Raw genomic sequence first — 144,179 nt, forward strand, 5'->3', positions numbered from 1 at the left:
GACAAAAAGATTTGAGAAAAACTCAAACAAAAGAGAGTATACAAGAAATTAATTAAATAAATCAGATCAAAATATATGAACATGAATATCCAATTATCAGAAGCAGTAAGCAGTCAGAAGCAGTAAGCATTCAGAAGCATAGAGAAATAAAACAAGATGGTTTCAGAAACAAGGACTAAGAATTTAAAACAAACAACAAAAAAATAACACAAATGTGTGCAACTAAGGGTTGGTTTGTTGTTGTTTCTTCATCTTCTCCATTTCTTCAATCTTCTTCTGCAACAGTTCTTCAAGCTGTTGTTGCCTCTGGAGAAGAGCCTGTTCCCTTTCTCTAGCTTCTTGCTGCTGCTGTGCCATCTGTTTCTTCAGAAGCTTACACAACCTTGCTTCTCTGGTCAAGTAGGCCGTTTCTGAGAAGAAAGGCTGGTTTGCCAGGAGCAGTGTAGAACTTCTTACTCTGAGACTCTGATTCAGATGCTCCATTAACTTCCTGACAGAAGCTTCCTTGCTTCTGATGCACTTAGCCCTTATGCTTTCAATTAGCTCAGTTGCCCGGTTCTGAAGAGATGCCCAGGAGTCTTCATATGCACTTGTGAGATCAATTGTCCTTCGTTGATCCACAAGATTATGCATCTGACTCAGGATTGTGAGAAGCTCAGAATTAATATATCCAGATTCCAAGATGTTTGAGGGTGGTTGTTCAAGGATTTCAAGATCAGAATCACTGATTTCCAAATCTTGAACAGGGTTAGGAACTGGAATGGTAAAGTGTGTTTGTGTGTTTGAAGATGAAGGCTGGTCAGAAGCAATGTGTGTGGTAGAGGTTGAGGCTTGAACATTGACTAGGGAGTTGTCAACATCCATGGGAGTTGGTTCTGGGGAGTGTTCAATTTCAGTTGGTGGTTGTTGTGGTGAAGTTGATGTTTGAGTGTTGAGTTGGGGGTCAATGGTAGCTGTTGGTGATTGTGGGGGTGTTGTGGGTTTATGTGGTTCAGGTGTTTGTTGATGTGGGTTTTCTGAAACAACATTTTCAGAAGCAGCTGCTTCTGGAGTTGCTTCAGAGGCCTTTTCTGAAGTAGACTCAACATTTTCTGGAGGAATCATGTTGAGAGGTTGAATGTTAAGGGGTTGAGGGTTAAGGCGAAAGATAGTCTCAATGACTTTTTCTCTCTGCACAGCCATTTCAGCCAACTTCTCATTAATTATGTGACCAACTGGCTCATAAGTAGTTGACTGAGAGGGTTTTTTGTTGGTTTTGGTTGATGTTGACTTGCTTTTTACTGGTTTTTGAAAGAGTTGGGCTAAGGGTATATCATCATCAGAATCATCAGAATCTGATAATGGTGTGGATGCGGAATCTGATGATATATTAATTACCTTCTCTGGTTCAGGATCAGAATCCTCTTTAACAGACTCACTGGTCATCAGCAACAGTTGCTTGGCTTCTGAAACTACAGACTCTTGTAGCTCAGCAGCAATCTCCATAGCTTTTCCAATAGCTTCTGACACAATAGTAGCAGCTTCAGTCTTCTTAGAAACATGAGGGAAGTTCTTGGTCCTCCTTACTGCTTGCTTCCTTTTCTTCTTTGGTATTGCAGGTTGATCAAGAGTAATGCCAACATCCATGATCATCCTGGAATCCATGTCTTCAATGGCTTCTTCAATAGAAGGTACTGATGAACTACCAATTTTGAGCTTGTCAGTAGCAACTTTTGCCTTTTTAGCAGATTGTTCAACCTCTAGATATTGCTCTGCAGTCATCTTCCTTTTTGACTTTCTGCCTCTGGCTCGTGGCAGAGCACCACCATACATTTCCTCTGGAATATCTTCCAATCTGATTCTCTCATTGGTTGCCTCAAAATGTTCCTTGATATAATACATCTGCACTTCAATGGGATCCTTCTTGCAGATGGGTGGAAAGTCCTTCATAAGATCAGACTTAACAAGTGATTCACTCAAATCTGTATGAAGCTTGGTGACAGCAGGGATCAACTTCATATTCTTGAGGGTTTGTGCATTAATGAACTTTCCAGTTTTAGTATCAAGCAGCTCATCTGTGAAGGCTTCAGCACTGCTTAGCTTGTCCAAGACTCCTCCTTGATAGAATATTTCTGACAAGAGTCTTCCATAAGGTACCCAGGTTCTATTCTGCAGCTGACTCTGTTTCAGACACTCTATCAAGTATTTGAACATATATTTTGGCACGTTCACTTTCTCCTTCTTAATGAAGTGTTGAAGAAAGACTTTTTGTGCCAAATTGGGTTTCTCACTACCACCACATGGAAGTAAGTCCTCATTCTGAATCTTCAGAAGCAGCTTCTTATCCATGCTTAGATCAGCATACTTTCCTGCTTGCGTTGAGTTGTACAGTGCCAAGTTTACTTTTTCCTTCCAGAGGCGTTCTTCAGCTGTATTTGAGAGATCAATTCCAGAGTATTTTCCAGAGGCCTCTCTACAGAGTACATCTTCTATCTGCCATTCCGCAATTCTCACTGGAATACCACAAATACTTGACCTGATTTCAATACCTGTAAATGGCTCAAGTCCCATTTCTTCTCTGGTCTTCCCTTCCAGTTCGGGATAAATCAACACCATTTGACTTTCTTCAGTTATAGACGCAGCTTTGTCATAAACCTTAGCCCTTACCCAAAAGTGTCTTACCAATGCTTCGTATGTTGGTCCATTCAACATCTTGAAGTAATGCATAAGTTCCTGCTCTTCATAGTAGCTTCTGATCCAACACTCATGGAAGGCGAGTGATTCAAAATCCACCGGATTTTCTATTTGAACCTGTAGTTCCCATTCTTCCAATTTCATGCTTCTTCCTTTGTAGTCAAATTCAGGGACCATCCGTGAAGTAGATTCTGAAACTTTTGAGCTTGATGATGCCATTTGATGATTGACGAAGATTTGAAGAAGATGAAGATTTTAGGGTTCTAAGTTTGAGAGAATGCGCTTACTTCGCAAGAGGTTTGAGAGCAAATGTGTTTGTTGTGAGTGAGTAGTGTGTGAATTGTCAAAGTGTTAAAAGTAAAACGATTGCAATTCAAAAGAGACAAACAAACATAACATTAATGACAAAATTGGGGGCGCGTGAAAAGTACTTTCAAAGCTATTAAATCATCATTGCCCTTTTAGTTATACACCAACACATACAGGCCACGTAAGAAGTTCACAGAGTAACTACCAAGTTAAATGGGCCAGAAGTTACTTTTTTAAAAGGTAACTTCCAACGTTTCCACTAATTCAACTATTCAGAAGCAACAAATCCAGCTTCTGGACTTCAGATGCTGACGTCATCATCAGAAGCGAGTTTTCCTCAGAACCTCAATAAGGAGCTTCTGATGGACTACCGCTTCTGAACTAACTTCAGAACCTAAAATCCTATTCAGGAGCAAGCAAGCATTTAATCAGATACAAAGTGCATGTTCAAATTTTTCTTTATAAAATCAAATCTTTCAACAGTTAAAGGCTTAGTAAATATATCAGCCTATTGATTTTCAGTATCAATGAATTGTATATCTAAAATTCCTTTTTGAACATAATCTCTGATAAAATGGTGTTTGATTTCAATGTGCTTAGCTCTTGAATGCAAAATTGGATTTTTAGACAAACAAATAGCAGCAGTATTATCACAATAAATGGTAATACTGTTAGCAGTTATCTGATAATCTTCCAACTGATGCTTCATCCAAAGTAGTTGTGTACAACAACTTGCAGCTGAAATGTATTCTGCTTCTGCTGTAGACATAGCAATAGTTGTTTGTCTTTTGCTAGCCCAGGATATAAGATTATCACCCAGAAATTGACAATTGCCACTGGTTGACTTTCTTTCAATCCTATCACCAGCATAATCAGCATCACAGAATCCAATTAGCTTATAATCTAAGGATTTCCTATAAAGGAGTCCAAGATTAGTCGTTCCTTTCAAATACCTGAAGATTCTCTTGACAGCAGTCATATGAGATTCTCTAGGATCTGATTGGAATCTAGCACACAAGCATACACTGAATAAAATATCTGGCCTAGATGCAGTGAGGTATAACAAAGAACCAATCATACCTCTATACAGCTTCTGATCTACTTTAGCTCCTTCATCTTCTTTGCTTAAGGTGCACGTAGGGTGCATTGGAGTGTTCATCACTTTACAATCTTCAAGTTTGAACTTCTTCAGAAGCTCCTTTGTGTACTTTGATTGATGAACATAGACTCCATCTTTGCATTGATTGATTTGAATGCCCAGGAAGAACTTCAGCTCTCCCATCATGCTCATTTCAAATTCATCCTGCATTAACTCAGAAAATTCCTTGCAAAGAGATGCATTAGTAGAACCAAATATTATATCATCAACATATATTTGCACAACAAGAATATCTTTCTCAAGGGTCCTTCTGAAGAGTGTAGTATCAACCTGTCCTCTTTTAAAATCATTTTTGATTAAGAAATTACTTAGTCTATCATACCAAGCTCTGGGAGCTTGTTTCAAGCCATATAGTGATTTCTTCAGTTTAAAAACATGGTCAGGATATTTAATATCCTCAAATCCAGGAGGTTGCTTGACATACACTTCTTCTTCTATGACACCATTTAGAAATGCACTCTTGACATCCATTTGATATAATATTATGCCATGATTAACTGCATAGGAAAGAAGTAACCTGATTGCTTCCAATCTTGCAACTGGAGCAAACGTTTCAGTGTAATCAATGCCTTCTTGTTGACTATACCCTTGTGCAACAAGCCTGGCTTTGTTTCTTGTTACTTCACCTTGCTCATTCAGCTTGTTTCTGAATACCCATTTTGTTCCAATAATGTTCTTGTGCTGAGGTTTGGGTACCAGATCCCACACATCATTTCTTTGAAATTGATTCAACTCTTCTTGCATAGCTAGGATCCATCCATCATCTGAAAGTGCTTCATCAACTGTTGTAGGTTCAATCATTGAGATTAGTCCAATCATTGACTCCTCTTGTCTGAAATGTGATCTTGTTCTTCTTGGACTATCTTTGTTTCCAATGATTAGCTCCTCAGGATGTGAAGACTTGTGTTTGAATGTGTTTCTGGGAGGATCTGCTTGATGTGAGCCATCTTGTGCTTCATCAGAAGCAGCTTCATCTTGTGCTTCTGATGTGGGTTCAGCTTCTGGACTATCTTCAGATTCAGCTATCTGATCAGGTTCTGGAGTAGCTTCAGGAACCTGTATCTCTGCAGAACTTTCACCTTGCTTTGAAGTTTTATCTTCAAGCTCCTTGTCATCAAATTTAACGTGCATAGATTCTTCAACACAAAGTGTTTCTGAATTATACACTCTGTATGCCTTTGACCTTTCAGAGTAACCTAAAAAGATTCCCCTTTGGGCCTTGGCATCAAATTTCTTTAGGTAGAGCTTGTTGTTCAGAATGTAACATGTACATCCAAATTGATGAAAGTAAGAGATATTGGGTTTTCTTCCTTTAAAGAGTTCATATGCTGTTTTCTCCAAAATAGGTCTAATATAGATCCTGTTTTGAACATAGCATGCTGTATTCACTGCTTCTGCCCAAAAATGTTTTGGTAAATTGTTTTCATGAATCATGGTTCTGGCCATTTCTTGTAAAGTTCTATTCTTTCTCTCTACAACCCCATTTTGTTGTGGTGTTCTAGGAGAAGAGAACTCATGGAAAATTCCATGTTTTTCACAAAAAGCTTCAAATGGCTCATTTTCAAATTCTCCACCATGATCACTTCTGACTTTCAAAATTTTTGATTCTTTTTCAGATTGAATTTGAGTGCAGAAGCTACTGAATACATCACACGCAACATCTTTACTCTTTATGAATTTCACCCAAGTCCATCTGCTGTAATCATCAACAATGACTAATCCATATCTACTTCCATATAGGGATGCAGTACTCACTGGTCCAAATAAATCAATATGGAGTAATTCTAAAGGTCTTGAGGTTGAAACAATGTCTTTGGTTTTAAAAGATGATTTCACAATTTTCCCTCTCTGACATGCACCACAGAGTGCATCTGAATGATAGTCAATGTCTGGTAGCCCTTTCACAAGTTGTAACTTACTAAGCTTAGAGATTAACCTCCAGTTAGCATGTCCCAACCTTCTGTGCCACATCCATTTCTTATCATTCACTGATAGTAGGCAAACCACCTTCTGATCAGCCAGTTCAGAAAAATTGATTTTATAGACATTGTCAACTCTCTTTCCCTTGAACACAATGGATTTGTCTTCTTTGTTGATTACTGTACAGTTGGGTTTTTCAAAAAGCACATCATAACCATTATCACAAAATTGACTAATGCTCAAAAGGTTATGTTCAAGACCATCTACCAACCATACATTATTAATTGAGGTAGAGGAATTACCAATAGTTCCTGTACCTATGATCTTGCCTGACTGGTTGCCTCCAAATTTCACATTTCCTCCCTCTTTCATTGTTAGGCTGAGGAACATGGACTTGTCTCCTGTCATGTGTCTTGAGCAACCGCTGTCTAGGTACCATGATCTTTGCTTTGGCACTGCTCTTAGACATACCTGCATCATTGACATTTTTAGTTTTAGGTACCCATTGTTCTATGGGTCCTGGAAGGTTAGTACTTAAGGCTTTACTCTTCACTTCTTGTACCTTGTGCTGTGAGTTGGGTTGCTTCTGATTAACCATCACCTTAGGTTTTGGTACTTCAGAAGCAGCAACTGTCTTCTTCTGAAACTTAGACTTCAGAACCCCAGATTTTGGTTTCACCAGACTCTGAGGAATAGGTTCTGATCTTTTCAGGATCCTGACCTTTGAAGTCTTGGAATCAGAGTTGATCATAGCCTTTGACTTAGAGTTCTTTGGCTTTGAAGTAATTTTAGCCTTAGAACTAGAAGCTTCAGGTTCTGATTGAACAACAGTTTCCAACTCAGCCCCTTCTGGTACAAAAAATGTTTTCAGACCTTCCTTGATACATTCACAACAAGATTTTAGATTGGTTTTCTCAAGTTTCACTTCTGGAAAACCAATTCCTCTGCCGTTGTTCTTGTAAATGCTATAAATCATAGAAGCCACTCTGCTTCTGTCAATGCCAGATATAATAAAATCTTCAAGAGCAATTTCATGGTTACTTAAAGGTTTTTCATTACACTTTTCTTGTAGCTTCTGACATAAGAACCTGAGCTGATCTTCATATGTTTTACACATGAAGTCAAAGCCCCTAAGTCCTTGTTCAGAAGCTTTCAGATCCAATAGAGTTGATTTTTGCTGTTGTACCAAATCAGCATATTTTTCTTTTAAATCCTTCAACTCATTGGTTCTTACTTCAAAATGTGTAAGAAGTTCTTTAAGTGACTCAACAAGTTCATTTCTGGGAATTTTGGAATATACCTCGTTTTCATCTTCTGAGTCTGAATCTGATCCAGCTTCTGAAGTTGTTGTTGCTACCAACCCAACAGCTACCTTTGCATCTTCATCAGCTTCCTCTTTATCAGATCCAGATTCACTACCCAAATCATCCCATGTTGCCATTAAACTCTGCTTAATCTGCTTCTTGAGTTTGCTTGGTTTGAATGTAGACCTCTTTGACTTGTCCTTTGACTTTTCTCTTTGAAGATCAGGGCATTCAGCAATGAAGTGTCCAGGCTTCTTACAGTTGAAGCATCCCTTCTGATCTTCTTTCTTTGAGCTTCTGGAGTTACCCCTTCTGGAGAGAAACTTTCTGTTCTTCTTGGCCAGATATTGAAGTCTGTTTGAGAGCATGGCCATTTCAGCAGCATCTGGTTCAGAATCTGAACTTGACTGTTCTTCCTCTTCAGATTCAACCACTTTGAGAGCTTTTGATGACTTGCCTTTGGATGGAAGAGCTATTGATTTACTCTTCTTAGTAGACTCATGTTCATTAAGACTTAACTCATGAACTTTGAGAGAACTAACAAGATCTTCGACACTTAAAGTGTTTAAATCTTTAGCTTCCTCAATGGCAGTCACTTTTGGTCTCCATCTGGCAGGTAAGCTTCTGAGTATCTTGCTTACATGATCAGAAGCAACATAGCTCTTCTTTAGAATCTGTAGCCCAGAAACTAAGGTTTGAAACCTTGAGTACATCTCCTCAATAGTTTCATCATCCTTCATCTTGAATAACTCATACTGATGTACAAGCAGGAGAGCCTTTGCTTCTTTGACCATCTTGCTCCCTTCATAATTTGAACAGAGAGAAGCAAACATAGCTTTAGCAGTGGATTTGTCACTCATCTTCATATACTCTGCTTTGGGTATGGCAGTGACAAGGGCTCCTCTGATAATATGATGCTTCTTGTAAAGTTTCCTCAGTTCTGGAGTATGTTTCTTTCTATCCACAGCAGCTCCTTCTTCATCAAGGACTAAATCACCAACACCATCTTCCAGAATATCCCATAATTCTTCATCCAGGCTCATGATGTAACTGTAAAAGTTGGTCTTCCACCAAGAGAACTCTTCAGCATCTCCATTGAACTTTGGAACTTTTCCAGCACTGGTTTTCTTACTATCACTATAATCATGTGAGACATGTTTATAGCTAGTATCACTAGGACCAGTAGGAGGAGGAGTAGACATGTTTTTCTCAGATCTTTGACTGTTGCACGGTTAAGTGTTACACAACAGTCCAAGGCTCTGATACCAATTGAAGGTGAGAAAAACACAAGAAGGGGGGTTGAATTGTGTTTTGAAAAATTCTTCGTTTCTCCTAAAAACTGAACACACTGATCAGAAGCTAGGTGAGACAGCTTCTGAAGTGATAATCAGAATCTAAATGCATCGGAATAAAACAGAGAGAGAGAAGAAGAACGACACAAAGCAATTATACTGGTTCCTTCCACAATCCGGAAGTAGTCCAGTCCCCCTTGCACTTCCAAGGAGATTTCACTATGAGTAATATCTGATTACAAATGCTCAAGCACACAAGCAAGAGACTTCCAATGCTCAAGCACACAAGCAAGAGACTTCCTTTGCTCAAGAACACAATCAAGAGACTTCCTAACTAAACAAAATTACACAGAAAATTGTTTAAGGTTGAACACTTGATATACAATCAGAGGTGCTCACAATACAAATCAGATACAGACTCAATGGACTTAAGAATTTCTAAGATATGACTTTGAGACACAGAAATTCTAAGTGAATGCAGAACAATTTCAGCAGAGGTTTGGTACTTGTGAAAATCTTGTGAGTCTTTCGTTCAGCGTTCTTACATTGCCAAAACTCTAGGTCTTCACTCCTTTATATAGAGGTGTGAAAGAGACGTTGTGAAATTGCCAGCACACCAAAGAGTCGTTTGTTGAAGCTTGATCTTTCACCAATGATCTTTTGCCTGATTTGGCTGTTGTCCTATGAAGAACCAATTTGAAATCCATTCCTTATCCAAAGGAACATATATGCAGGCGAGACCGTATTCTGGAGCTGTTTTCTTGTCTTGAAGCGTGGACACAAAACAGAGTAGTGGAGAACGTGGTTGTACAATTCGTACAAAGTACAATGTCAACGCTTTCGTCCAAAATGCAAGCACAAGCCTTCAAACACCTTTGAAATGACCGTTGCAAAATTCCACTAATCCTTTGTTTGTGTTTTCGAATCCAATGGACAGCTTTTGCATTGATAATTCTTCAATTCTTGAATCTTTTGCAAATCCAGTTGAGATTCAGCTTCTGGTGAAATAGCTTCTGATGAGGCAGCTTCTGATGATGCAGCTTCTGATGATATGACTTTTGCAGCTTCTGATGATGCAGCTTCTGATGATATGACTTCTAGACTTCTTGTCTTCAGGAGCACTATTCTTACTTCAGAAGCGTCTTAACTTCAGGAGCACTATCCTTACTTCAGAAGCGACTTTTATCTTCAGGAGCGCTTTTTCTCTTCAGCAACAAGTTGCCTTCACGAGCGTCCAAGCTTCAAATTTTTGTTGTTTCCTTTGCTCTTTATTTGCTCATTCAGAACCAATGATGATGTAACTTTATAATTATGGTCCTGTACACTTGAACAAAAATTAGCTAGTCCAATTTACAATTTTTAATACCTTGTTATCATCAAAACTCTTTAAGGTTCATTGTTAAACACATTTTGTTCCAACAGTATGACCTGCTACAACCAGTCATCATATTTAAAAAGTTTTTTTAATCAATTTTAATAATAATAATAAAAAAAACTATACTCTTTGGGGCCCATACTTTTCATCTCTCTTCTCAGAAAATTCCTTTCCTTCTTCTGTAATTTCTTTTCCTCCATTCTTCTCCTCTCCTTTTCATCAATCCTCAATTCTGAATCTTAAACTTCTCAAACAAAATTCTAAATCTACAAAACTTAAACCCCAAATCCATAACTGTTAATCGATTTCAGTTTCCTTTCTCGTCTCATATCGTTAATCTTCAAACCCAAATCACTTTTAGTTCCTGAAATCCAAGTGGCTGAAGCTCGTATCTCTCCATTGTGAATGGTTAGTAAATCAAACTGGGCTTTGTACTCTCAAATTCATCATTCCAATTTTGGTGTTGTGGATCACTTGTTGTTTTATTATCAAATTATTCATTCTAATTCCTTGGATTCTTATGATTCTAATGGTTGGTGTAAATCACGATTTTAATATGAAAAGGAAAAAGAATAAGCAGTTTGATTAAAAGAAGGAAGAAGTTTCACTTGAATGTGAGATGGTGAGAAAGTTTCAATGTGATATGGAAAGAAAATTGGAAAAAAGGTTCTCGTATTCTCTTGAAAAATAACAACACATTTCTGGGCAAAACTGTAAATTACTTAATAATATTGTTTTTATATAAACTTAAGGAAATAAAAAGTGACCTTCAACAACAGGTAATTTTAGAGGGTCCATGTTTGGTCCATCAAAAAAGGGGTCCATATTAGAGGCCACGATATATATATATATATATATATATATATATATATATATATATATAATATTTTATTCATATAATTCATATGATAAGATTAAGTATTATTTTTAATTACAAGGTGGTTCTTTTCAGAGAAACTAAGGGTGCATTTGATTTGTTAAAAAATGACGGACTGGACAGAACAACTACAGTTCTCTAGTGTTTGATTTGTAAAACTGAAATTTTTGTCCCTCACCAAACCACAACACAACTTTTTGTCCCACGTACAAGTTGTCTAAACCACCAAAATAAAATTTCGTCCCCCCAAAAAGCATATAAAACAAGAAGTTATTCAATACCATAAAAAATTGTCTTGTGTTGTTATGCCTTGTGTTGTGCTGTTCTGCATTGTACTGTTCTGTTCAGTACTTACTGTTTTGCAAACCAAACGCTCTTAGTATTTAGTCTAAGGACATATTAATTCAATAAACCAATCTCATTGATCACTCGGAGGAGGTAATTCGGTTAAAGTCAAAACAAATTTTTTTATAGACTAATCCAACAAATTAGTCTTTAGCATCACGTCAAACCAACCCCTTAAGGGTTTATTTTTTTTTTTAATTAGACGGTGTTTGTATTCAAAAGTAGTGAAAGTATTATTAAAATATTATATAATATTTCATTTTGATGTATTTGTAATTCATAAAGAAGATTTTCTTCAAAAGTCTTGTACAATTTAGTAAAGGACAATTAACACAATTCACGGTGATTAACAGATATAACAAGATGTCGCAACTATTGTCCTTGTGAACTTAGCTCAGTTGGTAGGGACAATGCATGGTAATATGCAAGGTCTGGGGTTCAAACCCCGGTCACCACCAAAAAAAAGATGTCGCAAGATGTCGCAACTAATTTATATCCTTTAACTTTTTATTTGACAAAACTTTTAACTATTAACTTATCCATTAAAATGAATATCCTAAGTACTTTTTTTTTTGAACAAATCAAAATGGAATATATTGCTCAAAGGAGGATAAATTCACCCCGCACAAGGTGTGCTAAAGTGGTGATTTACCCAAAATCTGTTACAACAAACAGACACCTATGAAAAGAGTGTCACCACCGAAACAAAACAAAACAATTACATGATTCCCATACAAAGTAGAGGATATCGCCACCAGTCATGGAAACCAAAAGCTAAAGGAATAACATTCGAAGATAACCATAAAAAGGAAGTCCGCTTCACCTTGTCAAAAATAATAAGAGGATCAGTTACCACATTTTTGAAGACACAATTATTTCTACTCTTCCAAATTTCCCAAGCAGAAGCAAGCCATATAACCTTTAGATAATGATATGAAGCTCTAGGCATGCCCGCCAACTGAGTAAATTGAAGATAAAAATCTTTAATACTCCCTGGAAAAACAAAAGAGATGCCAAGCCAATGACCTATTAAATACCAGACATTCCTAAAAGAATTACATTGAAGAAAAAGATGATTCGTCGTCTCGATGCTACCACAATGAGCAGCACACAAATTATCAATCGGTTGAAGAACAAACCGCCGCACCAGATTCGCTCTTGTCGGAATTCTATCTTGAAGAAGACGCCAAGCAAAAATTGATACTTTTACCGGAACAAGCTTATGCCAGACATCAATATAGTCACTAGTAACCATCGGTTCAGCAGCAGAAGTTAGATAACGATAAGTCCCACTAACCGAATATCCATGAATAGGATCTAGCAACCACCGCCAATGATCTTGGATATTTTCCTGCAAAATAACATTACTCAACAAAAGTGAACACTCCCTCACACTCTCCTCCTCCCACGCCATCAACCGCCTCCTCCAACCCCAAGCATTACCACCTTCTTCCCACCCCAATGAAGCCATGTCCTCCACCGAACACTCCTTATGAACTGACAACTCATACAAACGGCTGAATTGAAGCTTTAAAGAAACCCCACCCAACCAGGTGTCAGTCCAAAAGAAAGTGTTTTTACCATTACCAACCACCCGCCTAATATTGTCCTCAAACCAATTTCCAACCCCCAACCCGACACCCTCCCTCACATGACATATCATCCTCCACCACAAAGAAGCGTCGTTTCCCCCTTCCTTAATACGACCACCCACTTCACCATACCTCGCCTTTAACACACGGTACCACAACTCCTCCTTCTCCCCTAACAATCTCCAACACCATTTTCCTAACAAAGATAAATTAAAATCCCCCAACCTCCGAACCCCCAAACCACCACAATTCACAGGTAAACAAATAAAATCCCAATTAACCCAAGCAATTTTTTTAGAGACCTCACAACCCCCCCAAAAGAATTTTTTAAAAATAGATTCAATAGAGGAAATTATACTTGTAGGAGCCTTGAAAAAAGAAAGAAAGTAAACCGGGAGAGAGGACAGGACAGACTTCAGAAGTACCAGGCGACCACCCAAAGATAAAAATTTGTTGTTCCACACAGACAACCGAGCTCTAATCCGATCAACCACCGGCTTCCAAAAACTGATTTTCCTACCATCACCACCAATCGGTAGCCCCAAATACATGAAAGGAATCGATCCAGTTCTACAATTTAAAACGGAGGCTGCTTCTGACAACCAAGTCGGAGAAATATTAACACCTGTCAGCATACTTTTGTAAAAATTGACCTTCAAACCAGATACCTCTTCAAGTAAAAACAACACGGCACGGATCGTACGCACATTTAACCAACACTTTTCTCCAATAATAATGGTATCATCAGCAAACTGGAGATGAGACAACCTGACAGCCCCGTGGCTTCCAACTCTATACGGTTGAAACAAATTATTTGACACCAAAGCCTTCATCAACACGTCAAACCCTTCAGCCGCTAGTAAGAATAGAAACGGTGAAAGCGGGTCCCCTTGTCTAAGACCTCTATCTATAGGAAATTCCTCTGTCGGACACCCATTAACAAGCACCGAAGCTGTGGCCGTTCCCACACATTCTTTTATCCATTTGCGCCAAATAGTTGGAAAATTCATATTTAATAGTAATTAAAGAAATTTAAATTATATTCATCATATAATCCTATATCATTTTATCAAACAATTTAACTAATTTATCCATTACTGGTATAAGTTATCTGTTAGTAAAATTGAACTTAGTACTCTCTGCGTCCCATAATACATGACACAGTTGACTCTATTATGCATACCAATGCATAATTTTGAGCTTAAATATCTTGAATAATATATTAGAAAAAATTATGAAAATTTGATATTTTGAAAATACTCATCGAACGAATCTAACTACATCTTATATGATATTATTTATCTTTATATATTAGTAGAAAAATATGGTCAAAGTAAGTTAGGTCAAAATTGCACATTTTTAAATGGGTCATCTATTGCGGGACGGAGAAAGTATTAAATTATCAAAAAGTCAACTCAATATAACCCGAAGAGGCAGAAACAAAGAATAATTCTTGGGTGGACACAAAGATTTGGACCCTCTATTTGGTCACACACACAAAAAAGTGAACATGCTAAAATCATTTGAAAATTAATGATTATTTAATTGTTATTTTTTCTACTTTTTCCTTTTTATATGTGTGTGACCAAATAAATGGTCCAAATCTTTGTGTCCGCCCAAGAGTTTCTCCAGAAACAAATCTATAATTAAGGTGAGAATGTGAGTAGCATATGATTAGTGTATAGTATAAAGAGAAATGATATTTTGACAACCACTTTTTGATAACTTTTGGACAACTTTCTCTCTCATACTCACATGATGTTGTTATCCTCTCTCTTCCTTTTTCTCTCTCCATTGTTTTTGACCAATAAGAAGTGAGAAAAACAAGGTTGTCAACAAAGTTGTCATCAAATGGATGTCAAAATATCATTACTCTATAATAAATTAAGATAATTTGCATGTTCCACTTTTGTCTTTGTAGGTAGAGATGACTTGTGCAATTTTGGATATAATTGGATTGCCACGTACCTTGAGCAACCCTCAAACTGTTTTGGTTTGGATCATACATATATGGAGGATTGATGTTTTCAACTTTTCCTCTATATATCAATCAATTCTTGACAGTGGCCAGCACAGAATATCGAATATCGTATCTCCTAGCGGCTATAGAATCTATATACATACTCCATCCGTCTCGGAATATCTGATCCATTTTCTAAAAAAAAGTGTCCCAAAATAACTGAGCCGTTTCAATTTTCAATACAACTTTCATCATTCCCAATACAATATATTCCACTTTCCTATTTATTTATACATTTTTCTTAATCTGTGTGAAAAACTAAACTGACTCAGATAAAATGGGATGGAGGGAGTATCACGTATTTAGATGAAGTTTGCATGATAAAATGTGCATATGATTTGCTAGAAAGAAAAAAAAAATCCTTTTCCTTTTTATAGTATATATATATATATATATATACTGATTTTTCCACTGACTGTTTAACCGTACGGACTGCATTTTAGTATGTGAACGTGTGATTTTGTCATCAAAATATAGGTTACTGCTATTATAGAGAAAGATTCACCATAGAATCTAAATCATATCCGTGTCAAAGTGGTTTTTCTTAGTCAACGAGAATCAATGAACAAGTTCTTTAATAAAAGGATCGATTAATTCCTACCCCTAGTTAGTATATAATTTTTGTATATTATCTGTGTATTCGTACGTAAAAATAAAATATTGAATGTAAATATGAGATCATCTACGATCAACTCAGCTAATTTGATAGTGGTCTAAAATAAGTCAAAAACACTTAAAACAGTCATCGAAAACATAATTTGACTTGGGGTTCCATCTTATCAGAATCCATGGTGGAGTACAAATGTGGACAAAGATATTTTCAAGTTTGATCGATGTACTCTCAATGCTTACCTATGCATATAGTATCAGTTTTGAGAGTAGCATGGACAAGATTTTAAGTTTGTTATTTAGGATGTTGTTTGTAGTTGTACACTGTACTTTCATCGATTATAATATGTGGGTTGGGACTTGGGAGCACATTTTGAACGCATATTTGTCAAACATTTTTTTATTGATTAAAATTTATATGGATTCTTTATACTAAATTTGATGGGACTCATGCAAATTTTAATCGATAAAAGAAAATGTGTACGAACGAAGGTAAAATTTAATAAGTTTATTCTTAGTTGTGCTTCTCGCTAAAACTCCTAAATATGTTTTATGGATTAAAAAAATTGTAGTAAATATTTATGCTTTTAAATAAGTAATGCTTATATATAATTCCCAAGAAAATGCTTATATACGATTAAAACATAATTTATGTGAGAAATTGTATAATTAAGTGGTAGAGTACATACAACAACGTACGGTTTACTCAAAGTTCAAGGTTCAAGTTAAGGTTTTAGGTCCGGTTAAAGTTTTATGTTTTCTTTCAAGCGGAATCTCTTTCATTCACATACAATTTTACTTGTATTGTTGTTGTCATTACTCAATGCAACCCGCTTTGGTTGAACTCTTGTCGAACTACAGCTCTAATACCACGGTTTGATCACGAAGGTAGCCAAGGGAGTCACCCATATTAAGCTTAAAACAACCGTATTTTAACCAAACACTTTAAAGTATTTGATTTATGGGTTGTGACACTTATAAAGTATCCAATCTCCATTTTTTTAAGGAATGTGAGATTTCTAACTCACATATAACTAAACCTTCTGCTAGCCACAACCACTACGCCATCAACATCTCTCACCACAACACTAATACCCTACCTATCCCCCTCTATTGAAACCCTATATATCAACGTTAAGCTTGTCTGTCTCTCCCTTAATCGAGTAAATTTTACGTTCATTTTATTTGTTACCCCACCAAAACTTATTAATCATGCTTTCCCTATACTCTCATAAACTGATAGGAAGTGGATAAAGAGGGCTAGAATTTGTGCTTTCTTTATTGTATTTTTTGTTGGAATCTTCAATCCCCATGGCCTCACCTATCTACATTTTTTTCGCGATAAAATCAATCGTCATCTACCTCGTTGAGGTATATGGTTACTTTTATTTCTAAATCTGGAATGGTGATGTCAAATGGTGAATGGTGATAACAAATGTCAAATGGTGATGACTAGATAAAATAAGCATAGTTGGCTAAAGTGTGACATTTTGTGTGACACAAGAGTGAAGATATAGTCAAGCTACAAAATACAAATACCAACTAAGCAAAGTCTAATCCAAGCTGAGGTGGTACAAGAATATTGCAGAGATTCGCCAAACACCTTTGAGACTGGTCCGAATTATTATTATGATTATTTTTACAAAATTTCAACATGCATAATATATAGAATTGAAAAAATTTAGATGCATTTTGTCATATGTTTTCGGTAGGGTTAAATATGTTTTTGGTCCCTATAAAATTGCGACCTTGTAAGTTTAGTCCTTACTTAATTTTAATAGCTTTTTTAATCCCTACAAAAAAAAATTTACTTATAATTTTAGTCCCTGCTAAAATAAATTTTGTTTAATTATCCTTAAACTCTTAAATTTTTTAACGATTCTTTTTATACAAGTTTAGAACACTATGAAAGGTTCATTTACTAAAATCTATAATTTTTTAACATGAAATAAATTAAATATGAATTTTTTAAAATGTCAAAAGTTTAAGATATAAGTAACAAAAATATGGACGTAGAAATCGAATTTTTGCGATATTTTTTTTGGAGGACCTTTTAATAACGTTCTTAACACGCTTGTAAAAAATTGTTGAAAAACTTAAGAGTTTAAGCATAAATTAAACAAATTTGGATTGAGTAAGGACTAGTATTGAGTGCAGAAATTTTTTGTATGGATTAAAAATGCTATTAAAATTAAGTAATGACTAAACTTACAAGGTCGTAATTTTGTAGGGACCAAAAACATAATTAACCCAGGACATCTAAGAATGAGAAGTTTGTTTAATAATAATCACACTAAAGACGTCTAAGAAAACGACCCAGGACTTTTTCCATTTAAAAGGTTTTGTTTATTAAAAACACGGACGATGATCCTTCAAAAAAAAAAAAAAAAACACGGACGATGAATAAACTAGCTAATAACAAATAAGTTTATAGCAAATAACAAATAAGTTAATGGACAACTAATGGCAGTTGGTAAATTGAATTTGTATTTGATAAAATTAACAGTTGAATTAAGTGAAAACCATAAAATAACATAAACCATAATTTTAGTTGATATTCAATTTTTTGTTAAAAAAATAATATTTAATTTTTTTAATTAAGTTGGCGAAGAATCAAACCAAGAAACATATTTAATTTTTTTAATTAAGTTGGCTAAGAATCAAACCAAGAAACAAATAGATGATAGACATGGTAATACATTTCTATTGGTTAAGGATTAAATGACTCATTAAGCTAAAGTATTAACTTATGCCCTCAATGACACATGTTAAGAAATTCATTATAGAAATATATGTATCGAAAGTCGTGCATTCAACTTTTTAAAAGTTAAAATATTATGTTTTTCAATACAAAGTTGTTTTTTTTTTAATTCATTATCATGTGCTCTTGGTACGTAAGTTAGCAAAACCCAAAAAAGTAGGTGCCGTTTAATTTGGGAAAGGCTAGTTTTTCCCCACCATGGGAAAGTTAGTTTTTAACCATTAGATTAAATAGGTTACACAATTTTATCATGGTCTCCCAACATCAAATTTTTCCCACATCATCTTCCACCACCATCATCACCAAAACACTTTGTCTTCTTCAACCTTGTTGTCTTCCACCTCACTATCTTCAACTCAGACTACAATTGACCCACCATTACCAAATCAAAGTGCAGTAAAATCACCACTGGTGAAATATAATAACAGAGAGATCTGACTGTGTAGAAAACATCAATCACAGAGACCGCTGCCAAATCTCTCCCTCTCTCCTTTGTTAATTCAGAAGTTCTCTAACATAAAAATGCCCATGTTGGTTTCAAACACAGTTGAAGAAAATTCAGCCATATTCAATTTTTGCCCTTTTTTTTTGTTGAGATTTTTAGTTCATGATTCATAATTTGTCTTTTGAAGTTGTCTTCCACCTCGTTATGTTTTTTTCTTCTTTTTGAATTAACTTTTGATTTGTGTTGTAGTAGATTTACATGTCAGTGAATTGAAAATTTATTAGATTTAGAGAATAAATAAATTTAATTATTGTTTATGATTTAACCCTCTTTTGCAATTCAAGGAGAATTGAAGACGATGAAAGCTTGGACAAAAACAGTGACGTTGTGCTGGTGGTGGGGGAGTGACCATGGAGGAGAGAGTGATGGTAGAAGAAAGTGTGAAAAAATCCAATAATGAGAGAGTATGATTAAAATGTGTTCCTCATTTGATCTAACGGTCAAAAAAACCTTTCCCATGGTGGGGAAAAACTAGTCTTTCCCAAATTAAACTGGTAATAACTTTCTAAGTTTTCAGCTCATTTTACAATAAACATTTGGGTGGTAACAACACAACCACAAATAATTTTTTTTTTGGCACACACAACCATTTGATTTTTTTAAAAAATACACGCATTTAATTCTTTCTTCTTTCTTTTTTGTGTGTGCCTAACTCCCAAGTTTTGTAGCCACACAAAATTTTCTCTCCTTTTACGATATAGGATCTTTTTTGAAGTCATTGGATTCGAGATCATATTAGTAGCATTTAAGACCATGTTACAGCAACTGCAACATAAATGTTAGAACATTTTAATCACATTGTTCAAAACATTAAAAAAAGTTGCGGTACTTCTAACAATCTGAGTGGTCAACAACAATGAACGGGACATATCTCTTGATCACTTTATAGTTGCTCTGGAAATGGATGATGTGCATGGTCCACCAGAAGTCATAAATGGTATCCCCTTAAATGTGGCCACACCATTGTCATCAGTGAAAAGATGCTGCATGAGCAAAATAGAATATGCATGAGCTTCTGAACATCATAACTACAAGCAACAAACATGTGTGCAAGGAACATACCGGTGTAATCTTCTCCAGCTGTTTCTTTTTTGGGTTAAGTACATCTTCTGGCTTTCCATCAATCCTGAATTTGAAGAAAAATAACAAATATGACTAAAATTAACGATATCCAAGAAATTATGTCCACAGCACAATAAGAACAACAAAACGTTCAATGATATCAAGTCAATTAACAAAGTTGTAATAATGATGAAAATGTATTCATTGATCAATGGTCGGAAAGAAACTTCTATGTATACTATTTTTTTATGAGTATGTATACTATCTTTTGATAGTTTAGTTTAGCATTTGCAGTGAAACTCGAGCTTATTGTGATAATTCAAGTGTTGTCTTCGGACCCCGATGATATAGGTATATTATTACAAATGATGCTATACTTGGCAACAAACTCTAAAGAGGATAGTATCAAAACTAAATGGGTTCATATTTCATAAGCATAAAATCTCTCCTTTTTTCAACTCACTGCCTACAATATAATTCACTTTAACAAATGGCAAATGAATTAAAAACATAATTAATTTTAAGGATTTTATAAAAATTGTGACTTTACAAAATTAATACTTCATTGATATTGTAAAAAGACATTAAATGAGACACTTGCTTCGGTGAAAGCCATTGGTCAATCAAAAGGGAAAGAAACTGTTGCTATTCAATAAGGGCCAGCCTGTTTAACACATATAGGCCCCTTTCAACACAAGTTTGGGGGCACTACTTTCTCCACCCCTGAACATGTGATAGTGTGTTCATTTTAAATGCTTTATATACAGGGTTAAACAAGTCACGTAAGTATGTGTCTGACTGCCAAGTCTAAAAGATTGCAAATATCATACCCGGCAAAAGAAACACGTTCCCCAATTTTAGCCCCTTCTGGAGGGAGCAAGGGCTCTACGATGGTGGAACCTTCATTTGAAGCACATAAGACCTGGAAACAGAAGCCAAATACATACACAGCCCTTGAGACTAACTGGCCATCATGAGATACGGACAAGAAAATAATGTAGCTTGCGAAACAAGGGCACAATAAGATAAAACAAATACCAATCCTTCAGACACCACATCCCGTAGTTTTCCAGGTTTGACATTTGTAATAAGTGCAACTCGGCGATTCTGTACAATGAAATCAAACAGGACAACGAGAAAGAGTTAAATACAATGCAAAATGAATACAACTAATCAACACACTTGGTTAGGTTACATTACCGTCAACTCATCAGGACTGCAATACTTTGCCAAACCACTGACAACCTGCCGCAATTTGGCTTCGCCAACATCTATCTCCTCAACTAGCAAACTGCATTATTCAATTTAATAGATATCAATTACTATATACAATTTAATAGATATCAATTTTTATATAAATATATGCCAAACATTAAGTATTAAAGCATCAATTCTATGACCGAAAATTTAAATTATAAAAGAATTCATTGGTAGGTTTTCCAAATTACCTATCTGCAGAGGGATGTTTCCATGCTTTACGAATTAGTCCAACTTGAATATTAAGCAAACTGACACTAACTTCATTCTCTTTCTCAGACACCTCTTTGGCAGCAGGTTTTGCGGCTTTTGCTTTGGCTTTAGCCGGTTCGGTGTCTCCGGTTGACTTTACCTTAATATTACAAAAACAAATGAAATTGAAAAGCCATAATGAAGCAAATGCGCTAAGATGCAAATAATAAAGTACAGATAATAAGAGAAGTTAGAACTTGCAACACTCAATATTTTCTAGAAACAGAAATCGGACCATCCACGTAAATTTCAACCATGAGGAAAACCCACGCGATGAATGAAAAAGTTACTATTCGCCAGCATTTTCAATCTTCTATTTATCAAGAATTGTCATCCTGGAATTGTAGTATTTCATATCATTTTACTCCTATTTTCTTCATATGAAATTAAAGTTGTCAAATTTGTAGCTATGATGATCAAATCCCAAATTTGAAGGAGAACATTGGAACAACAATTTGAAATTGTTTGTGTGATTAAATGTCATGGGTTAGTTTGCGGAATCAGCATATTGTTAAATACAATGTAAGCATGCCTATAATAAATCTACCATGCCGTGAGATTTAATCCTACCTACCAATATCAATTTTCAGTTTTTGGATGTATGTGCAATTTATCTACCCAACATGTGCAACACTGACTAACCTATATTTTTTCTACAAAAGAGGTTTTATGACATTGTCATAGATCAAACTAGCATGACCTCAAACTGTCAGATGTCATTCTACATAGATCGCCCATCCAGCGCGAAAAATAAAAGCTCAACATTAATAGATTTAAAAACCGATCACTGAAAAATAAGGAGATGGACTTACCTCAGCTTTGTTTTTATCCTTGCTAGTGTCTGGTTCTGACTTGTTTACATTCTTTACGCTTTGCTCAGTCTTGTTTGATTTTAAATCAGATTCAACAGCAGCAACGGGTTTTGTTACCTAGAATAAATAATAGGAATATAAAAATTTGGTACCTATTTAACTTGGCAAATCTCCATATAATGTTTAAGGGTGTCGTACATAAAAGTACTTATAAATACATGAAGACGAGCATGGAAGCATTATTCATTCTAAATGACATTTGCAGTTCTCGCAGGATCCTCTGATTCTCCCATAAAACAAATGTCATCAAGTTGAAGTGATAATTTGAGGTCTTTTTGTTAAATTGTTTCGGATTTTGCCACAGTACAGTAGCCTTTGCAAACCAGAAGACTATGGATATACTCAGATCAAAAAAATATTACATACAAATCTAGAGCTTAGTAGTGACTAGTACTTATTGATTTCGTTTTTTTTTCAGTCAGTAGCCTAGCGGCTGGACTCATACACCTTAAGTGTGGAGAAGTGGAGACTGGAGAATCCGGGGTTCGAACCCCGTTCCCTGCATATTATTGTCCTTGCAGATACCAAATGAGTAATACTTACAAGACAATTGGTTTCATATTTTATTAATATAACTAGATTGTTTGAGTTAACTTACATTGTTTGACCCCAAAAAATACATGATGTTGCCTTAATCCATGAAAAAAAATATATAGCTTCAACTAGTCTTTCAACCTATTGATATCCATTAAGAGCAGAATCATCCAACCTTAAGTAAAGTATTGCATGGATTGACTGCCATGTCAGCAAATCATTGGGTGATAGTATCGACTACTATGTCAACACCGTGAATATTTTTCAGTTATAAAAATATTGAAGAAATATTTTCAAGGGCCCAAAGTGTTATTTAATGTGTTGTTTGATAGTTAAAGCATTTGGTATTAAGTGAGCTGTAGGAAATGTTATTTGATGTGTTTGTTTGAAAGTTTAAACATTTGGTATCAAGTTCTATAGCGAACTGTAGGAATCTAAAACAACAAACAAATGAAAAATTATATTAGATGCATTCAAGCATAAAGTAATATTTCAATTTGTAATGCATTTTCTAAAATGTTAATAAAAAAAATTAAAAACTCAATGCCTAAATGACTGTACACATTGGAACTTGTCAATGTTTAGTCTAAGACGAGAACACTCAGAAGTAATGAGGGAATGATTTCTCACCGGAGGCTCAAATTCAGGCTTCTGCAACATTATTTCCTCAAATAAGCCTACAAATTCCTGTTTGTGCTGGATATGGAATAGCAATCAGAAAGTCAGAACTCAGCTTAACAAATGGTTTTACTATAAAAGTGAGTAGAACTGAATAAATGTATTAGTTAAGGAAAATTGAAAATAGCTAGACAAGTGTGTACAAACACAGAAGATATTACCAACACGTGTAGACTTTTTAATTAATATTCACTTATTTAGTCAACTTGGTAATACACAAACAGTTTATTAGGATAGCTTAGATGAATACATACTCCCTCCGGTCTTTATTATAAGAAGCAATTCACTTTTTAGGTTCATTGAATAACTGATGTATCTGGTCTATAATAAGGACCATATACATCAGTTATTCAATGAACCTAAAAAGTGAATTGTTTCTTATAATAAGGACCGGATGGAGTATTAAAAGACTTCTTAATATTCACTTATTTAATCAACCATTACAACTGCAACCTAAGGTCTCATATGATTATCAGTGTGCAAGTTCAAACACTTACGTTTATACATTAGGGAAGGTGTTTCGTCAGTAAAAACACAAAGTACGCTAAAAGGTTGTATTATCTTGCCTCATACCCAGAAAAAATGACGAAATTTTTACCAGAAAATGCTTAGAAAAACTTAGGTTCATGCACTCCAGTGAACATAAATAAGTTCAATTAAGTAATACTTAAACTGTAGAAAACGTAATCTTTCACCTTTCCCTATATCACATCACAAAAAGGTATCACCCAATTTTCATTATCAAGTATCAAGGGCCAGTAGTCTACTTTCTGTACTAGTAAAAGAGATTGTTAACTATTGATCTTTGCAATTTGTTGTGGGAAGGAAAAAACATGAAAATAAAACATGGCCTTGTAAACCGACAGCAACATATTTACTATAATTCACAGATTTTAAAGATGACAAAAATTTACAATGGACTAGCACTAATCACCAGAAATATAATGTACAATATGACTTAATGACAATGCAATGTAAGAAAGCGCAAAAAGCTACGAGCACTAGCACCCTTAAGCGACAGAAAACTAGCAATACCTGGATGTAGTCCACCCATCTCAACACATGTGGCACCTTTTCCTTGTTTGTATTTGGAAGGCTGATCTGGCAATATGCAACCAAAGACATCCTATTATTAAAGCTTAAATTTTTTTTTACTTGTTTAACAACCCAATTAAACACATTTTGCTCTGTTCTTCAAATTATATCAGTGCCTTCAAGATAACATTAATCTAACATAATGGCATGATGCATGTACCACAACAAAAATCAACAGTCTCATTGACGTTCCAGATGCACATGTATTGACAAAATACAAGACAGATATTGCTATAAAAAAAAACAACAAAAAACCGACTTATCAACTGTTTTAGTTCAATGGGTGTTGACAAAACACAAGAAAGATATTGCTATAAAAAATAGCAAAAAACCGACTTATCAACTGTTTTAGTTCAATGGGGAATGGGAGCATTTATCCACTCTTCAAAATAAGCATAGTAAGTATGGTGAATATGACAATGTGCATACCAGGGCAGAATGAATCACTGAAAACACAATAACATCAGCTTCAGAAGGTTTCAATCCATTGCCAAGGAGCACAGACTTTCCAGATAGTTCATCATTTAATCTCTTGAGATTCTCAAAGCATTCCTCGAGAGAAACAGGCAAGGTTTCTGCAAATGTTACCCATTTCAACACCTAAATACGAAGGATGTAAAACTCAGAATTATTAACCAATTAAGTGAAAAACAGATCATTCTTTGGAGCATAGCAATTTTTGTACGAGCGCTCGATTCAGATTCCAACATTATCACTTGATAGTAATTCAGTGAAAGAACAAGAAGCAAAACAACAACGATGGCATAAGAAAATTGATTAAAAGGCAGTTACCTCATCAGAATGATTAACCTCCTGTCCAGATGCCGCGATGATGTTCAAGTAAAGAGTCTTAATATCGCCTCCTAAACTATCAACAGGAATAACACTCTGCAAGCAAAGATAGATATTTGCATGAAACATATGTATCACTTTCAAATCCAGTGAACCAAGCTAATATTTTACTCTCTATATTATAGACCAGATACATCAATTATTCAATAAAGCTAAGAAGTGATTATTTATTTTTTTGCTTATAATAGTGATCGGATGAAGTTCGATAACAAAAAAATTATTCTAATGAGGTATGAATGCACTTACAGGATCCAATGAAAGATGCTTGGAGAGAGCCAAAACCAGTGATTTCTTTCTGTTGTCAACGGAAGCCATTTGTGATGATGACGATTCGTATTTCTCCTTTGAACTTCAAATTCTCTTTTAGTGTTCTACGAGATTGTGGTTCTGCACTTTGAAGGTTTTAAGGTTTAGGTTTTTCTTGAGGTTGTTTTGTTCTTCAGTTGCTGTTTCTACTGAGAAATGATATCGGGCCTTTCCGGTGTGGTTAGATGGCCCAATGACAAATATTTTGGGCCCAACTGTTTTCAACCACAACAGAATTTCTTTTTAAACTCTCTTAATATCTCTTTTTTTCCTGAAAAATGCTCTTCATAAGTTATCTTCCGAGTATGTTAATATCAAACAAAAAAAATTCTAGTTATCTCCCAAAAAAATACTATTATTTTTCCCACCCTATGTCCTTCTCGCGCGCCCTGTAAAAATTACAAAAAAGCCCTTTGGAAAACGTAATTTGAAAACAATCGATATCTTGTCCATATTACATAATTCGGACAGATTCGAAGTATAAAAGGAAGTTCAACCCCCCCCCCAGGGGCGGTTCTAAGGCCCGGCGAGCCCGAGCACTCGCCCGGGCTCCGGCCCAAATTTTTTGCAATTTCTTATGTAAATCCCCTTGAATTTCTTATATAAACCCCTATAAATTGGGCAATTTCTTTAAATTTTTTATTATCTGCTTGCAATTTCTTATGTAAACCCCTATAAATGTATTGCAAATTTTTTTTCGCCCGGGCTTTATAAAAATCCTGGCTCCGCCACTGACCCCCCCCCCCCCCCCCCCCATTTTACAGTTTCACTTTTTACTCTCTCCCTCTCCCTCTCCCTGTTATCCCATATTCTGAACTACAACAATCCAACCAAAATTGATGTTTTCTTGCTCAAAATGACCACATTTCAACCCTTGACAAACATCAAATGGAAGGTTAGTTCGATTTCTCTATACATGCAAATTAATTTTACCGTTTTTTTCCTTCTGCACTGAAGCAATCCGGATTTCGTTTTCCGGACCAGATTGTTGCATTCCGGAAAATAAAATCTGGAAACACCCTGTATGATTTTTTATCTTCTGTTGTGTGTTGTGTTTGCCTACTAATTTGATTACCCTAATATGTATGTTACAGAAGTTTCCTCCTCTACTCAGCACGTAAGGGTGGCAGGGCATGCTTCCCGTAGGAGAGAGCGTCTCCAACGAATGGAGGGGGGTGGTGTTGTTCCGAGGCGTCGGAGTGGCAGGGGACGTTGTGCTGATGTCGAGCCTGAGCCGGAGCATGAGCAATAGTATGATGAGATGGACGTGCAGCAGCAGCAAATGGAGGAGGATATGGAAGCCGGCGAGCCACAGCGAAGGCGGAGGGGGAAGCGTCCTGTAGTGCCAGACCCTGAGCCTGAGCCTGGGCCTCTTGATGACTATCCCGGTGGCCCACACGACACTACCCTGCTGTGGAGGTACCATGTACACGTGGCCAGGAAGGTGTCTGGGGGCAAGGTATTTATTAATGTTAAACTTCCTTTAATATTTTGTTAACCTTTGTGAAAATGATGTTTATGTATTGTTAAACTAAACGTTTTTTGAAGCCATGATTATAAATAGTTGTTAATATTTGTGAAGCTGATGTTTATGTATTGTTAAATTGTTGAACTGTCCTGTTTGTGAAGACATGAGTGTAAACTAGTGTTTATGTATTATTTTAATTATTTGCAGTGGCGTGGCAATTTAAAATGCATCAACAACGGAAAGAATATAGAAGCAATGCATGACAAACATACCAAACCTATCAAGACTGGACGACGGTGGCATGACAGAATGCAGTGCTTCAGTCTTGGTTGGCGTCAGGATACCAGCTACAACTTGATTGACCACAGTCTGATTTGTGCATTTCTGGAGAAGTGGCACGAGGAGGCTTCGAGCTTCCATCTGCCGTTTGAAGAGATGACAGTGACACTTGATGATGTGTCATGTTTGCTGCATCTCCCTGTTCACGGCATGCTTCTGTCCCACGAGACTATTAGGTGTCAGGTGTCAGGATATAAATTAAAAATTATGTTTTGTTTGTATATTTATATGTGGTTGTCATTGTTGCAAGATTGGGTGTATCAGCACTTCTGAGGAATGGGAAGCATGGATGTCTAGGGAGGATATCAGGAGAATCAAGATCCACGCGCGATGGTTTTTTATACCACAGACTGGTTTGGGTACACCAGATGAGTACAGAAACCATCTGGATGGGTTGGATCTGAGTGGCATTATGATGCACCTGTATGGAGATCATCGTCAGGCATGTCCGTTTGAGCGGGTCAGCCTTTACACTAGATGACTCAGATACAGTCCCCGCATGGTAAGATATCTGCCGGAGCGGGTGCTTTGACAGTTTGAGAGGGCTCAGACAATCCCGAGACATCCCAATGAGAGTGCACCTGCACAGATTACCTTGGGGGAGATCACATTCCTCTTTCAACGTGCTCTTTATTATGCGCTGACACATGAGCAATTGGGTCAGTATGCAGATCATGGTGTGGAGGCAGTAGAGGGATACACCTAGTGGTTTTATCACCTGTCTCATCCACGCATGATTCTTCCTGACATGCTGGTACCGGTGCCGAGGCCACCAGAGCGTGAGGTTATGGATGAGATTGCTGCTCAGGAGGATGGAGAGCATGAGTGCTTAGAGCTGAGCGTGGGCCGCATTAGAGATCATGCATGTGTTGTGATGTCTAGTGGTGTGGTGGTGCGAGGGTCTGGGGAATGGCAACATTTGGAGGAGGTATTGAAAGAGGTGCATAATGGGAAGGTTTACCGTTGTCGGGAAGCTATTGAGGGTGGCAGGGGTGTCGGGGGTTCCAGAGGTGGCAGGGGTGGTACAAGTGTAGTGATGAAGAGTTGATTGTAATTTGTTTTATGTTAATGTTTGAATATTATAGATGATTTTAAGTTATGTAACATTTGGATAATTATGTTTGATTAATGTTGAATGTTTGGATAATTGTCTTGTGTTGTTAATTGTTATGTTATAAATTGATTTTTCTGTTTGAAAAACTGGTTAAAATCATAAATAGTTGACTACATGCTCTAAAACAGAGGCTCAGCCAAAACAGATGGCTTCTGCCTCTGTGCTAATGCAGTTCATATTACATAATCCGGACAGTTTTTACACTTTCCGGATTATGTGATCCGGAAACATCATTTCTCACCCCATTTGTTGACTTTCTACGAGGTGATTGACACATTTCGGATTGCATAATCCGGAAAGTGTAAAAACTGTCCAAATTATGGAATCTGAATCCATCCATTGCACATTGGCATCAACATCCACCAGGCTGGTTTAAGTGCCAAAATCCACAAATTTGTCCGACACTCATTTTCCGAAGGGAGTTCGGATTATGTAATCCGAACTAGGGGTATTTTTGGAAGGAAAAAAATAGGGCGCGCAAGAATTCCACAGGATGGGAAAAGTAATAACCCAAAAAAAATTAGGGAGCGTTGGAGAGATTGAACGAGCTTAAAAAGAACTGCTATCAACACAGAAGAATCTCTATGGCCCCTTTGTGTCGTTACTGTTGTCGTCCTATGTAAGATTTGAACTTGAAAAATGTACCCTACACCAGTACCGTTAAAAATGTCAATTTTACCCCTTTCAACTATTTTTCATTCGGCATGAGTTCACCTGACTTTTCACAAAAAATCTTCATATAGTAACTTCAAAAAACTTATATTGAGATATCTGTGAGCTTAACTAAGTTGGTGAGGTATAGATGCAGGGGTGGGAGTTCGAACCTCAGACGCTCCACTTCTCCACATTTCAAATGTGTGAACTCTAACCGCTAAACTACTTGACCAAATAAAAAAATTATATTGACATTTCCAATTTGTATTATTTTTGAAATTTTCTATTTCTGGCCAACAATTACAAAATCATTGTCATGAAGGGTAATAGCCAACGATTATACTGGTTGCCCTATACAAAATTCTTGATTTCTTAACAAACCAGAAATTGAGTTTTTCAGAGAGGAGAAAACAAACAGGAAAACTTAATATAGTATCTGTTTGGCATAGCGTTTTCCCATCTCAAACGGAGGTTTAAAGGCTGAAACGTGGTTTCAACATTTTCTTAGGTGTTTGGATAACTACAAACGGGATTCAACCAAACGTGGTTCTAGCCCCCAACCCCCGTTTCTGAAAAGCTAGAAAATGAAGCTTTTGCGGCAACTCGACGCCAGTTTGGAATTTAATTTATGGTGACAAATTAGAAATTCCCTAATTACCCATGACTTGTTTTCTATTACCAGGTTCCTCCCTTTCAACAGCACAAGCCACACTGATATTGTTTAATTTCTCAATTTCTCTGTTTCTCAATCGTAAGGACAAAGAAGATTTTCATTTCATTGCAGTGATGATTTATACAGATTGTTTTTCTCCATTTCAGACCAATGAATTTTGTTTAGTTGCTCAACATTCTTGAACCTCTCGTTTTTTCTTACTCAGTGCTTTTATGAAGTTTGATTCTTTTATTTGGTTTGAGAAGACAGAGGATAGTGGGGTAAAATGGATAAAGGCCAAATCCTTTTTATTTACTTTTTCATAAAAAATGCCAATTTTAAAACAAAAGAATTGAAACTTATTTATGAGTTTTCAGGGAATTTATTAGTTATAATAATATTTACAACCTATTTTAGTAATATTTTAAAATTAATTTCAAATTGTTACCTAAAATGATAAAAAATATATTAATTATAACTCTTATAATTATTTTAAAATTGAATTTTTGAAACAATAATAATCCATTTTCGACAATTAAAAGGATGCTCTAAAAAAATTCAATTACAAGGATAATTAGGTCATTACACATTCAAAATCAATTTTGATTCAAACTATCCAAACAATATCAACTCGTAAGAATTACTTTTAAGTTAGTGTATCCAAACATAATCAATTCACATTAAACTCACTTTTAAACAAAATCAATTCTTGCAAACTCAATTATATCAAAATCAATTCTCGCCGCCGCCATACCAAACACACACATAACTATTCCGGACACCATACTACTTTTAAAAAAAAATTAATAATAATAAATTTGCGTCAACGGTTAAAAAAATTGTTGCCTAGTACCCTTTGGCAACATTTTTACGTGATGCCATTAGTTTTTAAAAATGATATAAACGGGAAAAGTTGTATTAGGTGTTTTGGTATGTATTTTTTTTTATTAAAAATTTTGTCAACTAATAAAACGTGTGCCCTAATATCCTTTCGTAAAAGTTTTACAGTTTGTAAGGATGGCGGTGTAGTTGTTGCGGTAAGAAAATTGCTTTTCTGACATAGAATACTTCCTATTGACATAAGTAAATGACCAAATTACCCCAGCGGTAGTTAACTACCTCTGGCACATGCGCCAGCAGTTAACTGCCGCTGGCTCCTCCAGAGGTAGTTAACTACCTCTGGCTTTGCTGCTTTTTATTGTGATTTTACTCGTTTCGGTCGAAAAATCAAAATAAATCGAAACTTATTCAAAATTCTACGAAACTTTACAGACACTACTATAAAAATACATATAGATGATGTGCAAAGTTTCATAAAATTCCGAATAAGTCTCGATTTTTTTTAGTTTTTCGACCGAAACGCGCAAAATCACAATTGAAAAAATAAAAAAATCGACACTTATTCGGAATGTTACGAAACTTTGCACATCATCTCTATGTATTTTTATAGAGGTGTCTATAAAGTTTCGTAGCATTTCGACTAAGTCTCGATTTATTTTGATTTTTCGACCGAACCATGCAAAATCGTAATTTTTTTCAAGTGCGAGTCCGAAAAAGTGTCCTAGAGGTTGAACTTTTTCACGATTTTTTGCACTCATGTTTAGAACAAAAAAATAACATCTCCCACAAAAAATTTGAATTTTTAGACAAGGGACGGATTAAATATGAATTTTTAACGCGCCTAAAATTTAAGACACGAAAACATCAACCTAAAAATTGAATTTTGAGCTGTTTTTTTGCAGACACCTCTATAAAAATACATATAGAGGATCTCCAAATTTTCTTAGTATTTCAAATAATCCTTAATTTATTTTGAATTTTTTTACTGAAACGCTTAAAGTTGCAATATTTTTCCAACTGCGCGTCCGAAAAAGTTATATAGAGGTTGAATTTTTTCATTATTTTTTGTACACATATTAAAAACATAAAAAAAAACATTTCTCACAAAAAATTAGAATTTTTCGACAACGGATGAATTAAATATTAATTTTTAATGCTCCAATAACTCAAGAAACCAAAACATCAAAACGTCGACCTAGAAATTGAATTTTGATCTGGTTTTTTACAGGCAGCTCTAAAAAAAAATATATAGAGGGCCTGTAAAGTTTTGTAAAATTCTGAATAAGTTTCGATTTATTTTGATTTTTCGACCGAAACGCGTAAAATCACAATAAAAAGCAGCAAAGCCAGAGGTAGTTAACTACCTCTGAAGGAGCCAGTGGTAGTTAACTACCTCTGGAGGAGCGAGCGGCGGTTAACTGCCGGCGCATATGCCAGAGGTAGTTAACTACCGCTGGGGGTAATTTGGTCGTTTACTTGTGTCAATAGGAAGTATTCTATGTCAGAAAAGCAATTTTCTTGCGGTAAAAGGTAAAATTTTCTTTAAATTTTGGAGAGTTGTGTTTGATCTAGTAAGCACTCGTTTATGTTAATCTGTTGTTACCATGTGTTTTAGGAGAGTTGCAATAATGACCCTAGTATTTATGTTAGAACAGTTCATGTTTAAGACGATTCAGGGGCGGATCTGGACTCACAATGCTTGTGAGGCACAATTTTTTTGTCAAATAATTAAATAAAAATAAATTCAATAAGAAGTTATATTCTAAATAGTGGTAGCAACCATAATTACAAAGAAAAATACTCTACATTTCATTTGTTGAAAATGAGCTAAAATTACCTCATTACTAATTGTTCTAAGGACGTCTCTTTCTATATACGTTACAAGACCATCATTTAACCATTGATCACTCATCGTGTTACTTAGTTGACTCTTCACATATTTTTTTATCATAATACAATTTCAATTTCAAACAATATAAAATCAATTTTAGTAGTCAAAACCTAATAATAGGTTGACAAACATATGTTGCTAACAATAAAAACTCAATTCTTAGGTCTTTTGTAAAACCATTTTCCAGCAAGTAGCACAAAAAATATAGCTTGATAATCACAAAAACTGATATTACTTATTATTGTTGTTATATGCATGTGCTTTGTAAAACATAGATAGATAGATAGATAGATAGATAGATAGATACTAAATCTCACATTGATTGTATTGCAGGCTTACAAAGCCAAACTACAATATAAATAAGTGCACAACATAAACCATGAGGCAAACGTAGAACAATTCTCTTTGTGCGACATTGAAGGCACTGCAAGTTGTGGGCTATTGTTAGTATTTGTTTGAATAATAATAATAACTAGTTTAAGGTTTTTCAATACTCAATGGTCCTGGTATGTGAGTTCTCTGTTTTTTGCCTATTGTGCAAGAATTCAAGAATTAAAAGTACCAATTTTGACCATACAAAAAAAAATTGGATTTGGGCTGGTGTGGCACTTACCACACCAGGATCTGAATATTCAGGTCCGCCCATGAGTCGATTTTACTCCTTTGTATATTTCAAATGTATTAGTAAGTGGTATAAATTTGACTGAGAATCAAGCTAGGTAACAAAGGGAGGAAAAATAGGGTAAAAAAACACAGATTCTAACCATGTAATTTGAATTTCTTCTTATTTTTTACCTTTTGTTTTTACATGTAGACATAAACTCGTAAAAAGTGATCTAGAGGTTAATTTTTTCATGATTTTTAACAGGCATGTTTAAGACGTTAAAAAACTACTTTCCATAAATATATAATTTTTGCAGAGATGTCTATAAAAACATATGTAAATGTTATGTAAAGTTTCATAGTATTTTGAAGAAGTTTGCATATCCTTTCTATTTAACTCAAAATTTCATTTCTAAGTTGAGGTTTCCGTTTTGTTTTTTAGTTTTCGACGCTTTAAAAATTCATAATTAATATATCTATTGTAGAAAAACTTTATTTTTTTACTGTGGAAAGTCATATTTTAACATCTGAAATATGCTTGTAAAAGTCATAATTCAACATCTATATCACTTTTATGGAATTTATATCTACATCAAAAAAATGAAAAGTAAAAAATAGGAAGAATATCAAATTATTGTGCTTGATTCTAAGTTTTTTTACAATGCCATTTTTTAAACTTCGCGTATATTACATAGTTAATTTGAACAGTTAAGCTTAAAATATATCTTGAAGAGAAAGATAGAGTGGAAACTGTTAAATAGTTACAAAATCATTCAACTTAAAGTGAAAAGTATTTTACAAAGGTGTTCTCTAAAATAAAGAGAAAAAATTATGCAAAAAAAAAATGAAGATGAAAACTCAATTACATAATACTCGTTCAAAATTCCTAAAAAAGAAATACTCGTTCAAAGTTTATTACCCATTACACAGTCTGTTAGCTGAAATATTGTACAAAACTTTGTATTTTGTGAGCCGTCATCTAAAACCTTAGTTTCTTCTTCTTCATCCATAAAAAAGGGGTGGTTTAGGGTCAAATCTTCAACCCCAAAGAACCCCTCAAAATCGTTTTTCTCCTTCATTTCTGTTTAACTAAGTGATTTTCACATTTTTTAGTTTCTTCTTTTGTGATTATGCCGTCTTAATGCGACATTGTTTTGTTTGTCGTCTCTGTGCAACGTTGTTTGTCATTCTCGTCTTGTTCGAGTGTTTGTTCAACTCAGATTGTCAGATCAGTTTCAATCCAGCGCAGATCCAATCAATGAATTTGGTGTTGTCAACATTGCAGATCCGGATACATGGGTATTTCAGATACCTTTTTTTTACAGAAAAGTATACCGGATACTTGAATATAGTTATATTTGTAAGCTTTTGTACTTTGTAGTTTTATGCTATTAACATGGATGTTGTGAGTTTTATCACAAATTCGTCCTTTTAGTTTTTAGTTAATTAGTATTGTATCGATGTACTCTATCAATTTGAATGAATGGGTATCATTTATGTTTAGTAAAAACATCTATTTAATATGAGATTTTTTTTCCTTTTCCTTTTATTGCTTATATTTTATGTCTCAACGTTTTTTTTTCCTTTTTTTTTTGAAAAAGCTAACATGTAATTTATTAAAATCGCAAAGAATCTTAACCGGCACAAGGAGTGCTAGGCTAGGAGTCTTAAAGTATCAACATACAAAGGATAGATGGGGAGCCCCCAATGGAAAACTCATACACATGTGAATCAAAGAAGGAAAAAAATCCAAAAAACTTATAGGAAGCGCCTCTTAGCAAATGGTTGTCTCTGAAACCAATAAGTAGAAACAACGAAACAACAAAAACAAAAGTTGTAACAAAATCCTCAAACATCGTCACAGCTGCCACAAAAACAACTTCCACCACCCACATTCCGCTGTTCGCACACAACCCCCGAACACCAACTTAAAAACCTACACAACAACCAACAACCTTTGAAAAACAGTTAGAGCTGTCAATTGAGCCCCAAATTTCAAAGCCCACTTGAAAAAGCCCCCACCAAGCCCACTAAATTAAAGCCCCTAATTGAACAAAATTATTTGGGGCCAAGCCCACTATAAAATCAACTTATTTGTGGGCCTAAAAAAAGCCCACATTAATTTTTTTGGGGTAAAAAAAAAAAAGTTCACGGTAAAAATTTTTTTTTTGGGTAAAAAAATTTCGGTAAATTTTTTTCCTGGGGTAAATTTTTTTTTTTTTATGGGGTAAAAAATTTCCGGTAATTTTTTTTACTGGGGTAAAAAAAAATTTTTACGGTAGCTTTATAAAAATCCTGGCTCCGCCACTGACCCCCCCCCCCCCCCCCCCCATTTTACAGTTTCACTTTTTACTCTCTCCCTCTCCCTCTCCCTGTTATCCCATATTCTGAACTACAACAATCCAACCAAAATTGATGTTTTCTTGCTCAAAATGACCACATTTCAACCCTTGACAAACATCAAATGGAAGGTTAGTTCGATTTCTCTATACATGCAAATTAATTTTACCGTTTTTTTCCTTCTGCACTGAAGCAATCCGGATTTCGTTTTCCGGACCAGATTGTTGCATTCCGGAAAATAAAATCTGGAAACACCCTGTATGATTTTTTATCTTCTGTTGTGTGTTGTGTTTGCCTACTAATTTGATTACCCTAATATGTATGTTACAGAAGTTTCCTCCTCTACTCAGCACGTAAGGGTGGCAGGGCATGCTTCCCGTAGGAGAGAGCGTCTCCAACGAATGGAGGGGGGTGGTGTTGTTCCGAGGCGTCGGAGTGGCAGGGGACGTTGTGCTGATGTCGAGCCTGAGCCGGAGCATGAGCAATAGTATGATGAGATGGACGTGCAGCAGCAGCAAATGGAGGAGGATATGGAAGCCGGCGAGCCACAGCGAAGGCGGAGGGGGAAGCGTCCTGTAGTGCCAGACGCTGAGCCTGAGCCTGGGCCTCTTGATGACTATCCCGGTGGCCCACACGACACTACCCTGCTGTGGAGGTACCATGTACACGTGGCCAGGAAGGCGTCTGGGGGCAAGGTATTTATTAATGTTAAACTTCCTTTAATATTTTGTTAACCTTTGTGAAAATGATGTTTATGTATTGTTAAACTAAACGTTTTTTGAAGCCATGATTATAAATAGTTGTTAATATTTGTGAAGGTGATGTTTATGTATTGTTAAATTGTTGAACTGTCCTGTTTGTGAAGACATGAGTGTAAACTAGTGTTTATGTATTATTTTAATTATTTGCAGTGGCGTGGCAATTTAAAATGCATCAACAACGGAAAGAATATAGAAGCAATGCATGACAAACATACCAAACCTATCAAGACTGGACGACGGTGGCATGACAGAATGCAGTGCTTCAGTCTTGGTTGGCGTCAGGATACCAGCTACAACTTGATTGACCACAGTCTGATTTGTGCATTTCTGGAGAAGTGGCACGAGGAGGCTTCGAGCTTCCATCTGCCGTTTGAAGAGATGACAGTGACACTTGATGATGTGTCATGTTTGCTGCATCTCCCTGTTCACGGCATGCTTCTGTCCCACGAGACTATTAGGTGTCAGGTGTCAGGATATAAATTAAAAATTATGTTTTGTTTGTATATTTATATGTGGTTGTCATTGTTGCAAGATTGGGTGTATCAACACTTCTGAGGAATGGGAAGCATGGATGTCTAGGGAGGATATCAGGAGAATCAAGATCCACGCGCGATGGTTTTTTATACCACAGACTGGTTTGGGTGCACCAGATGAGTACAGAAACCATCTGGATGGGTTGGATCTGTGTGGCATTATGATGCACCTGTATGGAGATCATCGTCAGGCATGTCCGTTTGAGCGGGTCAGCCTTTACACTAGATGACTCAGATACAGTCCCCGCATGGTAAGATATCTGCCGGAGCGGGTGCTTTGACAGTTTGAGAGGGCTCAGACAATCCCGAGACATCCCAATGAGAGTGCACCTGCACAGATTACCTTGGGGGAGATCACATTCCTCTTTCAACGTGCTCTTTATTATGCGCTGACACATGAGCAATTGGGTCAGTATGCAGATCATGGTGTGGAGGCAGTAGAGGGATACACCTAGTGGTTTTATCACCTGTCTCATCCACGCATGATTCTTCCTGACATGCTGGTACCGGTGCCGAGGCCACCAGAGCGTGAGGTTATGGATGAGATTGCTGCTCAGGAGGATGGAGAGCATGAGTGCTTAGAGCTGAGCGTGGGCCGCATTAGAGATCATGCATGTGTTGTGATGTCTAGTGGTGTGGTGGTGCGAGGGTCTGGGGAATGGCAACATTTGGAGGAGGTATTGAAAGAGGTGCATAATGGGAAGGTTTACCGTTGTCGGGAAGCTATTGAGGGTGGCAGGGGTGTCGGGGGTTCCAGAGGTGGCAGGGGTGGTACAAGTGTAGTGATGAAGAGTTGATTGTAATTTGTTTTATGTTAATGTTTGAATATTATAGATGATTTTAAGTTATGTAACATTTGGATAATTATGTTTGATTAATGTTGAATGTTTGGATAATTGTCTTGTGTTGTTAATTGTTATGTTATAAATTGATTTTTCTGTTTGAAAAACTGGTTAAAATCATAAATAGTTGACTACATGCTCTAAAACAGAGGCTCAGCCAAAACAAATGGCTTCTGCCTCTGTGCTAATGCAGTTCATATTACATAATCCGGACAGTTTTTACACTTTCCGGATTATGTGATCCGGAAACATCATTTCTCACCCCATTTGTTGACTTTCTACGAGGTGATTGACACAATTCGGATTGCATAATCCGGAAAGTGTAAAAACTGTCCAAATTATGGAATCTGAATCCATCCATTGCACATTGGCATCAACATCCACCAGGCTGGTTTAAGTGCCAAAATCCACAAATTTGTCCGACACTCATTTTCCGAAGGGAGTTCGGATTATGTAATCCGAACTAGGGGTATTTTTGGAAGGAAAAAAAATAGGGCGCGCAAGAATTCCACAGGATGGGAAAAGTAATAACCCAAAAAAAATTAGGGAGCGTTGGAGAGATTGAACGAGCTTAAAAAGAACTGCTATCAACACAGAAGAATCTCTATGGCCCCTTTGTGTCGTTACTGTTGTCGTCCTATGTAAGATTTGAACTTGAAAAATGTACCCTACACCAGTACCGTTAAAAATGTCAATTTTACCCCTTTCAACTATTTTTCATTCGGCATGAGTTCACCTGACTTTTCACAAAAAATCTTCATATAGTAACTTCAAAAAACTTATATTGAGATATCTGTGAGCTTAACTAAGTTGGTGAGGTATAGATGCAGGGGTGGGAGTTCGAACCTCAGACGCTCCACTTCTCCACATTTCAAATGTGTGAACTCTAACCGCTAAACTACTTGACCAAATAAAAAAATTATATTGACATTTCCAATTTGTATTATTTTTGAAATTTTCTATTTCTGGCCAACAATTACAAAATCATTGTCATGAAGGGTAATAGCCAACGATTATACTGGTTGCCCTATACAAAATTCTTGATTTCTTAACAAACCAGAAATTGAGTTTTTCAGAGAGGAGAAAACAAACAGGAAAACTTAATATAGTATCTGTTTGGCATAGCGTTTTCCCATCTCAAACGGAGGTTTAAAGGCTGAAACGTGGTTTCAACATTTTCTTAGGTGTTTGGATAACTACAAACGGGATTCAACCAAACGTGGTTCTAGCCCCCAACCCCCGTTTCTGAAAAGCTAGAAAATGAAGCTTTTGCGGCAACTCGACGCCAGTTTGGAATTTAATTTATGGTGACAAATTAGAAATTCCCTAATTACCCATGACTTGTTTTCTATTACCAGGTTCCTCCCTTTCAACAGCACAAGCCACACTGATATTGTTTAATTTCTCAATTTCTCTGTTTCTCAATCGTAAGGACAAAGAAGATTTTCATTTCATTGCAGTGATGATTTATACAGATTGTTTTTCTCCATTTCAGACCAATGAATTTTGTTTAGTTGCTCAACATTCTTGAACCTCTCGTTTTTTCTTACTCAGTGCTTTTATGAAGTTTGATTCTTTTATTTGGTTTGAGAAGACAGAGGATAGTGGGGTAAAATGGATAAAGGCCAAATCCTTTTTATTTACTTTTTCATAAAAAATGCCAATTTTAAAACAAAAGAATTGAAACTTATTTATGAGTTTTCAGGGAATTTATTAGTTATAATAATATTTACAACCTATTTTAGTAATATTTTAAAATTAATTTCAAATTGTTACCTAAAATGATAAAAAATATATTAATTATAACTCTTATAATTATTTTAAAATTGAATTTTTGAAACAATAATAATCCATTTTCGACAATTAAAAGGATGCTCTAAAAAAATTCAATTACAAGGATAATTAGGTCATTACACATTCAAAATCAATTTTGATTCAAACTATCCAAACAATATCAACTCGTAAGAATTACTTTTAAGTTAGTGTATCCAAACATAATCAATTCACATTAAACTCACTTTTAAACAAAATCAATTCTTGCAAACTCAATTATATCAAAATCAATTCTCGCCGCCGCCATACCAAACACACACATAACTATTCCGGACACCATACTACTTTTAAAAAAAAATTAATAATAATAAATTTGCGTCAACGGTTAAAAAAATTGTTGCCTAGTACCCTTTGGCAACATTTTTACGTGATGCCATTAGTTTTTAAAAATGATATAAACGGGAAAATTTGTATTAGGTGTTTTGGTATGTATTTTTTTTTATTAAAAATTTTGTCAACTAATAAAACGTGTGCCCTAATATCCTTTCGTAAAAGTTTTACAGTTTGTAAGGATGGCGGTGTAGTTGTTGCGGTAAGAAAATTGCTTTTCTGACATAGAATACTTCCTACTGACATAAGTAAATGACCAAATTACCCCAGCGGTAGTTAACTACCTCTGGCACATGCGCCAGCAGTTAACTGCCGCTGGCTCCTCCAGAGGTAGTTAACTACCTCTGGCTTTGCTGCTTTTTATTGTGATTTTACTCGTTTCGGTCGAAAAATCAAAATAAATCGAAACTTATTCAAAATTCTACGAAACTTTATAGACACTACTATAAAAATACATATAGATGATGTGCAAAGTTTCATAAAATTCCGAATAAGTCTCGATTTTTTTTAGTTTTTCGACCGAAACGCGCAAAATCACAATTGAAAAAATAAAAAAATCGACACTTATTCGGAATGTTACGAAAATTTGCACATCATCTCTATGTATTTTTATAGAGGTGTCTATAAAGTTTCGTAGCATTTCGACTAAGTCTCGATTTATTTTGATTTTTCGACCGAACCATGCAAAATAGTAATTTTTTTCAAGTGCGAGTCCGAAAAAGTGTCCTAGAGGTTGAACTTTTTCACGATTTTTTGCACTCATGTTTAGAACAAAAAAATAACATCTCCCACAAAAAATTTGAATTTTTAGACAAGGGACGGATTAAATATGAATTTTTAACGCGCCTAAAATTTAAGACACGAAAACATCAACCTAAAAATTGAATTTTGAGCTGTTTTTTTGCAGACACCTCTATAAAAATACATATAGAGGATCTCCAAATTTTCTTAGTATTTCAAATAATCCTTAATTTATTTTGATTTTTTTTACTGAAACGCTTAAAGTTGCAATATTTTTCCAACTGCGCGTCCGAAAAAGTTATATAGAGGTTGAATTTTTTCATTATTTTTTGTACACATATTAAAAACATAAAAAAAAACATTTCTCACAAAAAATTAGAATTTTTCGACAACGGATGAATTAAATATTAATTTTTAATGCTCCAATAACTCAAGAAACCAAAACATCAAAACGTCGACCTAGAAATTGAATTTTGATCTGGTTTTTTACAGGCAGCTCTAAAAAAAAATATATAGAGGGCCTGTAAAGTTTTGTAAAATTCTGAATAAGTTTCGATTTATTTTGATTTTTCGACCGAAACGCGTAAAATCACAATAAAAAGCAGCAAAGCCAGAGGTAGTTAACTACCTCTGAAGGAGCCAGTGGTAGTTAACTACCTCTGGAGGAGCGAGCGGCGGTTAACTGCCGGCGCATATGCCAGAGGTAGTTAACTACCGCTGGGGGTAATTTGGTCGTTTACTTGTGTCAATAGGAAGTATTCTATGTCAGAAAAGCAATTTTCTTGCGGTAAAAGGTAAAATTTTCTTTAAATTTTGGAGAGTTGTGTTTGATCTAGTAAGCACTCGTTTATGTTAATCTGTTGTTACCATGTGTTTTAGGAGAGTTGCAATAATGACCCTAGTATTTATGTTAGAACAGTTCATGTTTAAGACGATTCAGGGGCGGATCTGGACTCACAATGCTTGTGAGGCACAATTTTTTTGTCAAATAATTAAATAAAAATAAATTCAATAAGAAGTTATATTCTAAATAGTGGTAGCAACCATAATTACAAAGAAAAATACTCTACATTTCATTTGTTGAAAATGAGCTAAAATTACCTCATTACTAATTGTTCTAAGGACGTCTCTTTCTATATACGTTACAAGACCATCATTTAACCATTGATCACTCATCGTGTTACTTAGTTGACTCTTCACATATTTTTTTATCATAATACAATTTCAATTTCAAACAATATAAAATCAATTTTAGTAGTCAAAACCTAATAATAGGTTGACAAACATATGTTGCTAACAATAAAAACTCAATTCTTAGGTCTTTTGTAAAACCATTTTCCAGCAAGTAGCACAAAAAATATAGCTTGATAATCACAAAAACTGATATTACTTATTATTGTTGTTATATGCATGTGCTCTGTAAAACATAGATAGATAGATAGATAGATAGATACTAAATCTCACATTGATTGTATTGCAGGCTTACAAAGCCAAACTACAATATAAATAAGTGCACAACATAAACCATGAGGCAAACGTAGAACAATTCTCTTTGTGCGACATTGAAGGCACTGCAAGTTGTGGGCTATTGTTAGTATTTGTTTGAATAATAATAATAACTAGTTTAAGGTTTTTCAATACTCAATGGTCCTGGTATGTGAGTTCTCTGTTTTTTGCCTATTGTGCAAGAATTCAAGAATTAAAAGTACCAATTTTGACCATACAAAAAAAAATTGGATTTGGGCTGGTGTGGCACTTACCACACCAGGATCTGAATATTCAGGTCCGCCCATGAGTCGATTTTACTCCTTTGTATATTTCAAATGTATTAGTAAGTGGTATAAATTTGACTGAGAATCAAGCTAGGTAACAAAGGGAGGAAAAATAGGGTAAAAAAACACAGATTCTAACCATGTAATTTGAATTTCTTCTTATTTTTTACCTTTTGTTTTTACATGTAGACATAAACTCGTAAAAAGTGATCTAGAGGTTAATTTTTTCATGATTTTTAACAGGCATGTTTAAGACGTTAAAAAACTACTTTCCATAAATATATAATTTTTGCAGAGATGTCTATAAAAACATATGTAAATGTTATGTAAAGTTTCATAGTATTTTGAAGAAGTTTGCATATCCTTTCTATTTAACTCAAAATTTCATTTCTAAGTTGAGGTTTCCGTTTTGTTTTTTAGTTTTCGACGCTTTAAAAATTCATAATTAATATATCTATTGTAGAAAAACTTTATTTTTTTACTGTGGAAAGTCATATTTTAACATCTGAAATATGCTTGTAAAAGTCATAATTCAACATCTATATCACTTTTATGGAATTTATATCTACATCAAAAAAATGAAAAGTAAAAAATAGGAAGAATATCAAATTATTGTGCTTGATTCTAAGTTTTTTTACAATGCCATTTTTTAAACTTCGCGTATATTACATAGTTAATTTGAACAGTTAAGCTTAAAATATATCTTGAAGAGAAAGATAGAGTGGAAACTGTTAAATAGTTACAAAATCGTTCAACTTAAAGTGAAAAGTATTTTACAAAGGTGTTCTCTAAAATAAAGAGAAAAAATTATGCAAAAAAAAAATGAAGATGAAAACTCAATTACATAATACTCGTTCAAAATTCCTAAAAAAGAAATACTCGTTCAAAGTTTATTACCCATTACACAGTCTGTTAGCTGAAATATTGTACAAAACTTTGTATTTTGTGAGCCGTCATCTAAAACCTTAGTTTCTTCTTCTTCATCCATAAAAAAGGGGTGGTTTAGGGTCAAATCTTCAACCTCAAAGAACCCCTCAAAATCGTTTTTCTCCTTCATTTCTGTTTAAATAAGTGATTTTCACATTTTTTAGTTTCTTCTTTTGTGATTATGCCGTCTTAATGCGACATTGTTTTGTTTGTCGTCTCTGTGCAACGTTGTTTGTCATTCTCGTCTTGTTCGAGTGTTTGTTCAACTCAGATTGTCAGATCAGTTTCAATCCAGCGCAGATCCAATCAATGAATTTGGTGTTGTCAACATTGCAGATCCGGATACATGGGTATTTCAGATACCTTTTTTTTACAGAAAAGTATACCGGATACTTGAATATAGTTATATTTGTAAGCTTTTGTACTTTGTAGTTTTATGCTATTAACATGGATGTTGTGAATTTTATCACAAATTCCTCCTTTTAGTTTTTAGTTAATTAGTATTGTATCGATGTACTCTATCAATTTGAATGAATGGGTATCATTTATGTTTAGTAAAAACATCTATTTAATATGAGATTTTTTTCCTTTTCCTTTTATTGCTTATATTTTATGTCTCAACGTTTTTTTTTCCTTTTTTTTTTTTGAAAAAGCTAAAATGTAATTTATTAAAATCGCAAAGAATCTTAACCGGCACAAGGAGTGCTAGGCTAGGAGTCTTAAAGTATCAACATACAAAGGATAGATGGGGAGCCCCCAATGGAAAACTCATACACATGTGAATCAAAGAAGGAAAAAAATCCAAAAAACTTATAGGAAGCGCCTCTTAGCAAATGGTTGTCTCTGAAACCAATAAGTAGAAACAACGAAACAACAAAAACAAAAGTTGTAACAAAATCCTCAAACATCGTCACAGCTGCCACAAAAACAACTTCCACCACCCACATTCCGCTGTTCGCACACAACCCCCGAACACCAACTTAAAAACCTACACAACAACCAACAACCTTTGAAAAACAGTTAGAGCTGTCAATTGAGCCCCAAATTTCAAAGCCCACTTGAAAAAGCCCCCACCAAGCCCACTAAATTAAAGCCCCTAATTGAACAAAATTATTTGGGGCCAAGCCCACTATAAAATCAACTTATTTGTGGGCCTAAAAAAAGCCCACATTAATTTTTTTGGGGTAAAAAAAAAAAAGTTCACGGTAATTTTTTTTTTTTTGGGTAAAAAAATTTCGGTAAATTTTTTTCTGAGGTAAAAAAATTCCGGTAAATTTTTTTCCTGGGGTAATTTTTTTTTTTTTTATGGGGTAAAAAATTTCCGGTAATTTTTTTTACTGGGGTAAAAAAAATTTTTACGGTAATTTTTTTTTTTGGGTAATTTTTTTTAAATAAAAAAGTATTAAAAAAATGTTTATAGAAATTTTGGGGCTTGGGAACTTTTTGATTTTTTTATTTGTGGGCTTGCATCAATGTGGGCCTTTTTGTTTTGTGAATTTTCAAGCCCCCTTACTATGTGGGCTGGGGCCAAAACTTCAAGGCCCCATGATATTGACGGCTCTAAAAACAGTCGGGAATAAAACCCCAAACACCACTATTAGCTTAAAAATTATAAATCTGAATATAATATTTTGGCTAAAACATTCAATCATGACAAACTTTTAAAAAGAAAACATTGCTCGTTTATTTTGTTTTATTGGATTAGTGCATGGACTTAGATATATTTTATTAACAAGTTATCTTAAAATACTTTTATGAATCTCATTGTTCATATATGTGATATATACTCCTTAATCTTGATGCACGTCTGAATCATGTCAAGAGATTTTAGATTAATGTCAAAACTTATAAAAATTATCTATATAAATTTTAGTTTAACATGTACTATCGCTAAAGTGTTATATCAGTGCAATTTGATCCCCTCTTATAATATCTATGTGTTTGAGCTTGGAAAAGGTGCTATTAGTAGTATCAAAAATCCAAAATTTCCAATCAATTGTTTGAAAGATGTTATTATTAATCAACTCGTTTGTTACTGCCAAAGTAAAAAATATGACTTTTATACAATAATCAACATTAACGAAAATTATATTAAAAAAATGGTTAAATTTGTTTTTTGTCCTTAGAAATATAAAAACTTTTCGTTTTAGTCCCTCAAAAAATATCCTTCAACTTTTAGTTCCTATAAAATTTTCAATCGCTATTTTTTTTTGGTCCATGTGTTTTAAGTTAATTTATGTTTTTTTTAATAAAATTATGGAGAAATATATAGAATATTGGAAAAATGTCTCCCAAAAAAAAGATTTTTTTAACAAAACATAAATTAAATATGAATTTTTAACCGCCAAAAATATTAAAATTCATATTTAATTCTTGTTTTGTTAAAAAATTCTAATTTTTTTTGGCTGAGATTCTTATAATATTATAAATTTATTTGCAAAATTTTATTCAAAAATATGAATTCTACATACGAGTTTACTTTAAAAGAGGGACCAAAGGTGAAGATGGAAAACTTTTAGGTGACTAAAAGGTGAAGAAATTTTTTAGAGGGACTAAAATAAAAAAAAATAACATATTTATAGGGGGAAAAAACATATTTAACCCTTTAAATTAAACGTCAAAATAATTTTTTGTTTAACTTTTATAAAACATACTAAAAAACACACAATAGCAAAGGGGAACTTGGTGGCCCTAAAACCCACACAAAGCGTCCTCATAACCAAACCATTTTTTATTATATATTATTGATTGATTAAAGCAGTTAATAACCTCAAGGGGCATGGTTCTAATTTAACCGGAGATAGTTGTAAAATCGGCATTAATATCGCCTTTTTAAAGATTAGTGTCACCATTATTAATAAAAAAGTTATCTTCTTAATTTTTAAGTAAACAAAGAAAAAAGTTAATAACCTTTTAATTTTAATTTTTTATTCGCGTAAATTTAATGCTTAACTTTGACCAAAATAACGTGTATTCAATGAACATGGACGGGTTGAATTATCGTATTAAAAACATCAGTAATTTTCCTTTTCTATTTTTTTAATATACTCCGGCTACATATCTGATTTATATATATCACTCTTATTTTATGTTGAGAACGGTGTAATGCAAAAAGAAGAAGGAAGAAATTCCAACATAAAAGTCATGGTTGAGATCAGGAAAAGGAAAATCACATCCAAGTTGATTGAAAATGCCACTCAAAGAAAGATTCGCTACGTGAACAGAGTGAAAGGATTGTTCACTAAAATGGAGCAGGTGAAAACCTTGTGTGGTATTGAAGCATGTGCAGTTTTATTTGGTCCAGGTGGTTCAAGACCCTCAGTGTGGCCATCTCATGATGTGGCCAAAAAACTAATACAAAAATTTGAATCTATGCCAGAGTCAGTACGATCAAGAAATATGACGGACCAACTGACTTATGTGGAGGAAAAAGGAAAAAAGCTTGACGCTGACCTCGCCAAGATTAACAAATATAACGAAGAGACGCTTTTGAGAGTTTCCATGCATCAAATTTTAAACGAAGGTAAGTCTCTTGCTGATTTAGATACTAGTATGAAAAACAACTTGATTGGATTTTTACTTGAAAAAATTAAGATCGTCAGAAAGAGAACCGATTATTTTGAAAAGGCAGTGTTTCCTCCTAATAAACCTCCCTCTCTGCCACCAGGGGCGGAGCTACGTTGCCAACTATGTAGGCACGTGCCCCCACTATTTTCTCTGTGCCACATATAATGACATGCTAATATACACATATTTCCTTCCAAAAAAAAAATGCTAATATACACACATATATATATATATATATATATATATATATATATATATATATATATATATATATATATATATATAATATTACAACTTAATAAGGTATAATTACCCTCTAGTTTCATTCACCAAAAAAAAATCCATTCATTTCTTCCCTTTGTTTTTGTTTTATTTTACTTTTAGTGAAAACATGTATATTTTTTTACCAAGACCATAAATAATATATATGTTTTCCTCCCCTAAAAAAATATACGTTTTCCTAGTTAATAAAAATTCTAGATAATGTTCTTTCAAAAAAAAAATCCGAAATGTATTTTTTGAAACACTTACTATATTTACATATTACGTTATAAAAAATATAAATTTATATGTAAATATTGCCCCCACTGCTCAAACTTTCTGGCTCCGTCACTGTCTGCCACTGCCGATGTCATGTGCTTTAGACAATGACAATATGGTAGATTTTGGGATAAACACAAATATGGTAGATTTGGCCAAGCAAGCTGATCAAATGAGTGATGGTTTTAATCCTAGTGGTGGTGACGGTGTTGGTGCTATGTTGGTTAATCAAGAGATTTTTGAAGGTTTTTATAACAATATTTACAGCAACATGGAGATACCGCCACACACATATTTTGGTGGTGGTGTTGATGTGGCATTTTCTCAAGGCAATATGGAAAATTTTGATAGTAGCATGGAGATAACATCAGATAGATATCTCAGTGGTAGTGTTGATGATATGTTATTCCCTAGAGGAAATTCGGGGGGTTCTAATACCTATCTAGGTAGCAACATGGAGATACCGCCGCATGTAAGTCATGGCGATGTTGTAGATAACATGCCTCCTCAAGGCGATTTTGGAGGTTTTTATCATAACATGTGGATTCCACCACATGAAAATTCTAGTAGCAATGTTGATGCGTTGTTTCCTCAGTTTAGTTTTAGAGGTTAAAACAACTTTGAAAGTTTTGATAAAAATATTGGAAGCAACATGTGGACACCATCGCATGAAAATCCCAGTAGTGATGTTGATGCGTTGATTTTTACACAAAATTCTGGAGGTCAATGCAACTTTGAAGGTTTTGATAACATTACATATCGCAACATGTGGACACCATCACATGAAAATCCAAGTGGCGGTGTTGACATGTTTATTCCTAATGTCGAAACAATAGGTCAAGTAAGCTTTGGAGGTTTTGATAACAACACAGATAGCAAAATGGAGATATCACCTCATGCAAATCATAGTGGTGGTATTGATGCTTTGCTTCCTCAATGGAATTTCACAGGTTCTGATAACAATGTAGGCAACGACATGGAGGTATCACTGCATGGAAATTCAAGTGATGACGTTGATTTGTTATTTCATCAAGGCAATGTTGAAGGTTTTGATAACAAAAATCATAGAGATGGTGATAATATGAGGATTCGTAGCCAAAACAACATTGGGGGAAATCTTGATGAATATGGCATGGGGAGTGCCAATGCAAACTCTGTTGACAATAACAATGGAAGCAACTTCAATTAAGGACTGCCTTTTGAATGAATTTTTGCTACTAGCAATGACAGACTTGATGTTGAAGTGTCGATATTATTTGCAGGAAAAATTCACAAAATTATACATTGGTGAATTATCTAAGGTCCTGTCGAGAGGTGGTTAAACTGTTTTCATGATTTATTGTTTCTAATAGATATTTATCTCTTGTCTGTTATAATTTTTCAATGTGTTTTACATTTACAAAAACTATGAATTTCAATAATATAAGAAAATCACATTTGAAAGCATGACATCCACGTCCGTTTTTGAGATTTTGGTGGCCTGAATTAAACTGTAATTTGGACCCTACGAGTATTTGTTGATACAAAGTCACTAATAATTATGTATACAACAATATGTTTTATCATATCTTTCTAGATGCGAATTTTTTTAATAATTTTAACTTCAAAAAACTTCTTTCTTCACGTGCAACAATCAACGATTTAGTTAAGTGAATTCGATATACAATTGAAACATTTGACAAACTAAAATTTTTTAAATGCCGACATCAACACATTTGACCAAAATATTTGCAATACTTTCAATATAGAAAAAAAATCATTTGTATCAACAACCAACAAGTCCTTATGAGAAAACGTGTCATCAAAATTTGTGCAAGATTTTTTAAATTCATCATTATCCAATGATTTCAAGGTTCTTCCGTCAAATAAAAAACCAACAATGCTTTCAAATATTTCTAATTGCTCTTATATATTTTTCAATGAAGTTATTATCATATCAACAACCACCAAAATATGTTTGATTCTAAAAGATTCATCGAATGAATGTATTTGTTCATCATTATCATTCTCATCATATTGTCTTTTTTTAAAGCTATGACACTTTGTTGGAAGTGTTGGCTCTATACTCATATTAAATGCAAGGCTTTTTGGCAGCAATCACACTCGATTCAAAATCTTCATTTCTATATTTTTCAAAGTATAATATTATACCCGACATTTATTTAAAATATTTGGGACCCATACTCTATACTTATTTTTTGGAACCTAGGATGGTCGTCCTCTTTACTCTACCTCAAATAAGACCCCGGTGACATCAAAACTTTATGCAACACTTCCACGAATATTTTATTAATATAAAAGGTTAATTTTTTTTGAACGAGGTTAATTTTAGGGAAATTAGTCATTTTAGTCCATGAATGGGAAAATATTAGTCACTTTAGTCCCTGAATGGAGAGAAATTGCAAAACAGTCTTTGAAGGTAGACTCTGTTAGTCAATTTCAGGGACTAAAGTGACTAACAGAGTTTACATTCAAGGACTAAACTGATTAACGGGATCTGCATTCAGGGACTAAATTGACTAACATAGTCTACATTCAGGGACTATTTTGCAATTTATATGCATTCAGGGACTAAAATGACTAACATAGTCTACATTCAGGGACTATTTTGCAATTTATCTGCATTCAAGGACTAAAATGACGACTTCTTTCCTATTCAGGGACTAAAGTGTTTAATCTCATTTAATTTTATTCTTATGTTTCATTATACCGCAATAAATTTATTTCTCAGCCAAGTAGAGACTGTAATATGCCACACCAAGTGATAGAAGCATGTGACCAAGCCCACTAAATTTTATCTCGGTGCATTTATTTCATCTTATAGAATTATATTTCCACGAACGATATTCATATGAATCGAGAATTTTATTTATACAAATATGTTTGGTGAGTTATTGATATTCATGATAATTTTTTATAAATTTATTTAAATTAAAAAGTACAAATAAAAAGAGAAGCGGGTAGATACTATAGATGTTAACCTAAGAATGCTTAAATGAGATGATACATGTTTCTTCTAATTTAACTAAGGTTTTGAATTTGAAATACAGTCTTGGGCATTCGACAACGTCAAAACTTTTAGAAAGAATTGTCTTCCATTTGGACCCACAAGACTAAAGAGATTAGTCTATGCAGTTGTATGAGAAGAATACATGGTTTACACACAAAAATAAAATATATTATAGACATTGTATAGTAAATGTGAGTTAGAATGCATGTATTGTTTTAAAAATGGAGGCTGAACATTTTATGGGTCAGAAGACTCATAAACTCGTTGTCTTGAAATTTTGACTTGAAGCGTGGTGTTCAACTATTTTGTGTGGTTGCTTTTGACCCAGTACGGATAGAGCCCTGGACTCCTCCTAACGACTCAATAGTGGTATTAGAGTCGATGGTTCAACCGACTATTTTTATCAAAAGCCTTCTTGACAATGTGGATAAAAAAACTTCCACTTCAAGGGAAACATGGTTAATCGATGGATTCACATTGTTTAGAAAAGTGAACGTTGAAAAGTGAGAGGATCTATAAATCTTATACCTCAAAATCTTAGATTGAATCGTGATGTTGAACTCGTTCGGTTTGTACCCAATAGGATTATTTCTTGTTATTACTTTTCTCACCCTATGTTTTCTCATGCACGTTATTTTTTACGAAAATACTCTTGGATGTGATTATATAATATGAATGTTTTAAGAATTTTTGAGAAAAAGAAAAAACAGTAAAGAGACAATTATTGTGAGACGGAGGGAGTTAAGCAACAATCAAAATCTTTCTCAATTCAACAGTTTTGAACTTTGAATTTAAAGACAACAAAAAAAATCAAAGTAAAAAAAATGATAAAACCAACTAGACAAATTTTAAGAACAAAATAGGGAAATGAACTTTAAGAACAAAATAGGGAAATGAACGGATCGAAGAGAAATTGCGTTGCATTGCTGTAAAGCCTACGGGTGCAAGTGGAAGGATTGACCTACACACACAAACTCCAAAGCTGTGTGAGATTCTCTTCTACCACTTTGTTTTCGGAAGTCACAATTCGGTGGGGACCAAAGATTGCCAGTGTTTTGGCGTTTACTTCTTGGACCTTTCATGACCATCTCTATTCCATTGACATTCTTCAAATTATTGTCTCCCTCCTCAACGCATTTAATTCTTCCGCCAAACTCTCGTACTTACCACATTTTTAATCCTTTCCTCTTACTATTGGACATTTAACTTCTATGTTCATCCACGTTCCGCAAAACTCTTTTATATTCATTCAATTGTAAGTTGCTTCGTGTCGATTACTCATGCATGTGGTCCTACTGCACATGCTTAATTTCGTAGCATCAATTACTACGTTATTTTATACTACTTGTGTTGTGTTGCATAGCATAATCTAATTTACAATAGTGGAAGTGTATTTGCTAGAAACTAGAAATATAAATTTCCACACGAAGATGAACACAGTTTCTGAAAATATATAAAGAATTAAGTTGAGTGTCTTATTCTGTTTGATTGCATAATAAAACCCAAAGGCATGAAGATAGGATAGGACATAGGAGTCAAATACATAGCGACACAAAATATACAGTGCTACTGTAAATGTAAATGGAACTCACGGGTTTCTTCTCATCTCATAATTCTTTCGCCAATTCACATCCATATTGGACTCAATGCATACCGGATTCTTGTCATTGGATATATCTCACAGTATTATTTAACTTTGCATCTATCTGTTTAAGAAAATAAAACCTCATCCATCTTCACAAGAGTAGAAGCACTTGGCCCTTCTTTGTTTTATTCTGAGGTTGACATTTTTATATTGAGTTCAATTGGATACGTAATTAGTATTTTAAAAAGTTGAATACAACGATACCAATTGACTTTGGTTGAGTATTACCTCTAAAAAAACTTAATTATTCACCTACTATTTAGTTCACGGTTGGATCTCTTAGCCGATAGGTATGTAAAAACATTTTATAGGAAGAGATCAATCTTTTTAATAGATATCTCAATCATATGTAGATGGCACATTGATTTACCAAAAAACAACAATTCTATGTTTTTTTTAAAGTATTTTTAGTTAAAGTTTTCGATCTCTTTTTTATGTTCTAATTAAAATATTTATAGAGAGATTAATTAAGTACTTCCATAATTACAAACATATTTACATTAGTAGTTATTTTTATATATTTTTTTCCAAGTAATCAAACTGCTAGAATTTCACCATTAAAGTGGATAAGTGGAGAATCTACAATTCGACCTCAACATTGTATATTTCAATGTATCGTTTCTACCAACTGAGTTAGAATCATGTTGTCTCATTCTATCAATTCATCTTTAACTACTGTTTAAAGTGTACTCGAATCTCTTAATTAAAGTATTGAGTTTGAACCTTGTGAATGAAAAAAAATCTTATTGAAAGAGAAGACTACGCCAGAGGTGATAAAACAAGTTTTTTGACGAGGATTACTCATGGATGCATTCATTGGTTACTTCACATAATAACATGATTATAAAATAAATTGATGTTTGGAAATGTTGAATAGATTATGTTGTTTTTTTATTAGACTTATTTTTGTTTCCATAATTGGTTCTACTTAAAGCTGTAATTTGAAGTTTTTTTTAGGGTCATGCTAAACGGTGTCCCAGAGCACCGGTTAAGAAGTCAAATATAGTAATAATTGCATTCAATGCTTAAATAATGATCTAAAAAGGTACTCCCTCTGTTTCAAAATGAGTGTCGCTTTAGCAAAAAAAATTTGTTTCAAAATGAATGTCACTTTAGGTTTTCAATGCAATAATAACTTTTTCTTTTCAATTGTACCCTTCAATTAATACTATGTTACGTACACTACTTCCAAAGTATTATTTTTTCTTTAATGAAAAACAAACCAATAGTTGATTAGGATAATTTGGTAAAATTGTTATGACATTTGACTACTTTATTCCATTCCTTAATCTGTGTGCAATTGGCTAAAGTGACACTCATTTTGAAACGGAGGGAGTAATATTTGCATTCAAAGTTGTGTAATCAATACTCCATCCGTCTCACAATTATTGTATCTTTATCATTTTTTTTCCTCAAAATAATTGTCACTTTACAATATCAATGCAACATTTATTATTTTTTCCCACTATTATACCCTTATTTGTTGAATTTCATCTAACTTAACTACTTCACTAACTACAATTAATAAGGGTGTTTTAGTAAATGTCATTAATTTTATCATTGAAATCAACACAATTAAACATTTCTTTAATAATCGTGCACAAACTTTAAACGACTAATATTGTGAGAAGGAGGGAGTATATTAAATGCTTTCTCTTTTGTTTTAAAATTTTCTCTTTTGACTTCCTTAACCAGTGCCCTCGAAGCACTAGTTATCATTATCCTTTTTTTTATTCTAGAATTAATTCTTACAAACAATTTTATATTTCAACTCATTTTTACAAGAATGTATCCATCACAAAATACTTTTGTCATACCCCAATTTTTGACCTAAGGTCCTACATTCATGCGCCGTTTGACCCTGATTAGTCTCTGACTTTTCAAGAAAATTTCGGTAGAGGGGTACTTTAAAATACCTAATTTTTTGTTCCGATATCGGACCCTCTTCTCTCCTTTATTTTATTTTTATTATTATTAGTTTTTATTTTATTTTATTTTTATCTTAAGTTTTTTTTATTATTTCCATCTTTTATTTTACCATTTTTTTATTTTATTTTATGTCCACTTTTCTTTTTAGGATATTTTCTTTTTTTATTTTAATTAGCCAAGCGTCCAATAGGTCTAAAAATAATTTGTCCGGGGTCCAAAAGAATTTTCTTTCTTAGTCGCGCCACCATTCAAGGCCAAGATTCCTCATGTCAACTTTCACATTCCAAAACCATCAATCTCATTCAATTCCCCATCAAAAGCCATTAAACCGCTTTTCCATTCTCATCAACCTCCTCACCTATAAATAGAGTCCTCATTCCACACTTCAAAACACACCAAAAAGTTCTCTTGAGTTGTCATAGAACTTTTCTCTCTTCTCCCTCATTTAGCTTGTGTTGACGAGCTATTCTTTTCTTCTCCCTCTTTTTTCTGTCCCTTCGGAATAAGTCCCTTCGGAAAAGTCCCTTCGGAATTTTGTCCCTTCGGTAATTTTGTCCCTTCGGTTGTCCTTTCCTTTTATTTTCTTTTATTTTCTTGCATTTTATTTCTTTTTAGCAATTTATTTTATTTCTATTTAGCATTTTAATTATTGTCATTTATTTTCCAGCAATTAGAATGTATTTAGGTCCAATGTAAATATAAATGAGAAAAGTGTGTGTGTGTGTGTCTTTTATTTCTTTACTGCTTATATATATATATATATATATATATATATATATATATATATATCAAAAAAATACAAAAAAATTAGATTAGGGATTTTGTGGTGATCCAACGTCACTACAAAAATCCACACGCTTTTAAATTTATTGCTCCGTTAGCTTAATTTTCATTAATTATTCAAAAATAACAAAAACATGCAAATAACCAAAAATTCAAAAATATTTTCATAATAAACCTTGATTTTCAATCAAGTGATCGTTCTTTTTATTTTCTTTCTTAATCAAATATCAAATCAATTTTAATCATATTTTAAGTCTACTTTCTTTCAATATAAAAAAACACAAACAAATTCTTTTTGCCACTTGTCTTTTCTCTTTAAAACTTTTTTCAAAATTAATAAAAAACACACAACTCATCAAACGTCAATTTCAACCCCGAACTACGAGGTTTTGATCCCTCACGGGTACGTAGGCAGAGGACACTCGTCCTTCCAAATCAATAAAATGTAGATAATTAGGTCTTCCTTTTTTTAATCATTTCAAAGTTTCATTTTTTTAAAAAAAAGCAAGCAAGTTTATAGCACAAAACGTTAAATAAAACCAAAAGGTTCTCGTAGAGTACTACGAATATTTAGGGTGCTAATACCTTCCCTAAATATAACCAACCCCCGGACCCCCCAATTTAAATAAATTTTTTCAAAGTCGTGAAATAAAAAGTGAGTCAAACGCTAACCAAATAGCTTTGATCTCCGAAAAATGACGCGACAACTTTACATTTAACTTCATTTTGAGTTAAAACTAATTTTATATAATCAATTCACTCAAAATCATTTGGCACACATTCAGCAGGTGTGGTAGCCACCAGAACCAGATTATGTCAAATGCAATGTTGATGCAGCACTGTTTGGTGAAGAACGAGCATTCGGTATCGGTATATGTCTTCGTAACTATGAAGGACGTTTTATTAAAGCTTTAACCAAGTAGTATGATGTTACTCCTCCGGCGCAAGAAGCTGAAGCAACAGGGTTAAGGGATGCCATTTTGTGGCTTGGTCATTTAGGTCTATCAAAAGTGTATATTGAACTAGATTGTAAGCCAGTGGTTGACAACATTGTTGATAGTTCTAATAACCAATCTGAATTTGGCAATATTATGGCTAATTGTAGAGCTTTGTTACAACATTTTTCAAACTTCAAGATAAGTTTTGTAAAGAGACAAGCTAATTTTGTCGCCCATAATTTAGCAAGGTGTCAAAATTGCAGTTTCGTCACCAAATATTTGATTTGATTCCATCTTGTATTTCTATTATGTTGAGGAATGAAATAAGATAAGTTTCTTTGTGTAAAAAAAAAAAAAGATTTATCCATGATATACGGTTAAATTAAACATCGCTTTTTAAACGTAAGAGTAAAATCTTAGATAAGTCAGAAAAATGGGATATTCAGAAATGCAGTGCTTGCCGGGGAGGATATGGAACTAATATAGGGGCCCTGACCCTTGCGTCCAGTTTGCTAGCAAGAAGGGATATGGAAAAGGATTCTATCAATTTTACACTGCTCCACAGCATTCACTCTCAACCATCTTTCTCCCTTTTTCTTTAATTGCACCACCCACCATGTCCACCAACTTGCCTTTATTGCTTTTCTTTTTCCTTTTCAGGAGCCAACTAGCTTCCACTCTAAACTGTTGAAAGTACTCTTTTCCTAATTTACTTGAGGAAACCCTACCCCATTCCATATTATAAATTAAGATCACATGCCATCCACTGCTTGTGGAAACAAGTAACCATCACTAGCTACAGCAAATACTCCTAGTTATAGAATTTCATACCATAAAATTAATTATGTAAAAATAATACTCCATCCGTTTCAAAATGAGTGTCGTTTTAGCCAATTGCATACAGATTAAGGAATGAAATAAAGTAGTCGAATGACATAGCAATTTTACCAAATTATCCTAATCAACTATTAGTTTGTTTTTCATTAAAGTAAAAATAATAGTTTGGAAATAGTGTAACATAATATTAATTAAAGACTACAATTGAAAAGAAAAAATTATTATTGCATTTGAAACTGAAAGTGACATTCATTTTGAAACGGGGGAGTAGTATTTTAGTTTTCTTTTTTTGACCAAAGTATTTTAGTTTTCTTAAAAATAATAGTATTATGTAAAAATTCTCGTTTAGTTAAAGAGGAGCTTTCTCTTGAACACAAAATATTGTTTTCCATGAAGATATATATCTTAAATCTTAAATAAGGACAAATATCCTCACAATCAATTTGGGAGTTGTAAGAAAAGTATTGAAAGGATGGGTACAATATGCTAATAATGGATGATTCAAATGGCAATGAATTCCAACTCCTTCATTTGATTTTTGACTTTTTATATAAAAAAATTCAATTAGAAGAGAAGAATTCGTGGGGAAAGGATCCTCTCCAGTGACTGGAGGGTCCAGTATAATCACAACCATTGAATAATAAATGCACATGAGCAATTAAATGTTAAAATTAAGAGAGATAATATATTTAATGGTTTAGATCTTGACTGGAGAAAACTGCAGATGATTTCACTGGAGGGAATCTTCTCCCGAATTCGTGTTGCACGTTATCAAATTCTTTAGCGAAGATTAATCATCATTAAAAAATGATGAAAACATTGTATCAATATCATAGTATGAAAAAGAGTAAGAGTATATAAAACAAATATATCATTTAATAATGTTCAAATGAAATAACTCCACGTAGAAAATTTAATAAAGAAAAAATTTATTTGAAAAGATCCTAATTTGATTCTTGCTTAACAATCTTACAACAGATAGAAAACATCTGTTATTTTTTTTCTTGACAACAATACTGCAAAATCTCCCAAGTCTCAACCCTGAGACCTCCTAAGTCAAAAATCACTAATCCGAAATGAAAGTAGTCAATTGTGTGTGTTAATGATGCCAGCTAAGCCATCCACGTCAAAAGAAAAGAGACCATAATGACTTGTCTGACACGTAGGATATCAACCCCTCATGCGTAACGCCACGTGTACAACTTGTTATTTATTTCCTCATCTACCAACACCATGACTATTTTTTTCCCGTTATTAATAACCGAATATTTATTTCCTGTACACAGCATATCAGAGAGAGAGAGAGAGAGAGACGTTGCTTTCTCACCACCGCCACCGTTCAACTTCCGGTTACCCCGTCGCAAAAACCTCTTAAATTTTCCCATTTTCCGGTCACTAGCCACCGGTTCACTTCTCCGTCCGGTCACTGTGTTCTGTTTTTTCTTTTAACCGTTTTGAAATCCTGTCTTATACAACACACCACTCTTCAACTTACTTCTATTTTCTTCAACTTTACCACTTCACCGTTTCTCTTCGTTTTCGTTACTTTTCCTCTTTCTGCTACTGTCACATTCTGTTTCTGACTTTCCTCTTTTACCCATTTTTTTATCTTCATTTTCAAATCTACCCCTTTTGTTATTTAACCTTACTTTCAAGCTGAGTTCTACTTTTTCTTTCCGAATTTAGACTCTTCAACACTCTTACTTTGTTTTTCTCATTTCAATTTCAAATGGGTGTTTAGTGTTCTTCAAACTAAAACCTTAATCCAAAATGAGTGTTATGAGAGTTTATCTTTTATGCTTGTTCTTCCTGTTTCTGGTGACTGTGACAGCAGTGAAAGCTGTGAATCCGTCTTTAAACGACGACGTTTTGGGGTTAATTGTGTTCAAAGCGGATATAAAAGATCCAAAAGGAAAGTTAACATCTTGGAATGAAGATGATGAAAGTGCTTGTGGTGGTAGCTGGGTTGGTGTGAAATGTAACCCTAGATCTAATAGAGTTGTGGAGGTTAATCTTAATGGGTTTTCATTATCTGGAAGAATTGGTCGTGGTTTGCAACGGTTGCAGTTTCTTCGTCGGCTTTATTTGGCGAATAATAATCTTACTGGGACTATAAATGCAAATATTGCTACTATTGATAACCTTAAGGTTCTTGATTTGAGCAATAATAATCTTTCTGGGGTTGTTCCTGATGATTTTTTCAGACAATGTGGGTCTATGAGAGTTGTTTCTTTGGCTAGGAACAGGTTTTCTGGGAATGTTCCTTCTAGTTTAGGTTCATGTGCAGCTATTGCTACTATTGATTTGTCTTTTAACCAGTTTTCGGGGAATGTTCCGAAGGGGATTTGGAGTTTGAGTGGACTTAGGTCTCTTTATTTGTCTGATAATTTGTTGGAAGGTGAGGTTCCGGAAGGTGTTGAGGCGATGAAGAATTTGCGGAGCATTAACTTGGCGAGGAATAGTTTTTCTGGGAAGATACCAGATGGGTTTGGAAGCTGTTTGCTTTTAAGGTCTATTGATTTTGGTGATAATTCTTTCTCTGGTAGTGTTCCTAGTGATTTGAAGGAATTGGTGCTGTGTGGTTACTTTAGTTTGCGTGGAAATGCTTTCTCTGGAGATGTTCCGGACTGGATTGGAGAAATGAAGGGGCTACAGACATTGGATCTTTCTCAGAATAGATTTTCTGGTTTGGTTCCAAACAGTTTAGGAAATATTTGGTCATTGAAAACGTTGAATCTTTCAGGAAATGGTTTCACTGGTAATCTACCTGAGTCTATGGCGAATTGTACAAACCTCTTGGCCTTGGATGTTAGCCAGAATTCGTTGTCTGGAAATCTTCCATCATGGATTTTCAGGTCGGATTTGGAGAAGGTTATGGTGGTTAAAAACAGAATGAGTGGTAGGGTGAAAAGCCCTTTGTATTCCTTGACTGAAGCTTCTGTTCAGAGTCTTCAAGTTTTGGATTTATCTCACAATGCATTTTCTGGTGAAATTACTTCTGCTGTTTCGGGTTTAAGCAGCTTGCAGGTTTTAAATTTATCGTATAACTCTCTTGGAGGTCATATTCCGGCTGCAATCGGTGATTTGAAAACATGTTCTAGCCTTGATTTGAGTTATAATAAGCTAAATGGAAGCATACCTTCGGAAATTGGTGGAGCTGTTTCCTTGAAAGAACTGAGTTTGGAAAACAATTTCCTTATTGGGAAAATTCCAATCTCAATTGAGAACTGCACTTCATTAAAAACTTTGTAAGTTCCTTTTCCATGTGCAATTTTTTTGTTTTGCCATTTTATTATAAACATGTGCCAATATGCTCATATTAACCATGGATAATTTAAGGCTGCCCCTTATTACTATAACTGGTTTTGTTTAAGTTCCATTCTTAAAGGATATGGCTAATCTGCTTGCTACATATTTGGTTAGAAAGTGTTTAATTTATGTTATTTACTTGGATAGATACATCTAAACTGAAGCAATATGTTTGTTCGTGGTAGATATGCCTGTTGATGAAGACTTTTCTTGTGGTCTCTCTTTTTCTCCATGTGTTCTATAAATGATAAAGAACTGAAAAAGTGTCGACATTGATTCAGTTTGATATGTAGTTTTAGTATTATTTTGTATAAACAGGCATGTTACGAACTGCTTATGTATTATTACATCATTAACAATAACCACATTTACTTCAATTATACTTGTCACTTTTTCTATGCCCTACAATATGAAAAAGCAAAAAGGTTGAACAAAAGACATCCATAATTCATCTGAGAGGATGGATGGTGACTGAAACTTGAATTACCAACCAAATATCTGTTATAGTTCTTTGGCTTTAAGTTTTTTTTTTGTTTTGCCATTACAGTTTCATGCATTGTTACTCTATTCCACAATGGGCACACTATTTAATGGTTGTTTTAGTCTTGAATTATATTTTTAAATATCAATTTATCATGCAGTAACAACTGGTTTGCTCTTATTTTTATTTATGGTTCTGACTCCTGGTTTCACTTCTCTATTTCTCTTCTTTCTTTTTTGGTATATTGTGTAGGATTCTGTCGAAGAACAAGCTGAGTGGCTCGATACCTTCAGCAGTTGCAAGTCTCACCAACCTGAAAACTGTGGACTTGTCATTCAACAACCTTACTGGAAACCTACCCAAGCAATTGGCCAATCTTCCCAATCTCATAACCTTCAATTTATCTCACAACAACCTTAAGGGTGAACTACCGGCTGGTGGTTTCTTCAACACCATTTCACCCTCGTCCGTTTCTGGCAATCCATTTATTTGTGGCTCTGTTGTGAACAAAAAATGCCCTGTTAAACTCCCAAAGCCTATTGTTCTGAATCCCACCAACTTTTCTCCTGACTCTGACCCTGGATCACCTACTCCAACATTAGGTCATAAGAGAAATATCCTCAGCATTTCAGCACTCATTGCCATTGGTGCAGCTGCTTTCATTGTTATTGGTGTCATTGGCATTACTGTTCTCAATCTCCGTGTTCGGTCCACCACATCTCGATCTCCAGCTGCTCTTGCTTTTTCTGCAGGGGATGAGTACAGCCGCTCGCCAACCACAGATGCCAACTCCGGCAAGCTTGTCATGTTTTCAGGTGAACCTGATTTCAGCTCTGGTGCTCACGCTTTGCTTAACAAGGATTGCGAGCTTGGGCGTGGAGGATTTGGGGCTGTCTATCAAACCGTTCTAGGAGATGGGCGTTCAGTTGCAATAAAGAAGCTCACCGTGTCAAGCCTTGTCAAGTCTCAAGAAGATTTCGAGAGGGAAGTGAAAAAACTAGGAAAAGTCAGACACCAAAATCTCGTCGAACTCGAAGGCTATTATTGGACTTCATCACTACAACTCCTCATATATGAGTTTGTCTCCCGTGGCAGCCTTTACAAGCATCTTCACGAAGGATCAGGCGAAAGCTTCCTTTCATGGAACGAGAGGTTTAACGTCATTCTTGGTACAGCAAAGGCCTTGTCTCACTTGCACCACTCCAACATTATTCACTACAACATTAAGTCAACCAACATTCTTATCGATAGCTACGGTGAACCTAAAGTCGGAGATTACGGCCTAGCAAGACTACTACCAATGCTCGACCGCTACGTCTTGAGCAGCAAAATTCAGAGCGCACTCGGCTACATGGCACCGGAGTTTGCCTGCAAAACAGTGAAAATTACCGAGAAATGCGATGTTTATGGATTTGGAGTCTTGGTTTTGGAGACCGTGACAGGGAAGAGGCCTGTAGAGTATATGGAGGATGATGTGGTTGTGCTTTGTGACATGGTTAGAGGAGCATTGGATGAAGGGAGGGTAGAGGAATGCATTGATGAAAGACTACAAGGGAAGTTCCCAGTAGAAGAAGTGATTCCTGTGATTAAGCTTGGTTTGGTATGTACTTCACAAGTACCATCTAATAGACCAGAAATGGGTGAAGTAGTTACCATATTGGAGCTTATAAGATGCCCCTCAGGCTCAGAAGGACAAGAAGAGTTGTCAGGATGAATTGAATTAACTTGATGGTTTCTTGATTAGGAGATTAGAACAGACAATGAATGGATTATTCGGCGAAGATGAATCCGGTTTTAATTAATTATTAATTAAAGAGACAGAGAAATTGTATTATTTTCAATGTAATTTATTGTTGTTAGTCTTTAGTAGTTTGTTCTTTGTAAGATTTCTCTGTTGTTGAGCTTACTAGTAGTGTTACTATTGCTGCATTTAGGATGCTGGATTCTTTTTCACCGGGGTTCCAATTTGGATCAAATTTGAAAATTGTTGCTGTTTGCTCAATCACTGATGTTTCGTAGTCCAATTTGGAAATTTGTTTGTTTTGGTGTCGTACTACATTGTTTTGGACAGCTTTTTTCCGCTTTTGAAGCCACTAGGTCGGGAAACGACCATATTTTTGTATGCTTTTTGTGTGGCGCATGCATAGAGGTATCGTTTTAGTGCTGTCTTTTTGTTTGGTGGAGAATCTATGTGTAAATGTATTTTTTTGAGCCAATTCTGGAAAAAGACGACCCCATCTTCTTTTGGATTAAATGATAATCCCATCTTCTCATATATGAATTGAGTCGAGTTTTTAGTAAAAAATTAATCTAAATATTTTTTTAAAATGATAGAAAATTATTTTAACAACAATAATGAAGAAGAGATCCAATTAATTTCATTTTCTACATCCAATTAATTGAGTTACACCGTAAAGTCACTTTTATATAAATTTTGAAAAAATATATTTATAGTTTTCTAAATGATAAGATATGATTTGAATCATATATAAAAATGTTTTACGTTGATATTTTATAGTATGCAAATTAAATCCTTCTTTTACTTGTACTATAAAAATTTATCTTTTACCACCCTAAAAAAAACTTGTCTTTTACAGAGTTATTTCTATTATGTCAATAATAAAGTTTCAGCTAAGTTTGATTCAATCGGAAAAATATGAGTTGAATCTTGACCGAAATAATCGTTGATCAGTCTTTTTTACTTTCTTACTTTCTTCTACTTGAACTTTAAGGTCCTAGGATCCATTCATATGAGAATCGGATGATAAAAGTCATTACTATTACTGGTTTAAGAATAGAGAAATGATATTTTGACAACCACTTTTTGACAACTTTTGGACAACTTTCTCTCTCATACTCACATGATGTTGTTATCCTCTCTCTTCCTTTTTCTCTCTCCATTGTTTTTGACCAATAAGAAGTGAGAAAAATAAGGTTGTCAACAAAGTTGTCATCAAATGGATGTCAAAATATCATTACTCTTAAGAATATCTATCTATATTTATATTATAAAGGCATATTGAGATTGAGTGATTGACTTTGCTTAGCAAAATCATTTCCGAACGTTTGTGAATTCACCATTTGTAATCAATCCTATCAAATAAGAAAGGTAAATTTTGCATCTCTCTCGAGAGAAAATAGACGATATATTAACATTGTAGAATAATTTTACACTAAGATCCAATAAACATTTTGTATTTCGTTAAATTACAAAAATATTTTAAAATCAATTGTATGAAATAGAATACCGATGGTGTGACGTTTGCCCAATAATCTCTCAGATCAAAAAATAATTTTGAAAACTTAAATACTCCAAGCAAATGTGTTTGTGGAGTATCTTGAAAATGAAATATTGCTAGCATCTTCCTCCCTGGAATGGTCTCGCCTTGCCATTTGGAGTGCCTTGTTCTTCATTGTTCAGTTATCAAAATCTGGATAATTGCGGAGTAATAACAAAATAAAATGCCCATTTAGAAGTCAGAAGTGATTAAGAATCTCGAGTAATTGTGTCTTCCCATAGAGCCTGGATTCTTGAGTAGTCAAAGGAATTTACCGGAGTATTCAAAGGTTTTTTTTTAAACGTATTCAAAAGGTTTTACTAATCCTTTACCGTACACTAAAAAACACTTATTTTAAGATCTCTTGTTAGAAAAGAAAAAGAAATGCTCGATTATTGGATTGCATGAATGATGGTGTTGGAATAGAAGCTTTCTTTCCAATGCAATGTTCCATTGCTTCCCATGTGACTTCTTTTTCTTTTTCGAATTTCTTGCTCTCCCACTCAAACTTTCCATACTAGTACTTTTATTGCAGAGTCATGTTAATTTATGCTTTAATGACACACATTAATGAGTTAAATAGGAAATTAAAGGACAAATTTTATATTAAAAGAATAATTTTTTAAACTTTTAAGAAATTAAATATACTTGTCCTCGTGAACTTAACTCAGTTGGCAGGGACGATGCATAATATATGCAAGATACATGGTTCAAACCCCGACCACCACAAAAAAAATAAAAATAAAATTAGATATACTCAAAAAAAAAAAAAATTAGTTACATTTTCTAAGAAAATATTCTAATATGCTTATACTTTAGCAATTTCCGATATTTTATCAAGTTATACGCGGCGAGATCTTTAAAAGTAGGAGAATTCTTGGCTTTGTTGGTAAGTTACCATTTTTATTTTATTTTATTGGTAAGTTACCATTATTTTGTAGACAAAATCAATTTAAATTTATGCAAAAATTATTAAGATTCTATTTAAAAATTATAAGTCAAATGCATAAATTACTCAATAAATCTTGAAATAAGAGTATTCACTTATCATCATTAAAAAGAAAAAGACTATTTGCTTATAAGAGTGACTAGAGCGGGTAACTATTATAAGTTATTGATGGCTAAAAAATCTAACTTATATAGTTAGTTTATTGAAATCAAAGTATTTTGTAACATCAACGGTAAACATAGTTGATGGTAAAATCTAACTTTCAAAGTATTTTTTACTTAATATGAAATAACATGAACGTATATGTGTTGGAAGATGGTGTTGCTTTGTTTAACGATTTGCTTGGTGTGGATATTGACGCTGCTTATGATGAGTGCGAATGATTTCAAGGGTGCTTGCATCTCATATAGTTGGCTGAAGGCACACTACGATGAACGTCTCACAAAGGCCTTGCAATTACATAATGCACAAGGGAAGGAGGCTGAGAGAGATAGACACAAGACTGTGTATACTAGCCCACCTTCTATTTGGTTGAGGCAACTAATCTCGTGTGGTCGCAGATGGATGGATATTTTACCCTCTTGCAAGCATTTAATATTTATTTTTAATTAACTATGTGTTTTTAATATGTATCTTTTTTTATTTAATGTGTTTGTAATACTTATATGTATTTTTCGAGCTTGGGTTATGAAACATTTTGCTAAGATATATCCATTGAGAGGCCATGCGCAACATGACTATTCATGTCAAGATGAATGATGCGACCTTTGATCGTCTATAAGTTGACGATGTGATCTTCAATCATCATCAGATATGTCCGCCCGACAACATATATTGGTACTGTGGGTGGACAAAGTGTGTCCGCATGATAATTTATTACCAATTGTCAAAGTATGTGATGATACAGTATAGACGCACTGAGACTATTTTGAGGCATCACTGTGTCGTACCAAAGATATATGTCTTTCAGATGCACTGTACATTCCAAGATTTTTTGTTACTTGTTATACCTGAGGACTTGCGGGGTCCATTTGTGGAGGCACCATGACAACCCGTACCATGTTATATTGTCTGGTTTTATATGGTCACTCATACAAAACTAGTGGCTCAAATCGAGGGAGATCCTCCTAGGCCAGCAGATGTGGAGGTTCTGATAGAGAACGAGAATGTTGGTGATACTCAGAATACTTTGGATATATGCATGCTGGTTATGACATATGATGTTGAATGGCATGAAAAGTGGTACATGTTATGATAATTTATAAGGTACTCTGCAACAGATTGCCCATGAAACATAGTCAACCACTTGGTTTTGAGTCACACGTAAGAGAACATTTTTATGACTCTAATGACTACGTAGTTTGATTTTTTGCTAGTGTTTCAGATGAATAATGTGTGTTGGTATTTCAAATACCATGTCAATTTTAACTCTAATGACTTTTTAATTTTAAATATGTATTTTGCCGTTGTGCCTTGTCTCTAATATGAGCAGATCAATGCGTATGAATATTAAAATTGGATGCGTTGAATGAATTTGACCGTGTATATTGAAATTGAATGTGTTGAATGATTTTGAATGTGTCTCGTCTTTGTTGGTATTTTGGTGTGTAGTGTTTTGATGTATTAGTGTTTTAGTATATTAGTGTTATGATATGTTGGTTTTTTGTTAGGTTGGTTTTAGCTCACAACCACCCCTTTTTTGTACAATGCATTCTGATGCGTATCAAATCCCAACTCATGATTCATACATCGGTCACAATATATATATATTAGTCAGAGATCCATACATCGACAATTAACTCCTAATTCAGACATCAATTTGTAACTCTTGAATTACATCAATCGAGAGTTACAACCCAATTACGCTTTTTGCGCAATTTTTTTAAAAAAAAAAGTGCCCGTAACGACGTCGTTCTAAATTGAAGCATTCAATCCGTCATGTGCAAGCAAAGACGCACTACCAGTGTTACACAAGATAGCGCGCGCACATGAAAAACAACCAAAACGACACCGTTATGCTTCAAGCACTATGTCCAAACCCTAATTAATTTTCTTCACAGTTCCACAAATTCGAGCTTCACCGTTCGCACCATGTCCTCCGATGACATCAATCTCACTCCCGATCAAAGAATCGAAAACGGCCTCACTTCCCCTCTCGTATTTCAAGACGACTCTCTACGCTTCAACTGCGGCGGTGCACCACCGCGACAGGTCGGTGATACCGTTCCTAAAACCGGCGGTTTCATCGACGATAAGATGTTCACCGTCAATCGTGATCAGTTTTTCACTTCTCAGGGCACGGAGTTTCGCCGGAATGTTTTTTCCGACCGCGGGAACCCGTCAGATGTACTGAACTGGAGCGAGGGAACTCCAAGCAGCAATGACTCCGATGGTGAAGACGATGAAGATGATGATGAAGACGACGATGGCGGTGACACCGTAGTAGACAGACTCGTCGGTGTTGGTGACGGTAGCAAGCGCAGTTCCAATTCAATCATTGATGTTAACAATAATAATGCTGGTAATGTTACAAATGGAAAATCCCAGCTTCATTCCCCTTATGGTATGAACAAAGCAAAAAATTTCTCTTCATATTTAGATTCGAAAATATGTCATAAGTTTCGTAGCACTTGTGATTATGTTCAATTAATTCATTTACAACATGTCATTGTCGTGTTCGGCTGTGTCTTTATTAGTGCTTTATAGGTCATAAGTTCTTCTTGAGTTTCAGAATATAAACTTTTACATGTTTAATTGTTTCTTTTTGGTAATTTTTTGAATTGTAGTTTCCGGTAGAGAGATACTGGGAAAGGATGGTGAAATTGTACAGTTGGTGCATAACAATATGAGTGGTGCTACTACGGGTGGAGATGATCAGCGAGAAAGATTAGGTAAAAATCAGAACTCTGTAACTGACTGTGAGGAGTATTATTCACACTATCTTCAAGGTACGGAAGGGTCACCTTCTGTGCAGAAAGTTATGGTGGATGACAATGGTTGTGGATTTAGTGGAAGAAAGGATGTTGTGTATTCAAGCGAGTCAGGGGAGTCGTTGAGGGCGATTCTTTCAGATCCTGTTACGTAAGTCTCTTGAAGTTAATTAAAATAAAGATTTTAGTGGATAATAGGCTCTATTTTATATGCTATGACTGTTGAGCAATGTCATTCGAATAATTATATTTAGTTCTTTTATTGCTAATGGTTTCCTACCATTCTTTTGTTTTTGATTGAATCGAGTTTGCCTGCAATGGCCTGTAAAATTCTTGTTTTCAACTGAAAAGCATTATGCACCTATAATTTAAATTTTGGCTAAATACACCAGAGGTCTTTAAGTTATTTAATTGTAACAAATTGATTTTAAGTTACTTTTTGTAATTCCCTCTTAATCAAGAACAAAAACCAGGTGATGCAAAACAGAATAATCTAATTTTGTTTCTACATGCCTCTCCTTAATTTTCCAGTATAGGGATCACATAGGTTTGATCTGCTAATATCTTGTATGTTTCTTGGGTTGTTTCGTCATAATTGTACCTTTTATATCTGATATTTTCTTCTTCTAAAAATACAGTGGAACTCTTATGGATGATGCAATGATATTACCTTGTGGACATTCATTTGGTGGAGGTGGAATACATCATGTTATTAGAATGGTGGGTTCTAAGCCATCAAAATGCCATAATTTTCAGACTGACCTTTTCTGTGACTTGTCAACTGAAAAATGTTAATAACTATGGATCTGGTAATTTTCAATCTCTTTTTCTCGTATATATGCCTCCATACCGTAGAATGGCAGGACTCCCAACATTACTAATGCCATTATGCATCAGTATTTGTTTGCAACAAATTCAATTTTTTCTGTTTTGGGAAGGTAGGAGCCGAATTTTAATCAACGTTGATCAAAAGTTCAAGTGGAAGAATATATGCTAGTTGATAAACCTTTATTGAATGGGGATCGACACTGTATGCTATGTTGTTAATAACGGTAAATAGAACACTATTGCATGGAGCCGGGCGTTGCCATCATTGTGTTCTTATGTTCTCTTGTGCCTCGTATATGGGATGGTGCTGCCACATCATCTGTTTTCATGAATGTGCTCTGCAGCACTTCAACAAGGAGGATTTTTGAAAGAAAAAAAAAACCTTTATTGTGGCAATTTGCATCCAAAGTGAGGAATAGCGCTGCGACAGGACTGGGAAAGCAAAAATCCCAGAAGGGGGTGGGGAACTTGGACTTTCCATGTTTCTACAATTTTTCTTTCCTTGCATACTCAATCCTCAATGACAGAGCTTGGTCGGCTCTCTCCTGACCTCCGCAAGACAAGGTGGGAGGATAGAATCATAAAAAGCAGTAGATAAGTAATAAAAATGTAAAAGAAGCAGCGGCATTGTTGACATGTTTTATATATGTTTGAGGAGTGATAGGAACACTCTCTTTCACTGGGCAAAATCAATGTGGATCCCACCATGTGGGATCCACATTGATTTTGCCCAGTGAAAATGTTGAAAAGAGTGTTCATAGCACCCCACAATATGTTTTAGGGTGTTCAGGTGTTGTGACTTGCGGCTGTTTTGTTGACCGATATCTTCCAGGGTTGTATCAAGTATTAACGAAATGATTTTGCAGGATTGCTCTTTTGATTAGGCTAATATTGGACATGAATATGGAGCTTCTAGTAAAGTGAAAAGTCAGTCTTAAGTCTTAATTGACAAAAATATGAAAATAAGTAGAGTTTATAATTACCATAGTAATATATAATTATTGATACTATGCGCGTGCATGCAAGCACACATATAGAATGGTACTCCTACTTTCTCTTCTTAATGATAAGGACAGGAAGGAGTATTAATTTTTTAATAATAAATTTAAAAATATTGGGGTCCTGCTCTGTGTTGCTTTCCTAGATTTACAACATAGACTGTGTGTAGCTTAGCTTTATTTTTTACTTTTCCTGTATACTTGTAAGAATCAAATTCTATTTATGGTTCTTGAGGATTAGTAGATAATTCAAAGTTGACCTGGGAAATTGCCATGCACTACTCCAGTCTTAATATAAGTAAAACCTAACTAATATTACTCTATTTAATGCTATTATTCTCAAAATACCATTAAATAAAACATGTACTCGTACAAAAGTAAATGATAAGGAGTAGTTTGAGAAATGAAATTACTTTTTGATTATATTGAGAAAATTAAACCTACTACTCCTAATATAAGCGTAGTTTGTTAATTTTGCTTATAATTGTGCCCGCAAAAGCATTTGTCTAATTATTAATGGAATAGAAAGTTGAATGACTGTTAATAGGGTCATTTCATTTGCTTGTATATGTTTGGATTGTGGATTTTCCGATAGTATGATGCTGTAGAAATTTTCAGAGGTAAACATACATCCGCCTGTTAAAATTTTACATTAACATGATGCATTTTCATTTTTCAGAAAGCTTGTTGTACTTGTTCTCAAGCTACATTGGAGGAATCAATATCTCCAAATCTATGTAAGTAAAAAATGTAGAATTCAATTAACTCTTCTCAAATAAGATGTGGTCTCATAAACATACATATGATCATCTCAAATTTTCATTTTTGATGAGTAAAAATAAAATTCATCTCTGCTCTTTGCATTTCTAATATTTTGATGCTAGGAGCTCTTTTTTTGTAAGTTTTCTCGTTTCCATGCTTATCCCCCGTTGAGGGTTGGGAGGGGAAGGGGTTGGTTAGCAAGTTTTGACATGTCTCCCCTCCTTTTTTCTTTTGAAGTGCACTGTATATATCCACTATACTGCAAAGGGCAGATTTTTTTTTTTTTTTTTAATGAATCAATTCGAACTTCCGAAAAACTAAATCTAAATTAGAAAGTATAATACTTTACTTGGTAATATTTGGTGGCAATTTTCTGATTTTCTTTCTGGGATTTCTTCCTGTGGTACTGGTTGCCTTGACAGCACTTCGAGCTGCTGTGCAGGCGTATCGTCGGGAAGAGGAATCACAATTTTACCGGTCATCCAAAAGAAAAAGAGAAAGATTTGATCAGGTGTGTATCTCCATTGCACAATCATGAAAGGAAAATTAGTAACCACCTAGGCTGCTCAAGTTACTTATATTTTACCTTGTCGTCTCTCTTATTTTTTAATGAGATATATTTCACATAGAACAGGGTGGTTTCGGAGAGTGTGCTGTTGTTGAATCATCAAGGGCTAGAGGTGTTCAATTTCCATTTGCTGTGACGGATCGGGTTATCATTAAGGTAGTATGTAAAAAGTCTCGAGACTGTTTTTGAAAGTTACTTTTACATTTTTTTTTAAAATTTACGTATGAAGTAATTGGAGAAAAAATGGATCAGGGGAACAAAAGGACACCACAACGCTTTGTTGGGCGTGAAGCTATTGTAACAACACAATGCCTGAATGGATGGTTCGTGACTTCACAACTTTTTCTTTCTAGTAGTTAATATCAAATCTTGGGTTGATATGTTAATCTTTAATAACATAGTAATATGCAGTTCATTCATTGAATAATAAAACTGATCTGATAGAATCCAGTGGAAGCGAACTTCATTGTTATTAGTAATAAAAATAATTTTTAACGAACTATTAGTTATAATGATTAAAAAGTTGAAGATTTAATAGCATTATCTTTTGAGGATTTTGCATCCAAGATGCCACTTTGAAATAAAAATAGTACAAGATGTTGCCTTTTACTAGCACAACACATTTGGGCGCTAAGTTGCAGAAGTTGAATTTCTATTGTTTTATTGTTATGTAGATGTACCTAGAAAAATAGTGAATATTGGTAGTAAATACATTTCTTTACATCTTTTAAACTTAATGGCACATTTGCGGGTTGAGACTTGGAAATAACTACATGTGTTGTGATGGAAGTCTAATGCTGTTAAAATTAATACATACATCCTCCGGGCACTATTATAAGCAAAATTCTAAATTTTACATTCATTCAATTAATGATGTATGTGGTCTTTCTTATAGACCACATACATCATTTAATGAATGGATCTAAAATGTTGATTTTTGCTTATAATAGTGGAAACACGGTAAGAATAATTAGATGTTTCTTTAATGTGTACTTCCATTCCTGAATGTGCTTTCAAGGAGCTACATTAATCTTGCTTCTGCCATTAATAACTTATGTACACATTAAAAATATCTTGCTTCTGCCATTAATATTAGACTTATGTACAGGTATGTGGTGAAGACATTAGACAATGCGGAGAGTGTAAAATTGCAGTATCGCTCCCTTGCTAAGGTTTCCGACGATCCTTCAAAACCTGTCTCCAGCAACATGGGACCTAATTGGCTTCAGATCTGCCGCACAACATCATAAAATCATTAAAATATGGTCGATAACACTTCTGCAAAAGGTTCCACTGTATGTTGTGTATTTTATTGGTAACACCACGAACAAAATTTCTTAGCGATTTTACTATTTGTATACTTGTAAGAAAAGAGTGCTAGCAACGTCAAAAAAAAGTGCTAGCAAGAGTTTGTAAACACATAAGCCTTGCGCTGCTTTGTATTTGTTGAGAGTATAGTATCTTATCAACCACTTTGTTCGGATACAGTCAGATTTATATATAAATGGAAACTATTGTGATTTAAATTACGCAATAATTGATTTTATACTTAGTATGACATTGAGTGATCATATCCCACCACCATTCAATGTACCATAAAAAGTGAAACTGCCTTGAAATGGACGGTTCTGAAATTTGTCAATCCATATGGTGTGTTTAAGCTGTACCCTATTGAGACCAAGAGTATTTATTTGGAGAATGACTTAGTCAGCTCCTTTGATTCGGTAAAAGGCTATATAGTCAGAAAATTCGTTTCCTCCATGTTGACAATCAAGACTAGGGGATTTTTTCTTATTCAAAAAAAAAAAAAGACTAGGGGATTTTTTCGATGAGACTTTGCACCTTGATCTCTTTCTTGTTAAGCCGTAGTATTTAGCACTATGCGTTTCTCAATTAAAATTTCATTTGATTTGACTTATTTTTTTATTTCTTATTTTTTAAAAGAAACAAGGTCAAACAATATTTTTAAAATGATCTGAATTAAAAAATTGTGTATATAAGGACTTTTTCAAAAGGTAGTTGAGAGTAGTTTAACTTTAATTAGGAGGACTTTTTCTAGAGTTCATTGTTGGGGTTCACCAAGCTGTCGATCTCGTCACTTCAAAAAGTAACGAAGATGATGCGTTACTTTGATTAAAATTTCTATCATTGTGGGACTTAATATATTTTTTTTTTGAAGGATGTGGGACTTAATATAATTTTAAGTTGCAATAATAGTAAACTTGAATAAAATATTAATATGTGATGTAAAAACGTGGGTTCTGATATGAGCTCTTAAAATCACACTGTTAAAGTAAAAAATTAACGAGTTATTTTACGATAATGTGGTTTAATAAGACTCATAAATAACGTTTGGTTGTGAGGTAGTCCCTCCGTCCCTTATTAGATGACATGTTTGACAATTTGCATTTTTGACCTGACATACTTTAACTATATTTTTCTAATAATATACAAAGATAAATAATATTGTTGGATTCGTCTCGATTAATATTTTCTAAATATTAAATTTTCATAATTTTTTCAAATAGATCATTAAAGATATTAAAGATCAAAAATATATGTGTGTCTGAGTCAACTAGATCATCTAATATAGGATGGAGGGAGTAAGAAAATTCATGTCAATTACACATTGGGATGCAAGAATGTAGAACGCTGTACATCCAAACATATACTAATTCTGTACAAAAAACTTCTACGAACACATGAGTATTCGTCTACTCCACTAGTATATATGTATGCTTTTTTGTTTTATGTTGGACTGTGGTCAAATCTTAAACAAGTTCTACTAATGCACGTAAAATTGTGATAAGTTTGACTGGAGAGAGCAAAGATAGATCAGCTTCTGATCTTCCAAAGCAGGTTGCTTTTGTCTTTCCTATCATCCCTTGTTGTTAATTGTTATAACATAATGAGGTTGAATGATCCATTTTACTGTTATCTTGACAATTAATGAAACTCTCAAATTATCAAGACAGAAGTTGAACAACAAATTATGACATGTTCATGAGGATCCACAAATGAGTGCATTTATCTTAAGTGAACTGTTCGTTACATGTTTGGTCAGGTAGTTCAACTGCAGCTAGCTGGCTGTTGAGAATAATTGTTGTTCTCAACTGATCTTTTTCCTCCTTTCCCTTGATAAACATAATGCTTTGGGTATCTATTATGAATACAATACCTCTACATTTTATCAGAGTTGGGCACTAATGAGAATGAATAATGTTTCTTAAACACCCTTTTTCAAATATCACCTCTGTGAAACATTTCTCTTTAATTTTTTTTTGAGGGGTATATGTGAAATACTACTATTTCAACTAGTACATATTGTATAAATTATAAAAAAATGATATTTTGCAAAATTTTGATTAAATTATAAGTATATATAACATTCCGTTTTTAAGTTATAGATTTCACTTGAATCATAACTATTTTTAAAGTTTTCTTATAATACTATTTTTAAAGTTAATTATACATAAGATTGATTGTGATTTTTCAAAATTAAACATCTTCCAATCAGCCAAATGATCAAAGAGAATTAACAAAGATTCAATGAAAGAAAATATGTACTAGTAGAAAGAAACGAGTTTGGATTTAACAAGAAAAAATTCACATTTTAATCTCATATATTCCATTGTAGTGAATTGTGACCCACAACACTACAATTATCGCATCACCGCAGAACAACATCTATTCAACATTGAATTGGATCCTTAATGATCAATCAATAATAATTATAACAAATCATTCATCAAGTAAAAATTCCCTACAAACGAATAACATTTTCAGAGTTTGATGATCGATAGATCAATCCAATTAGTGCTAATGATCGTGGCTTTAGCCCTATACAGATCCACATCTTTGTTTGATATATCAACTTGAAAAAATTGCTTATAAAATAAAACTGTACAACATTATGAATTTAATTAATTAATCAGATCGATTAATCAATAATCACTGTCGCAACCAATGACTTTGCAATAGCCAACAATTCTTAAGTTGAGACTGTGCGGTCTCTTCAAAGCTCTTCACTCTCACCAAACAAAAATGGGTCGAGAAAACACCCATTCCTGAACCCGGTCCAGACCCAACCCGGCTCGTTTTCAACAAATAACAAACCGGGTCACACCCAACACCTTTTCCTTGAACCACAACCCCCCACATCTTCGTCGTTCTTTCTTTCAACCCTCTTTCACCACCGTCCTCCGCCTCATCTTCCCCCAATTCCTCCACAAATATAACCCCCTCCGGCATCGGAGTTTCACCGGTCTCCCATCTCTCCTTCACAGCCTCCCAATCCTCCACCTTCTCCGTCGCTAACTTCGTATCGTCTTTCTTCTTTGAATAAACTTGCACCAACAACGGTGCTTCCTTCAAATTCTTCACAATCTCCACCACCGATTCCCTCATCCACCGATCAAGCCTCTCTTGAGCCTGAACAGCTTCATTCGTTGTTCCTCCCCTGTTCTTCCCATTACGTTCCACAATCATCTTATTCGCCGTCACAGTCGTCGCCGTCGCCACCGCAGAGATCCTCCCTTTCTTCACCGTCGATCGAGTCCAATCACCGATCGCAACAGAACACGTCACTACTGATCGGTTAACATCACAACATCTCTTCTGAATACCACCAACACCGGCGGTTAAACGATTGTTTCCGATACCTAGAGACGACGAAGACGCCATCGAGGATGGCCGGAGAAGAAGAAACTATAGGAACAACAATGAATAAGACTGAGAGGAACAAGAAATAAGATATAAGATAATGAGAAAAAACGGAAGCGTAAGCGGAAAAAGGTAAGTGAAATTGTGCTGTTTCAGTTTTATTATTTAAGGATAAAATAGAAGAATAAGTTTGTGAAAGAGAAGCAGAACACACATAACAAACTTAACAGAGAGGATGTGACAAAAGATTGTTGTTGAAGTGATGACGCGTTCAAATTTAATGGCGGATAATAAATAAGAGTGGTGCTTTATATTGATCAAAACCAAAGGTCACGGTTCAATTAATATGACTCAGACTCTGACTCAGACTTTCCCTTTTATTTAACCTCTTTTCCTTTGATTTTGGAGTAAGGATTCAAACTTCTACGAAACCAGGTTTTGTTACGTGTGGGTGAGTCTTTGTAGGGATAAGTTACGATAAAGATCTAAACCAGTTATTTTGTTATGTTTGCTGAGTTGGACGGTGTATAATGCAAGGGTGGATTGGATTGTGTTTTTAATTTGTTACAATGGAATGTGAATGAGAATGGCACGAGGTTTATTTGCATGGGAACGTGTCATTGTGTTTCTCCACGAGGCTCACACGCGACGTAAGAACAAATGAGGGAGAGTTTTTTGTTTCGGAATCAAAGGATCAAAAGCTGTGATTATAATGAACGGTGAGGATAAGAGTGTATAAAAGGGATGTGTGTAGGTGATTGGGGATGTAGTTGGTGTTTGACGTAAAGAAAAGAATGAGAGAAAAGCACGAGATAACACGGGGAAAGTGCATGGATAACGAAGGCGGGCACACGCGGGACGTTGGCTGAGGGTAAAGCTTTGGTTGTTAGAGTCCTAGCTGGATGACACGTTGGAATATCATCTCCACGTCAGCATTTCGCCGTTTTTGATATTTATTTTTGATTTGTTTTTTGAAGCGTTTTTTGCGGTATTTAAAATGCGGAAAATGCTACACAATTATTGGAGGTGCCCATGCTTTTTTAATTCAAATGATTGTCAACAAGGATCTAACTTCTAAGCAAGTGCATCAACTGGAGTTTTTATGTGTACTCATCAACTAGTACGTACTAGATCTGTCGTGATTCACGTGACAGTTAATTTACTATTATTGTTAAAAATTATCGGATAGTTAATAAGCTAAACTTTTTTGTCGAGTAGCCTAATAGTTCACATATTTTAAATGTGGAGAAGTAAGATGTTCGAGTAGCCCAATTGATGCATATAATATACAACATTCATACTCAATTGAGCTAAACTCACGGGGATTTTTAATAAACTAACTTATAACAAGTTAGCATTTACTTGAATTTGTTGGGTTTGATAAAATTAACAATTAAATTAGTTTATAGATATTAAATGATATAATAGACAATACATTTCATTAATATTTGTTTTATTTTTCAATTAACATTTTAAAAGTAAAATTAAGATAAAAAGTGATAAGTTATACATTACTTGAATTAACTTATTCGTGAAAATAAACTATAAGCTCTTGTAAAAATGACGGTTAACAGACGAAACTTTTTTGATCATATAAACTAATAAAGTTTCGACTCTTTTGGATTGTTTTTTTGTTATTTCAATTATACACTTAAATATGTTTTTTGATAATAATATTATATTGTTGGTGTTGTTAAAAAGATAAGAATTTTAATTATATTTGTTATATTATTGTTGTCAATATGAAAAGATAAATATGGTTTGTTGAGTTTGTTACATTTGAAAATCATAAATATCTATACTTATAATTTTAATTTACATCAAAAAAATTAAATAAAATATTGTTTGTAATTTACACATAAATTTCAAGATAATATCGTTGATAATATACACACATCAGTGTAATAAAAGAAGCAGAAAAACGAGCACGCGAGTGTCCGTTAGTAAGCTATAATAAGGTTAACGTTGTGTCTTACCAAATAGACACTAAACCACCAACAATTTTTTTGGGTGACAATAAAATTGCTTTGAAAAATGCCTAATTCCTTTCGGTAAAGTTCTCTTAGGATGAATTTTTAATTGTTTTTTTTTACTAACACGCCTCTATAAAATTCTTATACTTTTATGCAATTAACAGTATTTAACTTTTGTGATTCAGTACATATTTGATAGTTGCTTTGACGTTTAATAGGCCATTCATACAATTCAAAGTTTTTTTTACCGTTTCTTAAAATAAAAGAGACGTCTTTTTACCATGAAAAATAGAAGTACTAGCTTCTCTATATACATGCGTTCAAGTGGCGGTGCACCGCGTACACAAGCATAGACTCAGTAAATGAAGTTCAATAAACGACAAGAGTATTTTTTTTCGTTTGTATTATTCTTTTGGTCTTAATTATAAAACAATATTTGAAAAAATAATTGTTAAAGTGTAAATCAAAGTAGTTGTATTAGTAAGAAGTTAGTTAAGTTGTTTGTTACACATTATTTGTTAGTTGTGGACTGCACGATTTGTAGTTGGCCTAGTTAAGGTATGCAGAATTGTATAAATAAGGGACATATCCAGGAATAGAAGTTAGTTGAACATTTTTCAATTTTACTATATCTAAGTGTTTTCACTTTGAGTGTGTGTTTATCCATTGACCGAGTTTCAATAAGTGGTTTCGAGAGCCTCAAGCTCTGGGTTTGAAACTTCAAGATTGATGTGTGCTTTCATTGTTCTTGCACTAGCAGATGACAAGCTCTAATGAGAATATTGACAATAGTTTTGGAGGGGTTCTTTTATAGCAAGAATTGGAGTAGACAAATGAAGGTACTCGTTGGCTTCCAAGATGTAATAAATCATAAATGTGGTTCAAAACGAATTGCAATAATTAGCTAATGATGCAATTGATGCTCAACAAGTAGTCTACTTAAAGATTCAAAGAAGGACTTTAGAGATTTGTTTTTCCTCCATCAACTAGTTACAAACCCGTGCTTCGCACGGGTTGAATTACGCATCTTTAAAAAAATTTGCTCTAAAGGAGAGATGTTCAAATTACGGAACATTGCTATTCTTCGTAAATTTGAGAACGAAGGTCGCATGCTTCGCACGGGTTGAATAATGTATTTTTCGAAAATATGGCTGTGAAGGAGAAATTTGTAAATTACATGAGAATTATGTGACTGTAATCAGGCACAATTACCACCGAAATACAAAACCATAGCTCACACTATCCACAGACCTGCAAAGACTCCACCGAGCACCCAAACAACACAAGCAACACCAGCCCAGCATAAGCAAAAAAACGCTGCATGCCTTACTGATGCAGCGCAGCAGGCAGAACAAAACACCCAGTAGCAGAAAAAAAGCACCCAGTAGCAGAAAAACAGGTGCTGCAATTACAGACCAGCAGCAGCCCTCAACCAAACTAACCCAACCGAAGAGTGTATTTTAATGTAATATTTTGACTATAATTAGTTAATATATTTAACCCATTGATCCTCTTTAAAAGAAACATCTTTCTTCATGTTCTAATTGTTTTGACTATGATGAATCACAATGTTCCGTATGAATAATAGTAACATAATGTTTCTTAATTAAAATCTAAGAAACATGTAATGGTGTAACATGATTCAAAGAACTACACCATAAATTGTCTATGAGTAATTTCAAAACAAAAGAATTTCATTTATATTGATGAATGATCATGTTTACAATTTTGGCGATGCCATTAGGCCGCAAGCAAGTCTCAGTCTTAGTTCTACAATTGCAACACCTATCAAACTAAGAACCCTTGAGGAATTTGCTGGCCATAATAAATTGCACCAAGTACATGTGACCTAATGTAGTAATGTGATCAGGTTGTTTCTTGAATGGAAACATGTCTATTTATCTTTTGACTGTGGTAAATTTAAGCCAGCAATGCTCAGGTCTTTGCAGAAGATACAGTAATCTTCTGGCTAGCAGAATTTAAAATTCCTCTAATAAGAATCTTCAAATATCCAGACTTTACTGCAATCTGCAAAATGTCTTGAAAGATAGTGAAAATAAGCAGATTATAGGCCAGTCAATAATCAACATGCCAGATGAATAATTCCAAGTCTTTAGGGGTAACAATGAATGGTAACTTTATATACATTGTAATGCACAGAAAAGCATATGATTATATTTAGCTCATTCTTGACATATTGCCAATTGAAAATAATTTAATTGAATATTTTTACTTGCAATTTAGATCTTCCGTCTTCCATCAGTCATGATCTGATAGAGTTCACGCCGCTCCCACGGTGACCTCTTTTCCGTGAAAGGAAATTTAATGAATAAACCAAAAACTAATATGTATTTTATAAGTGCATTTCCAAATAAAGGAATGTATTATACAAAGACATTCCTTGAATCTCTTTATTCAAAAAGTTCATAAATAAATCCCTTACAAAATCATTTGTAAGTTCAAGTTCTTGTGTCTGATAGAATATAAGTTTGTTATAAGCTAGCTAGAACTACGCAACTAAGCTATATTGTGTTGGAACATTGCGAGTCAGAAAAGGTTGGAAGAGGAGAAATTTTCTCCTTTACAAAGACAGATCAATAATTATTTAATTTGTTCAAATAAAATGATATGAGAAGGTAATTTTTATCAAACCTTGAACAAACATTGTCAAATAATCACTTCCCCTCCACAAAGGAAAGACAAAATATTGGCTGTCAAGGAGAAATAGAAGTAAGAACATGAAATCTAAAAGAGAACAAATTCATAGTATAAGTATTGATCAAATCAATTACCATTCCTTAGCTCTATGCTCTAGCAAGTGACAAAGCTTGCTTTCATAGCCACTCCAATATGATCGCTACCTATGTGATACTGAAATAAAACCAGCCAAATCATATATCAAAAACCAAAATAACATAGAAAGTAGAAATCATAAATTAACATATAATTGCTACACAGCCAAACAACTGTTTCATAAGTTGCACCTACGTTCCATCAAAACATAGAGAAATAACAATGTGGCAAGTTGGCAACAAAGGAAAAAGCTCTTCTAAAACATGCATGTTGATTGCACAATTAAGGATGGACTTCGAATTTTAAAAAATAAATAAACAGTACACATACCCTCATCTGCCCTCTGATCAAAGGTTGGCTTTCCAATCCAAAGTAGCGACGATTCTCACCGCCATCCAGCAAACGGCGTCCCGTCCAAGCGGGCATATCTTTGATCAGTTCAATCACCACATCTGTAAATTCAAAACATAAAGGGAATGAAATTAAAGAAAAACCCTTTTGATCTTGCCTTTCACAAATCCCTAAATGGAACAAAACCAACCTCCAAATCTGTTGTTTAAAAATTAAGAAACTATAGAGCAAGACAAAAGTTATTGAAAACTTACTCTTTTTCTTTTTCTTTTTCTTTTTCTTTTTCTTAATGGTCCCAGCAACGTGCCTACTCTTCATTTTTAGAGTAACCTTCACATAAAGAATTTTGAAAGGTAAATATAAGTATTGTAAGATAGCAAAGTTATGCATTCACCTTATCATACTAAAGGTGAGGAGGAATGAGGAGGGGAGATTTTATTATACATCTCGCATTTGAGATGAAAATGTACAAACATGAACGCATGCACCCTATATTTGGAAGCCTTTAAAAACTCAGTACCGAATAGCAATGGACAAATACGATGTTTAGCAGAAAATAACTGTGATTAGATAACAGGAAGATAGCCAATACAACTTACCAACTCAATCAGACCTTCCTAGCCTTTTATTAAGAGCAGCTAGCTACACATATACATATACTATATGATTAACTTAGCATTAATTGGAAGAAGAGGTTGCAGAAGGGTGCTGCAGCGGCCATTCATTGGAATACACTAAAACTTTCCTCATAAAAATCACGTTTTAGCTTATAATCATGTTAAGAATTATAGCCTTAACCACACACACTATAACTTTACACTATAACTTGTAATTTTCTTAATTACAATAGAACTAATTGACTATTGCTGACACATAAAATTAAGATATGACTTTCCATTTAAACTAAAACCATCAATTAGTAAGTATTGATAATATCTGGCTAAGGAAAGAAAGAATAAGTGAAGTTTTACATAGAACAAAATTTTATTTAGAAGAACGAAGACAGAAATGGTTAAAACCGATTTATTAATTCAGAGTAGTGCAAAACAGATGATGAAATAAATGGACACTCACGCAATTTTAATTTCTGCAATTTCAGAAAGATTTAAACAGTTTGCTTTTGATAGGTATCTAGAGTGAAGAGAATATTCTTCGGCAGCAGACAACGAAGGCCCGTCAATGTCGCCATATCCAAGTAATTTAGCACAATTAAAGCCTCTTTGTGCTTCAGCAGTTTTCTCCCACTGTTCCAGACGCCTTTGATCAGGATCTTTAATCAAGGACATGAAGGCAGGATCCAAAAATGAATCTAAATTTGATGAATTCCTATAACACATGGATCAAGAAAATTTTACCAGAAGTAAGATTGAAAAACGTCTGATGTTCTATTCAGTCAAATACAACAAAAACACTCAAGCGCATACAACTAAATTGCAAGCAAATGAATCTTAGTATGCTCATACGCATTCTCAAAGGCTTGTAAACTTGTAATAGAAACTGTTAAATATATTATCTGGACATGTAAACCACCATTTATATATGCTTGGATTGATGATGCATCCTGACTCTCTGGACTCCTAGATATTTTCACAATGAAACATGCTGAGAAATAAAAAAATGAAAATTAAAAAAAAAAAAAAAAAAAAAAACTGACTTTCGAACCAGGCTAATATCGCTGACAGGAATATCAACTGCAGCATGAGGTGATCTTGAAACACTCTTTTTAGGTGAAGGCTTTATTCTGATTTTACGCTCATCTATGATGGTCTCACCATTTTCATCCCCACATCTGCAGGAAGTTTTAACAAAGCAACTTGCTCCTCATGTTTATCTCGGGGAAAGTAAAGTGGAAGCAGCCTACATGAAACAACATGCATGGTAAAAATAAATAACACCAAGTCCAAGCCCATGTTGAAAAGAAAATCAACCATACTTCTATAACCATAAGAAAGTTTGTGTCAACAAAGAAAATTGCAGATATCAAATAAAGGAAAATAATGCTTAAAATACCTTTTATATATTTCAGTGATCAAATCACATTGTTATTAAGAATTTTATGGAGCGGCATGCTGAATTTTATGGAGACATGAAATGTTACATTTTTCAATTAAATTCAAAGGCATCTATATTCAGGCCAACTGGAGCAAACACTAATCTACAATTGTGTGCAATAGGGAGATTGAAATTAATGAGGATAGTAATAAAAGCAAATGCAACCTAGCTGAAAAAACATAGTCCAACACATGGGTGAAGAAATGAGGAGTAGAAAAACTAAACCTTGAAGGAGGAACACTCAAATATGTGATTGGTGAAATCTTCCACACCAAGATTAAGAAGAGGTAAGCCAACCTGCACACACAACAAATGTTAAAATATAATTAAATGTCAATAAATTTTCAAAATAGATGAAAATGCAGAGAAATTTCATGGCACAAAAAGCAAAATCCAAAGTATATTCAGAAATGCACATGTAGCAAACAAAATCTGATTGAAGCGTTGGTTCATGACACAAAACAAAACCACAAAATACATAATCACTTACTTGAAAGACCAAAATCGAACCGTCACAGTTACATTCTCTTTAGTTTTACGACTGTTGTGGATGATTATATTTGCTCTAGAAAACACAATAAAGACGACAATGCAACAGAAAATATGACTTTGAAATAGCTACAATAGTGCAAAGGATACAAATGTACATAGAAGAACAAACAGGTCTCAATTTTTCACAGGATCTATTAACTATAGAAGGAAAAAAAATCCTGCAGATTCATCAAAAAGAATGGGAAATTAAGGGAAATAATCAGGTAAGTATGATGATGAATATGACATTTGTATTGCTTTTTGATCTTCCTGTATTATTTGATAGATAAGCTCTAATGTCATAAGTTAAATCCACATGCCTCAGTTACTATCTTCCCAAGGTTTCTACTATCATACATAAGCTCTAATGTCATAAGTTAAATGCAGAATCTAAAATAAACAAACAGAGAAATAGCAGGGAATTCCCCCCGATTAAATAACTAAGATTGTTAAAGCTTTTTCTCTCCTCCATCACAACTGAAAGATAAAATCCAGAATTTATAGTACTTTTTAAACCAATTGCAGTGTATGCACAATCCAAACAAATAGACCAAACAGTTCTTACCTCAAATATAAAAATTCAAGAACTTCAATTATGCTATCAATCGCTACTCCAATCCTGCCTTTTTTAAATCACTGAATCATAAATTTTATAAACCATTAACATCAAAACTTTCTAGATCAAAACTCCCCTCTTCATACCTACACAATAAAAATCACAAAATCAAATCAAAAAATTAACAATTCAATTGATCAATTATATCAACAACAACATTAACAACATAATTAACAATTTGTTGCTACATAAACATTAAAAAAACTGGATTTGGATTCATATAAATGTGTGACACAATTATTGATCTTGGTTGTTTTATTTCAAATCAACGGTGAAGATTGTTTAAAAGTTACTCCCTCCGTCCCGGAATATCTGACCCATTTACTAAAAAAAAGTGTCCCAAAATAACTGAGTCATTTCAATTTTCAATACAACTTTCATCATTCCCAATACAATATAACTCTAATTAATACTACTTTCATCATTCCCAATTCAATATATTCCACTTTCCCCTTTATTTATACATTTTTCTTAATCTGTGTGAAAAACCAAACTGGCTCAGATATTCCGGGACGGAGGGAGTACTATTTAGTAAAGAATAAAGATCAAATGTGAACCAATTGATCTTAAATCTCCAATATCAATCAATATCAATATATTTAAGGATCTAAATATAGTAATCAACCCAAACAATTATAACAATTAAATTAACTATGAAATGAAAATTAAGGATAGTTTAGAGAGATTTTAGGAAAACTCACATCATAAGCCTCATTGATCAAGTGAAACTACACCCCACACAATCTCTTCATTTGCACACATCTGGATGGTACTGAAACACAAACAAAACCCAAATATTCAACAAATAAAAAACCTAAAACAAATCCAATTAACAAAAATCCAAATGACAAATCAAAATTCATCAATCAAATTAGGGACAAAAACAAAAGATAGAATCAAACATGTATAGTAAGCTTGAGAATTTCCAATTAAGGTTAAAAGGTTGGGAAAACACAGCCCAGATAAAAGGGAAAAGAGGGATTTACCTTAAGTTTAAGCTTCATATTAATGTGATTGCATGTTGATTTAGCTTAAGTTTGAGAGGAAGGATGGTGATTGAGAGAAGAAAGGGAGAGGTCGGATGAGAGTAGAGAAGGGGAGGAAGAAGAGAACACGTTTTCATTTAAGAGAGAAAACTAAGTATGAGCTAACACACAAAGGCTAAAATATGGTATTGGTCCCTGCAAAATGGGTCAGTTTTAGTTTTAGTCTCTGCAAATTTTTTTTTATAGTTTTTGGTCCCTGCAAAAATAGGTCAGTTTTGGTTTTAATCCCTGCAAATTTTTTTTATAGTTTTTGGTCCCTGCAAAATTAGGCCAGTTTTAATTTTAGTCCCTGCAAATTTTTTTTTAATAGTTTTTGGTCCCTGCAAAAATTTTTGTTTTTGGAAATAGTCCATGACCCCAATTATGTGATGATTTCACTTTTGTACATACGTGACATATGTGTTTACTTAATAAAAAGAATATTATTTTTTATAATTTATATAACAATAATTATTTTTTAATTAAAAAATAATAATAAAACAGATACAATAATTATTTTTTAATTTATAAAAGTGACAAATCATCACATAACTGGGGTCAGAAACTATTTCCAAAAACAAAATTTTTTGCAGGGACCAAAAACTATATAAAAAAAATTGCAGGGACTAAAACTAAAACTGACCTATTTTTGCAGGGATCAAAAACTATAAAAAAAATTTGCAGGGACTAAAACCAAAACTGGTCCATTTTGCAGAGACCAATACCATATTTTAGCCACACACAAATTATTAGATTAATATTTAATAGATAGTTAGTGGAAACAATGAGCTGTCGCCAAAAAAATTGCATCAATTAAAAAATTACCTGAATACCCCTAAAGTGCCCCAAAGGAGGGCAAAAATGGAAATATCTAGGGATTCATTTTTCTGGTATAATAAGTAGATGTGTTGATACAATCAATTTCTAGAAGATTGATAATGCAACCTAATCTAAGGAAGCATGGAACATACTAAAGGAAAGTCATGTTGGTGATGATAAACTCAAGAAGGTGTGCTTGCAAACACCGCATAGGCAACTTGAGATTTTGCATATGGAATTAAATGATAAGATCTATGAATATTTTAATTGAATTACACAAGTGGCAAATCAGATGAAGAGTTGGGGTGGTTAAAACATAGTGAACTAGGTCATATACATTATTTTCTCAAAATTTGATTACATGTTGCGGCAAAAACTTGATATCATCGTAAACGTGTAATTTTACCATTGTAATAAAATATCGATTTCATAGAGATTTGTGATCTTCAAGGTAACCTCTTTTGTTTGCTAAGTATGCAAAAGAAAAGGAAAACGTCTTTGTATTTTTAATAAAAGATGCAAGATGATTGAAAGACAACTTAATACTACCTCCGTCCCAATTTAATTGACCTACTTTGGTTTTTCACACAGATTAAGAAAAGTGTATAAATAAAGGGGAAAGTGGAATATATTGTATTGAGAATGATAAAAGTAGTACTCCCTCCGGTCCTATATATAAGAAAAGATTCTTTTTTTAGATACATTTAATAATCAATGTATCTAGTCTTCATTGTAAACGAGATACATTAATTATTCAATGTATCTAAAAAAAGAATCTTTTCTTATATATAGGACCGGAGGGAGTATTATTTAGTGTTATATTGTATTGGGAATGATGAAAGTTGTATTGAAAATTGAAATGGGTCAGTTATTTTGGGACACTTTTTTTTAGAAAATGGGTCAGTTATTCCGGGACGGAGGGAGTACTTGGTTTTAAAAGATGCAATTGATGGAAAGTACCTCGAAATCATTGAAGTCTGTTATTACGACAAAAACAAAATCATATTCCTTCCTTTCACCTCAAAAATAGAAAGTTTCCTAGGCGAAATAAAAAAATAGAGATCATGGAAAGTTTGTCATAAGACCACTTTCCACGAGTAAGGATTCTTTCAATTTGTTTAAAATAAATGGAGAATGTGGTTTGGTGAGAGAGAGATTTACAAAAAATATATAATATATATTGAGTCCCACCACTAAGTTAGTCCCAACACTATTCATTTTTTTCAAACTTCATTATATCTTTATCTCTCCAAATAAAAAAATAGAGAGAGTACTAATTGGAGATGATCTAACTCACTTTTCATGGTTCCAAGACTTAAAGGAACTACTCACTCTTCATACGAAGAACATGAACAAATAAAGAAAACAAATAAAATAAAAGATTAAAACAATATTGAAATAAAATGCAAGAAAAACTATATATTGAACAAACAAAGGCAAGTCTAGGCCTATTTATAGGCTAAACATAACAATATACGTCCAAATACATAAGTAGTGAAAGAGTAAATGACCATTACACAAGGACCACTCAAGTGCCAAAAGAAAAACCACAAAACATGAAGTTATGGAGTTGTTACGGCCGCATCCCTTCCATTACAGATGACGATAACAACATTTGTATTTAAGAAGTTGATCACTTTAGTTCTCCATCGTTAGGTGACAATTTGGAGCTTTGATGATGTGTTTTCTATAGTGATGTTGAGTTATTCTCCCCTCTTTAATCGTTGAAAATGGTATTGAATGTTATTTGAGTGTCCTAGGTCATGACTTGGTCAACAAGTCTTGCTTCCTTACAAGATTTTAGTCCATCTTGCACCATTGCTTAATACACATCTCATTTTACCTATTTATTCAATAATAAAGTAAAATGCACATAAAACTTAGACAAAAGTATTACTTTATTAAACAAAATAAATACTAATAAAAATTACTATGAAACTAGATTTTTGACCCGTGCTCCGCTCGGGTTTACTGTAAAGAAATTGACATACCAATAATAAAATGTAATATATAATTGGTAACGGTGAAAAAAATAACACGTGATAATCTATGGTAGACAAAATAAAACACTTCATAAAATGTATGAAATCTGAAAATATTATAAAAGAAAATTTGGTAATCCTATCAATAATTCGGTAAAAGAAATATGAAATTTTTAGTACATTGGCATGTAGTTTCATCACACATTGCAAAAACTTCCTCATATAAGACATTAGACGTTACATTGGTATCTTCACCATCTTCATCAATGATCAATATCTTTAGTCCTTCTCTGGATGTAACTCTTGAAACAGCAACATACAACAACTGTCTGTGAGAAAATACAGGTTAAGTTGCTGCAGACTTAACAAAATTAATAAATAAGGATTTGTTAGGTTAAATAATTGCAAACCTAAAAGTTTAGAAAATATTTGCTTCAATAAAAAAAAAGGCAAGAGGATAGGAATGAAATTGGTGCGATGCATTTTTTTTAGATGGAATTTGTTAGGTTAAATAATTGCAAACCTAATTTGCAAATGAGCGGGAAAAAATTAGGTTAAGTTGCTGCAGACTTAACAAAATTAATAAATAAGGATATGATGCTATCATGGAATCAAAGGATTTGGCAGTTACAAAATACTTAGAAGGGAATTCTTATGGATTTCCGCCCCTGAAAATTCAAAATTACACCCTTTAGACTCTTTTCATTTTTTAATTTTTTCTTCATATTCTCATAAAAAATACGAAAAAATTTCATTAATTTTATTTGATTTTTAGATTTTTGGTGGATCTTAATATTTTTTATTTGATTTGATAGGTTTTTATCATTTTTTACATTGATTTTTGGCTGATTCTAAAAGCCAAATTTGCAATTGATGAAATGATAATAGATTTTCATAGTTTCTTATATATAGGAAATTTTTGAATTATATAATCCGAACTGCGACAACATTTTAGTAGAAAATGGAGAGTGCAGTGAGATAGGGGAGAATGGGAAAAGAATCTCCCTTCAATTTTTTTGGTTGTAGACTTGTAGGGGGCCTAGTCTTTACTGGGTTTAGGCAATTGAATTCTGCTCTTTACCCAAACGTTTTTTCTCATTCCCAAAGTAAATGACCAAAATACCCCTACGCATGTTAACTCACGCTAGTTTTAACTTTGCATGAGTTAAAACACGCAGCGTGAGTTAACTCAAGCTAGTGTAAATTTAAAAAAATTCCAACGTGAGTTAAAACACGCAGCGTGAGTTAACTCACGCTAGTGTAAATTTTAAAAAAATTCCAACGTGAGTTAACTCACGTTTAATAATATGCAGATTTCTGTTCCCAACATAGATGGCAGTCACCGTTGAAGCTGAGGAACTTAATTCATCAAGGAATTTTTCCAATCCATATGAAGCGCTTTCTCCACCTCAATATCTTTTTTCAATTCTCTTCAACATCTTAAAATTCTCTTCAGCATCTTTTTTCAATTATCTTCGGCATCGTGTATTCATATGGATGGGAAAATTCACCAATCTAATTCCATATTAATTTTTCTGTAACAGGAATTGATTATGTTACAATAAGAATTGTAGCATAATGATTATAGCACCGAAAAGAATATGAATTGAGGAATAATGGTTTAAGTCAATTGAGGAATTGGAATTGAGGAGAAAAGGATTGTAGCATCGTATATTCCATAACGATTGTAGCATAATGATTATAGCATCGTGTATTCCATAATGATTATAGGCATAATCGTTATAGCTTCCCACAATAAGGCTTAGAATTGAGGAGAAATGGTTCGGTGGCTGAAAAGAATTGAGGAGAACTGAACGTGAGTTAAGTCACGTGACTTAACTCACGTAACGCATGTTAACTCATGCAGGGGCAATACGGACATTTATTTTGGGAATGAGCAAAACCGTTTGGGTAAAGAGCAGAATTCTAGGCAATTGCTGATGGGCTTTAATATATTTGGTCTCATTTTTTTTAAATTGTTTTTAGGCTTCAATCTTTTTCTCTCTATCACTCCAAAAATACTAAAATAACCCGGACAATAGTTAACTATCCTTTATAAAGATTTCTAAATCGGCTAAAATAATTTAAAAAAATGAATGAACCGTTGCTAAAAAATTACTCCAAAAATACTAAAATAACCCGGACAATAGTTAACTATCCTTTATAAAGATTTCTAAATCGGCTAAAATAATTTAAAAAAATGAATGAACCGTTGCTAAAAAATTCCGAACGACCCTAAACTGTTGTTGGAGAACCGAGCGACCCCTAAGTACCATTCAAAAAAGCTGACGAGAAATTTGAAAAACCTAAAGATAAATTAAGTTATTTTTCTTCCATGGCTTGTCTCTACTATTTTATCTTCAAAGTTACCTTTTTTTTTTGCGATGTAATATTATCAATTTAGAATAATCTTTTATAGTTGTTTTTTTCTTTCCCTTTGGGATATAAAGCTTTGATCATGAAGAACTTTTGAGCACTAGTTTCCATTCAAAAGGAAGATTGAAAGGAAATAAATTATTACTTGAGATAAGTTATAGGGTGCACAATACAATTATGGCTGAAATTAGGGTCTTGTTCATGGTTTAAGGTTACAAAATTGCTTTTCACACTTCACTCAATGATAAGAAACATCATGAAATGACAAATTCAACCCCAAATTCCATTGGTAGTTAATTATCGCCGGTTAAAATCCATCGAAAGTTAACTACCGATGGGATTAGATTGGTAATTTTATGGTGTTTCATTGCAACTTTTGATGCGGGAGCATCAATTTTCTTAAGGTTTGTGAGTAACTTGGGTATCCCTTTTCTTATAGTTGAGATGGACTCTCTCATGATGGTGGGAATGGTGGAGTCTCGAAAATCATTGAATCGTCATTTTTAACCTCTTCTCCAAGAGACATTATCCCTTATGGACTGTGATAATTGAAAGTGTGAGATCATGTATGTTTATCCAAGTAAATTTTGACATGGTGGAGTTGGTTAATCCACCATTTTCTCTTAAGTTGTTAATCCCTCCGTCCCAAACTATATGTCGCTTTAAAAAAAAATTTATCCCAAATTATATGTCGCCTTACAATATAATGAAACATTAATGTTATTTTTTCTGCTATATCATTAACTATTTATTACTCTCTCATCTTTCAATTCTTTCATTTATTTTTCTTATATCGTTTATTAAGGACAATTTTGTAAAACAACTCATAACATTTATTTCTCACACACAATTAATTACATTTCTTAATACGTGTGAAATGCCCAAAACATCATATAATTTAGAACGGATGGAGTATTATTTGGCGATTATAGAAGGATTTTCATTCCTCATTTAGCTCGTTTGCCTTTTTTTTTGTTATTTTTTCTATCTATATTAAAAAAGCTGCACTAAAACATATAGAAATTTCTTTATTCCACGTATTTTTACCAAGCAGATGAATGAAATTCTTCTATAGCATGATCATAAAAAATTAAGATAATTTTTTTAAGGGTACATATTGAGGTATCAAATATGAAAATTATACATTAAAAATTGTGCAAATTTAATTTAAAAAAGTTTGAAATTTAATTTTGCACAATAAATATTTGCTTTTTATTGAAACCTTAGGACACATGTTACCATGATTTTTTTTTCTTTCTATAATTTGTTGGGGCATGTTGTAGCTCTATCTAAAAACACTTTTAAAAGTGCAATTGTAACATCCCAGACTGCTTTCAGGATTGCCGACTAACCCCACAAACCAACACGAGTCTTTTCAGCATGCTTTGTCCTCACTCACATGCTTACCGGGAAACTTCCCGGTAGGTCACCCATCCTAGTACTACTCCAAGCCAAGCACGCTTAACTGTGGAGTTCTTATGGAATGGGCTACCGAAAAGAAGATGCATCTTGTTGATATGGGTAGTACCTAACAATTCTTATAAGCATTCCTTCAACCATGTAGTCCCATACCTACACGGCCTCCGGATCCCTCTCATTCCGATGTGATTCGGTTCCTCTTATTAACGTGGGGTCATCCTTACGGATAGTGCCCGTTCCAACTGGCGGGATATCGAAAGCCACGACGTGGGTGTTACATGCCCACCAGCTTCCGCTTGGTTCGTCCCCGAACCACACCGTACTGGGAGAGGTCTGCTCTGATACCATTTGTAACATCCCAGACTGCTTTCAGGATTGCCGACTAACCCCACAAACCAACACGAGTCTTTTCAGCATGCTTTGTCCTCACTCACATGCTTATCGGGAAACTTCCCGGTAGGTCACCCATCCTAGTACTACTCCAAGCCAAGCACGCTTAACTGTGGAGTTCTTATGGAATGGGCTACCGAAAAGAAGATGCATCTTGTTGATATGGGTAGTACCTAACAATTCTTATAAGCATTCCTTCAACCATGTAGTCCCATACCTACACGGCCTCCGGATCCCTCTCATTCCGATGTGATTCGGTTCCTCTTATTAACGTGGGGTCATCCTTACGGATAGTGCCCGTTCCAACTGGCGGGATATCGAAAGCCACGACGTGGGTGTTACAGCAATTCTTCATGAGTGGTTTAAGTGGTCTAATTCTGCACATTGCTTTTGAGTTGACGTGATATCCTCCATTTTCAAAAGAAATAGAAGGCTTAAATATCATCATCATCAAGTGAGTCTAATCATCATCATCCTTATTATTTTCTTTTAAAATTCATATGTGTTCATATCTCTTTAAATGGAATCCTCCATTCCTTTTGAGAAATGGGAGGATCACAACTCGAAATGGGGATACAATAGGTATCCATAGATAGTGTGGTTCTAAGCATATTTAGAGTAAAATCAAGCATGATCCTATATTCGGGACGTAAAGTTCTTGAATTCTACTAGTTATGGATCAAAGATATATGTGTGCGTGCATGTGTGACTACAACTTAAAATAAAATATGCTCCAAATTCATACTTCGTATAAGGCACTTCGCTCTGTTTGGTTGGAGAGAAATAAAGGGGAGAGAAGTATGAACGAGAGAAAGAGGAGAGAAGTATCACACTTCTCCTGTTTGGGAGACCAAAGAAATAGGGGAGAGAGGCTTATTTGACGTGGGCCCCATGCTTTTTCTCTTCTTCGCAAAACTGAGAAGAAAGAGGAGAGAAGCTCTACTTTTTAATTTATTTCCTTTTATACCCTTGCTTTCTTCACCAAAATAATAACATAATAATTCTCAAGCTTTCAATGCTACAGGGAATTGTTTGGCCACCATTACACCTTAAAAAGGAAGAAGACCAACAACACACTCCTTTTTGAAGGAACCACACACTCATGTCTATAAATTATTCTCGTGGTTGAGTTGAAGAAGGAGAGGTAGGCTTGGTTTGATTTTTCAATTAAATAAAATATAATTAAAAAATATTATTGTGTTGGATGCCTTAACGGTGGACAAGGGAATGAATAATGAGGGATTGAAATGGTGTGGATGCCTCAACAGTGGCGGTGGGAGTGCTGCAATCAGCACATTGACATAATTTTTGTACTTTCTAATTTTTCAAAAATATTATTAGGACCTAAATAAAATCAAGGGTATTTTAGTACTTTTATAAACAATCAACACTTCTTTCTCATCAACTAGTAATAATACCCGTGCTGACGCACGGGTGCAATTATAGTTTTATCAATTAAAATTAAATGCATATGTGAATTACCATATGTGAATTACCATTATCACATTGATTATTTACTAAAGTTTTTTGGATATATCTTTCACAAATATTGGCTCCGTTTTTTTTTTTATATTTATCATTCATATATATTGGTCCTGTATTTTTATATTTATCATTCACAAATCTTAGTCCCGTGTTTTTTATATTTATTATTCACAAATATTGGTTCCATGTTTTTTATTTTTATCATTAGCAAATCTTGGTCCCGTGTTTTTTTTAATTTATGAGTCACAAATTATAGTCTCATGCTTTTTGTAAATTTATCATTCAGAAGTTTTGGTTCCCTTTTTTTTTTTATATATTTATCATTCACAAATTATGGTCAGTATTTTTTATATTTATCATTCACAAATCTTGGTTTTGCATTTTTTATATTTATCATTCACAAATATTTGTCCCGTGTTTTTTATATTTACCATTCACAAATCTAGAGGGTCAAAAGTGATTCTAGAGGTTGTATAATTGATTTTATGATGTTTGGATGATTTAAAGTATAATTGATTTTGCTTGTACAAATTATTCAACTTGAAGCTACAATTTGTAGTTTTTGTCTTCTACAATTGATTTTACCCTTAAATTATTCAAAAATTTATATCAATAACGGTTTTGGCCCGTGTATTATAATTATATTATAAATTTTGTATCAACGATAACATGTCCTGTGTATCATTATTAGTTTAGTTAGTGACAACTTAACACGTGCATTTAAGTTAATTCTAAAATAGGATAACTGCAAACTTTTCAAGTGCATGGTAACTTAGTTTAATCAATGCCAACGTTTTAGTGCATTTTATTAATGACAGTTTGTGTCATGCATGATAGTTCTATTTATATTTATCATTCACAAATCTTTGTCCCGTATTTTATATATTTATCATTCACAAATCTTGATTCCCCGTGTGTTTTTTTATAGTTATAGATAACAATATGTAGTATTTGACTTCTACACTTGATTTTACCCTTAAATTATTCTAAAATTTGTAGATAAAACATGGCCCGTGTATTATAATTATTATAAACTTTGTATTAACGATAACATGTCCCGTGTATCATTTAAAAAAAAAAAAACATGTCTCGTGTATCAGCATTAGTTTAGTCAGTGACAACTTAACCCGTGCATTGAAGTTAATTTTGAAATAGGATCACCAAAAGCTTTTCAAGTTCATGATAATTTAGCTTAATCAATGTCAACATTTTAGTGCATTTTATTAATGACAGCTTGTCTCATGTATAATAGTTCTATTTAATTGATGCCAACTTCTCTCATTCATTTGAGTAATTTCTGAAACTTTAGTATATACCCACCTTATCCCTTTCTTACATTGTGTAGACTTTTTTATATTGTATAGATTTTTAGAACCGACAATTTTTCAAGTGTATAATAATTCTCGACTTATATAATTTTATAACATGTTTGCTAAATTATCATGTGCATAATAATCATTTTAAAATTTATCAATGACAAAATGTTCTTTCAAAAAAAATCAATGACAGAATGTTCTATGTATAAGTGTTATTTTTAATTATTTACTGTACGATAACTATTTAAGTTAATGCATTTTTTATTATTTATGATCGATAACTATTTAAGTGTTCTCACTTTACTACGTCAACCATTTCAGTTTTTAATTTTATTTCTTTCATTTTTTAAAATTCAATTTAATGTAAATGGTTATTGTACAGTAGAGAGAGAGAGAGAGAGAGAGAGAGAGAGAGAGAGAGAGAGAGAGAGAGAGAGAGAGAGAGAGAGAGAGAGAGAGAGAGAGAGAGAGGAGAAGAAGAAGAAAGTTGTTAGAGAGTATTGAATCTTATATTATAAACTATTGAAGATCAATTAGTGAAATGAGGTATCGATATAAAAGAGTGTTGAGTTGGAATTTGAATTTCAAATTTGAGAGCCAAAAGTTTGGAGTATTTCTCTCACATTATATATTTTGTACTAAAGCAAATTTTTCACTTCTTTAACAACCTAAAAGTGTTTTTATGTAGTTGGCATGTGATCACAATGTTATTTTTGAAGAGGAAAATAACTAAGTAATGACAAACCAGTACTTAGATGACATCATAGTAGTTAAGTGATGTCATTTAGTTACAAATGTAAAATAATAGACCGGATTTACCCCTAAATCTTGGACTTTTACATTGAAAGGGATTAGGGCATTAAGACGTTTTCTTATGATATATGCCCCCTCAGGAAGAAATTCTGTCAATGTCCATTTATCCCGTGCATTTTAGTTGATGAAGATTCAATATTATTGTAGAATTGAAGTTAAGCGATATTCTAAATTGTAGAAATATTTTAGTGGAAACAATTTTTTTGATCAATGACAAATTGTACTACTCTACTATCACCATTTTCATCCAAATGACCTTCTTTACTTATATTATGTAGAGTTTTTACATATAGATAGATTTTTAAATAAAATAATAAGTATTTTAAATATTATATAGATAGTTTGTTCTTAAAAATCATATTTTGGAAGAAATAAAATTATGAACATTTGTAGTTAAACATACACATATTGGTTTCTACTTTTTACAAATTATATTTCGAATATATATAAAACCATTTTTTTTAAGCTTAATTATACATATATGTATATATCAACGATTTTTTTTTGAAGTTGTATAAATTACGTGATGCTAGTTAAGACTCCATATTATTTTTCATGTATATAAAAATTCATATTTTTTCCTTCAATTTTTAAGCTCTTATATAATGTTATAACACAAATGAAATAAATTCTTAAATTCAATTTTAAATTTGACTGTACAATGTATTAGTGATAAACATTTTTCTAATTTTAATGTATTAGTGAAAAATATTTATCTATTTTTTTATTTTATATTTATCAATGACAAATCTGTTAAAAACATTCCCTGAAAAATTTCCTTCTTTATATATTTTTTATTAGTGAAATATATTGTCCCTAGTTTATATAGATTATTAAAAAAATTAAGTGCACCAATCAAAAAATATATTTCATTTTATGAATTTGAAAAGATTTTTTTTTACTCAACTCTTTTCTTCAAGAAATATTGTATTATTCATTGATTAATAGAAGAAAAAAAATGAAAACAAAAAATGAAGATATTTTATTATCCATTTTACACCATAATTTTAAATACTTTCAAAAAATATGTGAATGGGCTCAAAAGCCAAACCAGAACCCAACAACCCACAAAAGCCCAAACCAGTAACCCACATATAAAAACCACCAGCAACACATTTCTACTTCCTATAACCCTAGCCGCTTCCCTTCTCTAAACCTTATTCTCTCTTCATATTTAACAAACTATGGCCACCATAAATCTAAATGAAACCACCATTTTTATCCGTATATTATCCTCAACAAACAACACTTGTTTATTTTTAGATCAAGGTAAATATGAATTTTGAGTCCAACTTGTCTCCTATTTTGCGGCCAACGTGACCTTGTCTTTGAGAAAACAAACCGATGATTTGCTTTCTTTGAAGATCCACAACAAAACCCACAAAAAATTACGGTTTTTGGAGACAACTGCAACAACAATAGCATCAGTTTCGTCATCAAACATGCAACAACAACAACAACAATCTAAAGATAAAATTTGGTGTGATTCTTTGAATTTTCAAGAGATGTAAGGACTTTTTTGTAGAACAATGAATCTGTTTTAGCTTTTTTCAGATATGATACAAATAACATTCTATTGGATCTTTGTGCATGCAATAAGGTTTTTTTTTACCACAAAAATTCTACACTTTTACTAAAATTTTAATGGAGACTTTTCTGTTCAGATCTGATAGAAATAACATTCTATTGGATCTTTCTGCATGCAAGAAGGTTTTTTGACCACAAAAATTCTACATTTTTACTTGAATTTTAACATTTTTTTAGTTAAATGGAGACTTTTCTGTGTAAGAATAAAAGTTTTTTTTTCCTTCACCGGTGAATAAACCACAAAAATTCTCTCAGACTTTTCTTTTTAAGAACTAAAAGGTTTTTTTTATTGGGGTTTGGAATTTTTCTATCCATAACAATTTTTTTTTTCAACATGCATTTTCTATTATTATTTTTTGATTTAATAACAATTTCAAGTCAAATTTTATATTTGTAGTAAAAAAATAAAAAACTCAGAATCTATATTTAAAATTCTTTCTCCCTAAAAAAAAATTTTAAAACATATTAAACACCACTGATAATACATTTGTTGTTAATACTCTAGTAAGTAAGAACACCAAGAGCTCATCGCTCTCTCCTTTTCATCTTGGTTTTTATTTTTAGCTTTGATTTGGAACAGAACCTTCAATGGCCACACTTACTCTTTCCACTTATATCTCATCTCTTCAATTCTGCTATTCAAAGGAAAAACATTAGATCGAAGGACACAGAAAATAGATAAACAATACACAAATGATATATTTTCTTATGAAGTTGTTTCTTAACCGTGCATAAGATTTTTCAGAATTTATTTTGTTGAGGATTGATCTATTAAACCAATTAGTGATTTAGTAATTCTCATCGTTCATCGTTTACTTACTTGTGTCTCTTTTCTTTGTTTGTAGTTTGATAAAGAGAAATGAACTCCATTCAACTTTCTTGCAACATTTCTAGATCAAAAAATTGTAGTTAAATGTAAATACAAATAATGAAAAGGTACATTTAGACACTTTAAACATCAATTGAACTTGTAGATCTGAAAAATTGTTCATAGTATATTTTTTTTACAGCACTTCAAGTTTTCTGCAAAATCAATTAAAGAGAAGATAGAGATTAGAAAGTTTGAAAAGAAAAGGACATCAAGAAGAAGAAGAAGAAGAAGAATATCACATCACTAATAGTTTGGATTTGAATGATTGGTATGTTGTACAGTAGAATTTTTGATGTACATGTACCTGGAAAAAAAAAAAGTAAACTCAGGTGAAGATTATTTCATGAAGGACATGAAAAAAAAAAATTGCAAAGAAAAAATAAAGATGCTATTGTTGCCTTACCCATCTTCTTTCTTTATTGTGTTCTTCATCTATAAAGAAAACATATATTTTTTCGTAAGAAAATAAAATGATGATTAGAAAAATGAATGAGATGAAGAAAGACATGTGAGAAAAAGTGAGAGAAAGAGAAAACCAGATAGATGTGTATTGTGTTGAATCTCATATAAAAGAGTTTTGAAATTTGAAATTTAAATTTGAGTTTGCCCCCCAAAAAGATTGGGAATATCAATATTGTAAATAATGATATTTTTAATTGATGTTTCAGCTAAGTGATGTCATCATATTAGAAATTTAAGGAAAAAGACCAGATTGACCACAAAATATGAGATGTTTGCATTAAAAAGGATAAGGGCATTAATAGGTTTTCCACAACATGTAAGGAAAAAGACCAGATTTACCCCAAAATTTGAAACTTTTACATTAAAAAGGATAAGGGCATTAATAGGTTTTCTACAACATGTTTTTTTCTTATATTAAAGGAGATTTCTCTCATCTCTCTTTTATACCAAACAATACATCAAATCCATCTTATTTCTCATCTATTTCTCTCTTCTCATACTCTCTCTCACCTATTTCTCTCTTCACGCTTTCTTCTCTCAACCAAACACACCTAAATCTCAAAGACAACCGGATAATATTTATATTTAATATGAGATTTGAGATACTTTATTAATATCTAACAAGTACGAATGCCAGTGGGTAAGATTACTATTATCTCCTCTTTTGTATTAATTAATTCATAGATAGTTGAAATATCTATTTCTTTAATCCGTGAATATCTGTTAAACTACCTATACTTGTGGCAGGTTTTATCTAAATTTAAATTCTCTTAGGTATAATGTTTTAATATGCGGGTTTGGTTATCCTTCCACCTATTTACATTAATTGAATATTTATACATCAAAATAAAGATAATGTACATTTATTTTAAGAAATGATGAAGATGTTTACTCAGAATTGTTATGTTGACCGTAGGGTCCATAATAATAAACATAGGAATTCTGCTCTTTACCCAAATGCTTTTGCTCACTCCCAAAGTAAATGTCCAAAATACTCATACGCAACTTAACATGCGCTAGTGTATTCCGAGCTTATGTTAAGTCACACTACGTGACTTAACATGCGCTAGTGTATTATGAACGTGACTTAAGTCACGCACCACTTAGCACTAGCGCAAGTTAACTCACACTAGCTGGCCGGTGAAGAACAAACATTTTTCCAACTTTGGTCAGCTTTTCAACAGTCTTTCTACACGTTTTTTTACCACAAGAACACGTTTTTTTTACCACATTTAAGTTAGATACAACCTAGGCTCCCATTTCTACCTATAAATACCCCTCCATACTTCCCTAATTCCTCACACCATATCACTTTCTCCCCCTCCTCACTCTATCCCTCTATTTATCTTCTTTCATTTTTTTTTCAATATTCTCTTTGGGGGCAAAAGTGATCAAACTTCGTCGGGGTAAAGTAGTGAGTAGCCGACTTGGGGAAGTGATCGACCCTTGGGATAATTTTAAGTCTGCTTTTTTAACCGCAGAAACTTTTTACCGTGGGTAAAAAGAACTTCTTGTGGTAAAAAAAAACCAGATTTAAATTTAGCCCAAGGGTTGATGATGTATTTTCCCCAAGAAGGCTACTCACCATTTTACCCCACGAAGATTGATTACTTTTTACCCCAAAAAGGATAAAATAAGTAGATTTAGTGAATTAGTTCAAAATTATTGTATGAATAATTGTAATGAATAATTGTAATGTATGAATTATCAATGAAATGAGATATTGTTATATTTACTTTTATTTATATTTAGTCCATTTACTTTTATTTATATTTAGAATAAAGTTAATAAATTAATTTAGAATATAGGCCTTAAATGTAACCAAAAAAAAAAAGTCCTAATTGAAAATTATTTAGTGCATAAGTTTTATATGCACTAAATTAAGTCAAAAAACAGTAAAAAAACGTGTAAAACACAATAAAACCGTGGTTGAATAACCGACCAAAGTCCAACAAACATGTTCTTGAGTTGTGACCACCGGCCTAACTAGCGTGAGTTAACTCACGTTAGTTTTAACCTGGGCGTGAGTTAACTCACGCTAGTGTTAATCCTGGGCTCAAGAACACGTTTTTTTGACTTTGTTCAATGCATTTTAATTGATTTTACACGTTTTTGTTAAGTTTTTACACGTTTTTTGACCCTATTTATGGTAGATATAACCTATGTTACAATCTACCGCTATAAATACACCTCTAAACTTCCCAATTTCCTCACATTCTCACTCTCCTCCTCACTCTCTCCCCCTATGAATCTTCTTCCTTTCCTTCTTTTTTTCCTTCTTTATTTTGGTGTAAAAAGAGAAAGAATGATAAGTAGTGGGAATGCTGGGGAAAATATAAGTAGTGAGCAGCTTTCTTGGGCAAAAAACCACATTGGGTAAAACTAAATGTGAAGATTTAGTTTTACCCCAGGAAGGTCGATTTTCTGGTGGTTTACTTTTAGTTTTACCCCAGATAGGTCGGTTTTCTGGTGGTTTTTATTTTTTCGCAGATTTAGTTTTACCCCATTGTAAATGTAATAAGAAGAATTATATTAATAAAATGATATTTTATATCTATTATTTTTGTTTCTTTATTTTTGTTAATTGTTGCATTTATTTTACGATTACGATTGTTAATTGTTTCTTTATTTTTATTCGAATAAGACTAAATAAATGAATTAGAATAAATTCAGCGTGAATTCGAATAAAAATGGCAACAACGTGAATTTAAATAAAAATTGCGATAACGTGAATTCAAATAAAAATTGCGACAGCGTGAATTTAAATAAAAATTGCGACAGCGTGAATTTAAATAAAAATTGCGATAGCGTGAATTCAAATAAAAATTGCGACAGCGTGAATTTAAATAAAAATTGCGACAGCATGAATTTAAATAAAAATTGCGATAGCGTGAATTCAAATAAAAATTCGAATTAAGGTTTCGTTATATTACATAAATGACATGTATGTCAATAATAACATTACATTACATGCACCTTCCAACTACAACAATTGTCTTGTCCCTGAATGGGGTAAATTCAAACTAGCTAAGCAGTAGGGCTCCATCATACGATCAGCATCTTGAATGATGGTATTCAAGTGCCAAAAGAATGAGGTCCATTCCTTGACACTTGAATACCAGCATTCAAGAAGCTTATCGTATGTTGGAGTCATGCCGATTAACTAGTTTGAATTGCCCCATCCAGAGTAAGAAAATTGTTGTAGTTGGAATGCACATTCCAACTATAACAATTGTCTTACCTCTGAAATGGGGTAAGTTCAAACTAGCCAAACAACATGACTCAAGCATTTCGCCCGACATTCATGCTTTCCTTTGAAAAGAATAAAACTTTGTTAGGCTTGATTTAGATGAAGGTATTCAAGTGCCACCGAAATGAGGTCCATTCCTTGACACTTAATACCTTCATCTAAACCAGCCTAACAAGAATTTAATCTTTTCAAAGGAAAAACATGAATGCCGAGCGAAATGCTTGAGTCCTCGCCGTTTGGGAAGTTTGAATTACCCCATTTCAGAGTAAGACAATTGTTGTAGTTGAAATGCACCTTACCCTAACTAATGACGATCATCTGGCGGAATCAAGCTGTTGATGATATCTTCAGTTGATCTCAGCAACGTCACCCGCATATCGATCCACTGGAACATGCTGTGCTCCCAAAACATGCTCGTCACGTTTTCGTCATTCTATAACTCTACCCAAGTGAATGATACCATCCCCTCGTCGAACTTTGGACATTTATACCGAACGTTTTGCACCCTCCTTGTGTCTCTGGGGTTGAGTGCTTGGTTGAATTCATTCAGTTGATCCTTGAGCCCTCTTAACGTTACATCAAGGCACCGAACTTCCAACCTCTGAGGTTCTCCGCCGTTGAATTGTGCATGAACGTCGATCCACCCGGCCATTGCTTCAAATTTACACAATTACAAATTAAACACAATCAATGAAAAACTCATTCAAACATTTCATCAAACACTTGGAGTGCAAATTATACATAAACCCTAAAAATGATAACTACAACATAAACATGCAAATATCTAAATAATTAAGCAATATTACTCATTTGCATGTAACATTGTATCATATATTGCAAAAAACAAAATAACCAAAATTTAAACAAACCCTAAATTTAAAAAAATCTAATCTAAGTGTAAAAAATCTAACATAATCACGCAAACATCAAAACATCATAACAATTAAGCACTATAAGTCATTTGCCATTCTATCATTTCTTGCAAAAAAAATTAAAATTTTAACAAAACAATAAACCTAACAAATTCTAGATTAACAAAAAAAATCTATCATACCAACATAATTTAAGTGAAACCTTACTTTTTCTTGTTGTTGTAGTGTTGTTTGATTTGAAGTTGAAGGAATTTTGGAGTTGATAATTTGAGAGAAAATTGAGATTTGTGTGTGTTGTTGTTTGAAAATGAGGCAGAATGTGGTCATGCCTGGCTAATAACAGCACGCAACGTGACTTAAGTCACGTTGCGTAACTTAAGTCACGTTCATCTTATAACTAGCGTAAGTTAACTCACGCTACGTGAGTTAACATGCGTAGGGGCATTATAAACTTTTACTTTGGGAGTGAGCAAAAGCATTTGGATAAAGAGCAGAATTCTAAACATAGTAGCTCAATTAGTATACAAACGGCCGCACAAGAGTACAAAATTGAGCTATATATAAAATAGTACACTTTTCTATTGATGGGGGTAGGTAGTAAACGAAAACTAGTAGTCATAGAATGAACGGTGGCGCTCGTGCCACCAACCTCATTGGTGGCCGAAGAACTTCCAAGGAGTCATAGACAACGAAATTGACTTGAAATGAAACAACATGCTAACTTCAACATTCATAAACTCAACCCCATTTATATTAATAAAAATGAAAAATTAAATATATTCATTTGCATTTGTAAAAAAAGAACGTAGGAGTTTAGGCTGTAATTGTGACCAACATTATTATTAAACAAAAATATACATACCACTTGAAAGAAAGTCACAAGTATGTCAACTCGATCTACCTACCACCTTAATTTAGCTACGGAGTGTGTCTAATAAACAACCTTATATAACAACCTAAGCAATATCTACCATTCTTACATCTCATCTTAAGTTTCTCTCTTAAACCATCTCACCACAATTCTCTCTACTTCCTCTGTCTCTATCTACATCGATCACCAGCAACTAACTAGTAAGAGCTATCTCTCTCTCTCAATCAAAAATATGTTGCTAATTAACTCTTGTTTATTGATCTTAATGATAGATTAATTAATTAATTTTTGTTTTGTTTGTGAATTTGATTACAGTGGCTAGTGAAACTGTTTTGGTCGATGAAATCTCTTACCCTTCAAAGATCACTACTACCAAAACCCTTTCTCTCCTTGGTCATGGTAAGTTGCTACATACATGCATGCTCCTTTTGAAATTCTTCCAAATTCTTTTTCTTGATTTGATTTTGAATATGGGGTATATATGATTTATACTTGTTAATTAGTGTTTCTGTCAACTAATCAATGTTTAAATCTAAGTTCTAAAAGTCAAATTTATTAATTAATTATATGCTAAAAGTAGCAAGAGATGTAGGTCATATATAGACTCTAGATAGATAGATTTTAGTTCCAAATCAATAACTTGATTTTCCTCTTTTGATAGGGATTACCGACATGGAGATCCATTTTCTCCAAGTGAAATTCTATTCAATTGGGGTTTATTTGGAACCTGAAGTAGCAAGCCACTTGCAACAGTGGAAAGGTAAGCCTGCCAAGGAGTTGGAAGACAATGATGACTTCTTTGATGCTCTCATTTCTGGTAATTTCTGATCCCTTTTATAATCCAACTTCTTTCAATAATATCTTAATTATTGTATATGCTATGTGCAAAGCTTTTTCTTAATGTGAGCTCATCTATTTATTATTTGGTATCAATTAACTGAACAACAATTTTACCTTAATTATATCATAAATGTTGTGCAAGACTGTACTTAGAGATAACAAAATTGAATGTGAATATGTGCAGCTCCTGTGGAGAAGGCAATTAGACTTGTTGTGATTAAAGAGATTAAGGGTGCACAATATGGTGTTCAGATTGAGACCGCTGTGAGGGACCGTTTGGCAGCCGATGACAAATATGAGGATGAAGAAGAAGAAGCTTTGGAAAAAGTAATTGAATTTTTCCAGTCTAAGTACTTCAAGAAACACTCAGTCATCACATATCATTTCCCAGCAAACTCTCCAACTGCTGAGGTAAAGTAGCTAGCAGCATTAGGCATTATCTACCTTAATTGATCCTATTCATTCTTAGAATTAGTTTAAGTTGATTTTAGGTAGATACAACTTACAAGTTGGTTGGTACTAATTGCAACTTGTAATTACCTATAACCAACTTAATTTTTTTTTTTTTTTACTAACTATTACATATGAGATTTGAATTTCATCCGGTTACAAAATCAAACTCTTACAATTGAATCGACATCTCATCGACATAACCAACTTCAACTAATATTAACAAATATTGCATTTAAGTTAACCAATGTGATGATTGTTTGTTGCAATACAGATTGTGGTATCTTTGGAAGGGAAAGAAGACTCAAAGTATGTAATAGAGAATGCCAATGTAGTAGAGACTATTAAGAAATGGTATCTTGCTGGCTCAAGGGCTATATCTCCTTCAACCATTACATCTTTGGCTACCCATCTCTCAGAGGAATTATCCAAGTGAAGAAAACTTTGTGTTCTATAAGATTGAGAATCTATGTTCTTTGTTGCCATTTTGTACTAATTGGGACTTTCTCCACTTTGTTTGCGGAATTCTGCTTTTTAATTTATTGGAATAATGTTAATCTTGTGAGACATATCAAATTCATGCGTGCTCAATAAATTGTTATTCTTTGTTGGTAAAATCCATAGATTCCACACGTGCAATGGCAAACTTTTGAATTTTAAAAAATAATATATATATCTTAATTACTAAAGCTTAACCCTTCAAGCTATTGTTGCCCTAATATTTCCCCCCCATTTTTCTCTCCACTTTTCTGAGTCATTGGATCTTGCACATTTAGGCGTCATTCAATTTTAGCCATTGATCATCTTACTTAATGCCAGCCGAATTTTGTTATCAAGTTTGCTATAATTTTGGCCAGCCGAATCCTTATTTTTTAACCTAACAAATTTCATTCATATCCTCCTTTTTTGTTGAATCAAATATTTTCTACACTTTTAGGTTTGCAATTATTTAACATAACAAATTCCATCTAAAAAAATGCATCACACCAATTTTATTCATATCCTCTTGCCTTTTTTTTTTTTTATGAAGCAAATATTTTCTACCCTAACTTACTAAAGCTTAACCCCTCAAGCTATTGTTGCCCTAATATTTTCCCCACATTTTTCCCTCCACTTTTCTAAGCCATTGGATCTTGCACATTTAGGCGCCATTCAATTTTAGCCATTGATCATCTTACTTAATGCCAGCCGAATTTTCTTATCAAGTTTGCTATAATTTTGGTCAGCCGAATCCTTATTTTTTAACCTAACAAATTTCATTCCTATCCTCCTTTTTTTTTAATCAAATATTTTCTACACTTTTAGGTTTGCAATTATTTAACATAACAAATTTCATCTAAAAAAAATGCATCGCACCATTTTTATTCCTATCCTCTTGCCTTTTTTTTTGTGAAGCAAATATTTTCTACCCTAACTTACTAAAGCTAAACCCCTCAAGCTATTGTTGCCCTAATATTTTCCCCCCATTTTTCCCTCCACTTTTCTGAGCCATTGAATCTTGCACATTTAGGCGCCATTCAAATTTAGTCATTGATCATCTTACTTAATGACAGCCGAATTTTTTTATCAAGTTTGCTATAATTTTGGCCAGCCGAAACCTTATTTTTTAACCTAACAAATTTCATTCCTATCCTCCTTTTTTTTTTGAATCAAATATTTTCTACACTTTTAGGTTTGCAATTATTTAACATAACAAATTTCATCTAAAAAAATGCATCGCACCAATTTCATGCCCACCAATTTCATGCCTTTTTTATCCTTATTTATCCTTATTTATTAATTTTATTAGGTCTGCAGCAACTTAACCTAATAACTTCCCTCTAAAATTCTGCATTAGATTAGCAGCAATTTAACCTAACAAATTCCATCTAAAATGCAGCGCACCAATTTAAACTAACAAATTCCTTCTAAAATGCAGCAATCCCTAATATTTCTCCTCGCTGATAAGCTTTTTATTCATATCATGTTGTGTCATCGTTTGTATATATCTATTGTTTCTGTAGACTTTTTTTTTGACAAGTTGTTGTACACTTATTAATGATATTATTTTTTTGTTACAATTATTAATGATATATTTGTACTATATTTATAAACAATAGAGGATTTTAGGCTGACTTTTGTTATTCAAACTATACCTTAAACAATTTTGTTTGTTACAATTGAAATTCATAAATATTTATGCTTATAATTTTAATCTATATAAACTTTTTTATATAAAATATCGTTCATAATCTATATATGTGTTAGCGTAATAAAAAAAACGAAAAGACGGCTATGTGAATGCCCGTCTTTCCACACGTTGACATAATGTAAATCAATATTTTTCTAAATTAAAAATAAATCAAATTATTACGTGGTATATCCCGTGAAAATAAAACTATCACATCCCTCCCTAAAAACAAAAGAAACAAAAAACCATCACATTCCTTAAAAAAAAAAAACTATCACATGCTTGAAAAATTCTATAAAAATCCTAACGAATCTTTTTCATTTTTTATAAAGGAACGAATATCTTTATATATATATATATCCTTTACTCTTAAAGCTTATTAGGTTTAGCAACACCTAAACCTAAAAATTTCCCTCTAATTGTACTGCATTAATTACTAAAATTGTTAACCCTAAAATATTTCCCACCAAAGTCTTTGCCAATTTGAATTTCAATAAAAAAAAATGGTGCACCGTCCTCATTTTATGAGTTGCATCGAAAATGTAATACTTGAGATACTTTGTATTGCATTTATTTATGCTATTTTCCATAAGGTATCATACTACTAAATTTTGGAAATGAAAAAAATGGTCAAGTTGTGGTTCCAACGCATATATTCATAGCTCTCCACACTCCCTCTGTACTATATATACATGCAAAACAGACTGGAATCAAATACGTCCTTATTTGTTTCTTTATTCATCCATCTTGCTATATTTTTTTCACAGTACTTTTTTCATCAGATAATGTGGTCGCAGCTTGGTTGGGTAGCATGTGTGGGTTCCCTGCAAATTCAATGGAGGAATGACTCCCCATTCTCTATTTTCTTTTTTAAATCTCTTAGTAATTTAAACTTAATTCATAACAATGTATGGTTAATCCAAAATGGTTCATTGACATTCAAGTGAAAATTAAGAAGAGTAGGATTTTTCATTTGTTAAACAATGATATACATTGCGTTAAACTAATTTTATGATCTTTTTATTTTGATGAATGCATTCATAGCTTCATGAATGTAGTCATTATTTTGGCCGATTTCTTAAGATAATAATAAGTGATTTATTAATTCTACTTCTCAACTTTTTTATTTGAAAGAATGAAATATGTACACCTCTTCCTCTTTTATCTTAAACCTAATTATTTCCCTCTAATTGTAATGCATTAACTTCTAAGCATCTCAACCTTAAAATATTTCCCTCCCAATTACTTCTCAATTTGAATTTCAAATTAATTATGAGAATAAAACAGATTTTTTGCTGACATTTACATAATGTAAATACAAGACAATTATAAAAATAAAATATCAATGGTTTTTTCGACAAAAATAAAATATCAATAGTTAAAAAATATTATAACCATCAACTCTAAAAGACCCGTGCGGCGCACGGGTCGGTGTTCTAGTATATATATATATATATATATATATATATATATATATATATATATATATATATATATATATAAATGTTAGATATTCTCCAATCAACCTTAATTAACCCTAATACCGCCCTTTTTGGCTGGTCTAAATATATTTTTTTTTCTCTTTGGCTGGTCTAAATATATTTTTTTAAAAAATTGTTTTGCAAGGAATTGAACCAACTACCCATAACAACACCTTAGAGCTTTTACCACTAGACCACTAACATTTTTATTGAAATATAGTTGCTTCTAAAATGGATATGTAATCTTAAAGGCCTTTTTTTTAAGCCACTAACACTCATTTTTATTGTGTTTATTTTCATGTTTGATTAATTTCACATAATTTAATTTATGACTTTTATTCCATGTTCATTTTTGTTGATGCAAACTAATGTTATAATTTTCTTTTTTGAGATTTTGCACGTCGATCACTCTCAAACATCACTTAGTTTCATTGTTTCTATTACTTTGAATGTAACTCTAAAATTAATAATATAGTCACTTTGATGTTTATATAAGAAACTCTACAAAACCCGTACATCGTACGGGTTAGAGTCTAGTGTGTGTATATATATATATATATATCAAATGAGAGGAGGGCTTAAAATGAGAGGTGTGAGCATCAAATATTAGCCATTTGGATGAAAATGAACTTTGATCTCTCTTTTTTAATTAAAAAATCTGCACGTGCCTGCTTTTTCTTATTTTCTTCACACGCCATTAAACTTCTTTGTTCAGATTTGAAAGTCATATCAAATTCCTTTTTCCAGTTCATCGATGTTGTGCTCCATTCTGAGTTCATCTTTGATTAAGAATTTGTATGAAAAAAAAAATCTTTGATTAAGAAAAAAACTCCATATAGTCATGGTTTTAATCATTGTAATCCATAAAATTGGTGCCATTTATGCAGCTATGAGAAAGCATATGGTTTTTTTTTTTTTTTGTTCAGATTTGAGAGTCATGAGATTTGAAAAACGAAATTTCAACAGCTGCCGCAAGTCTATTTGTTTAATTGAATCTCGCAAACACAAGTATCAATTTTCCCTCTGACCTAAAAAAAAAAAAAAAACGGGTTCCAAGCCATTCATTTTGAATATTTGAGGGGTTTCTTATCATGAATCATCGATGAAGAAAAGTACTCCAAAAAATTAAGAGACCCTTAGGGTGCGTTTGATTTGCTAAAAAATGAAGGACAGGACAGAACAACTCTAGTTGTCCAGTGTTTGATTTGTAAAACAGTTTCAGGTACAGGACAAACTGGAGGCCAGGGACAGGACAAAAACTCATATTTTTGTCCCTCACCAAACCACAGCACAACTTTTTGTCCCACGTACAAGTTGTATAAAATACCAAAATAGCATTTTTGTCCCCCAAAAATCGTATAAAACATAAAATTACTCATTGCCGTAAAAAATTTGTCCTGTGCTGTTCTGCCTTGTGTTGTGCTGTTCTGTCTTGTACTGTTATGTCCAGTACTTACTGTTTTGCAAACCAAACACACCCTTAATCTTTGATGAAGAAGAAAAAACCCATTAAAATTTTATGAAGAAAAAACTCGAAAAATTATAATGGGTTTCTGATTGTAGAAAGAATTAGGGATCTTTGACATGGTTTGAGCTAACTTCAACCATTACAGTACAGTGATTTTGGAAGGTATTAGTGTTTTGTTGGGAGGAAGAACAAGTACAGAGATGAATACGGAAGCAGCAACAAGGAAAAGAGGCACGCTAAACAAAGACAAAGGCACGTGCACTGTTAAGTGAGTGATTTAATCTCAGCCGTTCCTTTTCATCCAATGGCTAATATTTGATGCTCTCACCTCTCATTTTAAGCACTCCTCTCATTTGATACATCCCTTATATATATATATATATATATATATATATATATATATATATATATATAAACAAAAATTAAAATTGCACCAATTTTTTTTGTTGTCAAGTAGCCTAGTGGCTGGAACTCACACATTTTAAATGTGGAGAAGTGGGGCGTCCGATCTTGCATATATTATATATTTGTCTGTAATATATTTGTCCTTACAAATGGAGCTACAACATCATTTAAAGTAATTATAATAAGGCTTAAATATGTCTTGATCCCTCTAAAATTTAAATATACCAACTTTCATTTTTTGTCACTTTAATTTGTTTTCTTCAAATTTTGGTCCCTTTAAATTTTCTATTATAAATTTTAATCTATGTTTTTAAACAGAAGTTCATGTTTAGTAAAATATAAAACAGAAGTTCACGTGACTTGGATTTTTTTTTTTTTTTTTGACATTATGACCTTAAAATACCATTGACTTAATAATTTAATCTTTAATTTAACAATTTAATATTTAATTTAAAGTTATAGATAAATTAATAAAGACTAAATAGTTAAACTAATGAATTTTAATGTGTTATAAGTGAAATGTCAGAAAAAGTCACTTTGAACCCACTTGGGTTGTTATTGACTTAGGATCTGGGAGTGTGCTCCTCCTCGATGTCTCATGTTTAATTTTCCCCAGTGCCAATTTATTATTAAGTGGGATAATTTAGCTTCTTCAAAAAAGAAAGTCACTTTGAACATGTCACACAATTTTTTTTATTAAAATAGAGGACTAAAATGGATAACAAAAAATTTAATTATTATTAAGTGGGATAATTTAGCTTCTTCAAAAAAGAAAGTCACTTTGAACATGTCACACAATTTTTTTTTATTAAAATAGAGGACTAAAATGGATAACAAAAAATTTAGAGGATCAAAATTTAAAGTAATTTTTTAGAGGGACAAAAATGAAAGTTTATAGATTTTTTTTTGAGCAAGAAAGTTTATAGATTAAATAGTTAAACTAACGGATTAAAATGAAACATTTTTTTTTTTTTAAAGATAACATTAAACGTTTCTATTAGTCGAACAATTTTATATTAACTCCCTAACAATGCAAAATATTAAACCTTTGGTGCAAAATTAAAAAACCAGAGAATTCAAAGTAGACATAAAATAGAATAAATAGAATTTGATTGATTTGGTGGATGTTGCCACTAATGGTGTTTCTCTCACAATGACCATTCTAGAATTTGACTGTTTTTGAAGTATTTTTTTGGTAGTTTTGGTCTTAAAAGAAAAAGATTGAGAAAACTCCATAGACAATGTCATTGGTCTTAACTGATCAGAAGAATGACGTCAAGTGCGATTAGCTCACGATGAGTTTGAAGTTAGGACGACGGGGTGGGGTGGTGGTGGTGGAGAGTGTACCCGCATGTACTATGCCATTGAAGTCAATATATGTGCGGAGAGGTTAAAGGAAGAAGATTAAATCGTATCTTTGAGGACATTGGAAGTCCTCTTTTATAGGTGAGGAAGTGGAGATCCTCAAAGTAAAGGTTGAAAAATCGTTGTAGTGCGGTTACAGATGGATGAATTTATAACTGTCGACCGTTGGTAGTTGCTCTTTATGGAGGGCAGAAGGCGTTATGGATTCTAGGAATCCTAAGCTTCTATTTATTGTAGTTTTGAGTTTCGAACAAAGGGTGCATGTAGTATTATGGTCAAAAGGTGTGTATTTGGCCTTTCTTCGTATTGGGCCTATGCTAGGGGAAACTATGGTGGGCCGAGGGTACGTTGTAGGTCCTCTTATGGTGTTGGATCTATGTCCAAAATCTGGATTGTCGAAGCATAACCCAAGAATTGTCAGGCATAACCCTTGGGCCATCGAGGATAGTTATTTGAATTTTGTTCTCCACCCAGCACATTTTGCTCGCACCCTGCAGCCATGCCCAAAATGCCCCTGCGCTAGTGATGACATGCTGTCATTACGTAATTTTTAGGACTTATTGTGACATTTTGATAAAGTTCTCATGCAATTTATACTGTTCTGGAGTGCAAAAAGCTTAAATATTGAAGTCTGTTCGAAGGAAATCGCGCCACGCCAATTTCAAGCCGTGCTGCGATTTTTGAAGCAAAATTACATCCTCCCTGTTTGAGGGAAATCGCGGCACGCCTATATACATGGCGCGGCGCGATTTTGACGGGTCAGGCCCATGACTTCTATAAATACTGCACTCAATCTGAAGAACAAAGGTTACGATTTTGGAGAGCAAAGTGCGATTTTGAGACATCGGAGACGGCTAGAAGGGCGATTTCTTCAACCTTTTACCAATTCATGTATGTTTTAATTATTTCATTGATTATGCTATTTGTAAACTCGATTATGAGTAGCTAAATCTCTTAGAGATTAGATCCGAGATGAATCTTTGTAACCCTAATTGACACATGTTGCTGTGAAACTCTATTTTGTTTATGAATTCAATTCTAGTTTATTCAATTCAATTGTTCTTAATGCTTTTTATATCTTGATCACATATAACTTGATTTTGTGAGAATGAATGACCACTGACCATGGCTTTCAACTTAGACCTAATTGAATTGTTCTAATAAACAGGGTTAGTCTAGGAATAGATAATCGTTTGTTAGTGATAATAGGTTAACGTTCGGTAAAACCTTCAAGAATTATTAGACCACCTAAGGAATTAGGGGCTGTAGTTTAAGAAGAGGGTCCTAACTCAAGGGATTGATTAGGGCTATTTTAGTTAATCATCGTAAATTAGAAGAGGATTCATAACAAATAGGTGCAGTAGACCAATTAGGGGAACTTAGAGGATTCGACGGATCTGATCTCATCTTTCTCTCATATTTTCTTAATCAAATCTTTATTTTCTTTTATTTGATTTCATAAAATCAAACCAAATCTACTGCCTAGTGGCAAAACAAAATAAATTTTATACATCCTATTTCTATAACGCAATTGAATTATTGAAGTTAAAACAGTCCTCGTGGGATCGATATTTTTACTACTTCGATAGTATTTGGTGCACTTGCCAAACGTCTATCAAGTTTTTGGCGCCGTTGCCGGGGACTGTTGAATTATTTCAACAAGGCAATTACGTTATAATTTAGGGTTTTTGCAATTTAATTTTCCGTTTTTAGTTTTTATTTTTCTGTTTTCATATTCACTTGATTACTTTGCGTTGTGCAGTGCTACTAAGGTATTTTGCTGTTTATGCGAGGTAAACAGAGCTCAGACGACTTAGAGTACGATCCAGAAATTAAAAGAACTGCTAGAGCACTTCGGAAAGCTGTCCGGTCGCAAAGGTTAGCTCAGTCCGTCCCACCGGGTGTTCGAGAACAAATACCGGAGCCACTCTCAACTGAATCTGAAACGATCTCTTCTCCTAAATTTGCAACTATGGAAGGTGAAGGAGTTGTACCACCGAGACCTAAGCTAGGAGACTACAGGTTAGCCACTCATCGCGGTCAACTGACCCATACTTTTCAACCAGCTAACCCCGTAGCTTTCGACATCAAGACAACTGTCCTCAACGGTTTGAGGGACAAGCAATTCGATGGGACTGAAGCTATGAGTCCTCATGAACACTTGAGCCGCTTTGCTGAAACTTGCGAGTTTTGTGTGCAACCAGCCACCGTGACTGAAGCACAAAAGAAACTAACGCTATTTCTTTTAACCTTGACGGGAAGAGCGAAAGATTGGTTGCTAACAATACCAAACGGGACTGTCCAAACATGGGAAGAGTTAGAGCTGAAGTTCTTGGAGAAATATTTCCCTATGTCTAAATATTGGGAAAAGAAGATGGAGATCTCTAACTTCAAGCAAGGAGAAGGTGAGTCATTATATGATGCTTGGGAGCGATTCAATTTGCTTCTTAAGAGATGCCCTAATAATGAGTTCACCGAGAAACAATACCTCCAAATCTTCACTGAGGGGGTAACACCAAACACTAGAATGTTCTTAGATGCTTCCGCGGGAGGTAGTCTCAAGAGCAAAACTGATCATGAAGTCCAGGCTTTGATAGAGAACATGGCTGGAAATGAGTATCGTGCTGAAGCTAAGAAGAAGGAAAGAGGAGTGTTTGGAGTGAGTGAACAAACTGCTATCCTTGCTAACCAAGCAGCTATGAACAAACAAATCGAAGCTCTAACTAAGGAGTTTCAAGGCTTCACTTTGGCTCATAAGCAACAACAAGTGGTTGCAATCAAGTGTGATCTATGTGGTGAAGAACATCCCAATGGTGAATGTGTACCAGAAGGATCAAGTGAGGAAGCTAACTACATGGGAGGATATCAAAGGCAAAATCAGTACTACACTCCAGGAATCAACAAGCATCCCAATCTAAGCTACTCGAATAACAACGCTTTGAATTCTCAGATGCTTACTCCTCCTCAACAACAACAAAGAAAGCCATCAGCTCTTGAGGAAACTATGATGAATTTCATGAAGATGACTCAAGGCAACTTCGAAGAGATGAAGAAAAGTCAAGAAGCTGAAAGAAAGAACAATGAAGCTTCTAGGAAGATGCTTGAAACTCAACTGGGGCAATTAGCTAAGCAATTGGCTGAACAAAGTAAAGGCGGATTCTCAGGTAACACTAAAGACAACCCTAAGAATGAGTCTTGTAATGCTATTGAATTGAGGAGCAAAAAGGTTTTGACACCTTTAGTTCCAAAAGCTCCAAAGAAGGTTGATGATGTAGTTGAGGTGGAGGAGAATGGTGAAGTTGAAAAAAATGATGAGGGTGTAGTTGAAAAAGAAAATGATCATGGAGTAGTTGAAAACGAAAGGAAGAAAAAAATAGAGGGAGAAAAAAGTGAGAAGTTAATTGATGAAGATTCAATCTTGAGGAAGACGAAGAGTCAAATATTGAAGGATGGAGACAAACCACAAGTTATTCCATCATATGTGAAGCTTCCATACCCTCACCTTTCAAAGAAGAAAGAAAAGGATGAAGGTCGATTCAAGAAGTTCATGCAACTTTTCTCACAACTTCAGGTGAATATTCCTTTCGGCGAAGCTCTCGATCAAATGTCGTTGTATGCTAAATTCATGAAAGACTTGTTGACTAAAAGAAGGAAGCCTAAGGATGATGAGAACATAGCACTTTCTGAGAATTGTAGTGCTATTCTTCAAAAGAAGCTGCCACCTAAGCTGAAGGATCCTGGTGCATTTACTATCCCTTGTTCAATTGGACCGGTAGACATTGGTAGAGCTTTATGTGACTTGGGAGCAAGTATCAACTTGATGCCTCTTTCAATGATGAAGAAGCTTAAGTGTGGGGAACCAAAACCAACAAGAATGACCATTACTTTAGCTGACCGGTCAATCTCTTATCCTTTCGGTGTGCTTGAAGATGTGCTAGTCAAGGTTAATGACTTGGTGTTTCCAGCAGATTTTGTGATCTTAGATATGGCTGAAGATGAAGACATGCCACTCATTCTAGGAAGACCTTTCCTTGCAACTGGTCGTGCTTTGATTGACATTGAGAAAGGAGAGCTAATGTTGAGATTCCATAAGGAGCAAGTCGTGTTTAATATATTTGAGGCTATGAAGCACCAAGATGAGAATCCCAAGTGTTACCTGATTGACGTTGTGGGAGAAACAGTCGAAGAGAACTCCCTTGAATCTCAACCTATTCAACTTATGGAAGGAGAAATTGTTAAGTTTAAAAAAGTGGTTGAAGATGTTGGGGTGAAAGAGCATGTTAAGCAACTTGAAGTAAGCACAGATCGAATGCAACAACAATCATCAGGAGACATCCTTGACAATAAGGATGGGGGATTGGAAACTTGGAACAACATGCCTAAGACTACTTTCACTAATCCTTGTGGTGTGTTTACTTATAAGAAGATCCCCTTTGGAATGCATAATGGGCCGACTACTTTTCAATGGTGTATGCTTTCAATTCTCTCTGATACGATAGAAAGGGTTAGGAGGTATTGTGACAAAGAGTTGGTAAGGAACAAGCCAGTTGATGAAGCTGTGGATCTAAGGAAGTCTGGTGCACAAGGAACTTTCAAGGGTAAGGAACAAAAGCTGAAACGGTACCGTAAAGGAGGACTCCCAAACAATGAAGAGGGAGAGACATCAACTGATCCTTAGGGATCGTCATCAGTCAAGCTAGTGACGGTAAAGAAGCGCTGGGTGGGAGGCAACCCACTATTTATTTTTCAGGTATGATTTTATTGCTTTCAAAAACAAAAACACAAAAATATTTTTTCTTTTCTTTTAATACAAGGCAGGAAAGTTTTAAAAATTTGTTCAAGGATACCTCTTACCAAGAAAATCATGCAAGGTACTGATGTCTTGCATGATTCTCTCCTCAAAAGTTTTTCAAAAATTCAAGGAACTCAGACATTTTTCAAGAAAACAAAATTTTTGGCCTGAGGAAGCAAAGAATGCTCCCTGTTTGACCAAAATCGCGCCGCGCCTATATATGGCCGCAGCGCGATTTTCACGAGCAAACTGCCTAACCCCCTGTTTTAAGGAAATCGCGCCGCGCCTTGTATTTGGCCGCAACGCGATTTTGGTTGGAAGCTGCCCATATGTTTCAAAAACTAGCCGTTATAAACCCACCATTTCCCAACCGTTGCAAAACTAGCCGTTACTAGCCGTTACAACGCAAAATCGCGCCGCGCCTTGCATTTTGGCGTGCCGCGATTTTGCCCAAACAGCCCTATAAAAACCTCACTGTTCATCATCATTTTCATTCCATTCTTCCTACCTTTCTCTACCAAAACTTCCCTAAACTTCCATTCACGAATTTTTCTCATCTTCATCTCCTTTTTCACTTCCTAAACATCATCTACCCACAATCCTATCATCAATTCATCAATCCAAACCACCATCATTCCCAACTTTCCCAAACTTCACAAAACTTCCCTTTCACCATCTTCCTAAACCACAAATGGCCTCCAATCAAAGAAACACCCGCTCAAAGAAAGCCACCAACCCCAAACCATCCACAAACAAATCCAAACGCCCTCGTACTGCTTCCGAACCACCCGAAAACGCCATCCATTTCATCAATGACCAAGCCCAAGAGTTCCATCAATCTATGAAGAGTTTCGAAGTCATAGGGGAGAGGAAGTTTGATTTCACAAAGCTTGTGAAGTATCATTTCTTTGAGTCTGAATTACGAAGGAGGGGGTGGACGAGGTTGAATGAGATGATCGACGAAGCAAACAACAAAACGGTAATCGTCGAATTCTTTGCAAATGCAAGGGTGTCCGATACACCCTTTCAATCTTTTGTTCGAGGCAAGTATATTGATTTCAGTCCGGATGCTCTCAATGCATGGCTGAATGTTCAAGCACCGGAGGAGTGTTGGGTTGAAAAATTGAGGAAGGAGAGATTTGGTATTACGGAGGATACATTTGATGAGATCATTACAACTATGTGTAGGCCTGGGTCAACTTGGAAAAAGTCCCGGATGCTTACCTATGCGGAGATGTTGCCGATACCCAAGGCGTGGGTGTCCTATTTGGTCCAGACTCTTGAGAGTGCATCTTGCACTTCTGAAATTCCTCTCAAGAGGGTGCTTGCTGCCTATGCCATCATCGAGGAGCACCCTATAGATATTGGCCGCCTCTTGGCCAATAGTCTTCATGATCTAGCAACCGGAAACACCACTCAATTGGGACATGGAAGTCTAATTAATTGGTTATGTGAGCAAGAGCTTGTGCCGGCTTATGATAGTGATCTCAACACCAGCAATATGAAGCCAATCACCGACTCGGTAATGGATGGATTTGTGAAGAAATATGAGGGCTATATGAAGGAAAGAGAGAGGGAGGCAGCAAGGCAACAACAAATGGAGCAAGGAGGGAGTAGTAGCCAAGGGGGTTATGCTCCTCTTCACCCAAAGCTTGAGGAATTCATGCATGTGCAAGCTAATTGGATGAATGAGACTTCGGACCAGCTGTGGGTGAACCGTCCTAGGTTCTCAGCTGCGTTTGTTGCGGAGGCTCAATTGCATATGGGTCCGATTAGTGGGTCTTATGAGAGGTTTGGAGGCTCCCGTGAGCGCATGGAGCAATATTTTACACATCAAGAAGAGTATGGTCTGCGCATGAGGAGGGAAATCACTGATGATTTCAATGCCACCGAGCAAGATCAAGGGGATGGCATCTTTGAAGGATTGAGGACACCAGGGGCTGGACACTCGGATGATGATGTGAACATGGGCTGATCTACTGATGGATTAGCATTTTCTGCTTTGTATTTTATTTTCAGTTATTTTTCTTTTGATGTATTTTCCTTATTTTCTTTTTATGTCGAAGTCCATTGAACAACTTATTTCCCTATTGTAATTGCTCCTGCACTTGTTTATTATTAATGAATTTGTTTTGTTTTATGTGACCTATTCCAGTTTAATAACAGTTGTTTGATGAAACGGTATTCCAAAAGTTCTAAAGGAGGGGTGACTTGATTCAAAGGCGAAGTGTACGACGTTGCTAGGTAGTCACATACTCCCAGAAATCTCAGCCATAAGGTTCACTGCCAAATTTTGTTTTTCAATTTACTTATATTTAGATTAGTTTTCCATGCAACTACATTTCTAGAACTTGCATTGTTTCTCTATTATTGATTAGTCTTTGTTAATTACACACTGAGGCAAAAGTGCTTGGTCCTGTGAGCCTTTTTGAAGCCTACCCTGTTTTAATTTGTTGAATTTATCCTTTCTTAACCAATTGTGAGCCGGTAGGATTAGAACTTTTTGTTCGGTGACAAACTACGTTACAAGCCTAGAGACTTTTAGGACTTGTCCCTTAATGTATTTTCTGAGTTAAGGCATTGTAGAATGTTGCTAAAGATTAAGTTTGGGGTTGCTATTGGAATTTGCAACCAACTAAGTTTGGGGTGGGGGTACTAGAGAATAAGAGAACAAAAATGAAAGAAATATGAAATTGTCATGCAAAATACACACAAAAATGGTGTATCAAAAAAAAATAAAGAAATTGAATGATGAAAAAGGGACAAAACATTGAAAATCCGAGTAACTTCAAACTCGATTGTCCCTAAATGTTAAAAATATTCTCTAGTACCTTTGCATTGATTGTTATTCCACAAGGTGAATGATTGAAGGATTGAATTTTGTGCTATTTTGTGCTTTAACTTCCGTAGGAATGCCTAACTCGAATTTTGTGTAGCATACTTATCCAAATATATCCCACCTTTCACCTAAGCCCCGTTATAACCCTAAAGACCTCAAAAGTGTGTAATGATATTGACTTTGATTGATGTTTAGAAACTTTTCAAGCGTATGGTAATATGTAGACCTGCATGTCGACTGGTAGAACCCTGTTTCAATTTGATGCGAGGAGTTGTGAATTGGTGGATGCGAACAAGTCAAACTAACTCATCTTTAGCTAGAAGGAGAATGAACTTTTGGGTACTATCGTTTTGTCAGGTAACTGTTATTTTACTGTCGTTTGTCACTGTTGCAAGCAAATTCCTTGAGGACAAGGAATGGTTTAAGTTTGGGGTTGTGATGACATGTTGTCATTACGTAATTTTTAGGACTTATTGTGACATTTTGATAGAGTTCTCATGCAATTTATACTGTTCTGGAGTGCAAAAAGCTTAAATATTGAAGTCTGTTCGAAGGAAATCGCGCCACGCCAATTTCAAGCCGTGCTGCGATTTTTGAAGCAAAATTACATCCTCCCTGTTTGAGGGAAATCGCGGCACGCCTATATACATGGCGCGGCGCGATTTTGACGGGTCAGGCCCATGACTTCTATAAATACTGCACTCAATCTGAAGAACAAGGGTTACGATTTTGGAGAGCAAAGTGCGATTTTGAGACATCGGAGACGGCTAGAAGGGCGATTTCTTCAACCTTTTACCAATTCATGTATGTTTTAATTATTTCATTGATTATGCTATTTGTAAACTCGATTATGAGTAGCTAAATCTCTTAGAGATTAGATCCGAGATGAATCTTTGTAACCCTAATTGACACATGTTGCTGTGAAACTCTATTTTGTTTATGAATTCAATTCTAGTTTATTCAATTCAATTGTTCTTAATGCTTTTTATATCTTGATCACATATAACTTGATTTTGTGAGAATGAATGACCACTGACCATGGCTTTCAACTTAGACCTAATTGAATTGTTCTAATAAACAGGGTTAGTCTAGGAATAGATAATCGTTTGTTAGTGATAATAGGTTAACGTTCGGTAAAACCTTCAAGAATTATTAGACCACCTAAGGAATTAGGGGCTGTAGTTTAAGAAGAGGGTCCTAACTCAAGGGATTGATTAGGGCTATTTTAGTTAATCATCGTAAATTAGAAGAGGATTCATAACAAATAGGTGCAGTAGACCAATTAGGGGAACTTAGAGGATTCGACAGATCTGATCTCATCTTTCTCTCATATTTTCTTAATCAAATCTTTATTTTCTTTTATTTGATTTCATAAAACCAAACCAAATCTACTGCCTAGTGGCAAAACAAAATAAATTTTATACATCCTATTTCTATAACGCAATTGAATTATTGAAGTTAAAACAGTCCTCGTGGGATCGATATTTTTACTACTTCGATAGTATTTGGTGCACTTGCCAAACGTCTATCAGCTAGTTAACTTGCGCAAGTGTAAATTAATGCGCATGTTAAGTAACGCGGCGCAAGTTAAGTGGCGCAAGGCTACTTTTTTTTAAATTTATTTACTATTTTCAAATTATGTTATTAACTTTATTCAAAATTATTTTGTTTATATTAACTTTATTCAAATTATGTTATTTTCTTAACTTTATTAACTTTATTCTAAATTATTTTATTAACTTTATTTTGAAATTATTTTGTTTACATTAATCTTTTCGTAACTTTATTCTAAATTATTGATTCGATATTATTCTTTAAATAAATACAAATATAAATAAAGGTAAATACAACATTAGAAACTAAAAGCAAATATAAAATAAAGGAACAAAATTGAGGCATAAATAATATCTCATTTTATTAATAATTCATACATTACAATAATTCATACAATAAGTTTGAACTTATTCACTATATCTACTTATTTTCTCCTTGGGGTAAAAAGTAATCAATCTTCGTGGGGTAAAATAGTGAGCAGCCTTCTTGGGGAAAATACATCATCAACCCTTGGGCTAAATTTAAATCTGGTTTTTTTTTTTACCACAAGAAGTTCTTTTTACCCATGGTAAAAAGTTTCTGCGGTTAAAAAAACAGGTTTAAAATTATCCCACGGGTCGATCACTTCCCCAAGTCGGCTACTCACTATTTTATCCCGACGAAAATTGATCACTTTTTACCCCAAAGAGAATATTGAAAAGAAAAAAAAAAGAAGAGAAATAGAGGGAGAGAGTGAGGAGGGGGAGAAAGTGAGATGGTGTGAGGAAATAGGGAAATATGTAGATGTATTTATAGGTAGAAATGGGAGCCTAGGTTGTAACTACCATAAATGTGGTAAAAAAAACGTGTAAAGTTTGTTAAAAACGTGTGGATTGAAGGTTGAAAATGTGACCACCGTCCACAAAAACGTCTGTTCTTGTGGACAGACCACCGGCCAACGTGCGTGAGTTAACTCGCGCATAAGCCAGTGGAGCGTGACTTAAGTCACGCATTGCAAACAACGTGCGTTAGTTAAGTCACGCAACGTGACTTAACTAACGCAAGGGTATATTTGGAAGGCTTGCAGGGCGCGAGCAAAATGTGCAGGGTGAAGAGCAAAATTCTAGTTATTTGGATAGTCCAGAACAATTATAATATATGTTCATGTATGATTTTCTTCTTTTATTTTTTACAAATATTAAATATATATCAAAATATGGACATAGCCCTCCAAAACCCTTCAAAAATCAACTCGCAAAGAGTCCCTAAAGGTACATGTTAAAAGACTCATAAATGATAATTATATCTTGAAATCAACAATCTTTAACTCTTTTAGAAATATAATTCACATTTCGTAATATAAAATTTATATTTTTAGTATACTAACAAGTGCTGTAAGGGCACCTAATATTATTCCCCTTATATAAAAACGGTATATGTTTGTAAAAAAAAATGGCATATGCTAATAATGACAGAATAAAAATGAGGTTTGTACTTATAAAAAAAAGAGGTTCGTAAGACTTAGTTCAATTGACAACGTTTTTTAAGTTGGACATCTTTGAATTCAACATGTTGCAGTTATGTGTGAGTTTAAGATAATGTTTGCTAATTCATTTCAGATAATCTTTGAATTCACCCAATTTTTCAAGTGGTAGCAGATAAGCATTTCCTCCATTGTTTTTCTTTTTTGTCATGAATTTTCTACATTTTTTATTTCCTTTTATGTTTTAAAAATACATGACATGTAATATTTTCCCTCAAAAAGAAAACATGTAATTCATCTTATAAGGTGAATTCTAGCCACTAGGCTACCTGACAAAAAAAAAAAGTAATATTTTCAAAAAATATAAATTATTTAAATTTAAAATCATGGTAAATAATTAATTAAATTTTTGAAATTTGTATCGAAGTGATTCAAAGAATACTAAGCTTTGAAAGTCACAAAACAACCGGCTGGGTAAGAGGGGAGGAGAAGAGAGTCAGTGGTAATTGGTGGTCCTTTTGGAATATTACCTTCAAAAATGTCAAACTCAAGCAGCAGGTTATCCTCCATTCTCATTACTTGGTTCATATTCACATCATAGGTAGTGGTGGAATGAATTTCCCCCCATAATGTGGGCCTAAGGAACCCACAAAAGGAAATTATAGTATGTAGATGAAGAGACATTAAGATTCCGTTATGTGAACAAAGTAACAATCATGAGTCATGACTCTTGGTGTTTAATATGTTCTTGTACTCATATTGCCCATCAAATAAACAGGGAAAAGCCAAAAAAAAAAAAGGAAAAATATATTGCCCATCAAATAAACAGGGAAAAGCCAAAAAAAAAAAAAGGAAAAATTTAAGTCTAAACCTTACTCAACTTACCTAGTGATACTTGTTAGCAATCTATTGTAGATACTATACAAGATTTACATTTGGAAATTTGGATATATGCTTTAGTCTTTGATTCTGCAATCATGTATGTAAATCAGAAAGCACCTCTATTAAGCCTTGCTTGATTGACAAGAGACAATAGTACTGTGAAAGAATAAAGGGTTACAAAGTTTTAGCTGTATTGATGGTGTCACCACGACAAAATAGTCCTCAATTTGATTCCTGAAATGGATTTTTTTAGACTGAGGACAAACTTTAAACTTTTTGAAGCATACAATTAACTACTTAATTTTGTTCTAAAACATAATTGAGTTTAATTCAGATGATAAAGGATGGCCTTAAGAAATAGAGATGTAATGTAACAAGAAAAGTAAAAAAACGAAGCAAGTTTTTCTCTTCTATTTCTGAACACAAAATGTCACCAAAGTATCGAACTAGTTGTGCATAATTTCTTACAATCTATTTACAGACAACAAACATTCAGACTTAATGCAATACCATATGTCAGAAAAACTTGCACATATGTTGAAGGTCCCTGAAATCATCTTCCAATAGTTTTTCCTACTGTTATAATATCTTTGATTCTTAGTACAATAATAGTATGATACAAGTGCGCCATAAACATAAAAAGTTCCACATTGAAGACTAAACTCAGATTTTGGAAAAAAGTCCTTTTAAACAATCTAGGTTTTTTATGTCTCTGCAAGACGGCAACAATATCACAACCGCAATTTAGACTATTTTGATTACATTTGGTCGCGTTTAACTTCAATATCAAGTATAGCAATGCAACGACAATCAAGCCTTTCTTTTTTTCGTTGAAGAACTTAGATGTTTGAGAGTTTGATTTCAACCTATGAAGTACTAACACAGACTCAACACTAAGAGCAACATTTAGACGCTACTAATAATTTGAGAAAATGAAAGTTAGTGAATGTAACCAAGTGTGCCGGTGATGTGTCTGGACATTGGACATGCCTTCAATCTGAAATGTTGGTGCTATAGTTCAACTCACAAAAAGCCAACTTCTTCCATAGCTAAAAGGTCCATATGTTCATGCCCTCCTAAGCCATTCTCTACATGATTTGTGGTTCCTGCAGCCGCAGAAACATTCACAGAACAGATGCAGCTCCACAACTAGCTGGATATTCAATCAAAGACTGTCTACAAGTAGGACAGGAGGAGTGTGAAAGCAACCAAGTATCTATGCATTTTACATGGAATCCATGGTTACATTTTGGTAGAACTCTAACTTTCTCTCCATCCATAAACTCCCCAAGACAAATTGGACAATCTGTGGCTGTAAAACTAGTACTACTACCTCCAGAACCATAAACAGCTACAGGGATCTTACGCAATGCACTTTTCTTTAAACCCTTTGATGCTAAACGAGCCATAGCTTCATCTGGTGTCTCAAAAGCAAACCTGTTGCTACATCTTAGAATACACCTTACAATTGAGTTGAGTCCTAATGCAAAAATAAGTGCACAAAGTAAAGCTGCCAAGATAAACACCATGTTTGTGTCAAAATTTGAATCACCCGGGGTTGTGAAAGGCTCCCTTGACCTATTCATGTAACCTGATGCAGTTGTTGAAGTTGAATCTGTGTCAAGCAAAAGGCGATGGAGGCGTTGACGGAGAGCCATTGTAGATTCAAAGGTTTTGATCCAAAGTAGACAATACCTTAGAAAAGCGGTGCAGCGAACTTGAGATCGAAAAAGTTCTCAACTCAACCACTTTGTTATAGAAGCACAAAAACTATGAAGAAAACATGACAAGGAAGGTTCAAAATGTTTTTAAAGTACTGTTTTAGCTTGCTTGTGATGTTTTCCAACATGAATAGTTGGAATGTTTCTTCTAAATTGAGAGCATAAAATGAGAGACTCAAATTTTGTGACACAAAAGAAGGTAAGGTTTTGTGTGTTTTGTGGTTTTTAGAAGTTTCATAGGCAACATGACATAGATATTAGTATTATGTTAGGAAATGAAAGCAGGACAACTACTTTGTTGTCTCCTTCCATCTATTATTGAAGTGAGATATTGATAGTATGTGACATGAAGATGGTTGTTGATTTTAGAATCAGGTTAGAGAAGAAATTATGGCACCTGATCCCACCTAATCAAAATTAGCTTAATTAAATTAAGCAGCACTTATTCTCAGTACCAAATCCTTTCCCCACTCCTGCACTCAACCATAAATGTAAAGTTGAAAAAAAATAATCTGTTCCCTTCATTTAATTTTTATTCTCATCCAACGTTCATTGTTAGTTTATGATTAAGAATTAAGATACCCCATATAAACACAACAATTCTATTTATAGCCAAAGCTTTATATTGGTGCATTATTAATCCAAAAAAACTTAACTTTGGCTAGTTATTTGTATTTATTATAGACAGTGTTTGATTTGATAGTATTTCATTGATTTTTTTTCCTTTCTCTTTGGCATTATGCTGATTTAGTCCAAGTTAGGAATGTGTATCTGAAAGAGAAGTTGGATGTATACAAAATGGAACAGCTCACGGTTTTTGAACTGGACGATTGTGAAAGGTTGTAATAAGTGTACAAATTTAATTGTTGTATTTTTCAATTATTACAAAAGGGTAAGCATATGAACCAATGGGAAGGTAACGTTTCATTAAGGTAAGGATGATGCCTATTGCAAATATGGATTGAGGATTTGAGGTTTATCCGTTTGGCTTAATAAGGAGAAAAAGAGTGAGCATATCATAGGCTACTGCCTAACCCCAAAGGTAAGGGTAAGGTCCACTCCATGGCAAATAAAATGGTCCAGAATTGCACTTCACCTTCACATTTGTTATAATTTAGACTTTATACAACTCTGAAAGGTTTTAGTGAACTTTCCAAAATTCTCATAAATTGATTGCCACAGCCAGATCACATGAAAGTTTTCCATCAATACCCATGACATATTCGCACGTACTTTGTTAAATTGCTGGCCTCTCATACACATTTTTTGTCACGGGAAATTTTCTATATAACTTATTTGGTTATTTATAAAAAAGTGTGCATACTTAGATGATTAATAAGTGATCATTGTTTGATACTTCCATAATTTATGTAACCAAGCCTGGCCATGAAGGTATTAGGTATAATTGCATATTTTAGACGGAAGGAATAGGGATTGGAGCAGGCACCATCAACGACACTATGTTAAGAATCAATTTTTTAAAGGATAATGTTAAGAATCAAAGTTGATAGAACCTGTTTTTTTTTTTTTACTGAACCTATACTATATACATGGTTATTTAACATAAGAATAGGTGAAATCCATGATTATGGCCTGCTGTAACTAACATGGGTATGTCACTGACTTGAGGACCCCAACTCACATGCTCATGTGTTAGGCCTTATAATGAGTCGTGCCTTAGTGGAAACCTCAACTCAGTGTTCATGTTTGGCCACACTTTCATCATTTTGTCTTTTTGTTTTTGTAATATTTTTTTTTAATAACTTTACGGAATGGGATCCTCTAAATTTGGATCCCCTAACATTTAGTGACAGAGAAGGAGGAAAATCAGATGAGAGGGAGTGTATTGTAGGAGAGAGATAGAGAAAAAGGTAGAGGGAAATTCCCTCCACAAATTAGAGGATTCTAACCCCAACTCTACTGTCTAATTTTAATCGATTATTTCTCAATCCACCACATGAAATGTGATTTTTTAATTAGGGACTTTTTATTATTGGAAACACATTTTCGACGGTGTATTTTATTTTCACATATTTGAGCATATATGAGGTGGATTGAGAAATTTTCTTTTAAGAGACAACACATAATTTTAGTGTGTATTTAGATGAATGATAAATTAGGCAAAATTATGGCGGTTTATCGTGATTCTGTCAATCTCGATGTAAAACTTGACTTAGAAGATGTAGATACGTAGAGAAAAGACTTGTGAATTTTGTAGTAAGTAGAGAAGATTGTGGATTAGAGGAGTCAAATTATTAGAGGTAGAGAAAAACTTAAAGAAACTATTAAAAATTATCTAAAGAATAATGTGTTGAATAAAAATATGGTTTTGGATGAAATACCATAACATCATCTGATTCATGTAGCCCACAATATTGATACTATATTTTTCATTAGTTATTACTCCCTCTGTTCCGGATTAACCGAGTCATTTGCTCATTTTCTACATATTAAGAAAAATGTATAAATGAATGAGAGAGAAAAATGATTTTAAGTGTTCTTGTTAAGTATTGGTGCATTCTCCAATGTCATAAATGCAAAGTGAAATATATTGAATTGAGAGCGATGAAAGTAATATTAATTAGAGTTATAAAATGAAAAACGTAATTACTATTGTATTGAAAAGTGAAATGATTCAATTATTTTGAAACGTTTTTTTTTACAAATGTCTCGATTATTATGGATAAGTGGGTGTATTATTATTGTTGTTAGAGCATCCACATTGGTAGGGTCTTTACCATTTAAGACCCGGTACCTAATAGGTACCCCACAATGTCGGAAAAAAATTGGGGGTCTCTTAAGACCCGGGGTCTAACTTAAGACCCCAATCTTAAATAGACCCCACACCACTTTTTAATAAAATAATTGGGGAATTAGTCACTTTAGTCCCTGAATAGAAAATGAGTCGTCACTTTAGTCCCTGAATGCAGATAAATTGCAAAATAGTCCCTGAATGTAGACTCTGTTAGTCAATTTAGTCCCTGAATGCAGACTACGTTAGTCAATTTAGTCCCTGAATGTAGACTTGGTTAGCCATTTTAGTCCCTGAAATTGACCACATAGTCTACATTCAGGGATTGTTTTGCAATTTCTCTGCATTCAGGGACTAAAGTGACTACACCTTTCCTATTCAGGGACTAAAGTGACTAATTCCCCTAAAATAATTATTATTTGAATTGCTTTTGTTGTTTTTCATTAATAAATGGTTATTTGTGGGATCCATTTAGACCTTTTGATAGAGGATCTCCATTGAAGTGGTTGATACCTATTATGTACTATTATTAAAAAATAATAAAAAATGATGTGTCCATGTGAGACCCGTTTAAGACCTCAAATGTGAGGGTCTCCATTGTGGATGCTCTTAGTTTACTTACTAGCAAATATAAGAAAGTTTAACTTTTATTTTAAAAAAAAAAAAAAAAGTCTAACTAAAGCTAAAACTGGAGAGAGAGGGAAAATAGCAGAAATAAAGAAAGGAGAAAGTGTTATAAAAATATAGATTAATGAAGAGAAAGAAAGAAAAGTGAGAGAAGTTGTATTTTCTCTTGTGTCTGTTTCTATTACAAAATACCCTATTTATAGGGAAAATAGAAGAGCATGGTAAGTATAGTGGGTGGACATCCACTATAATATATTTATAACACTCCCCCTTGGATGTCCACCGAAGATATGCCTCATTAAAACCTTACTAAAATAAAAACCCAGTGGGAAAAAAAAATTCTAGTGAAAGAAAAAGAGTACATATCCTTTTAAGTGTGAACTGTCTCGTTAAAAACCTTACCAGGAAAACCCAGTTGGGATAAAACCATGGTGAAGGGAAAAAGAGTGCAGAATACATTTATTTCTCCCCCTCATGAAGACAAATATCTCTAAGACGGCGAAGACCAATTCTTGATACAAGTTTCTCAAATACATTTCTTGAGAGTGACTTTGTAAAAACATCTGCAAGGTTATCACACGAACGAATTTGTTGAATGTTGACATCACCATTCTTCTGAAGATCATGAGTGAAAAAGAATTTTGGAGAAATATGTTTTGTTCGGTCTCCTTTAATGTATCCTTCTTTCAACTGAGAAATGCATGCTGTATTATCTTCATAAATGATTGTTGCATCCATTCTTGCAGAAGATAAACCACAATTATTTTGTATAAGTTGAATCAATGACCTTAACCAAACACATTCTCTACTTGTCTCGTGGAGTGCTAAAAGTTCTGCATGATTTGATGATGTTGCTGTTATGGTCTGCTTTACAGATCTCCATGAAATGGCTGTTTGTCCACTGGTAAACAAATAACCTGTTTGTGATCTACCGTGATGGGGATCTGACAAATAACCTGCATCTGCATAACCAATTAATTCTAATTTGGATACTTTAGGGTAAAACAATCCCATATCCATTGTACCTCGAAGGTAACGAAATACATGCTTAACCCCGTTCCAATGTCTTCGTGTGGGTGAAGAACTATATCTTGCTAATAGATTGATAGAAAATGATATATCGGGACGTGTATTATTAGCAAGATACATCAATGCACCTATTGCACTGAGATATGGTACTTCAGGACCAAGTATTTCTTCACCTTCTTCTTGAGGTCTGAAAGGATCTTTCTTCACATCCAGGGATCTAACAACCATTGGAGTAGATAATGGATGAGATTTGTCCATGTAAAAACGCTTTAACACTCTTGTTGTGTAAGCTTCTTGATGCACAAGAATCCCGCCATTTAGGTACTCAATTTGTAATCCAAGGCAAAACTTTGTCCTTCCTAAGTCTTTCATCTCGAACTCTTTCTTTAAGCAATCTATGGCTTTTGGAAGCTCTTCAGGAGTTCCGATAATGTTTATGTCATCAACATAGACAGCAATTATAGCAAATTCATTTCCAGATCTTTTCATAAAAATACATGGACAAATGGAGTCATTTTTATATCCTTCCTTCAGCAAATATTCACTGAGGCGATTGTACCACATACGTCCTGATTGTTTTAGCCCATAGAGAGACTTATATAATTTTATGGAGTAGTCTTCCCGAGAACCTGAACTATTTGCTTCAGGCAAATTAAATCCTTCAGGGAGTTTCATGTAAATGTCACTGTCAAGTGAGCCATACAAGTAGGCTGTAACAACATCCAACATGTGCAAATTGATCCCTTCATGAACTATAAGGCTAATTAAGTATCTAAAAGTAGTTGCATCATTTACAGGTGAGTATGTCTCATCAAAATCAATTCCGGGTCTTTGGGAAAACCCTTGAGCAACAAGTCTTGCTTTATATCTTGCAATTTCACCATTCTCATTGCGTTTTCGGACAAACACCCATTTATATCCAACTGGCTTCACACCTGTAGGTGTTCGGACAACAGGTCCAAATACTTTTCTCTTATTAAGAGAATTTAATTCTGCTTCAATTGCATCTTTCCATTTTGGCCAATTTTCGCTTTGTCTACATTCTTTTATAGACCTTGGTTCTTGATCCTCGTTATCATTTATTACATTTAGCGCTATATTATATGCGAAAATATCATCAACGTTGACTTCATGTCGGTTCCATTGTATTCCATTGGTGACATAATTTATTGAGATCTCTTGATTTTCATGTATTTCAGATATCTGATTAGGTTCTTCTGGAACTGAAATATTGATTATGTCAGAAGACTCTTTTAGAGTTTCTATATCCTCGTTTGGACCATCTTTACTTTTAGCTCCTTTTCTTGCTCGAGGATTTTTATCTTTGGAACCGACTGGTCTACCACGCTTCAAGCGTGGTTCAGACTCATTTGCAAATTTAGATTGTCCAACAGGGACATCTATTTTTATTGGAGCATTAGCAGCTGGTATATATGATTTAGTTACACTTTTTGGATCAGTGAATGCATTTGGTAATTGATTTGCTAAACTTTGCAAATGAATTATCTTTTGAACTTCCAATTCACATTGTTTAGTTCGAGGATCAAAATGAGATAATGAAGATTCATTCCAACTGATCTCCTTTTTCAGTTGCATTTTCTCTCCCCCTAATATTGGAAAGTTTGATTCATCAAAATGACAATCAGCAAATCGAGCTGTAAATAAATCTCATGTTGTTGGTTCGAGATACTTTATAATGGATGAAGATTCATATCCAACATATATTCCCAACCTTCGTTGAGGACCCATCTTAGTGCGTTGTGGTGAAGGAATTGGAACATACACCGCACATCCAAAAATTCTTAGATGGGAAATATTAGGTTCTCGACCAAGAACCATTTCTAAAGGGGAGGAGTTATGATAACTTGTTGGCCTGATGCGAATCAATGATGCAGCATGCAAAATTGCATGTCCCCAAGTGGAAATGGGTAATTTGCATCTCTTGAGAAGTGGTCTTGCAATTAACTGTATACGCTTGATAAATGATTCCGCAAGTCCATTTTGTGTATGAACATGTGCTACAGGATGTTCAATGTCAATTCCAATGGACATACAATATTCATTAAATGATTGAGATGAGAACTCAGCGGCATTATCAAGTCGTATTTTCTTGACAGGATAATCAGGGAAATGAGCTCTTATTCGAATTAGTTGAGCTAGCAATCTCGCAAACGCCTGGTTGCGAGTTGATAATAAACAAACATGTGACCATCTAGTTGATGCATCAATTAAAACCATAAAGTATCTAAATGGTCCACATGGTGGGTGTATTGGCCCACAAATATCACCATGTATTCGCTCTAAAAAATTTAGAGATTCACTTCCAACTTTTGTTGGTGATGGCCTGATTATCAATTTCCCTTGTGAACAAGAGGTACATGAGAATTTATTAGATTGAAGAATCTCCTGGTTCTTCAATTGATGACCACAAGAATTATCAATTATTTTTCGCATCATTATATACCCGGGATGTCCCAACCGGTCATGCCAAGCAACAAATTTATTATGATTTGTAATCTTCTGGTTTACAATCACATGTGCTTCAATTGCACTTATATAAGTGTAGTACAAACCAGAGGAAAAGGAAGGTAACTTTTCCACTACACTTATTTTATCCAAATGATGTCTCGTTATATAAAGATATTCAATATTTCCTTCATTTCTTGTTTCAATATGATATCCATTTAGACGAATATCCTTGAAACTTAATAAATTCCTATGAGACTTGGGAGAATATAATGCATTCTCAATGTTTAAATTTGTTCCTCCACACAATATTACATTAGCTCTTCCGGTGCCTTCAATTATTTTTGAACTCCCAGATATGGTACTAACACCGGTTTGTTGCTTTAGAAAAGAAGAGAAATATTTTTTATCCTTGAAAATTGTATGAGTTGTTCCACTATCAGCGAGACACATATCTCCATTATTGGGGTTAATGTTAATACTCATTCTATCTAAAAATGAACAAATAAGAGATAAGTATGAATATAAGAATTACTATAAAAACATTTATTATTATCAGATAAAACATAACATAAAACAAATAGATACAGCATAAGACTGTAAAACTTTTATTATCATTAGATAAAAACATATCATACAACACTTTTATTATAAGAAAATAAAAGGTACTCTTAAACATTTTATAGGTGGGGTTCTATTCCTGGATATTTTCATCTCTAATGAGATGGTCAATCTTTTCATCAGGATCAACAAAGAAATCAGCAGCATCTAAGTGGGTACTTTCCATATTACCATAATCATCTTCATCATTTTCGCATGCAAAGTGCGTTTCAGCCCTTTTATCCTTATTTTGAAGTGATTGTTGGTAAAGATCAACAAGATGTTTTGGCGTACGACAGGTACGACTCCAATGACCTTTTCCTCCACAACGATAGCAAATACTCTCATTACTTTTGCTGCTTTGACCAATATCATTCTTTACAACATTTTTCATCTTCTGGTGAGAAAATGTGTTTTTGTTTTGGTGAGAGTATGTGTTCTTGTAATCTCCATTGTGATTACGATTAAAACCAAAACCACGTCCCCTTCCATAACCACGACCACGTCCACGTCCACGTCCACGACCATGACCACGGCCACGACCACGATTTTGTCCATAGTGATCATGTGTTGCTACATTCACTTCTGGGAATGGAGCACTACCAGTGGGACGAGCCGAGTGATTTTTCATCAAAAGCTCGTTATTTTGTTCTGCCACAAGCAGGCATGATATTAAGTCACAATACCTTTTAAAACCCTTTTCACGGTATTGTTGCTGCAGGATTACATTAGATGCATGAAAAGTGGAGAATGTTTTTTCTAACATCTGCGCATCAGTCACCTTTTCTCCACACAGTGTTAATAGAGAAGTAATCTTAAATACAGCCGAGTTATATTCGATTACAGACTTAAAGTCCTGTAAACGCAAATATAACCATTCATTACGAGCATTAGGAAAGATGACAGTTTTCTGATGGTCAAACCTTTCTTTTAAATTGTCCCAAAGATCTTTTGGATCTTCTATGGTAAGGTATTCATTTTTTAGATCCTTATGAAGGTGGTGACGAAGGAATATCATGGCCTTAGCCTTTTGTTGTTCAGTTGTTTTGTTTCCTTCTTTAATTGTATCTCCATGCCCTTCGGCATTTAAATGAATTTTGGCATCTAGAGCCCAAGCCAGATAATTATTTCCAGAAATATTAAGAGCCTCAAAATCAAGTTTTGCAAGGTTCGACATGATTCAATCTATAATACAGAAGAGCATAATCATCATTAAATATACACACATATATATATATTATGACGAAAAAAATACCATTTTATTTAATAGCAATGATTACAAAACATGATAATATAATATTTTAATCTAATCCTCCACGAAAATAAAAAGTAATAATACAAGCAAAGACTAATAATGGTAAAACGAAAATTATAGCTAATAGTACAAAATCTTCTCCTAATTCTTCAATATGAGTGAAAAAGAAGAAGAACACAATAACCACAAATAGAGTGATGCATAGAAAAAGGATTTTAGCCATTTTGTAAGTATGGGTAAATATTTTGAGATGTAAAAAATATGAATGAAGGTGAGGTATTTATAGAGTGAATTTTATAAAAAATGACCGTTATTGTTACCGTTAAATTCACTGTTCATAGCCGTTAAATCACCGTTCATGATCGTTGAAATTACTGTTCATGACTGTTGAAATCACTGTTCATAACCGTTGAATAATGAGAAAAATATTTTAAGCGTTAAATATCATCTAAGTTAGGACATGATTTTTCAAATGGTCTGCAATACCATTTTTTTAGTCCAGTCAAATGCTAAAAAAAAAACTTCACGCGGACAAAAGAAAAGAAGTAACACATGAGTTTTTCAATAAGGAAAATTGCAACATCACATGGTGCATGCTCCAGTCAAAAAGAAAATTGCAACAAACAATTGTCAAGTTTTCTATAGTGCATTAAATGCATGGCTTAGTTTTTCCTTTGAAATAGTTCAGCTATGTATAGATTGTTGCAGAGAACACACATAGCTTGCGGTGGAGCAGTTTGAAAACATGACATAAAATATAGTTTTCACACATTAAGGACATGACTTTGGTATGAAAGGATCGCATAACTTTGGTTAGTATCACTACTCGAAATTATCTTTCGTGATAATATAGTATATATGGGGTTTTAGACCTCCATTAAATATAAAAGTTAGTATCACTACTCGAAATTATCTTTCGTGATAATATAGTATATATGGGGTTTTAGACCTCCATTAAATATAAAAGTTAGTATCACTACTCGAAATTATCTTTCGTGATAATATAGTATATATGGGGTTTTAGACCACCACTTTAAATAATAATATCCATACTTATTATAGATCACTTGACGAGTTGCCAGTTTTCTATAATAAGAAGTAAAGTAATAATAACAATAATAGCCACTCTAGTTATAAATCACTTGACGAATTGCCAGTTTTCTATAACCGGGGCAGATAATAATAATATTAAGATGATAAAGATAAATGATATACATAGCAATATTAAGTAGTGATATTAAAGTGATGAATATAGGTAACATACGTAGCAGTAGTGAAAACTCCCGATTAGAAACAATCGTGCTGATAACGTGTTATAAAAATATAGATTAATGAAGAGAAAGAAAGAAAAGTGAGAGAAGTTGTATTTTCTCTTGTGTCTGTTTCTATTACAAAATACCCTATTTATAGGGAAAATAGAAGAGCATGGTAAGTATAGTGGGTGGACATCCACTATAATATATTTATAACAAAAAGGTAGTAATAATAGTGTTATTATTATGATGGCGGAGTTTTCATTAATAATCTTGTGACAACACCGTAGAGATTTCCTTTTTGAACTTAACCTTCTTTTTATCATTGAAAGGAGAAAACAACCGCGCGAGTGTGTGAGAGAGAGAGAGAGGGAGAGCGGAGAGAAAAAAAAAAGAAGAAGACGGGATTCAAACCGGATCGGTAACCGCAACGATGTCGTCGTTCCCGTTCCACCGTCGATCTCAATCGGAGGTACATTTCCGAATCCCCGACGATTTCGACCTCGAAATGGATCCCTTCGACTTCGACGCTTCTCCGCTCCAGTTCCAAGATCCACCACCACCGCAACAACACGACGATCTCCTTTCCTCTTACATCGATTCCGATAATTCCGGATCCAAACTCAATTCTCCTACCGCCGCTAATGCCGGTCACCGCCGTAGCAATTCCGCCGATACATCTTCTTCCTTGTTGTCTGAAGGAATCGAATCTAAGAAAGCTATGTCTCCTGATAAACTTGCTCAATTGTGGACCGTTGATCCTAAACGCGCCAAGAGGTCTTTCTTTTAATGCAATTTTCATTTTCTTTTTTGTTTATTGAATTGAACTTGTTTTTATAGATCGTGGATTTGATTTGATTCAGGATTCTGGCGAATCGTCAATCTGCGGCGAGGTCGAAAGAGAGGAAAGCTTGTTATGTGGTTGAGCTTGAAAGGAAAATTCATACTCTTCAAACTGAAGCAACTACTCTTTCTGCTCAATTAAATCTTTTCCAGGTTATTACTCATCATTGCCTAAGTTGAATCAAAAATATTATTATGTATAGTTTAAATATACAAATATGAGAGATAATAATGAATTTCAACATGATTATATACTTGTTGTGAAGCTTAAATGGGCTGTGTAGTTAATGTCAAGAATAGTAAGTGATAAATCCGATCAGAGAGGTAGGTTGAATTGGAGAGAAGCGTCTGTAGCGATGAGATTAGGGGTGGTATTTGCAAGCACTCTGACGCTTAAGTTAGGGAGAGAGCAATAAGAGTGAGAATTATTTAGGTTAGAAATTGTGTACCGTTTGTGTAATGCGTATGGTGCATATGTCGAAGGAATCCCAGGAGGGGTTATGGTAAACCGTTATGGAAGGCAACCTCAAACGGATTTCTTCCACGTAGTTGTTGTGGCCATTAATGAGGGTTGGGACGTTATGGTCATATGAAGATTCTGTTCAAGGGAATCTGTGTGTGGGAACGTCGAATTGGACTCCATATTCACAGGTGGAGTGGGCCTTCAAAAAAAAAAAAGGGAGTCTCTAAGTCCAATCCAGAACAGTTGCCCTATCCTTTGGTTATTTTTTTTTTCCATTGGGCTATTGGTTTGCTTTTCACTCTTGTGGCAGTTCATTTTTCAAAATGGACATGCCTTTGTTTCCTTTAATTGAACTTGGTTTCCAGTTTGTTAAATTCCTTATATTAGTGGTGGGATTTCATTTTATGTTCTGTGAAACTTATTCATTCAAAAACAACATCTTTTTCAGAGAGATACAACTGGTCTGTCAAGTGAAAATACCGAGTTGAAGCTTCGGTTACAAACCATGGAGCAACAAGCTAAGCTATGTGATGGTACGTCTTAGCCATGCTAATATGCTACACTTTATTTCCTTGTTTCTTCTTGTTTTGCTGGTTTTTGTTGTTGTTGTTTTCCATCAGTATAATATGAAAGGCCATTAACTTAGTTTAACCCTGAATTAATGTAAGCATCGGTAATTTAAATTTGACTTGGTTGTAATTTTAGTCTCTTAAATTTGGTAGATGGGTGACTTTATTTCCTATAGTTTCTGTTAGAATATGCGAAGATATCTTTCATTTGTTTATATTATGTTAGAGCATATAAGTTATCTTGTAGTATCGGTTTCTTTTCCTCATACTTTTCAATTCAATGAACTCAGTCCAAACATTAATGTTTTGTCTATTTATTAATATTTGAGCCTACGTGGATTATGGTTTGTGACATGTCAACTGTCTCAGATGACATGGTAGTCCATTTAAAGGATAAATGCTGTATCCAATTACAAACTAAATGAGCTGGCATTGACGTCTGACGACAACAGCCTCGTTTGACATGTAATTTTTTTGTGCCATGCCATGTCAGCTCAAGTCGTTGCATCATTACAAGATAGCATTCATTATAGCTTACATTCTTAGTAATTGGATGGTATATTAACACTTGGTCTAGACTTCATTCATTTGGAAAGTGTGGGTTTAAACAATCGAAACTGTAGAAAAGATACTACAGTGATTGAAGCCTTTCGGTTTTTATTTTACTTGACATCTTATTAATTTAGCTCAATTTATCACTTAATATATTATTTAATGTTGAAAACCATGTTCATCTATCACTACTTCAACTAAGTTTAAACCAATGAACCATGAATCAAAACCTTCACTACTTCAATGACTAGTCCAGTTTTCAAATCGTTGTACATGATCAATAACCTAAAAGTAGTGTTTCTGTTTTGTTAAAATTTCAGCTTATATGTGACATACAATTCATTTACATTACTCAAACTTCCAGTTTTAAAAATAATAATTATTATAAAATTTACAGCTCTAAATGAAGCATTGAAGAACGAAGTTGATAGGCTCAAGCTTGCTACTGGAGAGGTACCAACCCATGCTGATACCTATGGTTTGGGAATGCATCAATTTTCATATTCTCAAGCTTCATCCTTCATGCACCAACCACAACATGGTCCAAACGATCTTAGGGCCATGCAAATGCAACATTTTCATTCCCTCTCATCTAATGGATCCAGTCCCCACCAGCCTCAGTTTGATCTACCCACTTCGTATGATTTGTCGGAAATGTTGTCAAGTGATTCTATCGGCCAATTTCAGGGGCTGGACATTGGCAACAGGGTTTCTCATGTTCTGATGCCTGATGGTCCCTCCGTTTCTGTTAATAAAACCAACAACGCCTTTTGATGCAAATTTTACTAACATGTCACTACCCTGTTTATTGGGTTGTTCATAGATTGACACGAGTGAGACCCAGAGGTATTGATTTTTTGTTTTTCTATTCAATTATTTATTTGATTGAGGGTGTATGTGGATTATTAGCTTATCTTGAAAAAAAGTACTAAATTTAACCGGTTTTTTTAGATTTTTTTTAAAAAAATTGACTTTCCCCAAAAAGAATTGAAACAAATGTCTTCAAGGTGGTCTTTATTTTCTCTAATTTCCTGTTAGACTTGAAATTAATTCATGGAGATTGAAATGTGATTGAAAATTTTCAAGGTACATGATCCATTATGGTCATTTATGCACAACGTTGTTTTATTAATATGATAAGCTTTTTCTTAAGAGCTTTTCTTGCTTTTCTTCAATTGTTCTGTACTTAATGGCACCTTCTATTCAATAACATTTCTCAATTTGTGTTCTCATTTCTGCACCGAGCATGACTAACAAGTCTTTGTGTCGGTTCTCACTTCTACCTTGTTGCACTAAAGAACCTTTTATCATAAATTTCAGTTGCTGTTGACTGTTGTTCATACATGTGGACATGGTATGCCATGGAGTTTAGTTTTTGTGCATACAAAAGGTCCATTTTGAGAGAGTAGTTAATTTTGTGATTAAACTATTCAATCAATCATTTGTGTTTTTCTCTCTATCTATCTCCAAATGGAGCTCTCAAATACTTGAGAGGATCCAAATTCACAAAAGGTAGACGTGCGTTACTGTTTAAACTATGTCAATTTTTATGAAGAAGCCATTTGAACGAGTGTGTACCTTACTTCTCGTGTATTAGCTGGGAAATAAATGGCAAGCACTTGTGTATTCCCATTCTTCGTCTCGTCACTTCAATTTTCATCTTCTCTGAATTTCTGTGTTACATTAGTAAATAAGGTTGCAGGAAAGAGTTGCAGTGTATAGCGTTAGATTTTATTCAAAGCCCAAAGCACATCAGCTGAACGAGGAAAAGCCAAAAGCGTTAGATTTAGGGTCTGTTTAGATTGGTTTTTTTTTAGCTCATGCAAATAAATAAACATTTATCTTAATTCATAAGTTTTCACTAACGAGACTACCTTGACAAGTTTATAAACTACTTGACAAGTTTATAAATAATACATAAAAAGCTCATTTATTTGCATAAGCTTTAAAAGAAGTCAATCCAAAGAGGCACTTACATTAGCAGTTGTTATTCTTAAGTAATGCTTCAACCTTTGTAAGTCAAAGGGAAAAAGAAATTGTATAACCATCGAAAGTGATTAGCAAGTAAGCGAAAATGCACTCTTTCAATTGTTATTTTTTTAAAACATTATTTATTACCAAATAAGACGCGATGTCTTCATGATCCAGTTGATTTCACGTAAATTTTATCAAATAAGAAAGAGAATATTTGATGAAGATAGCTAATAAGAAAGAGAATATTGAACTTGGTACTGAAAAAATGAAGATAATATTGAGCCTAGAGTGGCATCCTCTTGGAGGCTTGGTCAGTGCCTGCCAAATAATTAAGGAAATAAGGCTTAGATATTATTTCGGGTTAATAGATCAAATTAGCTGTTAAAGAAATATTTGATGTTCTAAATTTTGTTGGAAAAAAAAAATCTAAAACTGGCCTCTAATTACGAAGCTCTAATGTATTTCTAAGAGAGACATGAAGTGGATTATTTCCATGTTTATCCTAATTTAACTTCAACAGCAACAGCCTGTTTTATATGAGATATGTATGCTGCATTAAGAATAGAAACATGTATAGAAGGAAAGAAACAATAGAAATTGGAACACTTGCTATTATAGAGATTAGGAATGAATATAATTGTCACTAGCTCATGCAGATTATGGCTCTGTTTGGTAAAAATAGCGGATAGCTGATAAGCTAGCTGATAGCTTTTAGCTGATAAGCTAGCTGATAGCTTTTAGCTGATAGCTGATAAGCTGATTAGAGTGTTTGGTAAAATTAGCGGTTGAACTAGCTGATAAATGTAAAATTACATAAAAGGACATTATTAATTCATCTAAAATTTATACCACTATAAATTAATATTTAAGATATTTGATAATTTAAATATTTTAAATTTAATAAATGTTTAAATATTATTAAATTATTGTTTTTCGGTAAAAATTTATTTTCAATTTATTTCGATTCAGTTTCTAGTTATTATACATTAATAAAAAAACTAAAGTTTACAAATTTATTTTAAGAATAAAATAAAAAATAATCAATTCATAAGATTAAAAAATTTTGTTAAAAAGAACGAAGGATGAAACAAAAAAAAACATACGTATACATACATACCCAGCAGTAGCACAATTGAAAATAAAAATTATATTGCACAATTAAAAGGACAACAACAATAGGAAAAAAAATTGTATGTGTCTTATACTGAACAATGGTTTCGCGGTAGAGATTTAGCAATCGTGTGTACATGCAGATGTAGCATCGTTTTTGTTTTGTTTTAAATTATAATAAATTAATTATTAAGGGTAAACATGGGTTTTAGTTAAAGTGGTAAGGGTAAAAATGGAATAAAACATGAGAAGCTATAAGCTCAAACGCTACTTGAAGTAGCTTAGCTTATAAGCTCGTGAAATAAGCTATAAGCTCATGGTAAAAAGTGTTACCAAACAGGACTTTTTTTTTTATCAAACGAACTTATAAGCTAAAAGCTCTTTTATGGGCTTACCAAACTGACCCATACGCTCAACTCCACAGCGCGTTTCATTTGATGGGTCACATGATATTTCAACGAATGAACTAATAATTAAATTAAACATTGCAAAGCTATACATGTCATTAAATCGCATTCAAAGAATCATGCAGTCTAAAATTTGAAGAGTCTTATAATGTTGTGTTTCTTTCGAAAGAACAAAGGGGAAAGACACAATTTCATCAATTTTATTGTTTGGTTTTGCAAAAAAAAGGAATGAAACAGAGTTTGATGGAACTCATTCCATCCAATTTCTCATTCCCCCAAATTAGAATGTTTTCGATGGAATGAAACACATTAATAATCAAATTACATTTTACATTTTTATCCCTGCTTTTTCTATTCATTAGCCCCTCCTCAATCCCTTTTTCTTTTTTCTCTTCACTGTTTCTTGTTTATAAATCTCTTTCTTCTTTTTTCCAGTTATGGTATCACGTGAATTGATAGGGTTGGTTTTGTTGGAACATGTGTGGAAATTGAGTTAAAAGAATAAACACAAATTCACATGTTGGGTAGAATTAGTGTTGTGTGAATTGAAAAAGGTGGAAGTCCCACATCGGATGGAACACACACATTAGTAGTGTTTATATACTGGGGGTGTACCTCTAATTAATGGGGGTACATAATTATGTGAACGAAGTAAGCACCAGAGAAAAAATATATATTGATATATATTTTATTATTTGGAAATGATAAATTAAATAATTAATTTAATCATTATTAGAAAGTGTTTTCTTAGTCCCCAAGTTTTGCTAAAATATTTGGGTACGCAATCTAATATATTTTAGTACTTGATCTGAAATATATTTTGGCATATAATATATTTTGGTACTCAATTAAGATATTTTTGTACTAGATCTAATATGTGAATTACTTAATCACAAAGTAATATATTACTTGTTCTTGCTAAAATATTTGGGTACGCAATCTAATATATTTTAGTACTTGATCTGAAATATATTTTGGTATATAATATATCTTGGTACTCAATTAAGATATTTTTGTACTAGATCTAATATGTGAATTACTTAATCACAAAGTAATATATTACTTGTTCCCAAAGTTTCTCATATTACTTGTTCCCAAAGTTTCTCACTTATTAGTTGTGAATTTTCCCTATAAATAGAGAACTCACATAGTGCATTCCACACACCAAAGAGTTTCATTGAGTTGTCGGGAACTCTTTCTCTCTTCTCCCTCCAGCTTGTGTTAACGAGCTATTCTTCTCCTCGTCTCATTTTTCTGTCCCTTCGGAATTAAGAGTGTTCTTAAGACTATAGTCCCTTTTCGGTTTAATGTCCCTTCGGAATTAAGAATGATCTTAAAATTAAAAACATAGTCCCTTCGGTAATATACGTCCCTTCAGAATAAAGAGTACTTTTAAGATCATAGTCCTATTTGGAATAACAATGTCCCGTCGGAATCAAGAATGATCTTAACTGTATATAAATATTATAACAATATTTTTTCTATTTGAGGAGAAATGGTGGTATCACCATATTTGAGTGGTCGTAGTGCCATATTGATGTTTTGGATGAGTGGTCTCAGCACCATAACAGAGTGGTAACAATATCATATTAAAGTGGTTTCAGTATTAAAAGAATGGTCTTGGTACCATATTGGAGGTGTAATTCTCGAACGGTTTTCTACAGTGCAGTAGTTAATCAAACAGTTGTAGCTGGGCTTGTTTTATCCTGGAGGCGGCGTGATTGATAGTCTGCTTTGCACAATTTTGGACAATGACACGAAACGTCTTAACGAGAGCGACCTGGTCGTGACTCAACCTAGTAACAACTTCGGTAGATAATAGAATTTGGAAATCCAAATTCAACAGTTTGGAAATCCAAAAACAACAGGTTTTACTACAGCAGTTTCAAATGGAAATGCACATAGCTTTCTTATTTATAAACTCTTTGAAATCGGTTTTGAATTATATCTAAAAGAATATCGGTATTGAGTTATATTTAAAAGATACGATGAACCGTAATTCGCAACTAATGTAACCTTTATAAGCTAGAAATAGAAGAATTTTACGTGTATCCTATATAGTTCTTCTATATTGTTTTTTTTTGTTTAAGCAGCCAAATGAAATAAAGTAGTTACAAATTATGCAGCAACCAAAATTTAAAAATGTTTTGTTCTTACCTTGATTTTGCACATAGCTTTCAAATTGAAAGCTACTTTGGTTGAAAGCGAGGAGTTGAGCCTGAACTGGCGAACCGAAGTCACTTTCGGAACCATACTTCCTACAGCTAACACGTGTCCAGTCCAGCGGGAACGCGCAGCGCAAAAAAACGTAAGCTGCTATACCGAATCCCCCGCAGGCCATCGGGGACCGAGTGGAAAGGCCATGATCCGCAGGGGAACGGATTTATTATGGCGCAAATTTTTTTTTTTTGACAAATATTCTGGTTCCACTTAGAAACGATGTTAAAATAATCACATATTAATCAAATTGACTTGATAATTCAACATAGTGATGCTTTTTAAGTGAAAGGTAAAAATGAAATAAAAAAATTATAACTCATTCTATTATGTCAATTTTCTAAACATTGGAGTATGAAATTAGTTTCATTATGTTGTAAAATATCCAAACAACCTAATAGAGTCTTTGTTCCGCTCGGTTCTATTTTATTCCGCTCCACTCCGTTCCGTTCTGTTAGTATCAGGTTATCCAAACAGAGCTAAGGGAGGGAGGTGAGTGTAATTTATCGAAGAATAGCAATGCAAAGTTTGGCCGATATCACTTGATTTTAACATTTTCACATGGTTAATTACCGTCGTCCTAGACTGTCATTGTCCACGGTAAAAATTAGGCTATGTTCACTAATATAATCAGTAATCACTAGCATCCCAATCAGGAAATTTACATAATTCATTCGGTAGCGGGTGATGAAAATTGTTTCCACTCTGATACTCAACACCTATTTTCAGCTTCATATCATAACAACCTCTACCTAATCCTTTAACAACTTCCATGATCCAACTACATGCGATACGTAGGTTGAATTTTAAAAGACATTTGAAATTGAAAGCATCTTCAATGTTTCAACCTTCTTTTTTTTTCCTTTCAATTTTTTTTTTTTTTTTGACAAAAATAAAATGATATTCATTCATTCAAATCGAGAGATTACATCATTCAACACCGCTAAAAACGTAAAGGATGAATCTGCGAACAAACTCACAGCATCCAAGTTAATAGCATATAACGACATAATGCCTACAAAAATATATGATAAAATTAAAGTGACCGGAATATCCATGGACTCCAGATCTGCAACGTTGACGCCCAAATCTTTGATTGAATAATCGATCTTTCAAGATGAATCAAATGAACACCGCAAGAAGACGGAAAATCAAACAGCGCCGCACAAGACGACGAACAACAAACCACCACACTTAGATGATGAAATCACAAAGAAAAAACCTAGATCTATGTGAAAATCACTTATTTAAATTGAAATAGAGAGGAAAAGATGAAGAGGGGGTGAATTGACCCAAAACCACCCCTCAATGAAGAAACTTGAAGAGAAAACATGGAGAGAAAGAGAAAACTAGGGCTCACTTGTTGGAGAGGGAGGAGAAGAGTAATAATTCCTTTCAATTTTTTTATTTATTAAATAAAACATAAACAAGGTGCAGCAGCACATTGCACAAGATGTGCCAGCACGAAACCAAAGT

At 33.9% G+C, this 144,179-nt stretch overlaps 8 protein-coding genes and 1 pseudogene across 30 annotated transcripts; 4 read left to right on the forward strand and 5 right to left on the reverse strand.

The window, feature by feature from the left end:
* Positions 1 to 19,276: 19,276 nt before the first annotated feature.
* On the reverse strand, positions 19,277 to 25,766 carry LOC146941537 (Nucleic acid-binding, OB-fold-like protein). Its single transcript, XM_085755332.1, has 12 exons — positions 25,590 to 25,766; positions 25,284 to 25,379; positions 24,921 to 25,091; positions 24,432 to 24,497; positions 23,349 to 23,414; positions 22,125 to 22,241; positions 21,252 to 21,412; positions 21,004 to 21,094; positions 20,842 to 20,910; positions 20,634 to 20,725; positions 19,804 to 19,867; positions 19,277 to 19,724 (listed from the first exon to the last, which is right to left on the reverse strand). Exons 1-12 carry the CDS (start codon positions 25,656 to 25,658, stop codon positions 19,620 to 19,622), a joined length of 1,167 nt encoding a protein of 388 aa, XP_085611458.1. The 5' UTR covers positions 25,659 to 25,766; the 3' UTR covers positions 19,277 to 19,619.
* Positions 25,767 to 57,820: 32,054 nt separating this feature from the next.
* LOC146941538 (Leucine-rich repeat protein kinase family protein) lies at positions 57,821 to 62,330 on the forward strand. Its single transcript, XM_085755349.1, has 2 exons — positions 57,821 to 59,786; positions 60,581 to 62,330. Exons 1-2 carry the CDS (start codon positions 58,309 to 58,311, stop codon positions 62,040 to 62,042), a joined length of 2,940 nt encoding a protein of 979 aa, XP_085611475.1. The 5' UTR covers positions 57,821 to 58,308; the 3' UTR covers positions 62,043 to 62,330.
* A 4,169-nt stretch (positions 62,331 to 66,499) lies between these two features.
* On the forward strand, positions 66,500 to 72,170 carry LOC146941539 (U-box domain-containing protein 62-like). Of its 3 annotated transcripts, none has more exons than XR_015032428.1 (8): positions 66,500 to 67,118; positions 67,342 to 67,636; positions 68,124 to 68,205; positions 69,991 to 70,048; positions 70,496 to 70,584; positions 70,703 to 70,797; positions 70,894 to 70,964; positions 71,750 to 72,170. XR_015032428.1 is itself a non-coding variant. In XM_085755350.1 (8 exons), the coding sequence occupies exons 1-8, from the start codon at positions 66,647 to 66,649 to the stop codon at positions 71,889 to 71,891; spliced, it is 1,299 nt and encodes a 432-aa protein (XP_085611476.1). In that variant the 5' UTR covers positions 66,500 to 66,646; the 3' UTR covers positions 71,892 to 72,170. The 3 variants fall into 3 exon arrangements, 2 of the variants coding, with proteins under 2 accessions (XP_085611476.1, XP_085611477.1); XM_085755350.1 differs by having other exon boundaries at positions 70,708 to 70,797; XM_085755351.1 differs by having other exon boundaries at positions 66,500 to 67,076; positions 70,708 to 70,797.
* Positions 72,171 to 74,303: 2,133 nt separating this feature from the next.
* Positions 74,304 to 76,009, reverse strand: LOC146941540 (uncharacterized). Its single transcript, XM_085755352.1, has one exon. It carries the CDS (start codon positions 75,322 to 75,324, stop codon positions 74,593 to 74,595), a length of 732 nt encoding a protein of 243 aa, XP_085611478.1. The 5' UTR covers positions 75,325 to 76,009; the 3' UTR covers positions 74,304 to 74,592.
* A 2,943-nt stretch (positions 76,010 to 78,952) lies between these two features.
* Positions 78,953 to 84,768, reverse strand: LOC146941541 (VAN3-binding protein-like). Of its 20 annotated transcripts, none has more exons than XR_015032416.1 (12): positions 84,606 to 84,763; positions 84,321 to 84,391; positions 83,569 to 83,705; positions 82,698 to 82,769; positions 82,075 to 82,277; positions 81,951 to 81,997; positions 81,495 to 81,746; positions 80,675 to 80,750; positions 80,400 to 80,521; positions 80,069 to 80,147; positions 79,929 to 79,987; positions 78,953 to 79,304 (listed from the first exon to the last, which is right to left on the reverse strand). XR_015032416.1 is itself a non-coding variant. In XM_085755336.1 (11 exons), exons 8-10 carry the CDS (start codon positions 80,736 to 80,738, stop codon positions 80,088 to 80,090), a joined length of 246 nt encoding a protein of 81 aa, XP_085611462.1. In that variant the 5' UTR covers positions 80,739 to 80,750; positions 81,020 to 81,062; positions 81,495 to 81,997; positions 82,075 to 82,277; positions 82,698 to 82,769; positions 83,569 to 83,705; positions 84,321 to 84,391; positions 84,606 to 84,763; the 3' UTR covers positions 78,953 to 79,987; positions 80,069 to 80,087. The 20 variants fall into 20 exon arrangements, 5 of the variants coding, with proteins under 5 accessions (XP_085611462.1, XP_085611461.1, XP_085611460.1 ...); XR_015032418.1 differs by lacking the exon at positions 81,951 to 81,997 and adding an exon at positions 82,431 to 82,489; XR_015032423.1 differs by adding an exon at positions 82,431 to 82,575 and having other exon boundaries at positions 78,953 to 79,987; positions 81,495 to 81,997; positions 84,606 to 84,766.
* Positions 84,769 to 103,264: 18,496 nt separating this feature from the next.
* Positions 103,265 to 105,064, forward strand: CHIL (Chalcone-flavanone isomerase family protein). Its single transcript, XM_085755353.1, has 5 exons — positions 103,265 to 103,357; positions 103,473 to 103,556; positions 103,819 to 103,974; positions 104,182 to 104,408; positions 104,722 to 105,064. Coding segments are annotated over exons 1-5 (630 nt in total). The 5' UTR covers positions 103,265 to 103,356; the 3' UTR covers positions 104,884 to 105,064.
* An 18,231-nt stretch (positions 105,065 to 123,295) lies between these two features.
* LOC146941543 (RING-H2 finger protein ATL74-like) lies at positions 123,296 to 125,106 on the reverse strand (annotated as a pseudogene). The gene has a single exon (XR_015032426.1). The product of XR_015032426.1 is annotated as an RING-H2 finger protein ATL74-like (transcript).
* Positions 125,107 to 132,154: 7,048 nt separating this feature from the next.
* LOC146941544 (uncharacterized) lies at positions 132,155 to 133,237 on the reverse strand. Its single transcript, XM_085749963.1, has one exon. The coding sequence runs from the start codon at positions 133,235 to 133,237 to the stop codon at positions 132,155 to 132,157; it is 1,083 nt and encodes a 360-aa protein (XP_085606089.1).
* Positions 133,238 to 134,871: 1,634 nt separating this feature from the next.
* On the forward strand, positions 134,872 to 137,979 carry LOC146941545 (bZIP transcription factor 18-like). Its single transcript, XM_085755354.1, has 4 exons — positions 134,872 to 135,345; positions 135,432 to 135,564; positions 136,323 to 136,407; positions 137,393 to 137,979. The coding sequence occupies exons 1-4, from the start codon at positions 135,002 to 135,004 to the stop codon at positions 137,767 to 137,769; spliced, it is 939 nt and encodes a 312-aa protein (XP_085611480.1). The 5' UTR covers positions 134,872 to 135,001; the 3' UTR covers positions 137,770 to 137,979.
* The last annotated feature ends 6,200 nt before the right edge of the window (positions 137,980 to 144,179 follow it).

The sequence above is a fragment of the Medicago sativa genome, chromosome 3 (assembly GCF_051527215.1).
Source record: "Medicago sativa cultivar Bolivia chromosome 3, Bolivia_mono, whole genome shotgun sequence".
NCBI lineage: Eukaryota > Viridiplantae > Streptophyta > Magnoliopsida > Fabales > Fabaceae > Medicago > Medicago sativa.

Excerpts from the sequence above, each read along its gene's own strand:
- LOC146941537 (XM_085755332.1), bottom strand. The coding sequence starts at position 25,658 with ATGGCTTCCGTTGACAACAGAAAGAAATCACTGGTTTTGGCTCTCTCC. Across the intron at positions 21,413-22,124 it reads AGGATAAAAACAAAGCTGAG|GTAAAGTCAACCGGAGACAC; the intron begins GTAAGTCCATCT and ends TGTAATATTAAG. Across the intron at positions 20,726-20,841 it reads ATGTGGTGTCTGAAGGATTG|GTCTTATGTGCTTCAAATGA; the intron begins GTATTTGTTTTA and ends TTCTGTTTCCAG.
- LOC146941538 (XM_085755349.1), top strand. The coding sequence starts at position 58,309 with ATGAGTGTTATGAGAGTTTATCTTTTATGCTTGTTCTTCCTGTTTCTG. Across the intron at positions 59,787-60,580 it reads TGCACTTCATTAAAAACTTT|GATTCTGTCGAAGAACAAGC; the intron begins GTAAGTTCCTTT and ends TATATTGTGTAG.
- LOC146941539 (XM_085755350.1), top strand. The coding sequence starts at position 66,647 with ATGTCCTCCGATGACATCAATCTCACTCCCGATCAAAGAATCGAAAAC. Across the intron at positions 70,049-70,495 it reads ATCAATATCTCCAAATCTAT|CACTTCGAGCTGCTGTGCAG; the intron begins GTAAGTAAAAAA and ends TTGCCTTGACAG. Across the intron at positions 70,798-70,893 it reads CGGATCGGGTTATCATTAAG|GGGAACAAAAGGACACCACA; the intron begins GTAGTATGTAAA and ends AAAATGGATCAG.
- LOC146941540 (XM_085755352.1), bottom strand. The coding sequence starts at position 75,324 with ATGGCGTCTTCGTCGTCTCTAGGTATCGGAAACAATCGTTTAACCGCC.
- LOC146941541 (XM_085755338.1), bottom strand. The coding sequence starts at position 80,738 with ATGAAGAGTAGGCACGTTGCTGGGACCATTAAGAAAAAGAAAAAGAAA. Across the intron at positions 80,522-80,674 it reads GAAAAAGAAAAAGAAAAAGA|ATGTGGTGATTGAACTGATC; the intron begins GTAAGTTTTCAA and ends TTGAATTTACAG. Across the intron at positions 80,148-80,399 it reads TGATCAGAGGGCAGATGAGG|TATCACATAGGTAGCGATCA; the intron begins GTATGTGTACTG and ends GTTTTATTTCAG.
- CHIL (XM_085755353.1), top strand. Across the intron at positions 103,557-103,818 it reads CCTTTCTCTCCTTGGTCATG|GGATTACCGACATGGAGATC; the intron begins GTAAGTTGCTAC and ends CTCTTTTGATAG. Across the intron at positions 103,975-104,181 it reads CTTTGATGCTCTCATTTCTG|CTCCTGTGGAGAAGGCAATT; the intron begins GTAATTTCTGAT and ends GAATATGTGCAG.
- LOC146941544 (XM_085749963.1), bottom strand. The coding sequence starts at position 133,237 with ATGTCGAACCTTGCAAAACTTGATTTTGAGGCTCTTAATATTTCTGGA.
- LOC146941545 (XM_085755354.1), top strand. The coding sequence starts at position 135,002 with ATGTCGTCGTTCCCGTTCCACCGTCGATCTCAATCGGAGGTACATTTC. Across the intron at positions 135,565-136,322 it reads CTCAATTAAATCTTTTCCAG|AGAGATACAACTGGTCTGTC; the intron begins GTTATTACTCAT and ends CATCTTTTTCAG. Across the intron at positions 136,408-137,392 it reads ACAAGCTAAGCTATGTGATG|CTCTAAATGAAGCATTGAAG; the intron begins GTACGTCTTAGC and ends TAAAATTTACAG.